At 46.5% G+C, this 144179-nt stretch overlaps 1 protein-coding gene across 2 annotated transcripts in view; it reads left to right on the forward strand.

Moving 5' to 3' along the window:
* The window catches only part of lab (labial), a 102748-nt gene extending 96752 nt beyond the window's left edge, over positions 1-5996 (forward strand). For both annotated transcript variants that reach the window (XM_050178090.3, XM_050178089.3), the window contains one exon: positions 1-5996. This exon is cut by the window's left edge and continues 1044 nt beyond it. The gene's annotated coding sequence lies outside the window, so the exon portion shown is untranslated.
* Positions 5997-144179: the final 138183 nt, after the last annotated feature.

Consider the following 144179-nt stretch of genomic DNA (forward strand, 5'->3'; position numbering starts at 1 on the left):
TCTTTTCTCTCTCTCTTTCCTTCACTGCCATCGTACTAGTTGCACGGTGCGGCCAGTCATGTAGCGCAATGAAAGCAGCACGATCCGTGTACGTTTAATAAGTCAACCGTTGCTTGTTACAAGATAATTGTTCAGGCGCTCTAAAGATAGCCCATTTTCATATAGTGATCTCAGTGGCTCCTATATCCGCTATACCGTCGAGCAATATTCGAATGCATGCGCTTAACACAACTAACTCGAGTTACCTATACGTCACGAGTTTCGACCGAAAACGAAGAAACCGTTTATTCATGCGTCAAGAAAAAACTGCAGCGCATTGAATTAGGCAACATTAAATCAATGCTCTTTTTCTAACGTCGTAGCAGTTCTTTTTTTTTAACGCTATAGTAATACTCTGTGTGACTTTTCGAATAATCTATCTGTCTCAACTGTTGAACAATCCATCCGTCTCAAGCTTTGGTGAGCGTGGTAGGACGCAGTGGCGCCATTAGAAACTCGAGTGACGCCTAGCAAAGAAAGGGCGCCAACGAGGGCGCACAGGATGAAACTTTCGGTGTCAGAAATATAAGCAAGTAGCGAAGCAAAGCGGAGAAAGCATGGGAACAGTTCGCCCGCCGTGCTGGGGGCGCCGCAGTCCTATAGAACGCGCCACGCCTGGCTTTCTTTCTGCCGTTTTCTTCATTTCATCGCAGGACCAGTTTGATTCTCGAAAGCCCCGCATCCAATCGCTCTTGACAGCCGTCGCTTGTGGGTGAATCGCGTGGGTCGAAGAGCGAGGCGGGAGCCAAAGACGCGACGAGCGGCCGCTTTCCAACGCGCCTGCGCGAGGATGTTGTAGGAAGTCTGAAACATAAGTGAGGAAAATAGTGCGGGAAAAAAAAAAAAGAAGAAAGACCTTGTCTCAGGGACGTATATGCCCTCTTGACACACAGTCCGATTCGATGCTAGCTTGTAGGAAAACTAGCTCTGCTCTCTTCAAGCGGATGGCAGAGCTTGAGAGATGTTCGCACTGCATGCCGAAATCTTTCAACATCGCAAGCAAGAGCGCTCGAGTAGTCATGCTTCATGATGATATCCAACGGGCACCAGCAAACCTTAAGTACAGTGTTTCTGCGCACATTATGTGTGTGTGTGTCACTACGCGCAACTGAGCAGAAAGAAACAACCTTGCAAAATAATTTAGGACTCGGGCATGTGGATGACGCGATGCGGCATGGTTCTCTCTCGAAAAAAAATTACCCGTTAGTTCGTCTTTCAGTTCACAGATTTCACAGTTCACTCTCTGTATATTTCGAAGAAGAACGGTCTTGTGCTCCTTCTACTTCTTCATCTTCTTTTTTCTGGTGAAAGTGACAGGCAGATTTCCGAATTGTCGGGCATGGGACAGTTCGAGTCACGAGAAATGAAAGCTTTCTCTTCGAAGCGGGGGAGTCCTATAACGGATGAGTTTCCATTGATGGCCTCTCCACTTAGCAGCCTTGAAGTGTCTTGATATTGGTTTACGCATGTTCGAACATGATTACCAGAGGTCAGCTTTGCTATTGCATAAATGTATAAGAATTTGATTCTGGGGTTTCGAGTGCCAAAAATCACAACCTGGTTATTAGGCACGCCGTAGTGAATGATTCCGGATCAATTTTGATCTCCTGGGGCTTCTTCACGTGCACGCCAAGCCCCGTAGATGAGCGTTTTTTTTTGCATTCCGCCCCCTTCGGAATGCGAAAGTCGCGGTCGGGATCGAATCGGCGACCTCCTGCTCAGTAGCGCAACGTCATGCTGACTGAGTTACCTCGGTATAACTATATGGAAAGCGAGAGAGAGAGAGAGAGAGAGAGAGAGAATGTTGGTGGGAGAAGGCACTAGCGTGGTGGTGCGCCCATCCGCGAAGGCCGTCTGCACAGCGCCCTAACAGCAGCAGCTAGCGCGCCTTCAAGGGAAAACAACACAAGAAGGCATACAAGCCCGAAGACAGAGACGCTCACCCGAGCGACCACATTTTTTTTTCTTCGCTCATCAAAGTGCAATGTCCCTTCTCCGTCGCACTCAGCTCGAAGGGGAAGATGATTACAAACTGCCCGCTGCACTCTGACCTTTTCCCCTCACCCCTCGTGCATCCCCACCCCCTCACCCCACCAACCTCAACGGACAGTGAGTGAACAGCCGGCGACGGGACACCAACAGAGGACGCGACGAACGGCGAACTGCTTGTCCCCAGTGTGTCAGTGTGTCCGAGGGACCTCCGACGACAAAAATAGAGAGAGCGCGCGCACACACGCATGGACTCTCCCAGTGATGAAAAATAAGCGTGTGCGCATACTGTGATCCATTCGAACATTCTTACTTTTTTTTTTTCCTGGCACGCATGCAATTCTGGCTGCGTCTTTCTTTCTCTGATGCCACTTGTATGTGTGTGTGTTTCTTATGTTTTCTGCTGATTGTCTTTCTCTGCCGGGACCATCTTGTTCTTTATTCTTTTTTCTTTATCTCGCTGCATATGGCCCGGCCGCCGTTATTCAGGAAGTGAAGTGCTGCTCTATTATTTTCTCCGTCCCCGGGACGACGAACCCTTGTACATTGCGTCAGTTTTTTCTCTTTTTTTTTCTTGTGACATACCGTTGCTGTTATTGTTTTATTTTGGCTCTCTGGCCACCTTATATTTCTCGTGCACATCGGGGGCAGAACCAGTGTCTTCTATACAGTGTCTATGCTATACTATACAACGTGGCGACGTTTTGGCGTCGTCGTTTCGAACAGGGTATCTACATTCAACGCGCGAAGGTCGCCCGCGAAGTATCCGCGGGTACGACTACGCAACACACGTGGGCAGTATTCGTGGCGTGAGTTCTTGCCGGGTCTCGGACTTTTCTCTGGGCCGTGACATCTTGTCCGATCACAAGCGACTCAGTTATTCCAGATAGAGTGACATGGGCGACCGAGCGCTATACTGTTGTCACAAACCATATACTTATACTAGCGACACCTGGTGGTGACGCGTGCAACGGCGGCAGTCCTCCTCGTGCAATTGTTTCGGAGTGCTAGATCTTTCGTCAGCCGATTCTGATTGCAGAAGAAAAATAGCATCGTTCTTTCCTTCGTTTTCCTTTAATAAACACGCAGAAAATACCAAGCAGCAAAAACGTGCCCTTATTGCAAACGAAACTGAGGAGTCCGTGCTCGCCTCCGATATCGTTCTTGCGCATGGAGTGGATGTAGATTGGCTATTTGGATGATAGATTGAAACGGCTGGGCTCATACATCCTCATATAACATTCTGGAGTTAACCTGTGCCTCAACTCCTTCCTTTGGCTGATCGTTGAGCACGCAGCTTCACCACAGGCACTTCTGCACGCAGCAGTTGGGGTTTGGTAATAAATGTGTTACACCTGTCGCAAACAAAATGCGAAGGACCAGGCTGTAGTTGCACGCGCAACGCTTCGTCATCTGTTCTCTCTTCAAACATCCGCTGTAACAAGCGGCTGTGTGACAGCTGATCCACGCTTGATTATATTTATTAGATTTTTAGCTGACTTAGAAGCGTTTTAAGCTGCATTAAATGCAAATCTTATATTTTCGGAGGTACTTTATGCCACATCCACACGACTGAGTTTGCGATTGGTGCCTGAGGTCAGTTGAACGCAAACGCTAACCTTAAAACAGGGGGTCACTACTTTGGCAGGAATGGACACAGCTTGACATTTTCGATTGTAATGTGCGAGGATCAGGGTGAAAATATTGGCCTTTCTGAGGGAATGACGTAAATGGCAACGGTCGTTCACTGACAACCACTCTACGTCGTCATCATTATAGAGTCGTGAAGACTGTAGCCATCAATAAGAAAAAAAAAAGAAAGAAAGCTTGGGGCTTGTACCGGGGAACTTTGTATTGCTCACTCGATTAGCGTGCGTATACACTACAGTTCTTGTTCTCTAGTGCAGAAATGAGAGCAGTGGCTGCGTCTTACTTAATTGCATAGATGTGTTATGAATGACAAAGTTTATGAGGCTGGTTGTTGACACCTGCCTTATCTGCATTACGTGGACTATCTGAGCAGATAGTTAACCATTGGCAGGGAGTCGAGAGCTTTGTTTTGACGTCACTGCAGCGTAAATCTTCGAACATGCACTTATCCTCGGCAGTCTGAATTCTAAGTTCCAGCTTGCAACGATTTCCTCGTCGCTGCAAAACAATGATCGATGTATCATAGAAATTAATGATGTTCTAATACAGATACTGAGGGTTCCAGTATAGTTAGAGCGAGTTACATTCTGGCCATTGTCCACTTCTGTCACGTTGCTGAATTGCTTCATCCAGCATTTTCTTATCGCCTCCAAAGTGGGTCATTCCCCATAATTGGTTCAATGGAGAAAGCCGCACGAAATTAGTTTGCACGACATCAACCTTGGTCTATGCGAAGCGCCGCGCTCCTACAGATGACGTTTCGCTTTCCAGGGCTCCCATTCTGCGTTTACTAAACCAGCAGGGACGTCGTAAATTGTCACTTATCGATTGCACCGCAGGTATACAGTGACTAAAATCTGTACTCGGCACAGTGTGACAGTTGCTCAAAAGAAAATAGCGTTTCCAAACCTCTTACACGGCAGGTACCTTCCTCACTTTTGGGGCCCAGAATACGGGCCAACAAAACAACATAGGCTACATGCAAACAGAATAGCCAACGCGCAAACGCTGATAAAAGTGAGCGATATACCTTCGGTTTAGACAGAGCACCAAAATTTCGACAGTCCTCGGACAGCCGTGCGGCCGCTTCTCCCGTAATTTACTTTCTAATGACATCAATGTACCAACTGGAGAGCCATTGGGCACGTATTGTAAGAGTTGTCACGTCAACGCTCTCGAGTGCATTCGGGACTGCAGATGCTTTCAAAGCCCGAGTACGCCCTGCCTCCTTAACAATACACGCCCCGAACGTACGTAAAGTCAATAAATTCGCCCGGTCTGATACACGCCTGTATGACGAGTCGTCGCTTCTTTGAGAACGCACATTGACAGACGTCGTTCCCGAGTGTGTTTTTAACTGCTCAGTGTAAATAAGAGGCCGTTCAACGCGATCGCCCGAATCGCGCGGGCTGAAGCCGCCGATCGCGCGCATGCGCGCATCGGAAAGATAGAATTTCGACAGTAGCGCACGCTGCAGGACGCATGCGCAAACCGCTGGATGTACAGGGAAACGCGACAAAACCAATCGGAGAAATCAGGGTCGTGGAGCATCGCAGAGACCGTTCTCTTTTACCCTCTCTCGCGCTCTTCTAGATGCTCCACTTTAGATATATAAATAAAGCAGTCTATAAATAAATATATATTATATATATATATACATACGATTCCCCGAATTATGTACAGGTTTTAAAGACGTCTTATGTACAGTTTCTACACGCATTCTACTGCAAGCCTCGGGAGACTCCGGAGAGGCTGAACACGCCGTGCACATTTGCGTTGTTGGTGCTTACGTTTCTTCGCCTCGACTTTGCCAACACGCGGCATCAGCTTCTGCCGAGGCTCCACAATCGAACAGGGTATCCGAATATAGGCCTTATGTCCCCGCCGCGTCGTAAACTGACTTCGCGACATTTGAGGAGGGAAGTGGTAAAAGAATGTCGGCGCCTGAGCTTGGCTAGCTTATTTCTGGGTTTTGCATCACATCGCCTTAGAGAGAGAGAAAGAAAAATGGAGCTCGAGCCGGGATGTTTCAGATGTTGTAGGTCTTAGAAGCTCTGTGGTCCACGCTTGTGCTGTCAGAAGGCACGACGTGAAAAAAAAAATACAGAAAATTGGTGCCGATGATGGCATTGTTGTTCCGCGTAAAATCTATCTCTACACTTTACTCTTTCGGCTTTTTTTTTTTTAATGTAAAGTTGCTTTCTGCTCACCACCTGTCCCGTGCACTTTCTCGTTTTAACTTATTGTGTTTTGCGAGGAGGCGTTTGCGTTTCTGTAAACGATGACTGAATAAAAAAAAAGTAAGTCAGAACGTGAAATGTCTCGTCTGTATACATTATGCACGTGCGGCGACAGTGACTGCGCTTGTAGACATGTGTCGCTGATGTCTGCGCGTGCGGATCTGTTTCCTCTGCGCGTGTGCGGAGCTGACAGGTGCTGGCCACTAAATGGCTGTCCACAGTTCCACGTACTTATCGATGCGCATAAGCATGCAGTGCAGACTCGTTGGGATATCTTTGCAAATGCAAATTCCACGTTTGTGTCTGCATAGCAAACACGCATAAGCTGGACGCAGAAACTCGAGAGAAACGTTAGAGACGAACACTACGTACTGGCTGTTAGCTACTTATATTACACCCTGCTCGCCCTTCGTAAACTGCAAGGGTGTGAAATCAACAGCACCTTGTCTCCCTATTCTGTGTGTAGTTCACGAACTGGTTGACTTAGCCATGTGCCAGCAGTACCCGAAGCACACAATATGGTAGTAACCTGAGCGATGGTTCCACACTTTTTGTTCACGTTGCATGGAAATCCGCAGGGTGTTGCAGGCCTCACCTAAGAACAAACTGTCAGCCACCTCACAATTGCGATCTGGCACTGAGGTGACATTTCAGGCTTCCTCGAAAAGCAACTCCTTGCAGTGAAGAAAAGTTGGGCCGGGGACCACATTTTGCTTTTCAAGGACACCATGAAATGCGTCTCTTTGCAGCATTTCGTCATAATGTCTCTACTAGTAAGAAAAAAAAAAGAAATACTAGAGTGGTTGAGGGGCGGTGAAGGTTGGAAGTGGTGGCGTTGTCTACGGCAAGCAGGCAATGCAGCATATAGCGAGCGCCATAGATCTTCGTAGTTATACGCATTATATGATAGAAGCCAGTTTTGTAAAGTTGAAAAAGCAAGCTTTGAAATATCTTCATGCTCTCAAGCGTGAACAACTTATGTTGTCTGATATCTTAGGACGCCGTAAGGTCCGTCGTTATTGAGCACATTACACGTCTGGGTTTTGACAGCCATGTAATCGAAGCACTTTCGAAACTAACGCCAGACTTAGCAGTTAGTAGTAAGTCATCCCGCTTGGAGCGTTTGAAAGCTTAGGTTAATTCGCGACAAAAAGTATCAGAATTCAGTACAATATCAGCCTTAAGTGCTTGACTTATAATATAGTAACATTGTGAAACATTCAAGAGATCTCCGACGCAAAATGCTGCGCTGCTGAGAGAATAAATTTTCATGGCACTAGAGGACTGGTATCAGGCAGGTCAGTATAGTAGCGGTTGATTCCAACCATGTATTAATGCATAATTAGTGTACAAACGTCAATACATATTTAAATGATATTGCGCGACAAAAAAACGGCACGGACGTGAGAGAAGACGACACACCAAGCGCAAACTTTCAACTAAGTTTATTGTGCCACTGCGTTGATTTTATACATTCTTATATATTTTTATACATTTTATATATTTTATACATTTTATACATTTATACTTAGCTGAAAGTTCGCGCTTGGTGTGTCGTCTTCTCTTACGTCCGTGTCGTTTTTTTGTCGCACTATATCATTTAAGTAATGGACTACCAACTTGCCCTGAATGCCGCTCTCATAAAGTCAATACATATCCCGTGACGTTCAAATTATTTACGCCCAGTATGGCAAACAGAATACAAACATTGAAGGTGTGTGTGCACGCACGATATCTATATGCACAAACCAGCAACGCCTATATATATATATATATATATATATATGCACAAGCCAGTCAAAGCACTGCGAGTTTGCAGTGTGAGATACACAACATAGATCATCATCACAAATAAAAATATGTGAAACACTGAATCAGCAATAACTCTCAATTTTCTTCTGGTCAAGTCATGCAGCCTGGTGCATATACTGATGGAGCATACACTGATGTTGACAAACGGGCACATCTGTGTTGTTTCCCTCCAAATCGTAGCTACATTGTAAGTCAACGAAAAAAAAATATTTTCGTTGGATCTGTGCTTTCAAACGTTTCCTAGTGATTGACTCATATATTTATTAAAGACGGTGAACACATATCAAATTAATATAATGGCAATTATAAATGTTTTGAATACAACAGTGCACTTTTATATCAGTTTCATTTCACCTATATGAAAACTAAGGACACATAACCTCAGGTAAGGTAGCCTGACCTTGGGACTCTTTTCTGCTTATTCTGTTTCTGAAATCATGTTTCGACAAATTTAAATAATTTTAACTTGATCATATCAAGCGTCTATTCATCGATCGTGCAACGCGTACAAGCAGAATTGTTAGAGACCTTCATGATGTAATCACATCGACAACGTTTGTCACTGTCCAATAGCTCTTTAACTAAATATTCTCTTTCACGCATTACCATAGGGACATTTTGCGCCAGTGTCACAGAGACTGGACACTGGTGACGCAAGCAGCGCAGTAAACGTATTCTCGTTGACTGGTAGTAGAATAGGCTTCAGATGTGCTTGGAACCATGTCCACCAACTTACACTGAATCTTTTGCGTCGTGACAAAAGTTGTTGCGCCAGCGATCGCTAATAAGGTGGCTACCAAGGTTAGCACAGAACATGCCGCTGACAACTGAAAACACTTGAATGTACTGAATTACTCGGGAATAAAATTAATCATCTATAAAATCAACGTCAAAGGCGTTAGATTTTTTTGTAAGCACATCTTTCGCAACAAAAACTCACTGATATCAGGGGAATTTCGCTATATATGATATAGTAGTAGTAGTAGTAAGGGTTTTTATTTACAGTAAGCAGTATACAAAGCTCACTGCAGGGGCAGGCGCTAAAGGCAATCAAGCCTGACAAAGGTCCCTGTCCCTCCGCAGTTCGTGGCAGCTCATACGCTTCGAGTTCATCAGTCAAAAAAAAAAAAAAAAAGATTGCAGTACAGCAGTTTCAGGAAAATGAACAACTAGCTACTTGCAAGAGTACACATAACAAATCACATAAACAAGAGAAATATCTATATAACATCTCTAAATAATCATACAGAAGAGGTCGCACGCACGCCATAATATATAGCTACACAAAATAAATTCAAGAAATTTGAAAATAAGAATGCATGAGGATACAATGAAATTTCATTATACATGGAAACACTCAAAATACTAATTTTTGAATGATTTAAGCATTGGTCGAGGCATGAAAATTCACAGGTTAATGTTTATACTGTATACATGTGGTAATTAATAAGTTCTTTGCTTGTTTTTTAAATGCAGCACTGCTACCCTTAAAGTTCAATCTATTTGCAAGGATATTCAAAACATGATGTGTCTGGTACGCAGCACTTTGTTTTCCGTAATTAGTTCTTACTTTAGGTGCTCGTATCCTTTGTTCTCGTACAGTAGTATGGTTTTTCGATGCGGCTTTGTTCATATAATTTATTTTGTTGAATTACTTGGAGCAATTTAAAATAGTATAACTGATCAACCCTGAGCATGGAATGTTTTATGAACAGTGGAGCAGTTGGCAGATCTTGTAATTTTCCCCTGTACTTTTCGAAACAGCGCAATATTTTCTTCTGCATAGTAACAAGTCTATGGTAATTTTTTTGCGATGTTGTTCCCCAGACTAATATCCCATAAGTTACCTTAGAATGAAAGAGTGCATAGTACATATTTAGTTTTAACCTTAATGGGATTAAGTGTACTGTTTTGTGAAAACAACCAACTATTCGCGCTAATGCGGTAATCAGGTGATTTACATGTGTATTCCAGTTTAATTCCTCCTGAAACCACACACCAAGAAATTTTTGTTCCCTAACGTGTGTAATACAATTTCCTTCAAATGTGATACGTATTTTACTTATAGGCTTGTTTATAGGTCGGAATATCATATAGGTTGTTTTTTTGGCATTTAAGCGTAGCTTATTTTGCCTTAACCATTCTGAAAGATGCCCTAAATAGTTATTTACACTGACTTCAAGTGATAATAAATTGTCTGATGAAAAGAAAACGTTTGTATCATCAGCGTAAAAGAACTGCCAAAGAAGCAAACAAGTCAGTTTTCAGTAACGGCCATGGTCAAATGGTTAATTACATAACTATACTACCAAGTAGTGGCTGAGCGATTGATCTTTTAACGAAAACAGTGCATTACATTTTCTTAATTGAATGCTGCGTTAGCAGTTACCGCCCTTTTTTTTTTTTTAATTCGACACTTTGACCTTCGGCTCAAGTGGGGCAAGATATATTTGGCATGTATATATATTGTGTATATTTCATTACTGTCTATAGAAACAGCACGCACAGGAACAGGAACTATTTCTCTCGTTTCGGTTCCTGTGAGCACTGTAGCTGTAGACCTTCGGCATAAATCGAGAAGTGCACCTCACAAGTACAGTCAGGAGCAGAAGTCCTGAAGCCAGGGCATTAGCGAAAGCTTTAAACTTCGCCTAGCACAGCAGCGTAAAGTGCAGCTGCCTAAATGCGTTGCAGTGGCCGAACGGCCACACGTATAGCAAGTACAAATTGATTTTAGCTTGCATGCTTAGTCTACAAATATTTTTTCCTGCACGTATACACAGCCAGTTTTATGAACTGTAGCCAACACGGCAATCTATGACTACGTGTCCGCGAGTTATTGTTGTTAAAAGCAGACAAGCTATGGCCGTCATTGCATGCCGCCCACTGCGCGTGGCTGTTTTTAATGATGTCGCGCGAGGACAATAAACAGAAAAGATCTAAACACACACGCACACACACACGCACACACACGCGCACACACACACACACACACACACACACACACACACACACACACACACACACACACACACACACACACACACACACACACACACACACACACACACACACACACACACACACACACACACACACACACACACACACACACACACACACACGCACGCACGCACGCACGCACGCACGCACGCACGCACGCACGCACGCACGCACTCACACACGCCCACACACGCACGCACGCACACTCACATCGGATTTGTCAGTCGCTAACAGGTGCGCCGACTGACACAATTTTGAGGAGAAATAAAAGTTCGCTGGCAACATGCGCTGTCTCACTCGGCTGAACAGGTTGTCTAGCCTAAACACCGACCTCGTAGCTAGCTGCCCGCGCATCCATATTCAAGCAGGGCCGTGGGCGCGTGTGCTTAGCTGGAAGAACCGAGAGTGCTTCTCTCTTCGTATATATATATATATATTCGCGGCTGCATATTCGAGTCAGAAAATCCAAGACGAGGAAATAAGCGCAGCAACGCTTTCGGATTGACACAGACGCAGTGGTCCGTATGCGAGCCGCTGCCGCCACTGCGTCTTTCCTGAATTTGAGGAAACGCAGAATGCAAACAGGAGGGAAAAAAAAAGCCCCTTCGGTACTCGCGTGACTTTTTTCTCTCTTGCATGCGCAGCGTATCACGCTGCAGTAAACAAAGTGAAAAAACAACAACAACTAATATGCATGTTCAGGAACGTCTATAAAGCCAACGAGCCAACGAAGCACTCGTTTTAGTGCCAGTGTCGTCTAAGCCGATTGATATGGGGCGCCACCACATAACGGTTACGCGATTGATTGATTGATTGATTGATTGATTGATTGATTGATTGATTGATTGATTGATTGATTGATTGATTGATGTTTAATGGTGCGAAGGCCAAATATGACCAAAGAGCGCCATGCAAAATAATGATTAGTTGTCTATGGAAACATGAATTGCGAATGATAAGGTTTGCAGCAGCGCACTCAAGACAAGGATTGGGTGTGATTGGGTGCACCTTACCATGAATCCCAACCAACTGGCCCAACTTGCCGTTCTGTTGCGAATGATAGTTTTACCATGGCTTTAAAGAGGCCTAAGAATAACTGCTGTAAAGTGCGTAAAAATGTGCGTAAAATGATTATAAAGAATACTGACGGGTGCTATGACGATAAGAGTTCCCACACAAAACTGTTCCGCGAAGTAGCAGTTGCTACATTGAGCGTGCAGTCGTTATAACTTATTTGGCGCTCTTGATTTCGTCTTTAGTTTGGTAACGCACTCCTGGCGCAAGGCATTACGGAGGTGCATGAGTGGTCAGATTTAGTTCAATATCTTAACGTACAATATTAGCCACTGCGCATTTCCGTAACAATGTTATCTACAAAAAATCGTTTCCTAGGCGTACAAGGTTAACTAGAGTGGATCGAAGCAATTGATGCTTGGTGCATTCGCTGCAACATTTCGTTAGGCGTTGCACAACCCGATTTCTTTCAATGCTAGCCGAGACGTGATAAGGCGGAGTGATAAAACTGTTGTGAAGCGTAAAATTGTGGTAGTACACTTTGTGAAAAATAGGCACAGTACGCAGCAGACGTTCTGGTTAAACAGCGCAACAGACGGCAGACGGAACTTACGTAGTATACGGGTGCTGCTCCCCTCCGTAACTGCGTCTTTTATCTGTCGCTCTATTCAACCATAGTGAACGCAAAACTGACTCAACTCTAATTTCTAGAGTGCACAAAAATCGTGCCATGGTGCTGAGTGGCCTTTGGCTAATACGAATAGAGGCTAAAATGGTTAGATGAATACAGTGGAGCAAGAAGATGATCAGAAAACACTGCGTGAGTATGCAAAGGCGGAACTTCGAGCACACCAGCGCGTTGCATGAAAACCTACCTACTGAAAGTCATGAGCACTTTGGAAGTCGTCACTGAAGGCTTCAACTGAAGGCACTGAAGACTGAAGGCTTCAACGTGCAAACAAAACAAGCGAGCATTGCTAGCCGAATCTAGATTCCTCTCACTATGACAAAAAAAAAAAAAAGAATGAAAGGAATATGGCATGACGACAGTAATCGTCACTTATTCCTGCAAGTAGGCATGTTTTCAATTCAAATTGACGTGTTACGCAAGCCCCTTGAGATGACATTTCGATTCTAATCTCTCTGACAACTCCTGTCAGGGTACAAAGGGAGAGCAGGATTATATCGAAAGCAGACTTCGTGACCCATTGTTTTTGCTAAATGGACCGATGAGGCACGATACGAAAAAAAAGAAGATGTATCGCAGATTATGCCTGGCTTCGTAAAAAGAACCACATGCAACTTATGTAGGCAGTTGTGCGCCTTCTGGCGCCGCCTACTGAGTAAGTACGCTGCAGTACCTGCGTTTCGGTTTGAGTTTTAACATTCGCTCTAAAGTGGATCTGTTGACTTTTTCCTGAGCATGAACTATGTCTTCACTACATGGATATGCTGCCGAGAGCTCCTGGAGGCCTGCGCTCGGTGCATCGTTACAGGTCACACGACGAGGGTCATCATTTGCGGACAGTCGTAAAGGCGAGCAACTGGCCGGAAAGTCTTCTGCTGCGCATCCGCATTTCTTTCCAGGTGAGCTATTTCTTTTTCTTCGTATTCTTCCCTTTCGTGCTATGCTAGAATTAGCTACGAGCATAATTCTGCCAACAGCAAACCTCATATCGTGTTTATGTTGACTAGCATAGTACCGGTCATAGAAGTCACGTAGTATATCGTGTAATGGGGGGGGGGGGGGGGGGAGGGATATATATATCTCGTATATGTCCATAGGCTGAAGTCTGCTGAATATAACTATTCCGTACGTCGGTCCACGGGCGCTAACAATAGTGAGCTTACGCCCGACTGCGGCACCAACTTCAGCGTATCTTTTGAGTTCTTTCTTCTGTGGCAGAGAGAGACAGCAGAAACAACAGTTGGGGAGGTTAACCGGAAGACAAACTAGCAGTTTGCTGCCCGGCACGGGGGAAGCGGTAAGGGTATGTGTTTGCTGGTGTATGTGTTTCTCTCTCTCTCTCTCTCTCTCTTTCTGTGCTTCACGTGTGCTTCACAGCTTGTACAACGAAAAACATGCAGATTCCACACTATGTTGGAATCCAAACGACGCAAATCTTAGTTTGAGTTAGCGATCGGTAGCAGCAGTTTCTGATGACGCGAGAACAGACTCGTCGCCAGCAGCTGTTAACTGTATGCGTCACAAGGACGAAGGCGATGTATCATGCTTGTCGAGGAACGAGTCTTGGTGATAGATATATGCACAGAGAAGGACGACACACATCTAAGTACATTAGAGGCTCCGAACCCATTGCGTCACAGTGGCACATTTCTACTGGGAAATTTGATGAGAGCGGTCACATATATAAAGCAGGGGTACATGCCGAGTTGTACATACTCAGTGTCGAAGTTGTCTGTTCGCGCAAATATATGCACAGGGGCACAATTTCAATGTATCAGTGAATTATCCTTCTCTTTCTCTGAGTGTCTCAAGTTGCCTGCTCAGCAAGACCGTATCTATCAGATTATCTTATCATCATCATCAGCAGCAGCAACAGGCAATTTCTTTAATTCATTTTTTTATGCCCACTGCAGGGGCAAGGCTCCTCCTGGCATCTCCAATAGCAGGACGAAGAACTCTTTTTCCACTGGCTGATTCCAACTTGGGCCTGGATGTTCCCTAATTTCATCAGCGCATCTAATTTTTTGCCGTCCTCGACTGCACTTCCCTTCCATTGGCACCCATTCTGCAACTCTAATGGTCTACCGGTTATCCACCTTACGCATTGCATGGCGTGCCCAGCTCCATATTTTTTTTCTGTTGGTGTCAACCACACAGCTCACTTGCTGTGTCTTAACGTTACGCCTTACATTATGCATTCCAATGCTCTTTGCGCGGTCCTTAACTTGTTCTCGAGCTTCTTTGTTAACCTTCAAGTTTCTGCCCCACCAGTAAAATGCAATCATTGCACACTTTTATTTTCAACGGCAGTAGTAAACACCCAGTCAGGATTTGGTAATGGCTGCCGTATCCACTCCAACCCATTTTTATTCTTCTGTAAAATGCCTTCCCATGATCACGGTCTCCTGTTAGTAATCGAACTAGATAAAGATAATTTTGCACACAGTAGAGGCTGACTGGCGATCCTGAATTCTTGTTCCGTTGCCAGGTTATTGAACATTACTTCGTCTTGTGCATATTAATCTTCAAGCCAACTCTTACACTTTCTTGGTTAGGGTCCTAAATCATTTGTTGTAATTCGTCCCCAGTGTTGCTGAACAGGACAATGTCATCTGCAAACCGAAGTTTGCTGAGACATTTCCCTTTGATTCTTACTCCTAAGCCTTCCCAGTCTAATAGCCTCAATACTTCTTATAGGCATGCAGTGAAGAGCATTGGAGAGATTGTGTCTCCTTGCCTGACCCCTTTCTTGATAGGTAATTTTCTACTTTTTTTTTGTGGAGAACCAAGGTAGCTGTGGAATCTTTGTAGATGTTTCCCGTCCCAAGATATTCGCACATGCTTGCTCTGCTCCTTGATTACTCAATGCTTCCATGACTGCTGATGTCTATACTGCATCAAGTGTATTTTCATAACCTATGAAATCTCTCTCTGTCGCTCTCCATATATTTCTCTGCAGATTTCTCTATTACCTGATAGATGACATCGATGTGATCCATTGTAGACTATCCCTTCCTGAAGTCAGCGTGCAGTTCCCTTGGTTGGTTGAAGTCAAATCAGCTGATTCTATTGGAAATTTTCTTGGTGAATAGTTTATACAATACTGAAAGCGAGCTAATGGGCCGATAATTTTTCAATTCTTTGGCGTCTCCCTTACTGCAGATTAGTATAACGTTCGCATACTACCAGCTCTCTGGTAGACTTGAAGTCATGAGGCATCCTGTATAAAGGGCCGCAAGCCTTTCAAGCATGATATCTCCTCCATCGTTGGTTAAATCGACTGTTATTCGATCTTATCCTGCCGCTTTTCCTCGGAACATGTCTTGCAAGGTCACTATAACTTCACCGCTAGCTATATAAGGAGCCTCTGTATACTGTTCATCACTACTTCCAATGAAGCTAGCGTGGCTGGTCTGAGTACTGTACATGTCAGTATAGAATCCTTCTGCTGCTTTTACTATATCATCGAAATTGCTGATGACATTACCCTGCTTATCTTTCAGTGCATACATCTTCCCTGGTCCTATGCAAGGTGTTTTTCTCACTGATATCATGCTGCGGTGATTTTTTACTGCTTCCTCAATCTTTCCCACGCTATAATTTCGAATATCCCTTACTTTCTCCTTGTTGATAAGTTTTGACAGTTCAGTGAACTCTATCTGATCCCTTGAGTTGGACACTTTCATTCTTTGTCGTTTCTTTATTAGTTCCTTTGTTACTTGGGAGAGCTATACATACTGGTTGCCTTGGTTACTTACCTCCCACTTCAACTGCTGCTTCTGAAATCCGCCTAGTTACGGCTTCATTCATTACCTCTATGTTATCTACACCTTCCTGCTCTAAAACAGCATACTTGTTTGCGAGCACCGGCCTGAATTCGTCTACATTTAGCCTTACTGCGTCTAGGTAGGCCTGTTTCCTGTTGACTAATTTTACGCTTTCTCTCTTCAAATTGAGAAACGGTTGCATGGAGCAGCGGTAGAACACCGGGCCCCTAATTTGAAGGTCGTAAGCTCGAATCCCCCTCCAGTGCACTACATTTTCAAGCTTGGAGTGGACCCTGACACCGGCAATAAAAAAAAGAAAAATGAAATGAGCGCGCTGCCACCCGCGCGTCACTCGCTCCTCGAATTTCACCGGTGCTCTATCTACTGCGATGGACTCTCTACGCCATGTCATGTGCATAAAATGAGCCGATATGGGGCCAATATATACGCAAAAAGAAAAAAACACTGAATCAGCAGAAAGAAAAAAATATCAACCGAAAACACTTCACCAAAGGGACTGTAATGCTTTCGCATTCCAACACGTAAACAGTCTTAGTTCTTATTTATTTATGAAATAAATAAATAAATAAATAAATAAAAAACTGTCTTAGGTGTCTCGGCCGATGTTTTATGATCATGTCGCTGATATGAAACACGTAGGAAAGTGTACCTGTTTCAAATTTTGTAGCATCAAAGGAAACAATATTAATGTATGGACTGACATATAATGTAACAAAAGTGGTCACATTTATTTGCGGCATTATATCATGTGTGGAATCGTATTGGGAAGCGCGCCGTAGACTTTCCTGAATCACTATGCATAATTCCGCTTCTTGCGTGACTTTAGACGAGACGCTGCATCGAGTTAATGTTAAGTATGTTGAATTAAATTTACATATTAAAAGCTTACCATGAAGTCGCTGCTGTTTCTGTCATTCTTTTACTGTGGGATGTCCACGGCGCACTAATTGTGGTATCACACAAAAGAACATAAGAAAATCACACGTGCAATATGTTTCTTTTTCTTTTAGGTTAGGATTTGCAGCATGTTTATGGTCGACTGTGGTGACAGCTTATGAAGTGCAGATAGGTAATGCATGTGCTTTTTTTACAACTTTGCAAATAACCTCTACAGCGTGGATACACTGGGCACGATATTAGAGACACAAGCACAGCGATGCTCATGTCTTTTTGTTGCGTTACTTTGAATTTAAGCAGTAAAATTTCTCTTTTACAGTGTCGTACCACCGATTTCAAATCATAATCTTCTCGCGTATTGTACAAATCTTCTTTTTTTTAAAATCTATACAGTATGTAGATATGTGCATGGATTTTCATTTCTTTGTGTGCACAACCTCCTAGTGTAAATACCACGTTTATGTATACACGAAAAAAAAATGCAAGGTACGTCGCGGAACGTATCTTATGCTGTCGACTTCATGAAATAGACCATTATACCCGATTGGCCATAAAACAACATTAATATATTCTGCAGGCATGACAAACCTCCGCAAAACAGATGACACAAAGTTTCCAGAAAACAGTTTTCGTCGAAGAAAAAAAAAAGTAAGGAAAGCTTAGCAGCTGAGTGTAAGAGATCTACGAAGAGGCGGCAGTTTATTGGTGCGCGCCCAAGTTGTTCAAGTATATTCCGGCCCAGCGGCCAACAAATCAGGCACCTTGCCCGACCCTCCTTGCCGAGTGCGTGGCGCGGCGGTGCACACAGAAATAGGGCGTCCTCGCTCGTTGGCTTGGCTATCACGCCTCGCCACGCTCGCGGAAAACAAAGATGAAGAAACGCGCACACACACGCAAGAAAAAAAGAAAAGAACAGGCAGGCAGGCAACCCACGACAGGGCCGAGGCCCACCAACGTCGATGCGCACAATCACGATTGCGAATCTCCTTTTCCCCTTCGCCGATTATCCGCATTCCCGAACGCTCCCAGCATGAAGCACACCGCGCTCAGGTTCCGGGCGCACTTCTTCAATCGCACCCGATCCACACATGCGTGAAGGATGCGTCACAACGGCATTTCGGCTCAGCCCTGCAACCGCAGTGGCTCTCTAAACTTAATGTCATTTGCCCCTTTTTAAAAGCGTGTTCCTGGAAGCCATAGAGCTTTGAGCAGTGTTTCCTCAGTTCTTACTCGGTGTTGCACGGCCGTTCTTAGGACCGTTCGTGCACGGCCGTTCTAAGCGACATTCGGAGGAAGTTTTGGCGACGAAAAAGCACCGGCCGGCGCGCGCGCGCACGCACGCACGCACGCACGCACGCACGCACGCACGCACACACGCGCACACACGCACACACACACACACACACACACACACACACACACACACACACACACACACACACACGTGCGCACGCACTCCCACCGTTACATACCATCATTCGCGCAAGTATAACGAAGTATTAACGATCCAAACCAGACAAGTTGACAGGAGGATAAAGGCTTGACGTGAATAACGCTTGTCCAACATGGGATGGCTAAGGTAGGGCGAACTATTTTCACAAGAGCAACGCCTATACTTTCGCAGGGCAAAGTTTATACTGAGTAACACAACCGCTTATTCTCTGAAGAGAATTCCCCTTGAAGAAACGTTGGCTCCATCCGATATGGTACCTTGTTCGACTAATGTTGATCGAGTTCAGTAACCAGGGTGACTGAGTTCGCGGCACGCCCTTTCTCCAACACTGGCCTCGGTAATTAGAGCGCTGTCGTTTGGCAGCACAGAACTATGTAGGATCACGCCTGCATGCCGCTAACCGCGCAGTCTCCGAACCCCGAAGAGAGCTAGAGGTCCGTGACTTTGTCATTCCTCTAATTTCGCACGTGCAAAGACACACGTAAAGCGGCGGCGTGCTCCGCCATTCCTTCTCGTTCGCCTCCACGCCGCGAAACGAAGTACGTACGCCACGGATCGGTTCCGAGCATGATTCATTGCGCCATTCTTCGAACCGAGCCGCGAACCGCTCTGCGCAGCGGCGCCTCGTTAGAGCGGTCGGCAAACCCCATGCATCGTTTGTATACCCACATGCGCGCGCGCGCGCGTACAGTCCGGCGCGAACGCTACACGTGTACGACGTGTATACTATCGCATAAGAACACGACGCTAATCGTGAACACACATAGATGAAAGAAGCAGGAAAGAAGAACGCCATACACTAGCGTCGCTCGCCCAAGGGGACCTCGTTCTCACCATCATCTATGCGTGCGTGCCAGCTTTTGTGAACGCATCCAGACTCCAGAGCAGTGTGTCTGCCTGACTGTTGCCCGCTGGCCCCGCGCCTCAAAGCGCCGAGGAGCCGAGTCAACATTAATCGGACACATGCGCGATTCGCGTTCTGAGGGTTACGGGGAGAGGAGGAAAAAGAAGGAAAGGGAGAAAGTTGCCCCCTTCTCCGTGGCGTCGTTTGCCTCGCAGTTCTACGAGAGAGCCTTAGCGAGGGACACCTTCGAAGAAGGCTTAGCGCGCTCCTTTCGGCGGACTGCATGCTTGCGCGGGACAGGCGGCGCGTTGCCGAGCGCGCCCGACGCATGCACTGCAGGCCTCGCGAGCGTGCCTACGTGGGTACGCGCTGCAGGCACGACGTCTGCCGCCTTTGTTCGCACGCAAGTGGGTATTGGCAAACGTCAAACAAGTTGCCCGGGCCGCCCGTTCGTGAAATGCGCGGCAGCACAAAAGCAGGCGCTATCGGCGAAACGCGCGCAACAAGCCGCCGCCGCCGAGAAAGGAGCCGGAGACAATGACGAGCGGCCGTCAAGAAACGGAAATTGAACTTGCCGCTCGCATGACAAGCGCGCCCGTTCCGCTACTTTTTTTTTTCCCCTTCACACTCTTTGTTCTTATTTTCTGCCTATAACGTGCTACCGCTGCTGCTGCACTTCTTTTTTTGTCGTAGTATATTAACGCTCCTTTAGATACTTATCCCGAGATTTGAATTCGCAAGTCCGGCCTAATAATCCCCTTCTTGTGGAATTATTTTCTTCCCGCATATCAACGGTAGGCTACGAGTCAAAGCGTGTCATAAAATTGTGGTTTCAAAGGGCCTGTGCAGGTAAGCTAGCCAATTTATGATTGAATGCTGCTCGCTACTTGGTTCGTTGGCTGTCCCTGAAGTTTTCAGTCACCGCGTTCAAGCACCCTACTATAGGAGTCATGCAAGGACTGGTGCAATGCAGGGTGAAACCAATTTGCGCAAACAACCAATTACGTGAGATTCTTACTGTAACGCTTCGTTAATTTGAGTGTGGCGTACTCCACCATCTTTAGTATTTGACTCGGCCTATATATACACTAGATTATAGTTCTGATACCGAGCGATGAGGAGACGCTGCGATATATACGCGAACAACGGGCCTAAATAAAACATTCTCACAAGCCCAACTAAAAACTCGTACTTGTGAAATGTATGCCCCGTTCTCCGAATCGATATGCTTTACTCGCTCCAAAATTCAAAGGCGTGGGCTGCGTATATCTGGAGGAACGCGTGTAAAATCTGAACGATGGGAAAGGGACTTCAGGAACACTCCCTTTGCACTGCTAAGCCCACGGCGTTGCGGGATCGAATGCCGGCCGCCGCGGCCGCATTTCGATGGAGGAGAAATGCACTCGTATACCGTGCACTGGGTGCTCGTCAAAGAACCCCAGGTGGTCGAAATTAACCCAGAGTCTCCCACTACGGCGTGCCTCATTATCATATTGTGTTTTTGGCACGTAAAACCCAACAGTTTATTTAAATGTTTTTTAACACTCTCTTCAATATACACACGACCACAAAAGCACCCTTGCGGCCGTGTCGCCTCCACGTTGGAACATGAATCAAGAACATTTTGGGAACTTGTGCGCAGATTTGTGCGTGAAGTGCTACGGAAGCTTCGCGGCGTAATTACCCGTCTGCCGACTGGGAATATACTCACTCACTGATATAACCCGCGTCAGTGGAAGGCACATCTACATAGCCATTAATTGGCACCACCGATAGCTGAAATTCTGACGTGCGCCGAAGCGTTGCAGATTCCCGAGCCGTTTCGGGATCGTCGTTGTCCACTCGCATTTTAAGCATGATGACGTCATGTTCCCGAGCCGAGCAATCCTTGCGGAAATACGTGCGCTTCGAGAACCCCCTTGCAAAGGCACCTGTGAATACTAACTAGTAGCGCACAGTGGTGACCGGTAGCTATGTTCAGGCAACAGTGAAGCCGGTCATGTGTACCAGCCCTGCCCATGCATGCAGAAGTATAAGCGCTTCAGGGATTCCCTCCTCACTCCTCTCATCGAAGTAATGCTGAACACCCATGTAATTCTTTACCACACTCCGTTAACCATTCCGCACCACTTCACCTGCATGAACTACCCTGTGGTGCCGTTAGCAACATCCACCTAAGCCCAGGCCTGGGAAAATTAGAATATACAGCGACTTCAGTGTTTGGGTACATTGTTAACATTTAGCAAAACTTGCAGGTATGGGAAGCACTCTAACGGCGACAATTAGCAGCCGCAACCTGTTATGGTTACGACAAAGTCATTTCCGACGGTATTGTTGTTTCAGTCAAGAACAGCTAGATGACTGCACAAGTTGGCACCACAGCCGATTACACAGTTTTGAATGATGTCATGTTGGCCATGGTTGGCACATCCGGGTATCAAACCGGACGTGCGTCTGGTTAACCTCCCTGCCTTTTTCCTGTCTTCTATTTATATATCTCTCTCTTTCTTGGCCATGCTGCGAAATGCGCCGAAACCGACGAAGAGCCCACAGATTAACACTGCCGAGTGTCGTCCAGGGATGTTTCGAAGTTACACTGCGAGGGCACAAACCACTAGGCACACCACCACTGAATATTTTGTCAATTATGCTCCACAACTACGTTTAAATCGTCCAGAGGTGTCTGACAGCCATGGTCGATTTAGCTTTTTTCCCGCATATCGCAACGAGCAGTATCATGGGCACTCGGGGTTCAGACGCACCTTCACACGGATCCACCGCAAGTACCATTGCTCTGAGCTCACTCGAACCATCGAGCAGTACGAATTAACACTTCCGATGACAGCTATAGAGGCAAAAGAATGCGATTGCAAAACCATCTGGCTTGTTGAAGCCTATATAAGGCCCTCTGCATTTGTACATTAAGTAACGGCATGTGGCAGCTACAGGTCGGCATGAGTTTCATCAAATTAGCACGGACTTGCATGAGCTATTACCAGCGCCTTCAGCAACATCTAACGAAGAAGAGAGCATGGCGCTTAACCCAGGTCGTGCCCGGTTGGCTACCCTGCACTTGGAAAAGGGGAAAGAGAGAAAGGGAAGAAAGAAGAAACTCAGTCTATGCTCACACACCTGCATAGAGAAATATTCCCTGACAGCCACAGACGGCCGTACACTGCAGCCTATTTCAAAAAAGCACTGCACCGCTTTAAATGCCTTGTGCGTACAGGGGAGAACTTCGGCCGTGGTTGTGCATGCCGAATCTTCTCTTCAGACAGCGCCTTATCGTCTACCTCTCGCTTAGGCGTGCGTGGCGTTCTCTGCTAACACGAGCGCGCATATCATCTTGTTGACGATCGAAGGAGCCAAGAGGCTCCAACCATCCTTACAGCCTGTGTACAGCGATCCACACGTGGCATCATCTAAGCATATAGGCCTAAAAGATCAGGGTTTCCATCATGATCAAACTGACGGCAACCCTGCAGATTCAAGAAACTAAGCATGCGCTTATTATGTTACGTGTGTGTGCAGTGTAAAAAAGAAAAGACAAACTCATTGTTTTTTGCTCGCTATTACAGTTGCTCGCTATTACACATTGCTATTACACATTACATTGCTCGCTATTACAGTTGACACTATGAATCAGCAATAAAGTTTTTCTTATTCTATTCTCAAAGAAGAACACCACTTGTTCCCATAGAAACATTTCTTTCACTATGCTTTGGCATAGCATTTGCGCCCTTGCTCAAAGCCTAACTCAACTCGCCGCCTTCTCTCGTTCTAAATTACTAGACTTAATAAACGTGAGTAGAAATTGGAATCGAAAAAAAAAAAAAGAACCGCCGCCCCTCCGGGCATGTGCATTTCGAAGAAAGGCGGACAAAGTCATCACCGGGCCCCGTCACGTACTCGCACGACCGGGCGCGTACGTCGAGCTCTCGGCTTGTGCACTGCGCAGACACAAGCGTCGCCCATTGTGCTGCCGTCCCAGCCCGTGGCACGCTACGCAGGCACGCACGTGTGCGGGCAAGGTCTGCCTGCAGGGCGCTGCTGCGCCAGTTGTCTCGCACACTGCATTCGAAAGAAGCGAAAGCGGAACCTGCCTCGTTGATATGCAACTGCAGTAATTGGCACAATGCATGCAGTGAGGACTGGAGTATGAGAGAGAGAGAGAAAAAAAGATAATGCCAGTGAAAAGACTACGGTCGAATACAATAACGAAGGACGCGCAGCGGCTATATGTGCATCTGCCCGTTCAAAGCGTCTCGGTAAAGTGAGGAGCTATTAATCACGCATATTTATAACGGCGGCACCGATGCGCCGTACTGAAACCTGCGGTACTTCATGCCGTATTAGTACGAAGGCACTTTTTTTTTTTTTTAAATTGTGGTTTCTGTATACGGTGACGTGGCGGTTAGCCTCTCCCCGTGAGCCAAGCGGGCCAGGTGTTGTTGTGTGTGGTTCAAGAACGCGTGCCGTGCGATTCTAATTTGGCTGCATATTTAGTGGACCCATGGCCTTGACGCCGGTCAGACTTGATCAACGTTTCTCCGTTACACCTCCTGCATGCTCCCACCCGCCAGGTTTCCGAGATACACGGATGATTAACAGTGTACGAGACAGCCAGATACGAGGCCGATATACATGAGATGCCTGCAATTGCGGGAAGCCCGTTGAAGAGCTAACGGCTTCTCGCCAAGGCAGACACTGTGCGAATTATGAGTCGCATAGTTAATGATAATAGTGGCCGAATGATGCAGAGGTACTAGCTGCACAAATGCCCAACTGCAACAGCGAGATAATTAAATTTTGAATGCAGAGAGTTATTTTGCTTCGATTTATGTTTATACTTTATTTTTTACTTATACATATTTTGGATATTGGGCCCGTTTCGCCAAAGGACAGCTATAATTCATAGCTCAGCAATCATACTAGCATATTATATACCTGTAGTGTATATCAATATCCATCAATATCGCACCATCAATATCGCAACCATCAATATCGCACGCAATGCCCACATGCCCACTGTTCTGTAGGCAATGATTGCAGATAGAATAGTTCCGAAAACATGATTGCAGATGAAATAGCTTCGAAAACATGTTTTCGGTTGAGATAGACGTGAAGACACGATTGCAGATCGAATACATTTCAAAACTGACAGTCCTACATGCTTCTACTTGTGACTTAAGAAAAAAAGTGCTAATTGGTGCTCACGGAATGTAGGCAGCAACCTTAGGACATCGCGCCATTGGCTAATAGGATTAAAGGCGAAACCTGATTTTCCTCACTTTTTCGCGTACAAGGTTGCCTATAAGAGTTCAAAAGGGGCATGTCGAAGGAACGTGGGATAATTTATTCTCTGTAGAGCTGCCAAACAAATTGAAATTATATAGGATATTATCGCGAAATGTGCAGATACTCCCAGGTTCAGCATTCTTCAGTAAGACCCATAAGCGCGCCACGTGAAACAAGGCTATGACATTGATAAACGCAGCTGATAAAAAAGAGAATATGAGATGTAAAACATTTTAGGCTGTGTTTTTCCATGATAAACTGTTTTTGCATAAAATCTCAGATATTCAGATTTGCGGACACATCACGATTTCAGATCTGCCGATCTCTTAAGTGCTGTTCAAGGCGTATGTCTCCCCAAAGGCGGAAAGTCCTGGATATATACCTACCATACATATATGTATATGCAGGGTTTATGTATTTACCCACGGCTTCACGGCACACCACTTAATCTATGCAGCCGCTGTCACGCCAAAGTTTTATTTTTTACGGTTTCTTCTTACCGAGCAATTCCATCTGTTCGCCTGCAAGTTCAATCACTACATATTTGACAGACCACCGAAAAATCCAGATTGGCATGGGACTTTATGGCGCACGTGATTCCTAACCTTTACAACATTTCACCGTACATTTGACAGTAAATGAACCTTAATGAACTGAAGAACGGGAAGGAACTATCACAACAAACACAGCGTCACCAACAATATCAGGATATTGAAAAACGGCCTGCTGCAAATCCTGCGATGGCATTTCATCGCGGCATTTCCTTCTTTGTCATAGAATCGGAACGACATGCTTGAACTTTCCATGTCAACGAAATGCAGCAGTAATTCGAGAAGCTTCCTCTGAAATCCAGTGATGAATATTCTAGTAACTAAGGCTAATTCAAAGAACTTTGCGTGTTTGAAATGGAATGCCGAGCAGATGCACAGCGAGCGTAGCTCCTTCAGCCAGAGCGGAGGACGCAGCTATAGCAGCTGTGTGCGGTGTATATTTAACAATGCCACTTCTAACAATACGCGACGCGGTGACATGGGCACAAGCATATCTCTGTCTAAACGAAAGAAACATACTTTGTCGCCAATGGTGCTTCTTTTTTTTCTCAGTGCACGTATATGCACCTTTTGTAGCCAAAGCCATGCGATGAGATCCTGCCAAGCATTCGATCCTACGCAAGCATTCGCACTTTAGAGGACATCATGCTTCTGCCAAATGCTGCACCGAGTAACGGATGACAAAAATTTGGCTGCGGCACGATCATTTAAAGTTGAAAAACGAGCTGAGAGATTATCAGGGAGACCGTTGACTCTTGTTAAGATCTATATATATTCAGCAAGCACATGCTGCTCTGTAGATCACGTTTAGGCCGCAAGACTTAAGCCACGACTCGTCCCCTGTGGCATAACCGATTCCATCATCTTTGTTGCGACGGGGGACGCTTCGCGATAGCAGCAGTTATTTCTGAAACAAATTTTGGATATAACAACTCATTCATCGTGATTCCAGCCTTTCATTTCCTAATCACGTTACGACACACTGCCTATATATGACAATTTTGTACTTAATACTACAAAACACGCACATGACAGCACAAAAACAAGGGGCAACGTGCCTGGACACAGTGCCTTGTCTTGCATCTCTTGTGGTGAAGAGAGTTGAAATGCCTTTGATTAGCCGAGAAATACTTAGTACTGTGCGATCGCAGAGAGAGGCAGGGACAAGCAGTTTGAGCATATTTCGCTAACGCTTCCGCATAAGGGCGACCTGCAAGCGTATAAATACGTGCACCTGTTTCGGATAAAATCTTCGTTGAGCTTAGCACTTACGCGCGCCCACTTGCTCCTCTCCGTCTGTCATGCGCTTATACACAACCCTGTGTATGTCTTCCGTTGCTTCATATTGTGAAGCCGTGCCTGCAAACTCAAGTTACGGCATCCTACCGTAGCTGCTGTACACTTCTGCACGATGCCTGAAATCACTGGCAGAACCTACTGGCGCATTGCGGGCAAAAAAAAAATAATAATAATAATAACACGGCACAAACAACCAATCCCGAAGACTCGTTACCCTTCGCGACCACAAGAGTGCGCTGCAACCGCAGTCTCTAACACACGGAAGCATCACGTTGTTACCAGTCGTCGCGTCCCGGGGCGACACCCCCCCCCCCCTCCAGGCGTTACACTACATGCCACGGCGGTGCTTCGGACAACCTCGAACAGCCGATGCCGCGGAAACTCGTTTCTTTGAACCGCGAACGGTGCTCGGATACGCGTCTCACCCGCTCTCGTACACGTGCGAGGCAGCCAATCCACGCGGGCCCCCAAAATCCCATTGCGCGATGACGAGGCAAAGAGGGTAAGGCTTCAGCTACAAAAAGAGGACAACGCAATAAGAAACGAAACCGCGCTATCGTCAGACTCGCGGCGCACCGGAACGTATAAAACAAAAGCCGAGACTGTCTGCCTGCTATATACACGCCGCTGCCTGGAGCAAGCGCTCGGCGCTGAAATTAATCATTCCTCTGACATGTCCTCCAATCACGTCTGCCTAAAATTTGACGGAACTCGCATCCGCGAGGAGCGTCGTTCTCGAGGCACGCTCTCGCCGCGGAAGGGCGGGTGTCTGCGCGTACGACCGGCCTGGGTGCCTATTTACGTTTTCATCATCTTCTTCTTCTTCCTCTTCTTCTTCCTCTTCCTCCTCCTCGCCGTTGCTGCATTCGCGAGCGCGGAGACGATGGGATCCGCTCCGGTGTTGACGGTGCGCGCGCGATCGAGCCTTTCCTGGCTCTGCATATGCAGGGAGCGCTGCCGTACACAAAGCCAGGCCCGTGTTTCGGCGTATGATGATATGTGCGCAGGGAAGAGGCGAGATAAACAAAAGAAGTACAGAAAAAAAACAGAAGATTAAGAAAAAAAACGATATACAGAGAGAGAGAGAGAGAGAGAGAGAGAGAGAGAGAGAGAGAGTTGGGAGCGTTGGTTGGGAGGGCGGTATAGGAGGGAGCGCTTCTAGAGAGGCTGCAGTATACTGCCGGCGGCGGCTGGCTGGCTAACTGCAACACACAGAGAGACCCCCGCGCGGAATGAGTCACTGGCCTCTTAAGGCCGACATCGCCGGCTCGCTGGAGAACGAACATGCCCTGCGTCTCGCAGTACCGCTTCGCAACGCCCTCTAAGCTTGGGCAGCACGCCAGCCGATCCCAGGCGGAGCTCGCGAAACCCAATCGCCATTAGGGTCACCTGACGTCGCGAAGGCCGTACAGGAAGTGACGCAAGGGCATTTGACAGTTTCGTCTTACAGATATCCTTCAGTTGTTTGTTAAGTTATGGTGGCTAGTTAAGTGATGAGATCCCGGGGGAAACAAAGCCCACCAAAGTGCCGGTTATTCCATTCATCAGAAATCAACTATACCGACTAAGGAATTCAAGAAAAAAACAGGATGACGAACCACATTGCATAGCATGCTATGCCTCAGTTAAAAGACAAACTGAGCCGATTGCAATTAGCCTTTCTGAGTTAAGTTAAAAGAGGGACTAAGCACATTGCGTAGCAGACTATATGCCCGAGTTAAACTGCGTTGTATTCCACCGTTATCTTTCCTTTCACTGTCGTTGAGTTGTTCCCTCTCTCCTTTCGCTGAAGCTGTCAGTTATGTAAAGCTCGCGAGTAAAGAGGCTGAGTCTCGTACACCAGGTGCTCCGATCTCATCGTTAAACGGCGTTCTTACTGAAGGCCGTGAATGGTCGTTCAAGTTCGAAAACCTCTACAAACTATAGGCACCTCGATTTGGCTACGCCCACCACAGCATTAAACTGTGCTGCATGCCGTTTTATTCGGGTGGAAGCATAACTGCGCCTGTAAGAGCGACTTCGCCGCTGAAGCCGACCTTCCCTCTCTCTCGCTCCCCCACCCTGCCGCAGAGGCGACGGACTCACAATGGCGTCCGCCGGCCACGGATGAAAACGTGCCATTGTTTTTTCGAGGGAGCAGCAGTGCGGCAACAGACGCGCCCTTTGTGCGAAGCTCTGCACTCTCCCACCGTTTCGTTTTGTTTGGCGTCGACCGTGATTAATTTTGAAGAATCGCTTCCTAGACAACGCTTCCTCATCTGATCCTTTCTCTCTCTCTCTCTCTCTCTGTTCTCACTCCCTGTCTCGCTCCGCTGTTTAATTCCGGCACTGTGTGAGTGCTTAGGGCGGAATTGATTCTGGCGGTGGTGATTAGGGCGGAAAATATGCCGTCATAATTGCGCCGCTAACGTCCAACAGAAGGGTAAGGGAGGGCGCGCACACAATAGCTGTTCGCTGCTAATTTTTCGTTTGGTTTTGCACCTGGCTGGCTTATTCATTAAAATAAGCGCACAACACACGCATACACACCAGAGAGAGAGAGAGAGAGAGAGAGAGAGTACAAAGTATCGGTGAGTGCCAAAATCGAGAGATAGCTTCCCGGTAGACCTGCTGAAGTACGCTGCTAGGGACACATGTTGGCTAAGTCTATCGGTTAACGCTGTGACGCGTGTGGACATATGACGTTGAACTGCCATCACGATAGCTTATGTCACACGCGATAGCTTGTGTCACAAACTACATCAAAGCGTTTGCAAGGCTACAAAACGAGCACTTGCATCATAATTGGCCGACTAAGTGACTACCTTTCATTGTGGTACTGTCTTCGGGAGCGGCCTCGCTCCCAATATCAAGTTTGGTGAAGTCGAGGAAACGGTTAAACCCACCAAGTCAAAAGATAGTCAAGAGTCTTTCCCTGGGGTAGGCCCAAAGAAAGCACCACATTACGCCATGTTCGATGTAGACGCCATAAAGCTTCCTGTAAATCTACACCGTCGTTCCCCTTACTTTTTTAACAAAACGCCCTTTTATGCATTCAAGCACGAAAGTAACTGGACGGTCAAAGCAATTCTTCGCAAAGTTCGGGAAATATCTGAGAACTGGTGTCATCCTGAGAATTCGTTCTTAGTGGATCCGCCTTGCGAACTCCTCGGCTACAATTTGTAAATTGCAATATGTTCCGCAAGGTAAATAGACAAACACCTAACTAATTAATTGTCTTTTAATTATTCGATTACGTATTTTGTTTTCTCCTGTAAGCAAGGCCCTCCTCTTGGAATAGCTACACCAGTCCAGGGACTATAGAATTGCGCTATCTGCCACAGGCGATACTTAAAAATTACTCGAAGCCTCCACAGAAACACCAGGTATATCGATACCAGGTGTTTCAGTGGAGACCTTAAGCAATTCTGAAGCCATCGTGGTTCCTGCTCGACCGCATTCGATGAATTCAAATGTCCGCGCTTTCGCGACGAGTTCGCTATTGCCTAACGTTATTCCATGCGCGAGCGATTACGCGTGAATCGATACACCAGTGACGCCTGCTGCACACCAAAATGATACGGTCTCACAATTTCTGGGAAATCCAGCGAAACGTCCAAGGCGATATACAGAGCTGCGCGAAGTGAACGCCTCATTTAGTGCTTCACCTGTCTCCGTTAATCATCGCGGAAAGGGGGCAAACAAACATAATTTATTGCAGTTTCTGGGGTCTCCCGCGCATTGCTCGCGCGCGAGAGTATATATACGCGGACCACATTAGACACAAACGATTCAGAAATACATGTTTTTCTCCGCGGTGCTCGCGTCTGCAGGCCAGCGAGTGTAGGGAGAGCGCGGCGACATGCGAGAACAAGGGCTCCCCATTGTTCAAAGCGACTGCGCGCGCGGGCAAACACGCGCATGATAAAAGCGAGCGGACAGGAATAGGCGTCGCCCTCGCGCGTGTGCGCTCTTCAGAGTCAGGAGCGAAGGCGCGTTTTTTAATAGAAACAGCCTCGCGGTATATACTCTTCCTCTTTTGAATCGCATGGGCCGCTTTTGCTCGTCCTTCTTTCTATTTTCAAATTCACGCTGCCTTGTTGTTCTAATGTACATGTAGTTACTACTCTCGGCGTCTAACCTGCTCCTGCATTTCCCCTTCCCTCTTTTGCTCATTTACACCTAGACCCTCCCCCCCTCCCCGCAATCAAAATGCACGTTTAACTAATTTCACCATCCCCCACCACCCTCCATGTTTTTTTTCAACCGCGTGCGGGTCCCTGTTGCTTCTCTGGTCACGCAAGTGCGAATTATTCTACATTTCCTCCTTTCTTTCTATATTTCCTTCTTTCTTTCATTCCCACTATATGTCTCTGAAGGAGATGCGTATCTCGTGCTTTTCTAAATAAACCCGTCAGCCTCCTCATCCTCCGCATCCCGTCCCGAGACCGCAAATAAAGAGAGCGGTGCCCGCTAAAGCGCGCAGCGAGGCCCGTCTCGGGTCTTCCGCGGCACCACGCTGTATAGCCCGCCTTTCCCGAGGCCTACGAAACAGAGCTTTCCCACATAAATCACGAGCTCGCGGGCGAGACCGCCAAGAGGAGAAGGTAGAGGAGCGACGCAGACATTGCGGTAGCACCTGTAGGCCTCAACCCAGCCGCAAGAGCGTGTTGGCCTAAGTTATACGCCGCGCATCTCTCTCTCTCGCTCTCTCTCTCTCTGTGCGTGCGTGCGTGCAACCGTAAAGCGCAGAGACAGCAAAGTCTCGCGGCCGCGCGCGCGGCGGCAAATTATTTCTGTCTCTTAATTCTCAGTCCTCGGAGGGGTGCTTCTTCCAGGCTCGACCCCCTCTCTGGCAGTCGGCCATTAATCTCGCCGACGCCGAGACGAGTGGCCCGCTGGCTGTTTGCTGTTCCCCGCGGCCCGACGAAAAGGAGCCGCCATTTTTCATTCCAGCAGCCCCGGCCGGGAACGCGCGGGATCCTCTCGCTGACTCGTCGAGAACTCGTTGCACGCGCGCGCGCACTCACACACACACGGCCCGGAAACAGAACGGTTCTCGCTCCCGCTTGGTATAACACTCCCCTCTCGCTCCTCTCTTGTACCTTTGTACAATGCGGAGTTTTCTTCTTTTTTCTTTTCTTTTCTTTCTTTTTTTTTTGCAAGGCCGCGATCGCGTGGCATCGTCCGATGACCGAAACCGCGGCAATTTGTTTTCGCGCCTGAGAGTTTGCACGCGCGCTTGTTAGCCGCTGATTCTCGCGCTCGGCTGGAAGCGTTGCCAACGTCTCACTTAATTTCGGCGTGGCAGCTGGCGTAAAGGCTTCCTTGAAATCGTTCTAATGGTGCCGTTGGCAAAGGTGCGTTTCTGTCTGGGTTGTCTATATTTCTTCCTGCCTGGCCTTCATGGGCGGTATAAACACGGCTTCCTCGATAAAATGCGCTGTTGGATTGCGTAGCACGAGTTCTCACAAGCGGTTTGGTCCAATTTAGCTTATGCAAAGGAATAATGCAGATCCATTCGTTAAGAGGACAATCATGATTTCTGATGTCATCAGATTTAGTTTGATCTCTCGTGCTCCGGCATCTCCTCTCTCTATCTTTTTTTTAAATTTGTTCTAATTGCGTTCAGTGAATTGATTTACTTATATAATACATCAACGGTCTCAGACATTACATTACGGTTTATTTCATGAACGTTATTTCGGCAGCAAAGCTCATGTAACGACAGCCTCATAAACACGAAGCGGTAGTTGAAGGCAACGTATTTGAAAGGTATCTAAATAAAAGGGGGAGGGGGGCATGTTGGCTTTTCACGGATATTCTTGTTCTTCTCGCGTAGTTCACTTTTGATTCCGACACGTCACAGTTATCCTGCGAAAACTGGTAGATTTATACCAAACAATTGCTTTCAATGTGTCCTACAAAGAAGGTCGAAAAATCATTGCTTGTCGGCAGTATACATGAGTTATTTCTAGGGTATTTCATGAGATATACACGAGGTATTCCTAGGAGGTATTTCTAGGTGGTACTTCTAGGAGGTATCTAGGAGGCACGCCACAGCGAGGGACTCCAGAATTATTTTAACTACAGAGAGTTTTTTAACATGCACCCAACGCATGGTACGCGGGCGTTCTCGCATTTCGCGCACATCGGAGCTCACTCTGAAATAATTTACATCCTTAAAAATGAATGAAGCTGTAAATCGGTCTATAACCCACACCCTTGCAGTTATATACTAATTTACAGTTTTATTCCGTTGTAAGGGCTTGAGTTATCTTACAGAGTGTGGCCACGGCGGCCGGGATTTGATCCCGTGACACCTTCTTAGGAGCACTACGCCATAGCCGTCGCCACCACGGCGAGTGTAGCCCACATGACAAAAGATATATCCTTAAAGGTAAATGATTCTATTTAGCCAATGGTATGTCATCATCATCATCATCACCATCATGATCATCATTTATTGGACCCTTAAGGACCCTTTACAGAGTATTACTAAAAGGGGGGGGGGAGTCATAGACGTACACAAGTCAAAGATGTTACAACAAGAATGAATTGAAATAACCAAATAAAGTTAGCCTAATAAATAGCGGTAGCCAAATGAGAGTTCACTGCAGTTCTATTGTCTTTTGAAGCACGTTTCCGTACAGGCGATGCAAGAATGTGAAAACGAGTAATACTATATGTAAGACACTTATTCAGATTGGCAAAATCGGTCGCTTGTGAACAGAGAAATGGAAGTGAGAGAAAAGACTAAATGACGATTAGATCAAGCAGCACTGGAAAGTTCATCTTGAAATGGCGAAGTTAGAGCAACGGTCATGGTTGTGCGCATCGAGATGAGTGTGTACCACCGGCATAAACCAATCTTTTTTTTTGTTTGACAGAACTATCCGTGAACCGTGTGAAAAAAAAAAGAACCCTGTATAAACGCTCAAATACTGTATTATACAGTCTATATCTGCGACTATACCAGAACGTGATATATTTCATTTTGGTGCCCTTAAAATAACTTGCTTCTCCGCGTTTGGTAGCGAACTGCTATAGATAGCTGAAGGGTTGCACATCAACCTACATCATCATGCATCAGTCATACAATTTAACCTTGCGGAGAAGCTCGTGACATACTGTGCTCGTTTCCGATACTTCTATGTTATAAAACTCAATCAATCGAAGTTGTCATGTCAGCATAAAGTTGAGATTGATCCGAGAGAAGCAAGGTGACTCGCAAAGGTGTTAAGGCGTCAGCGTGGATATATCTGAAAGTCGTGATACTAAGTGAAATAAATTTGACAAATTAGGCAGGAACTGTCTCGCGCGAACACGCTTTGCCCTGGATAGAAGTACAGTCGCGAGCAAGGGTCTTAAGACCTCAGATCCCGCGAAAAACATTTTATTTCTTCACAGCATATACGCATGCCGGCTGAAATCAAGTGGTATACAGCCTACGTGTGCCTGTTCGAATGATGTAATCCATTGAGGCGATTTTGCGTTGCATGACTGTGCAAAAAGACATTTAACTTTCTTTTGTTAATGTCGTGCACAATAGACTTTCTCTTCCAGCCACACATGTGACGTTGCTTCATTCCAACGATTAAAGTGGCACACTAGACTTTAAAAAAAAATTAAATTATGGGGTTTTACGTGCCAAAACCACTTTCTGATTATGAGGCACGCCGTAGTGGAGGACTCCGGAAATTTCGACCACCTGGGGTTCTTTAACGTGCACCTACATCTAAGTACACGGGTGTTTTCGCATTTCGCCCCCATCGAAATGCGGCCGCCGTGGCCGGGATTCGATCCCGCGACCTCGTGCTCAGCAGCCTAACACCATAGCCACTGAGCAACCACGGCGGGTGCACACTAGACTGCTGATTAGCATGTCCTCCTGAGGCCTCATGTGCACTATATTGCACGTTGCCTCCAATCTTCTTCAACATTATCTAGGAAGCAATTCCCTAACTTATTCATCCCGGATAGAAATTTATCCCGGATATTCGTCCCGTTCACAAGTGTACGGAACGTGTTTAATCGTACTGTTACATGCTGCTTCCCTGCAGTGACGAAGAAGACGACGATCGCCGGGACATTGCGAGTGATTTCTCTTCGACCATCTTGGCTGCCTCATTCTGTAAATATATTCTGTACACAAACGATGCCTTTGATCTATTTGGCACATCGTCTCAATATAATTGCCGTCATCTTTCTGCATTGTTGAGAAATTGTTGCTAATTTGATCTAGACCGTAGTTTCCTCGCAGATGACGAAGAGCATCCCATGAAGCCTTTCGAATGCCGCGAAACGACACAAAAATCCAAAATGCAGCGTTAACCTGCCAGCCCACCACCCCGTGTTACATTGTCACCTGTGACTAACTGAAAATGAATGACTATTATTCTTCTTTTCTCTCCTCATCTATTCTCCTTTCGTGATCCTCAAGTGTAGAGTAGCCAACCGGGCACGTCCTTGGTTAACCTCCCTACCTATCCTTCTTCGTTTCTCTCTCTGCACGCGATTTGTTTGTACTCATCTCTCTTTCACTATCTCCCCCTTCCCCTCTCTTTCTCTTCTTGTCCCTCTTAACCCTTCCCCCCGTGCAGCGTAGCCAACAGGAACTACTTCTGGTTAACCTTCCTGCCTTTCTAAGCATCATTTCTTTCTCTCTCTCTGTCTGTTATGTGCATGCGTTTAGGGTAAAAAAAGCGGTTTTTACCATAACAAATATGAACAGACGGTTACTTTGTTCATACACAAGTCGCAAAGGACTTCCGGTTAGGCCATATGGAAGAGCCCGCTAAATTTGGCGGGTAACGAACGCAACATAAGTTACAATAGCTTATGTAAGTACATAGTACTCTCCAGCTGACACACATTTTACTGCATAGTTAGAATGTTTTACAAATGCAATTTATAGTGCTAAGTGCAGCAAGAAAGCTGCATGCATGAGCTCAAAGCATGGCGCACGTTCCTCCGTTACCTATGTAAACTAGGGGACGAAAACACTCATTTTTTCTTGACAAACTTGGCTGTAAAAAAAAATCGTGACCGGAAGATTTCTGCGGTCATGAACACACTGATGCCACTGCGCGGATCTCACGAAGCCCAAGCGCGCCGTCTTCTTCGGGCTAATCTTCGGCGTTTTATTCATCAGCCTTTTACATGACTCCCGGCGGCTGGGGCACTAACCCGGTGCTGGCTAGGAGGCGGTCAGATGATATATCCTTAAAACGCGCGACGTGGACTACGTCGGGACAAAGCTAAGACACGGTGAGTTCAAGAGAAGCGATTTCATACCTGTCATCGGTGACTTGACGTAAGACGCGGTAAGGGCCAGAGTAGTGCGAATCGAGCTGCAAGATTTATTCATTCTAAGTACTCCTACGACGTCAGTATATCGGCACTGAAAACAGAATCCGGCTTATCATTGCTTGCATCCCACCGCCGCATTGCTAGTCTGTCTTTTTCACAAGTTCTTTTACAGCTCACTTGGCAAGGCACCATACATTCTCCCCCCGGCACGCATCTACAGTCGCACCGGTCACCCGCTACAAGTCGCGCGCCCGCGTACGCGCAACCCCGGTCGCTTTTTCGTATTCATTCTTTTTTCAAGCCGCAACAGACTGGAACGGCCTTTCTAACAAAATTTCAGTCATAACCTGTCCTCGCACATTTTTAATCACCTTAACAAAGTACCTTACCCTGTATTAAAGTATGGCTTTCAATTTTTGTTGTATATATCCCTTGAATGGGGCCTTTAAGGAAATAAAACGAAAATGAAATGAAATGAAATGAAATGAAAGTAAGTTTGCCGAGAGGCCAACCAGGGTGCCCGGTATGTAGTGCATGAGCATCGCGGTGGCGGGCGTCATATAGGCGTCGCTGATCTTGCTGCAAGTCCGCAAGTCGATGTCGCGAGCAATATGGCGCACCTCTTGTACCTTAAGAAAGGCTTCAAGAGTCTACTCCAACGTGGAATTCGGGCTAGCAGGCAGAACGGTGTCGAGATGTATCATGCAGGGTCGTGTGCACACAAGAGAAAGAATGGAGAGAACCCTGCGGTATCGTGGCAAGATGGATTATAGGCAAAGATAAGGAAAACCAATCCAGTGTCCCAGTCGCGATGGTCACCGGAGACATACATGGAAATCACGTCAGTAAGGGTTCGGCTCGCACTCTCGCTTAGGCCATTCGTTCGTGGATGGCAAGCATGCAGTATCAAGTTTGTGTTTAATGGCGCACGAGCGTAGAAGGTCAGTGACAACTTTGAAGTTTGAAGTTTATTTGTACTGCCTGCTTACAGGAACGGGAGCAGAGGCTAAGGGCTACGTCGCCTGACAAAAGGCCTCTGCTCCTATTACAGTTCGGCACGCAGGCCGATCTACATGACAAAATAATGTGTCGCTAATCATTTTGAAGAAATATATATTTCACAGCAAAAGAAAGCGTGAGAAGGAAAAAGTACAAAAACAAAACAAATATCACCAAAGTCTTACACATTCACAACATTCACACAACTAAGATAACAAAGACGTGTACATTAGGTGAATAAGAAAAAAAAAGACATTTGTATCACAGAATGTGAAAGGACAAAGTATGACAAGACAAAAACAGTTCATTATTTAAGCAAACTCAATATCATTACGTATCAGGATGGACTGGACCATGGTACTAGAATGTATGTGATCAGAATCGATGAGGCCATGTAAGCGATTTAGCAAGGCCAGTACTTGATATTCTATGTGTTGTTTGCCATAGTTTGTCCTCAGTGTTGGTGTTCTTTTTTTTCCTTGCTAACGTATGTTATACATTGTGCCCGCTGATGTACTCCTAAAATATCCAGGCTTCTTTTGCATTACCCGTTGTAAAAGCTTGAAATAGTATAGTTGCGTTACTTTTAGCATTGAATATCTTTCAAAAAAAGGGTTTAGTTTTGAAGTACCTGATAAGACCATGATATTGTTCAAATGCTCGAAGAACTCTTTTCTCTAGATTTATTAGCTTTTGATAATTAGTTTGTGTTGTTGTACCCCCATACCAAAATACAGTATGTTACTCTAGAATAGAACAGAGCGTAATATAGTTCATTTTGTAACCGTTTTGATAAGACTCGGCTGAGTTTGTACAAGCATCCAACAATTCTACTAAGTTCTATTGTTAGTTTTTCTACATGTGTGTTCCATGTCAAGCATTCAGTAAACCAAACTCCTAAGAACTTCTGGGTCTTAACCTGCTATAACTGTCTGCCCTCTAACACAATAGTTGTGTTTTCAATCAATCAATCAATCAATCAATCAATCAATCAATCAATCAATCAATCAATCAATCAATCAATCAATCAATCAATCAATCAATCAATCAATCTTTATTAGTGGTAAAAATAAGAGTATACAATACAGGTAAATATACAGGAGTTCCCAAGATTACAAACCGCAGGCGGGACCTTGCGCCTGAGGTAGAAAGCAGCGGTCTCGGTCGGTGAGCAGCTGTCGAGAGGCACCGTCGTGAAGGATGACGTTCTCTAGGGTATAGCTTGCCGAAAGAGTTCGTATGATTGCGTATCGGGTGGTGTGATTTATTACTACAGCAAACCACGTATTTCCCGGTACCGACGAAGGAAAAGGGCCTAGATCAACATTTACGCAGTAAAATGATTCTGATGGTAAGTCAAGTGGTTGAAGGAGGCCAGCAGGTAGCGTGGTCTGCTTTTTTCGTCTTTGACAAAGATTTCAGGCAGCGCTATAACGGCGGATGTCGCGGTAAAGACCAGGCCAAAAGAAGCGCCGACGAACGCGGTCTTACGTCCAGAACACGCCGAGGTGACTGGCATTCGCCAAATCATGAAGCTGGGCGAGAGCAGTCTGACGCAGATGAGCAGGAACAACAAAGAGTCAGTCAGGGCCATCCGGGCGCGTGTTGGAGCGCTACAATACGCCATCTTGAAGTTCAAACATGCGACAGTAAGGATTGGGCGTCCTTGAAGTCAGCCGTTGAGTAAGCCATTGTAAGGAGGCGTCCCGACGTTGTTCCGATCCAATGTCGCGAAAAGCAGCCTGAGAGAGACCGGTGATAGGTATGCCGGTCGCAGAAATGTCAGATGGTCGACAGGATGGTGCGACAAGCAGTCCGCATCTTGACGTAACCGGCCAGTCTTGTGTAAAACTGAATAGTTGTAGTCTTGAAAGCGCAGAGCCCAGCGACCAAGGCGCCCTGAGGATCTTTCAGGCACAAAAGTCAGCACAGAGCGTGGTCATCATTGATGACTGAATTGCCGGCAGTACAAACAGGGGCGGAATTTACCCACTGCCCAAACGAGAGCCAGACATTCGCGTTCAGTGGTAATGTATACTTGCACTCAGACGGGAAGAAGACGGCTGGTGTAGGCAATAACACGCTCTTGCTCTTGTTGCTTCTCGGTCAGGATAGCGCCAATACTGTGGCCACTGGCATGTGTCCGAATCTGTTGGAGCTGACGCATCAAAATGAACGAGAATGGGAGAAGTAAGCAGCCGGATCAGCTCGCCGAACGCAACAGCTTGCTAAGGGCCCCGATGAAGGAGGAAGCATCTTTCTTGAGGAGCTGAGTAAGAGGGCGCGCAACATCGGCAAAATTGCGGACGAACCAACGGAAGCAGCAGTACGTGGCTCAGGAAGCTGCGAACATCCCTGGCGTACGTTGGCACGGGATAGTCCTTGACTGCCCATATTTTATCTTGATAGGGGCGGGCACCAGATGAATCGACGAGATGTCCGAGTGCACAAATTTCACGATGGCCGAAGCGACATCCGGATGAATTAAGTTGTACAACCGCCTGGAGGAGAACAGATGGTATCGTCAACATATGTTCAAGGTGCGTCGCAAAAGTCGGAGGAAAAACGATCACGTCATCCAGGTAGGAAAGGCAGATGGACCATTTGAAGCCGGGTAGGAGGGCATCCATCATTCGTTCAGATGTGGCCGGGGGTTGCATAAACCGAAGGGCAGTACTGTGCAGTCTTATCACGGTCCACGTCATTGACGGTAATTTGCCAGTACCCGGAGCGAAGGTCCATGGACCAAAACGATTGGGCTCCATTGAGGCAACCTAAGGCGTCGTCAATGCGTTGTAGCGGATAGACGTCCCTCTGTGTTACTTTGTTGAGTTGTCTACGTACAGTAATAATCTACATAACGTCGCCAACTGCTGTGCTTTTTAACGAGTACAACAGGCGATGTCCATAGGCTGCAAGAAAATTTAATGATGTTACGATAAAGCATATTGTGAAGCTCATGCTGGATGATGTGTCGTTCACTATGAGAGATGCGATAGAGTCACTGATTGATCGGGCTCACATCACCGGTGTTAATTCGAGGCTTGACAAGAGACCTTTGTCCTAGAGGATAGTCTCCAAGGTCGAATGCGTCTGAGTACGAAGCAAGGTAGCAACATAGTTCATAGGCATGCTGTGGCGGAAGGTCGGGAGCAATAATTTTTCATTAAGGCTTTCAAGTCTGAAGAGGCAGGAGGAGAAGCAGGCGTTTCATGCACAGAAGGAGCTGTCGCATGTTAAAGCTGTAACGTGGAAGTTTAGGGCCGGTGTGATTTTGGGCTGTGGAAGTCTCGGGCCGGCGCCAGGGAGAACTTGCGCACAAAGTCCAAAGTTCACAGACGGAAGACAGGACGCGTTGTCCGTAATGGTAACGATGGTTTGAGGAAACGCGACGTTATGTGAATGCAGGGGATCCGGATTAGAGGCTACGATGTAGTCACCGTCTGGTATAGGTGGAACGGGGTAAACACATATGTAGATAAAGGCAAGGTGTGGGAATCGAATATGCTTTGTTGAACATAGCATGTTTGGTGCATTATCGAGAGGATCAATAGCAACAGGTAGAGCGAGTTACACAACACCAGCAGAACCACCTAGTAAGGCGGAATGTGCCGACAGAAGGTGAAGTCCCAGGATTAGGTCATGAGGGCAGCGTTCTAGGACACATAATAAAACATAAGTATGATGTACGGTGACACTCACACGAGCCGGACACATACCAATAACGCCCGGTGTTCCACTGTCGGTGACTCGGACCACAAGCGTTGGGACAGAAGTGAGAAATTTCTTGAGACGAGAGTGCGAAGCTCAGCATTCATCACAGGTAAGTGCGCACCAGTGTCAATGAGAGCCGTAACAAGCACGCCAACCACGTTCACTTTGATGAACATCCGTTGCGTAGGCACGCACGGTCAGAAGAGGACTTTCACGTCCGGTAGTCATAGCAGAAATATGTAACCTTCGTAAGCAAGCAAACAATGTTTTTTTATGGTGGCAGCAAACCGGTCTGTAATAAAAGTCAAATTGAAAGTCCATTATGTCCCTAAACATTCTACGCGCCCTCGGAGGACAGGCGGAACCATGAACTATCGGCCTTCTATTTGCGTTTAAAATGAAAAAGAGGGAAAAGAAAGTTCGACACAAGAATTAAGGAGGCGAGAAGTAATAACACCTAAGGAGATGCCAGAGTAAATGCAGAACATGAATCCACAAAAAAAAAAAATCGCAGACTCACCTGTAGTGGACCTCTGCGTATTGCGAAGCATTCATGATTTATAAACAATGCTTGAACGAATAACGTAACAGGGGTGTAGTGAACGTATATATATATATATATATATATATATATATATATATATACTATATGCTGTAATGCTCATCTTTATAATAAGTATGACAATGTTGAAATCGCAAGACATAAGATTGAAAGCAGACTAGAACTCAGGTGGCACATGCCCAGTGTCCCCAAGGGCACATACTAATTGGTATATATCCGGTACCCGCACATACCCAGTTGCCCAAGTGACCAGCGGCGTAGCTGGGGGGGGGGGGATGTAAGAGCTCCTTCCCGAAATTTTTTCATGCTGTCATGCACCACCAACCAAAACAACCCCCGGCGGCGGAATTCATTCTCGATTTGGTCTAGGATGTCTTTTTTCACGCTCGAGGTGGCAGAGGTGGTCGCGGAGGTGGCACTGCAATTCTCACTTTGGAACTGTGAACTGCTTGATTCATTTAGCATAGTGACTCCAGACTATGAAGTGTTAACTTTAATTGCAGATAAGGAAATATATTCGGTCTGTTATCGGCCGCCAAATGGGCATATTTCAACATTTTTTTATTTTTATGAAGGCTTTCTTTCATTCGTTGTAGAAAACAAGTATAAGCTGATCGCCGCAGGTGATTATAATATTGATATGGGTGTTAACACACTTACTAGGAGGAGGAATAAACTTTATTAGTTGAAATGAGCCGACGGTAAAATCGTCCGAGGTGGGCGGCGTCCCTAGTCCAGGATGCCGTGGGCTTGAGCTGATAGCTTGGCCCTGCTCACCAGGCGATGCTGGTCTTCAGGGCTCGAGCTTATCAGTTGGGCCTCCCACTGCTCGACGGTTGGTCCGGTGATGGGCGGTGTCGATGGATTTTGTTGACATTCCCATACCATGTGGTAGAGGGTATTGGGCGTAGAGCAGAAGGCGCATTTGTGAGTATAGGTCGTAGGGTACATTGCGTGTAGCAGGGTGCCGTGCGGGAATGTGCCGGTCTGTAGTTTTCGGAAGATCACCGCCTCTTCTCTTGTCAGCTGGGGATGCGGGGGTGGATAGATCCTTCTACCCAGTCTGTAGTGGCTCAGGATATCGGCGTATCTTTTCGGGACGCTATCTTGTTGGTCTACCGGTGCTCGTGAACCTGGTGGGATAGCCCGGAGAATGTGATCTCGGGCAGCGGCATTAGCCGCTACATTACCCGCCAGGGACTCGTGTCCCGGGGCCCAGACAATGTACACTTCTGGAAAATTGTCTCGCTTTTCGAAGATGCTCAGGGCTTGTTTGGAAATGCGGCCCTTTTGGTAATTTCTACATGCTGTTCGTGAGTCGGTGATGATCGTAATTAGATCTTCCTCTCGCCGGCCCGTAGTGGCCGCCAGGGCTATCGCCGTTTCTTCCGTGCAGTCGATGTCTGGAGTGGTTACCGAGGCCGCTGCTACCTCTTGTCCTTGGCCGTTGATCACGCTGATGGCGTGGGCCGCTCTGTTCTTGTACTTTGCCGCGTCGGTGTATCGGACTTCTCCTTGTTTTGGTCCTTCGTAGGCCTTACGCAGAGCTTTCACTCTCGCTCGCCTCCTTTCTCTGTGGTATTCAGGGTGCATGTTTCTCGGGATGCTGGCCACCGTGATCTTCTCCCTCAGGGGTAGAGGAACCCGCTGTTTTCTGGACTCATATTCGACTGGGTAGCCCAGTCTTATTAGCGTGTGCCTACCCGTGCTGGTGAGCTTGAGTCGCTCTATCTGGCTCGTCTTGTGGGCCTCTACTAGTTCCTCCCAAGTATTGTGGATGCCCAGGCTGAGTAGCTTCTCCGTCGACGTCGTCGGTGGAAGCCCCAGTGCCAGCTTGTAGGTCTTTCGTATTAGGGTGTTCAGTTTGTCTCTCTCGCTGTTCTTGAGACCCAGGTACGGGGTGCCGTAAGTGACTCTGCTGATTACCAGGGCTTGTATTAATCTGATTGTGTCCTGCTCTTTCAGGCCGTGCTTCTTGTTTGTCACTCTTCGCACCAAGTGCGCGACTTGGGTAACTGTCGCTTGCAGTTTTTTAATGGCGGCGAGACCGGCACCGTCCTTCTGGAGACTGAGGCCCAGAATACAGAGTGTGTCCACCTTGGGTATGTTGACTCCATTTAGTGTCAACGTTGGGTCAGGTGTCTCCTGTGGAGGCCGCCCTCTTGTCCTCTTTTTGAGGATTAGGAGCTCCGACTTTTCCGGCGCGCATGAAAGACCGCAGCGGTGCAGATAATACTCGGTCCTGTCGATGGCTTCCTGCAGGGCGTCTTGTTGTTCGCCCGCCGATCCCGTGCACGTCCACATGGTCAGGTCGTCTGCATACATTGCGTGACGGATACCCCTGATGTTCTCCAAGAGGTTCGGCAATCCCCTCATCGCTATATTGAACAGCAACGGGGAGATCACCGACCCCTGGGGGGTTCCTTTCTGCGGTATTTGGAACTTCTCGGTCCTGAGATTCCCCAGGCCTATGGTCACCGTTCTACCCGTCAGGAAGTCCCGGACGTAGTTGTATGTCCGCCGTCCGCAGTTGGTATGTTGTAGGCTGTTTAGCACTGCTTCGTGTGAGACGTTGTCGAAGGCTCCCTTCACGTCGAGTGCCAGGATGGCACTCTTGTGGAATGTGCTGAGGCCGTCGATGACTTCTTCTTTCAGCTGAAGTAGAATGTCCTGGGTGGAGAGGTTAGGCCGGAAACCGAACATAGTGTTCGGCAGGTGCCCACCTTCTTCCAGATAGGGCGAGAGACGATTGTGGACCATGTGCTCGAAGAGTTTTCCCGCGCATGACGTGAGAGAGATCGGACGCAGGTTCTGTAGGTTGATGGGCTTGCCGGGTTTCGGGATCATCGTTACGTCCGCGTGCTTCCAGGAAGCCGGTATACTGCCGTTCTCCCAGCTTTCATTGATAAACTTTAGTAAACTCTCCGTTGCCCCGTCGTCCAGGTTACGGAGGGTCTTGTTGTTAATTTTATCCCTGCCGGGCGTCGTGTTTCTTGTGAGATTTCTTAAGGCTGCCACGATCTCCGACTTGGTGAAAGGTTGGTCTAAATCCGGATTCGGTTCCCCCTCGTACTCCGGGTGAATGACCGGCTGCGTCTTCCGTTGTTGCTCGTCTCCGATGTATTTCTCGGTGATGGCTTCGAGCGCTTCTTCTTCAGTTCCCTGGAAGTTGTGTATAAGTCTTTGTATGTGTTGCCCCGTGACAGTTTTTGATTCCGTCTTCGCCAGAAGGGTCTTTAGAATGGCCCAGGTCTTTCGGTTGCTGAGGGTTCCCTGTAACTGGTCGCACATTTGATTCCAGTTCTGACGTCCGAGTTTTTCAGCATACTCCTCCGCCTGCCGCGAGACTGCGGCAATGCGGATCTTGAGTTTGCGGTTTCTCTTCTGCTTCTTCCATCTCTTCAAAAGTCCTCACCTGGCCTCCCAGAGGTGAAGTAGGTGTGGGTCGACTTCGGGATTGTCCGCAGTGAGTTGGATGGTCTTTGTGTACTTGGTAACCAAGTCCATCACGTTCTTGGTCCACTCCTCGATGTCCTCTAGGCTTCTGGGGTATTCGTCTTTCCGGAAAGCAGGCCAGTCCGTAATTTTGGCCTGACCTAATCTCACAGGGGTTTTGTGGTGCATGATTTCAGTCTGGATGATATGATGGTCGCTGCCCAGAGTCTCGTCCAGTCTCGACCACTCGACTTGCCTTAAGCCAGTGGAGAAGGTCAGGTCTGGGCTGGTGTCTCTGGAGACACTGTTGCCGATTCTAGTTGGTATTAGAGGATCGGTCCACAACGTCAGCTGGTGGTGTTGTGCCGCGTTGTGCACGTCCATACCCTTCTTGTTGGTTGATCGGTAGCCCCAAGCCACATGTGGAGTGTTAAAGTCACCCACCACGAGAAGTTTTTGACCGTTGGTGACTTTCTTCACTTCTCTCAGGAACTTGTCCAAGTCCTTTAGTGTGTCGCGCGGAGGACTGTATATATTCAGGATGTAGAGGCTCTGCAGGGTTTTCTTGGGAGGAACCAGCTCAATCAGAGTGTGTTCGATTCTGTGGTTGATTTGGTGCTGCTGCGTCGTGTAGTGCTTCTTGATGAGGACGGCGGTCCGGGTCCTTCCTTGGGCAATGTGCGTTTTGTAGCCGCGCATCGTAATATTATTTGTTTCTGTTTCCTGTAACGCGATGACGTCAGGTTGGTGTAGGGTGCATAGGTGAAGCAAATTTTGCCGTTTCCGATTTATTCCTCTGCAATTCCACTGCCAAATTTTGAGGGTTTCGGTCGCTTCTTTCTTCTTTGCTATCTTATTCGCCATCTTGGCTTCCCAGAGTCTCGTTCATCTGGGCTTCTCTGATGGGGTATTTTGCCTTTTTCCTTGCCTGCTCTTTTTCCCTTTCTAGAATGGAGATGCGTTGGTTGAGTTCGTTGCCCATCTGGGTGATCTCCTGGCGGAGCGTTTGTACGGCTGCTTGGACGGTGGCTGCCACAGATTTGCTTATGGTGTCGACGGCCTGAGCCAGTTCGGCTCGGAACTCATTTCTCAGTTCGGCCTTGTCTTCGGTTCGGGCCTTGTTCATCTTGTACACTATTCCCGAATCGAGGTCCTCCATCGGGGGAGTATGTTCCCTCGGCGGCGTTGGTGTTGTGGTCAGTTTCTGCTGTTTTTGCAATTCGTCAATGAGATGTTGGAGCTTCCTCTCCAGGGCTTGTTCCCTGGCCTGAGCTCTTCTGTCGCGTTCCTCCTGACGACCTTCTTGCTCTTCTAGACGTTTCATGAGCACTTCATTCCGCTTCATCAGGTCGGCGTTTTGCCTTCTAAGAGAGGAGATGGTTTCCTCGTATCTCGAATTTCGCTCGTGTGTCGGCAGTGAGGGAAATGAGTCGGTTGTCGACTTGGAACTGGCTATCACTTCCGCCCAGGTGATCTTCTGCTGTTGTTGCTGTGGCTTACTTGTTCCATATTGCGAGGAGCTTGAACTTGTCTCCCTTGTTATAGGTGGTTGTCGGCCTCTTGATTGACTTCTCTCCCTCACGTACAGGGGTGGGGGTCTTGGCTTGAGCCTTTTCTCGCACTCCTTGCTTGCCGTCTCATGAGGTAGTCCACATAGTTTGCACTGCAACTGGCAATCATGATCTGCTTGTGGGTTCTGCACCCCGCACCGGTTGCAGATATGTTTGTCTGGGTTGGGGCATACGTCCTGCCGGTGGCCGATTTCTCCGCAGGCCTTGCAATACTGTACCGACCTGCGGTATGGGCGACAACGTGTGTACGAGCCGGCCACCTTCACATAGAAAGGGATGTGCGGACCTTCGAAGGTGATAACTGCTGAGGTGGATTTGCCGAGCATCCTCGCATGCAGGATGCCACAGTTGTTGGCAACCTTCTTAACCTTTTTAACAACCTTCTCTTGTCATATGGATTTGACAACGTTATTAAAGAGCCAACAAGAATAACAACTGAATGTGAGTCAGTACTAGACATCTTCATAACAAACCTTTCATCGCAAGATATAATAGCTGGTGTCCTATCATGTTCCATTAGTGATCATCTTCCCGTGTTGCTTTGTTTACAAGTTGCCCGCACTGTAAACTGTTCGTCTGCTGACAGTTTTTACCAGCCAGTAACCGATACGGCTCTTGACGCGTTTAGGAATGAGCTGCTTCGAACAGACTGGCGTGAAGTACTGAATAGTCATGATGCTAACAATGCCTACAATGTTTTTTTTAGATACCTTCAAAAGATTGTACAATGCGCATTTTCCTGTTAAAAGACGTAAAAAGAGTAGAAAAGTTCGAAAGCCATGGGTCACACATGAACTTTATCAACAAATGAGAGCAAAAGATAAGCTCTACAGACAGTTCTTAAACACCCGTGATCCTGATGATTTGGCCGTCTTTAAACGGTATCGGAACCAACTAACGAAACAACTACGTACTGCACGTAAAGAGTACTTCGCACGTTTTTTGGACGACAAAAATGTGCCGAGTGAGTTGCTCTGGGACAAATTAAACACGCTATTGCGTCGCGATAACCAACGTACCTGCATTTCTAAACTAACAATCGATGGCCAAGTTTTGCACGAGGCGGAACTGGCTGATGCTTTCAATATTTTTTTTACAAATATTAGTATGCCAGGAATCTCCTCAAATGCATGTCAGTATATCAGTACGCGGAATGAAAAATCAATATTTCTACAGCCAGTGAATGTACAGGAAGTAATTTCAACAATAAAAAATTTAAAGAACAGCAGCAGTAGAGATATCGACGAAATCCAAGTAAAACCAGTAAAGTATGTCGCAGATGTCATTGCACCAGTTCTAACGCATATTTTTAATAAATGTTTGACGACATCGACATTTCCAGTGCAAATGCAAACCGCAAAAGTAGTAGTGCTTTTTAAAAAGGGAAGCCGAAATGAATTGGGCAATTACCGTCCGGTGTCTATCTTACCTATATTTTCTAAGCCGCTTGAAAAAATAATACACTGTAGGCTTGTAAACTTTGTTCATCACTGCGAAATAATAACGAAACACCAGTTTGGGTTTAGGAAGAATATGTCTACAGAATTAGCTATGCTTCACCAAAAAGAGTATATTTTAACTCAGTTTGAACGCAAGGAAATAGTACTCAGCCTATTTGTCGATTTTTCTAAGGCATTCGACCTGGTGAATCATGATGTTCTGCTGCAGAAGCTGGACTTTTACGGTGTACGAGGGTGTGGATTACAGTTATTGCAATCATATTTATCTCATCGATGTCAAGTAGTCCAAATAAACAACACGCGATCACGAGTGCTGCCACTGCCTTGTGGTGTTCCACAAGGCAGCATATTAGGCCCCTTGCTATTTAACCTGTACATAAACGACATTGTTAACATTAATCAGAACGCCAAATTTATTATATATGCAGATGATACCAGCATACTTTTTTCTGGTAATAACATCGATAAACTTATCACTGATTGCAATGATACCATAGTCAAACTGCAGCAATGGTCCTTATCCAATTACATGAAGATTAACGAAAATAAAACAAAAGCAGTTGTCTTCCGGCCGAAAAATAAACCTGTTCCTCCTCATGCCGATATTGTTTTAAACTCTCACCCTGTTGACATTGTTGACCAGTTTAAATGTCTAGGTGTGATATTCACTACCAATCTGTCCTGGGAACCGCATGTGAATTTTGTATTAGCCAAACTTGCTCGAATAACCGGTGTAGTCGGTCGTCTCCGGTACATGCTTTCTACTAAAACAAAAATATTGGTCTACAATTCTCTTTTCTATCCACACGTCAACTATTGCCAACTTGTCTGGGGCACAACTACTTTCTCTAACACAAAAAAAATATTCCATATGCAAAAACGGTATCTACGCCACGTATACAATGCTCGTCATAATGCAACCACTGCAGAATTCTTTCACAGGGCACATGTTATTACAGCTCTCAAGCTATACCGCTACCGTTTGAGTGCTCGGTTTAAATATGAAGTGAAAAAACATATTCATAGCCTCGATGCCTTGGCACATTTAGAAACAAATGAGAAATATTACAATACTAGACGTGCAGAAAACTGGAAGGTTGCTGTACCACGCTTGAATTCTGGTATGGAACGTTTGTGTTTCTCTCTGCCATCTCTTTTAAACTATTATCAGTCACTGAATTTTGATTTATTTAGTTGCTCCACTGTTACACTTAGAGACCTGTTTGCTTATTGACTAACCTGATTTCAGCTATTCTGGTGTTTGTTTTTATCTAGGTCAAGACTTTTTCTTTTCTTCTGCATTTATCAAGTGCCTTGATACGCTTATTGCTTGTTAATTCTTTTGTGTTGACTGTGTTTGATTGATCTGGCTCAGGACTTTTTATTTTATTTATTTGCTTTGATCAAGTGTCTCGATTTGTTTATCGCTTGTTTATGCTCTGGTGCTGTCTAGACGCTGCCTTATATATGGGTCTGCGGACTCGTCAAGCCACCAAGTGGCAGCTTTTATTCCGTAGCCCCTCCATCTGTAGCACCTGATGGAAAATAAAGATTTGATTTGATAAAGATTTGATTTGATTTGAAAAGACATTTCGTCGCGAACATTGCGAACTCGGGCTGGATTTCGTGGCAACGCCCATGCACCTGGAGTCACATCACGCAAGGAGCCTCATGCGACCACAAAGTATCAAAGGTGTTTTGATGGCGAGCTAAAGTCCCTTGATAATGTGAAAGTACCGTCACTCTTTCAACTCTGCGGCCACCGCGCGACCTCGTCGCCCCTTGCGCGTCCCTCCCCCCCCCCCCCCCCGCGGGAAGGAGTGTTGCGTTCTCCAGGGTAGCGTACCCCACCGCTGCCGACCAGTTGTTGCAACGCCTGGTTCTTCAACCTCGACCGGCGTTGCTATTGGGTAGCGTGGCGTTGTCGGCAGGCTGCAGGCGTCCGGTAGACCATGGCGATCAGGCAGGGACGAGACGACTTCTAGCGCGAAACTTGCACGGTTTATTCAATCGCTGGTGAAAGAGGAGAAGAAGAGAATGAAGTGAAAAAGTACATTGCGGGGCCCCTTAAATGCGCCCCCCAATGTACTTTTTCACTTCATTGTAGGCGCGATCTTGCTCACGTCCCACGGTGCTTGGCGGCGGCACCCACTTTCCCAGGACTATGTTTTCCCCAGCTTGCCTCCACTGGTGGCAACCCACAGGTCCTGGGGATCGTAGGCAGCTGATCCCTTCTCTTTCGCGCGTCGTTGGTTCGCGGTAAGGGTGTCTGGTTGTGGATGGGCAGCTCCCAGTTGTCTTCACGAGCGTGCCTCTGCTGCCTCTGTGCCTTCGCGGAAAGCGTTCTCCCCTAGAGTTTGACGGTTCGCGGAAAAGCTTTTCCCGCACACACACAAAGGGTTCATGGTAAGGGTTGTAACAGCGCACCCAAAACAAGGACAACAGAAGCAATAAAACGACGACACGACACCGGGCGTCCGCTAGACCGGCATCCACTCGAGACAAGCATAGCAAATTAGGAATCCATTCTTCGCTTCGCTTAGGCATGCACACACACGAAGGGGCCTGTAAGTACTGCGGTGCACCTGCCAGACCGGTAACCACTCGAGACAACCACAGCAAATTAGGAATCCACCCTTCGTTTCGATGAGGCATGGTGGTTGAGCATCCTTTTTGCCCGGGGTGTTACACGCCAACCGTAACGGAGGTCTTGAGCCCGTTTTCCAGCATGATGATTGGTCTTCCTGCCGTTGCCCTTGGAAACGCGCGTATCTTGCGTTTTGCTTGTGTTTTTCTTTTTCGTCCGCGCCATTTTTCTTCTCAGCTTAGCTGGCTCGGTGCTTTACCTCAGCGTGGCGAACGTTGTACGCAGTGTTTCGTGCTCTCTCTGCTAGCGCTATGCCGTGCTGTTGCGCATATAACTGCAGCAAGAAGCCTGAAGATGGTTGTGCAGTTCTTATTATACAAGGAAAGCGTGACGGCTTGCGCAGGAAGCAGTGGCTGCATAACATTAACCGAAATAACTTTGTTCCGACAAAGAACAGTTGTTTGCGAGGTGAGGCATCTTTCTTATTGCACGTATCAAAGCATCCCCTAATGCTGCATTTTTTTATTATTTCTGCCTGCTCACCCACGTTTTTGCTGCGGCAATTTGTACATTGCATAAAAATGGGGTTGTAATCAGTATACTCAATATTCTGCTGGGTCTCTATCACCTCGTACGTCGCCAACTGTTGTTATTCAGTCGGAAATGCAGCGCTATAGATTCTGCTTTCCGCTGTCAACATTTATGTGCGAAGATAGTCTCTCGAGCGCACGTCACAACTCGACCTTGAAACAGAGATCCAAAGCTTTCGCATAATAAGCCCCACGGCGAGGGATGTGCCACAAGCAATACTAGATCAGGCGCACAACGTAAAGCATCTCATCATGGGCAGAAAAATTGTCTGGAGTATATAACTCACCTCAAAGCTTCTTTTACATCAGTATACCCCGTTCATACGGCTTTAAGGAAAACCAACCTCCTCAAAAACGTTGCGTTCAGCATTACCGATGCTTTTCTCAGCATTTCTCAAAATGTTCAACACCAATGGGGCGCGCAACTGGTTCAAAAGAACGCGCCTCCATGGAATGCTGTGGTCCATCCGCGGGAGCTCAGGACAAAAAGCGTGCTGTGCGCAGCGCGCGCGGCCGACGGGCGTGGAGAATCGAGGAGGAAAGCGCCGCGGGGAGGAGAGTGTCGCTACTTTCAAGATATCAAGCGGTTTTAATGGCGAGCTAAAACCCCTTAAACTTCGTAAAGTAGTGCCACACTTTGAAGAATGCCGCCTCCTCCTCGCGCGCTCTGGCCGATGCCGACGCCGCGTTGCTATTGGCCTAATAGCATCACGTGGACCCTCGCGCCGTGCATCAGCGCCATTTTTGATCGAGAAGCGTCTACGGCACGGAGGAAGGAAACTAAGGAGAGGCCCTGACGTCACTCTTTGTGAAGCAAAAGTGAAGCCGGAATTTGGCGTTGCTCATGGCGATGCTCCGCCTTTTGGGCCACCCTCCTCTCTTGTTTACATCTTTCGCGAAACCACGCCGCGCTGCGCTTGGTGTCGCGCGCGGAGCGCGCGCGCTCGCGCAACATCTGGCAGAGCAGGGTGCAGGTAACACAGCGCAACAAGACACGGTGACTAACGCAAACCCGCCCACTCAGCGCCTTTGCCACGGCCCGAAACCTACCAGAGCAACACGTGTGAGCGCTCAAAACCATAACAACGCCGCCATTGCGGCCCAATAGGTGTGGCCATACAACAAAAAAAAAAAAAAAAAGCAGCAAAAAAATTAGGACCTACTACGTCATTTCCGCCACACTTTTCTCCTAGCGTGCGGAGGGGGTAGGGCCTCTCCTTAGTTTCCTTCCTCCGTGGTCTACGGAGTGGCAAGAAGCGCACGTTGGCGCCATTGCTACGCTCGAGCAGTGTAGGCGGCGCCACGGTCGAGGAGGGAGCCTGAAGGAGAGGAGAAAGGAGGAGTGAAGGAGGAGGAGAGTGTTGCTACTTTACGAAGTTTCAGGGGTTTTATGGTGAGCGGGCTCAACGCGGCATCTTACGGAAGCCGCGGAACCTACGGAGAGCATGAATTTAAATTTTGAAACTTTATGGGTATAAAGTTCTCATAAACTTTTGATGCGAAAGGTGCATTGACAATTCCAAACTCGTGATTTTCAATTCCGGAGCTTTGTGGGTTTAACGTTTTTAGAAACGTTTGACGACTAAGGTGTGTTGACTTTTCTAAATGGTATATCGGACCATACAACGAGACAAGCCAGATCACCACACTATCAGACAAGTTGACAAAGCCCGCAGCGAGGTCCGATGAGACGCAGCGTTGTGGTAGTTCATTTGTGCCGTCATGCCACAGAAAAGGATATCAAATTTTTTTTTTCAACTGAAGCACCCATGTCAAGACGCCAAAACCATCAAAGGTAACTACGTTCTTATTTATTTTTTCTACTTTGACTTTTATTAGCGAAGACGCATTCAGCCTCTTCAATATTCTAGTTCTCGCTACCCGCGGGCTGCTAGAGCCAGCCAGCGCATGCGCGGCGCACTTAGGTGTGTGTTCGTTTTTCTCTGGCCGAGTGGATTTTGGCCTGGCAGAGTTTTGAAAGATTTCTGACTAGCATCCAAGAAAAAGAAACGATGGTCGCTCGCCGCCGTTGCTGTGGGGACTCGACGGATTGCAACGCTTTCGCTTGAGGGCATTACCTTTACTTCGATGTTATCGCAACCTCTCCGGAAAGTCTTTTGTTACGCCGGTGTAGGATACCGAGCAGTATGCACATGGTTTTCTGTGGAAGCGTCTCACGTGTTCTTAGATATTCCTTGGGTAGCCGCATAAGGTGCCCAAAGTAGACATTCGATTTTGGCCTGCTTGCTTTCCTTTGCGTTTTTTTTTATTTCTGTGCCCCGACTCCATAAAAGAAAAAAAAAAAACATTGTTGCGGCATAGCGAATTGTCGCATGCTGAAAGTTCGATTGTGTTACTTCTTTTCCGGAAAGTTCTTTTCCGGGCTACCGAACTCTTCAGTTGCCGGATACTCTTATTATATTATTGCGATAGCAACTATATATGGACACTCCTGGCCCACTCCTGCCGTCGCCGTCGCCGCCACGTTCCGTATAATGTATAAGGGCGGTAACATCGTTACCGCGTACCGCATGCTGTATGAGCGAGTGAAAGAGTAAGGGGGAGGGAAATGGGTGAACTGAGGACAGTAGCTAATTGTTGCGTGTGCAAGGGAGAAAATCAGGGAGGAAGGGCGATGCCTTTCATTGCGCGTGATGCATCGGGGGGAGTGGAGGGAGGGGGTGCGCGCCTTAGGAATCTGTGATCCGTGAATCTGTGATAGTGCAACATGTTTATTTGCCTTGTTTGAAGCATTATATGTAGCGACATTTGCTTATGTATGTAGATTTATTGGCGACTTATACGTATATTTAAACATCTTGTTGCGAGGATTTGTGTATACCTGCAGTGAATTTTATTTCTAGTGACACTTTTTGCCCTTTATCGAGCTGTATCTTCGCATTTCTTGCCTTCACGAAAGCTTACTCAGCACTAATTGGAATGACTGCGAGTCCTGCGTGTGATGTTCGCGGATGTGAGGAGAAGATCGACCACTTATTGTGCCACTGTCCTCAATTTCAAGCACAAAGACAATCTTTGTCCAACACATTGAGGAAATTAGGTGATCATCCTCTGAGAGAACAAACAGTACTAGAGCACCGTCCCCACCGATCAACGTCTCAGAAGGCAGTGAAGGCACTTGTGTGGTTTCTCAGAACATGTGGTTTGCACGCGCAGCTTTGACTGAAGTACTGTCCATGCACGTCTCTATATTCTCTCTCTTCCTTCTCTCGCTTCGCCCTTCTCTCTTCCCCCAGTGTACGGTAGGCAACCAGACTCTCGACTGGTTAACATCCCTGCCTTCCTTATCTCTCTCTCTCTCTCTCTCCATTGTATCTTCGCATTTCTAGTGTATATTTTGCAGAACTGCTGCTTTCTATATGTGCTCTCTGTTGCGACTATAATTTCGGTGCAATTACTCACAATACACGAGCGGTGACAGCTTGTGCTCCGCAATACATTGGAACGAAGGACAGCGCCATTGAGATTTTTCACTGGCCGTTGAATATGTACAATAATGTAAACAAGGTTCTTAAATGACAAATTTCATTAAAATATTTGTCCTTATCTTGTTCATTTCATAGCCTTTACGTTTTTCATATCAGCGGCATGCACTGCTTTGCAGGTTTCGAACTGACATAGTTCTAAAGCTCGTTTGATATTTTCTTTACTCATTAATTAGGCAAGAAACATGAAAGCATTTATCAGTTATTTCTCGCACAGTTCTTGGGACAAATATATTGTTTTATAAAAAAAACATATTTTACTTGTCTCGACAGTACGTAGCGTTCAATTCACTCTATGAGGCCAAGCCGGATTCACTCGAAATCAGAATCAATAGCAGACATGCGCCGCAGCGCTTATACTCAGACTCACAGTTAAAAAGAGAGAGAGGGAACCTGCAGTTTCTCCGTAAAGGCGAAACAGTATTAGTGATAGCGAAGTATACGAAGGAAGATAACATCATCGAGAGAGGCCAGATTCTTGGTGGTGGGAGAAGACTCAGGCTGTGAAAGTGAACTGTCTCCTGCTATGACGTGTTGTAAATACTCATATAAAGCCGTCACTTCAGGGAACGAACAATTCTTTGAGGTCACACAAAGATTACTCAAGTGCAAGAAATATATCTATATATATAATGCCATGGCAAACGGCTTAAATTGACAGTATTATAAAAAACTTGTAACCATTTATCTCTTTTGGAAATGCCTCATTGTTCTAAATTGGCTCAATTTTGGTTTCTTAGAAGTCCTGGTTTGGCTGTTCGGTAAACAGCTTGTTGCTGTTTACTGTTTTCTTGTGCTATGCTATCTGGAAATACGAAACACTTTCCAATCTTGATGTAGATTACATGGCGCCATATGTCTATAGCGGGTTACTGTCGTCTCAGTGGACGTGTATGAATTTTGGAGGAAGCATGATGGGCTAGCCTAGCTCAAACTAATGGTCCGGTGCGCAAAGCATACTTGAGGCATCAAATTTGCGGGCTTTTAGCCAAATCTAGCTGTACCTGACTCTTAAGTGACATTTGTTTTTCTTATTCAGTAAACTGGCACTGTTTCTTCAGATTTTTAACATGCATTTTCGCATTTTGTTAAATTAGTCTGAAATCGGCACGTATATTTAGAATAAACTACTTTGTTGTTTACAGCAAATGCAGACTTGCATACCACAGCTCCTGGTAAAACAGTTGAGAACAGCAGCTTACGACTCACCAGTGACCTCTCCCTTCTCCCTACAAGAAGCATGGGTGATATGTCACTGCTGCCTAAGACGTGCACCAGTGACCTGTCCTTGCTGCCTACGAGAAGCACAAACGACCTGTCTCTGTCACCTTCGAGAAGCACCAATGATATGCCACAGATAGCCAAGTTAGAAAGCACGTCTGCCGTCCGTGCCAACTCACCACAACGTACTTTCATGGTTTTCTACGTCACACGAAAGATGTGCACATGAACAAAGTAACACTAGAGTACACCATATGTCACATGCGGTATGTTCACATGAAACATTACACGAGAAAAATCTTGCTCATCATCTGGTGTTAATAAGACCTGTAAATATGCTTGACTCGGAAATGTCTAGTACTCAGGCTGGTAGCCAGTCTTTGTGTGCCTCGTACATGATGGATGCGGGAACTAGTTCACTTAAGCGACTGTCCGTTGAAGCTAACACATACATTAGTACTGCAGAGATACAAGCTTCAAGCCCTCGATTGATTACCAAGCTGTCAGGCTTGGCTCGGCGACTTGAGTCACAACATCGCTGTACGACATTGGCTGTAGACGCAGTAGTGCACTGAGTTGCAGATATCTTGCCAGAAGCCGGCATTGCACTTGGTGTTTCGGCTATTCATAATTCATAATATGTGACTTCACTAGAGGTAATCCTTGATTGTGGGAGTAAAGGCTATATAATTCTTCTTAAAAACCTGCTTGAAAATCTGCTGCACCCCCAATTTTTTTTTTATTGCTTCAAGTCCAAATTGGACATCTCAAGAAGTGACTTCTTCGAGGATTTCGCTGACGGCATGAAATTTCAGACACATCCTGTTGGAAGTTCCCGTGATAAAAATTTCATTGTAATGTTACGAGAGTTTTGAGCATTACATTAGAGGGGGTGTCAGTGAAGTAGGCATCCAAACTATAAAGGCTTGATCAATGTATGTTGATTGTGTCTAACACACCTGTATGGTTTACTAGTGCCAGCATTACTAGCTTACGTCACTCCTTTTGCCCTTGTTGGTACATGTCTTTGTTTCATTATGTGGGCAAATACGACATTCATGCTTTGCTCTAAAGTACATGAATAAACTTCGGGCAGTGATTTATGCCATCTGTAATTTCTCTTCCCAGATGGAATTGTCAGCTGATGAACTTCCCGTAACAGCACCTCCCATTTACTGTGCCCCTGACAAGATCTGCATTTTTGCTGGCAGTCAAGCCGAAGTGATCACTGTCTCCACATCTGGATAACAAGGGGCACTTACTTTTTGTCTTTTGAAGTATTACCTTAAGAACCTATAGAATACTCATATGCGTTTTTCCAAATGCCTGCTCTCATGCAAAAAGTTGTGCTGCCAGAAGACAAGGCAGAAAAAGGACTGCTTTCTGCCCGTCTGAGGCGCGTCTTCGCGCTCCTAAGCAAAAAAAAAAAAGTAATCTAGGTAGTTGTGCTGTTCTCGCTGTTTTCCATGCTTTTTAGCAATTGTGAAGCGATAGAAAAACAACATATGTGATTTACTTCAATGCTGTTGGTTAGCTCCAAAGTTAGGAGAGGCTTAAACCCATATGCAGCTGTTTCTGTACTTCATACTTCGTTCACTTCTAGTGGCAAGCGGCGCATTTATATGCTCTAGTCATTTGTTTCTCTCACTTGCGGTGAAGGCTGCTAATTTTGTTTTAATTGCGTATTTATAAGTTTCAGAATTTCTTATAAACATAGCTTATGCATTTCATTGACCCACGTGGATGGCCCTGTTTTCCAAACAAATAATGCGCACTATTTGTCTTTCCTTCCTCACTGCTAGCAGATCAGTATATATATCTACGTATGTGCAGAAATCCAGTACTGGAGTTATTATGTAGCATCATTTATGATATTTTTGGCATTTCATACAGTTGTAATGCGATGACAGCACGTGGGAAGTCTCAAGGATTGTATTTTTTGTATTAGGTCTTGCTGAACAAACTGCTTACACTAAAGAATTTCGTACCTGAGAGTAACTTATTTTCTCAGTATATTCACAAGAAATTTAACAGAACAGCTTATTGTAAGTGTTCAGGTGCATAGTTAGCAAGCGAAATAATGATATTGTTTTTAAATACATTAAAACTCATTCTTACGATATTATTGCCAACAGCACTTTGCAATATGACTTTACTCACCTGCACTAAATTATTATAGCCAACATACAATACCCATCAAGATGTTGCCGCAACAAGTGTTTTTCTTCATTGAGTGTGTTCAAGCTCGAATATTCTTGTGCCTGTAGGAGGATGAATTTTTCTAAATAGTGGCTTTTGTGCACAAGAAATACTCTAGGAACTGATAGTATCTTTGGGTTCCACATATTTTGGAGGGAGAATAGCTCAGCAGCAGCACATGTTTGAAACCTACAGCTGAGTTATACCCCTGACACACGGGTACTCTAAAGTCCTTTAGGTAAGGGGACATCTACCGGAAAGGCGTTCAAGTGCACTGACACACGACAAAGGAGTATCTCCTTTACGGCAAAGTTCCTTTCCGGGAAAGGAGATCGCGCAACTACTTTTCGAGCGGAAAAGGAGTTACTCTCGCACAAAGCGTGCACAACTCGTCAATAGAAGGAAACCTGCCACACAACTACGGTGCCCATAGGTATTTTTTTACCTTGCGAAAACGTTTTAATTGTTAGCGGTAATACAATTTGTCGAATAGTGAAGATTTCCTCTAGCTATACTCTCAAACGCTCGCATAACGTCGCTAGTGCCGCCATGTTGAATTCCGGCAGTGTCGTCGTTGTTTGCTGCGCGCATGTGGTGTGTTCACGTCGCGAGATGGAGACTGCACAATCAGCGCCCGCAGGAAATACCCAGAAGAAACCACAGTTGTTGGAATAACATATTGAATAAAACGCGTTACGCCTGCGCGCACAAAGGAAGGGACGACAAAGACGTCAAAAAGGACGACAGAAACGTGGGCATCACCAGAATAAACAGCACGCACAGCAAAACACCGGCTGCACATAGTTGCTGAACCAAGTTAAATGGCTGCTAACAACGCAAAAACGCGAATAAAATAAACGACTATAAGCATTATTAGCCATCAACAATGAAAAAAATATATTTTTAGGTTCTACAGTAGCTAAGTGTAATTAAATACGCAGCTTTTTAAGAATGTTTTCTCTCTTGTGGCTTTAACAGCCAGCGCTGTTTTTCTTGCGGCGTTCGTCTGAGGAACTACCTAAAGAAGTTCAGTGCGGTGCCGTGTGTCATCGGCGCAACTCCTTTCTGCAAAGGGTCCTTCAGAGTAGCAAAGGGGGTTTACTGGAAAGGACTTTAGTTTTGCCCGTGTGTCAGGGGTATTACACGGCCGGTCAAGCTGGGACTGTACCCAAAAGAATATATTAAGTTTAGGAGTTACTTAACCTATGTATACAGATGTTTGTATTTTGATTGCGCTATATTTTTATTGCTAACCTCAATAATATATGACAACACCATGCTTCAAAATGTTATGCATCTCGAATTGGGCCAACGCTGTGATGCTTGCCAGTTGCCTCTGCTTTCTTCTCGCCACAGATTCTTATGCAGAAGTTTGAATTATGGGACAGAAAGAAAAAGAAAACGCGTTGGTGCAATACCAATTTGACCAAAATTACATGCTCTCGTCAAAGTTTAATGAAATGCATTGACAATGGAAGTCTCCTTCAAAAAAGACGATGCCGCAAAGAAACCATGGAAGTGCCAGACATGCCTTGCTTCGGCGGCCCGAAGTGCACGTGGTGAAAAGAGCCACACCGGCGAGCATAAATTGGCCTACGAGAAAATACTTATTGAAATCAATAAGAAGCTGGCCAAAATACCTGACATACAAAGCAAGGTATATTCACTAATGGTATTAAAGAATACAGTAGACAAATTGGAGCTGTCTGTTCAGCATTTGTCTCATCAATATGATTCGGTGCTTGCTGAAATGCAAAAGCAATCAACTGAAATAGCCGCCCTTAAATAAGGGCAGATTCCGTCGGGACATCTAACACCTGCATGAACGTTCTTGATTTGCAAAAGCAAGTCAATGCCCTAGAGCAATACAGCAAGCGACAAAATATTAAAATCAATGGCTTCCCTGTCACCCAGAATGAAAATTTGCTCGGGAAGCTGAATAATTTAGCAACTAAGCTTACCCTTCCTGGGTTGACTAGCTCCGAAGTCAAAGGCGTGCATAGACTGCCGCCAAAAGCTGGCAAAGTTCCTGTCGTGCTCGTCAGTTTTGCATCACGTGTCACACGTGATCAATGGATGGATAAGAAAGCCGAATTAAGAACCGCAAATTCTGGCTAGTATTTCCTTGACAATCTGACGCCACAGAACGAGAAACTTCTCTGGCTAATGAAAGCAAAAGCTGAGGAGTATGATTATCAGTTCGCGTCAGGCACGTACCCAGGATTTTTTTTCGGGGGGGGGGGGGGGGGCCCACCACCTCCATCATCATCATCATCATCATCATCATCATCATCATCATCATCATCATGTTTTATGTCCACTGCAGGACGAAGGCCTCTCCCTGCGATCTCCAATTACCCCTGTCCTGCACCAACCGATTCCAACTAGCGCCCGCGAATTTCCTAATTTCATCGCTCCACCTAGTGTTTTGTCGTCCTCGATTGCGTTTCCCTTCTCTTGGTACCCATTCTGTAACCCTAATGGTCCAACGGTTATCTAACCGGCGCATTACATGACCTGCCCAGCTACATTTTTTTTCCTCTTGATGTCAATTAGAATATCGTCTATACCCGTTCGCTCTCTGATCCAAACCGCTCTCTTTCTCTCCTAACCTTATACCTAGCAATCTTCGTTCGATCGCTCTTTGCGCGGTCCTTAACTTGCTCTCAAGTCTCTGCCCCATATGTCAGCACTGGCAAAATGCACTGATTGCACACCTTACTTTTTAATAATAATGGTAAGCTTCCAATCAGGAGCTGGCAATGTCTGCCGTATGCGATCGAACCTATTTTTATCTTCTGTGAATTTCCTTCTCATGATCAGGGTTCCCTGTGATTAATTGACCTAGGTAAACGTACTCCTTCACAGTCTCTAGTGGCCGACTGGCGATTCTGATCTCTTGTTTCCTTGCCCGGCTATTTATCATTATCTTCATCTTCTGCATATTAATATTCTACCCCACTCTTACACTCTCTCTGTTATGGTCTCCAATCATTTGTTGTAACTCGTCTGCATTGTTGTTGAATAGAACAATGTAATCGGCAAACCGAAGGTTGCTGAGATATTTGCCGTCGATCTTTACTCCTAAGCCTTCCCAGTTTAATAGCTTGAATTCTTCTAAGCACGCTTTGGAGAAATTGTGTCTCCCTGTCTGACCCCTTTCTCTATAGGTATCAGCCTGATTTTCTTGTGTAGAATTAAGGTAGCTGTAGAACCTCTGTAGATATTCTTACGCGAAGGACGAGTCAGTAAGACGAGAAACTATTTACGACAACGGTTGCAGCGTTGACCGGTTAGATTCACAGTGCGAGCCCAGTTCGTTCTTCCTCCTCTTTTCTGGAGTGATGGCGCCTACGCGCCTCGTTCAAACAAACAAGTACCACACGCATCTGGCAATATTTTCCAAGCTTTTTACGTAAGCGTTCTGTACTCCTTGATTACGTAGTGCCTCTACGATTGCTGGTATCTCTACTGAATCATATGCCTTTTCGTAATCTATATTAGCCACATAGAGAGGCTTATTGTACTCTGCAGATTTCGCGATAAGCTGATTGAGAGTAGAGTATCCCTTCCTGTAGAGTATCCCTTCCTGAAGCCAGCCTGTTCCCTTGGTTGACTAAAGTCCAGTGTTTGGAGATTATTTTGGTAAATATTTTATATAATACGTAAGCTGATTGTAATAATATGTAAGCTAATTGTCCCATAATTTTTCAATTCTTTAACGTCTCCTTTTTTTGTGGATTAGTATAATGTCTGCATTCTTCCAGTTTTCTGGGACCCTTGCAGTCGATAGACACTTCGTATAAAGAGCCGCCAGTTTTCCAAGCGTTATGTCTCCTCCACCTTTGATTAAATCGACTGTTATTCCACCTTCTCCTCCCGCTCTTCATCGTTTCATGTCTTCCAGGGCGCTTCTGACCTCATCGCTAGTTATAGGAGAGTTTCTGTATCCTGTTCATTACTGTTTCTAAGTGAGGTATCGTGACTCCTCTGGGTACTGTATAAAGATCAGCTTAGAATTTTTCCGATGCTTTTACTATACCTTCGAGATTGTTGATGATATATCCTTCCTATCTTTTAGTGCATACATCATGGTTTGTCCTATGCCAGGTTTCTTTTTTACTGATTTCAGGCAGCGTTCATATTTTACGGTTTCTTCAGTCTTTCTCATGTTATAGTTTCGAATATCAGTTACTTTCGCCTTGTTGATCAGTGTTTACAGTTCCGCGAATTGCGTAACGCTGTGCGGCCGTCAGTCCCATACAAACGCGTAGAGCGCAGGACTCTGCGGTTCTAGACGTACTGCGCTCACCGCGAAAGGTTAGAAAAACACCCACATAATCGCAGCAGAGAAGTGGCTACGTGAGGCGGTTCGACCGATAACTGTAGAAGCGTCATTCAAAACAAGTAATTGTTCTCCACTTCCGGCGGCGTTTTCTCTACTTCCTTTTTAAGTAAACAAATGTTGATCCATAAATATGCTCATAAACAACGGTGAACTTTTTTATTATTCGCTTTTGCTTGCAGTTTGGTTGTTGCCTTGGCTCTCTCCCTTAGTAGATCGTTTAATTTCTCAACTCCTTGCGATTTTTGTTTCCAGTTGCCAATTTTGCACGAAAAGTGCTATACAATTAGGGAAAAACAGACGAGGTAACGGGCGACAGTCATCTTGCTTATGGGTTTAAGGGTTATTGCAGGGCTTCATGATGGACGCTCTTTCACATTATTTTATTTCCCACCTTCCCTAACCCATATAACGTGTCTATGGTTCCGGGCATCTGCCAGCGTCGCGGCGAGCCGTAACTCAAGGAAATAATGAAGCAAAGGGATAAGTAAACGCAATTGGCGTTTTCTCCCGCCGCAACTTGTTCCATGAGAGTACAGACCAGCTGAGTAACAGCCGCATCCCTCTCCTGGTCCCAGGATCAGCCTAAGCAAAGGAGGTTGAACTAACAAAAGCAACAGCTATGCGCGTGACGGTTGAATAGATGGTGACAACTCAACGCATCTCGAGTTAATCGCGCAGGTGCGGAATCTATGAGAAAACTGTCCTTTACATTACAAGAGATGCCGATAACTACCGCCATCTAAAAAGAGTGAAAAAGGCAGCATAATGCTGACCGATGAACAGCTGCCAAGTCTCAACATTGATCTGGCGGCGCTTTAGGAATGTGTGAGGAGTGGTGGCGTGGGTGGGGAGGGGGGCAGGGGTATGCCACTTGATTTCGGGGGGGGGGGGGGCCCGGGCCCCCCCGGGCCCCCCCTTGGGTACGTGCCTGGTTCGCGTGGTACAAAAATGGCAAGTTTTTTGTGCGCAAGGTGCCTGGCGATCGAGCACTGCGCATCAACAGTGAAAGTGACCTTGATAAGATTCGCTGAATGGCTTCTTTTCTTTTATCATTTGCATTATTTCAATCGCTAGTGTTACTGCTATGGCTATCTTACATGAAGCCATATATCATGATGCAGAATCTTTTAAATCTCTTGTGCAGTGCCCCTCTTTTAAGAAGCAGGACAGAATGTCGATTTTCCACTTAAACATACGCAGTCTAAGAAATAAACAACCTGATGTGCTGCTTGGTTCATTAGATCATACGTTTCATGTTTTGGCCTTCACTGAGACCCGGTACTCATGTGCGTTCGATATAGAATTTTTCGAAGGATACAAACATGAAATCCATGACTTGAATAACTATCATGACTTGAATAACTATCGGCCTATATCTGTGCTACCTTTATTTCTAAAGTGTTAGAATATACATTAAAATCACGATTGATGAAGTTTATTGGTGACTACCAAATGCTTTCCAAGCAGCAATTTGGCTTCCGTGAAAAGAAATCAACCGAAACGGCACTCTTAGATATTAAAGAAAAATTTGTTAATAATATCGATAATAAGCAATACATTCTTGGTTTATTTCTAGACTTTAAAAAGGCGTTCGATTCTATTAAGCATCCCATTTTGTTTGGCGAACTCCCGCACTACGGTGTTAAGAGGTTTGGTATTAAATCTGATACGCAGTTATCTATCCAACAGGGTGCAATTTACTAGCCTAAATGGTTACCGTTCCCAATTACAGCCGATAAAATATGGCGTACCGCAAGGCTCTATCCTTGGACCATTATTCTTTATATAAATGATCTTGTGAACATACCGCGAACTCCTGACATAGTTCTCTATGCAGACAACACAAGTATTTTTTTTACAGGTATACAAACACTTATGTGAAGTTGAAAAGGCAGCTAATACATGGTTAACTAATCTATCAAACTGGTTGCATTGTAATCAACTTCAAGTAAATGTACAAAAGACTAAGTATATCATTTCCAAAGCCGTAATAAGCCTGATGACTATAGTACCTGTATTAGATTTAAAAATTGTGCTATCGAACGGGTTTCTTCTTATAAGTTTCTAGGTGTTGTCTTTGAAGAAAACTTGAGCTGGACATCACATGTAAACAAGATACATGCAAATATGTGCAGGTGAATTTCTATATTGTATAATACCAGAACCTTGGTGCTAAAATGGTTAAAAGTACAGCTATACTATGCCCTTGTTCATTCACATATGCACTATTGTCTGCTAATCTGGGGGACAACTACTAAGACAAATTTAGATAGGTTAATGATCCTACAAAAAAGAGCAGTGCGTTGCATAGAAAACCTTCAATGTAGTGACCACACTGCACCATAGTTTTCCAAGCTAAACATACTCACAATAGATCATCTATTCCAACTAAGGCTTGCTATGTATACACATAGGGAAATTGTGCATGACCCAAATACCCTGTCCACATTTTTGTCATCCTACCACTCAGAATATCACCTTAGGCATAACAGACTTAGAACACCTATGTTTAGAACCAAATATGGTACTCAGACACTCGCCTACCTAATACCTCATTTCCTCAATAATAATCCAGAAATCGCTAGTATGATTCAGGAATGCAGATCTGCTTATAGTCTAAAGAAAAAGGTTAGGAATTATCTTATGCTAAGTTCGTAAGTCGTTCTTTCTCTTACATTTTTTCTCCTATTTGCTCTATAATGTTTTGTAACACACATACTTATTATTTGCTTAAGTATTTCCATGTTCTCGCGCATTACTGATGATATATTATGTATAAGTGTAACAATCTTACTTCTTTGTATACTTGATTGCTTGCCGCATACATTTTGTTCTTTTTCTTGTGTCTACATTGTTCCACTGTATTTTCATGATGTTCCACTCCATGAGCAATGTACGGGTAGGGGGGCCTTTGTCAGGCAGTTGCATCTGCCTTTAGCCCCTACATCCGAGACAATGTGTTGTCTAAATAAAGCATTCATTCATTCATTCTTTAGTTGCACAATTTAAACATGCATGACAATCTGAGGCGAGAACAAATCAGTTAACTGGTACGCATGACAGTATTGGCCCGATTCAAGATGCAAGATATATAGAAGCGGGTTATTGTAAATTTTCTAGGTTGGCTATGAAAATAGAGTGCACTACAAAATAATAGGACCCGTTTAAATAGCTCAAGTAATGCCTAAATTTAACTCGTCTATTAGAGGTTACATTTGCTTTTAGAATACAGAAGGTTACAGCGTAACCTCTAAATTTTAGCTTTTTCGAGGGTAACAATATACCCTATATATTGCATTAGTTGAAATGTATCTTATAAATGCGAATTTGTGCACCTATACTAAGGGTTACCCAGCTAAGGGCGTATTCTGAGATTGACAGAGAGTTTTAAATCAATTTCCTTACTTGTTTCTCCATTAGAGCTTTTGCAGGACCACATTATGTTGCTGCGCTTTCTGAAGAAGTTATTCATTATTAGGAGTCTATTCTTTTCCGCGAATTGGACCAACATCTCTCCTGTACAATTCCAAGAATCGATGCGGAATTTGCCAATCAGTAGTCACCCATGACTAAAGTATGATGTATCATGGGTTACTTCATGGGTGACCTTTCTCATTGCTAATTCACACACGGGGTATGTAGCCTTATATATAATAAATCGCTAGTGTCCAATGCAAACAGACACCTCCACGTTGAACGCGGCCGCTAGATGGGTATATGTCAGGGATACCAGGGACAGCTACGGGGTACTATACCAGGGATACCAGCTACTAACTAGGGTTCTGTGATTACAGCAAGCTATACTATGGCGTAGTATTATTCGGCACTGTAGTTAGCAGTGAGATTGCTACTTCGCGAGTCTGCCGATTTGCTCACAAGGTTTCTTTTTATTGATATGATATAAGTAGATGTTGACGTACAATTTAAGGCGCCGGCTACTCCTTATCTCTTGAATGGTTCCATCATACAACATGCAGGGTTCAAGATTTCATATCAAGTCACCTTTTCGCACAAGCACCAGGACTTATCACGCAACGTCTTCACAGGAAGACTATGACGTAAGAAACACATGGCACATACAATATACAAGGTAAATGTCTCCACAGTTATTTAGATAAAAGTCTCAAAAATACAAACGATACTGTCGCCTAATAACACAGTCTCTAGTCAGCGGGTGGTACATACATCGTGTAAATGCATTATCCCATATAGTCACAACAGAACAGTCAACACAACATAATTCACAAACATACATATATACAGCGACATTGGAATGAAAGGAACAATGAAAGGAACAATAAAAGCGTTAATAACGTCCAACGATGCCGCTGTCTTCAAGAAAAGTCTTTAGTGCTTTTAAAGCGCTCTTCTGCAAGGACGTTGTTGGCCAAGGACCCAAAAGTTTCTTTAAACTGAAAGGTCTGCGGTCTAATTTAATTAGGGTTGATTTAAGTCGGCATCTCGGTGTGTCGTGGTGTCGGCAATCTAGAAGGAAGTGACATATATCTTCGTCTACAAATCCACAATAATATTCGGGGGTTTCTGCACGGCCACTTCTGTGTAAGAAATGCTTTGTGTAGTCAGTGGATAGCCTTAATCTATGAATAAGGGTTTCCATAGTTGTGTTTCATGACAATGAAAATTTGAACTCAATAAACGGATCAATATGGTTAAGTCCGAGCTCTTAGAATTCTGGTCAAACCAAGTGTTTCTACACATTTTGAAAGACGTTGTCCTTATAATGCAGCGTAATTAATTTTTTGATATTGGGAGCGGAACCGCATCATCTTTTAGGTGCGCTTGTCGTGCTGCTTCATCAGCTGATGTGTTGCCAGCAATGTTACAGTGCCCTGGTATCCACTGGAACGCTATTGCATGTTTCGCTTCGCTTGCCTTTGTGAGGTGTTTAAGGGTTTCACATATTATACAATCACTGAATGTTTTCCATTTTGTGCTGCAGAGTGATGTTAGAGCCACCTGTGAATCGCTGATAATTACCCATTTTTGCGCATCTCTTACTGACAATATAAATTTTATCGCAGATAAGATTGCGAACAGTTCAGCCGTTGTGGACGAAGTCGCACGAGATAACGTAAATGACTCTTGTTTGTTGAAGAGCGGTATAATGAATGATGAAGTTGAAGAGGTTGCTGTACTGGAGCCATCTGTATAGACGTGTGTGTATCCTGAATACCGCATATATATCTGGTAAAGTGCTAGTTGTTGAGCAGCTAGAATGAACATGCCTCTTTTTCTCAATGTCCCGTCTACGGACAATTCGATTTTTGGAACTGTAAGCAGCCATGGAGGATATTCGACATCTGAGTTCCAAAACTCATTTCTTGGCAATATGCGAACATTTTCTCGAATTTTTATATGAACATAACTTCTATCTCGTTTCATTATGTCTAGAGCCAATGGGTGGCTTTTGTGCTGTTTCAAGACAGAAATAACGTCGGCATGTTTCTGTAGTTCGCATAACTGGAAATGGGGATTGGCGAGCCTCAGCTATTACAAGAGAGCTATAAGTCGCTCCTAGAACTCCTAGACATATGCGTAGTCCTCTAGCTAAAAGTCTTTGAAATCGCTCTTCTGACGCGTGGGAAAGTCCGTGTAAGATGGGCACAGAATACGCAATTTTTTGTTGTATTTATGCATTGTAAAAAGTCATCATGGACGATACTGATCCACCCCATGATGTGCCTGTAAGTCTGCGTAATACAGTAGCTGTGGCATTGACCTCGTTTTCGAGTTTTTTTATGTGGGGTGCCCAGGATAGCTGCCTATCAAGTATTATGCCAAGAAATCGATGGTGTGTGACAATCATTAGAGGGTGGCCTTCCAGATTAAGAGTGAAATCTTTTAACTGCCTCCGAGTGAAGGGCAATACAGCTGTCTTTGGGTGTGATAGAACCCTTCCTCTCTCTCTCTCTCTCTCTCTCTCTCTCTCTCTCTCTCAAAATTTGGTAAATGATATTTATGCCGTCTTTCAATGCCATCTGAAGTAGTTGAGCATTAGACCCATATGTCCAAATACACACATCATCTGCATATAGCGAGAACTTTAACTGTGACGGCAGTATTCTCGTTAAATCAGCCATGACGCAGTTAAAAAGAAAGGGGCTGAGTACGCTTCCCTGTGGTACTCCCTGTTTGTCAACATGTTCAGCACTCTTTCCTTCACCCGTCTGAAAAATACTTTGTGATCGGATAAAAATTCAGAAATCCATCGCAAGGACCTGCCAGACAGTCCAAGTTCCAACATACTTAGCAGAACATGAACGTGACTAACAGTGTCAAATGCCCTCTTGATGTATAGGAATACTGCTATCGTCATGTTTCCACGTGCACGCTCGTGTTCCACACAGGTTACTATATCTAATATTGCATCCATTGTGCATCTATGTTTTCTAAAGCCTACTAAGTAGTACATCCGTTTGATTACACCACCATTGAAGTCGCGCGTCAATCATTTTCTCCATTACTTTGCATAAACAACTTATCAAACTAACTGGGCGGAAGGATTCAAAGCACAAGGGCTTCTTACCCGGTTTTAAAATTGGTATGATTCGAGCGACTTTCCAAGAGTCAGGTACAATTTCTCTTATCCATAAATTATTATAAATGTCTAAGAGAGCATTTGTACGTGTCAGTTAGAGGTTTCTTAGTATATTGTACGTAATGCCGTCCGGCGCAGCAGCGGACTTTTGGCGACATGATGCAACTGCACGTTGAAGCTCGCTTAATGTGAAAGCATGATCTAATTGAGGATGTTGGGCCAGTAGCAAGCAGTAAATATCTTCTTAGCTAACACTACAGAACTATCAAACTCTTCACATTGCGATGAAAAATCAGGTCTGGAAATAAGCTCACGAAATTCATCTGCAACTATTATCTCACACGTGTCCCGAGCTACAGCGAGAGCACGAAATGGGAAGCTCTGTGTTACAGGTCCGCTTAAAGAACGAATTACTAGAAAAATTCGTGGGACAGCCGTGTTAGCGGACCGCGTGCAGCAGAAATCGCGCCAGCGATGTTTGCCTAAATTTTCCGTGTGTCTGCGCATTACATTGTGCATTTTCTGAGCGTTTCTGTATGCTTCTTAACTTCCGCTCCGTCGGTACGCTCTTTCGGATCGGCGTCTGATGGCTCTTAGGTGATCATACTCTCCGTCAACTGCAGCATAGTCTTTTGGAATTGAGACCTTCTTTGTGCATATGTTCATATTATCCTGCAAAAATTCTGTAAATCTTACCACTGTTGCATGTTAATTTGATCCGTTAGGTGGTACCGAAAACCTTGCCAGTTGGTTAGTCTGCTCTACCGCCTGATATCATAGTGCATACTAGGGTAATTTACAAGGATGGGAAAATGATCACTTCCGTGCGTTTCCATATCTGTTGTCCATCTCACACCATTCACTAGATCATGTGAACACAGAGTAACATCTTTGCAACGTGAATAATTATGTCCACGAAGAAATGTTGGCGACCCTTCGTTTAAAACAGTCAAGTTGCCTTTATATATGGCGCACTCAATAACGTTACCACGTGCATCACAATGATCACTTCCCCAGATGACGTTGTGTGCATTGAAGTCGCCACATATAAATACATTAGAATGAGCTACTTTGAAGATATCCACTAGCATTTCTACTGAAATCCGGTGTGAAGGTTGTAGATATAGATTAATCACTGTTATGCAGAGTTTGCCAAAGGATACGTTACATGCGATGAATTCCGGGAAGTCTGAATCACTGTGCTGAATTTGATAGGATGGTAGGTCCTTTCTGACGAGCAGGAGCACTCTGCTAACAGCATCTTGACGAGAAGTCTTGTACATCACATAATTCCAGATGCGAAAGTCAGTCACTGATTCCCGCCTCTTGAATGCAAAGTATTGGAAAGTTGTGTTGCAGAAGCAGTTTACGAAAGTAAGCACACTTTCCTCGAAGACTGTTGGAATTCACTGAACTATGGAGACATTTTTGTAGCGGTTATTCATGTACTGCCTGCCGCAGTTTCGGCCCGGATTGTTGACACAATAGTGCTTCCAGAGGCAACAAGGCTTTCACATCTGGTAGGTTGTTTGCTTCCGGCAGAGCAGATGGGATTGCCTTAAGAGCTGCGACAAGCATTGGCAAAATCAGTTATGTCACCGATGCAGTGGTATGTTTGCTGGCGTTACTTCTGCAGTACGGGCGTAAGGTCGCTGAGAAAATGTGTGTGTATATTGGAGCTTTCTTGTGTATTACTTTGTGCCTCTTGTCTTGGTTTCCGTAGCACTGATGCATAAGATTGGGCGCTTGACTGATCCTCTTGATTGGTCTCTTGATTGCACTGTTGGTTGTTCTCTTGAGGAGGAATAGCTTGTTGATTCTCTTGGCTGTGGTGCTTTCGGTGCCCGCTGAGGTGGGTGATCTTGTACTAGATGAACAATCTCAAGGTTTGGGGCGGGTTCATTGCGTTGCGATTGTCTTCCATGGATAAGTTCATGTCGACGCATTTGTGCCGCTGCCTTCTTCTGAGGGCAGCCTGAGAAGGAGGCGGCATGGTTTCCCGCACAGTTCGCACATTTAGGTTGAAGGAGTGACCTGCACTCCTTGTAGTCATGATCTTCTGAGCAGATTTTGCATCGAAGTGTGTCGCGGCAGGTTTCCGCCATGCACCTAAATCTATGGCAATTATAGCAGCGAAGTGCTGGTCCTAGGTATTCCTCGACAGCATGACTGGTGAAGCCCAAGTAAATTCTTCCTGGAATAGGGCGATCGTCTCTGAAAGTCATAATTACCGTGTGAAGTGGATATCACTTTACTACTCCATCTTCTTGGCGGAAATAACTTATCTGTGTGCGTGCCGATATAACTCCTGCGTCTTTCAAGAAGTCTAGGAGTTGTTCGTCTGTATACTGCAGAGGCACATGTCTTACTTTCCCAACGTTTCGCGCGTATGACTCTGGGATGAAAGGCTTGACTTCCAGGCCGCCTACACTTCACAACATCAAAAGGCGTTTTGCGGATGCTAAGGAAGCAACGCTGACACTGAAACTTCCATCTCTGGTCGCCCTGAAAGACTGTACTTTTTCTTTAGCAGCGGGAACTATTTCGGTAGACACTCGGTTTGGATTTACTGGCCAAAAAGTAGTACCTTCACTTGTTGGGCGAAAGACAACGAGAATGCCTTCGGCTCGCTTTTTCTTATACGTGACCAAAGTAAATGGTACATCTCCACCCATCTCTTCTTCATCACTTAGCTCATAATGCGATGTTGTATCATCATACTTCCTGTCTTCTAGGCGAGGTTTCTCGCTCTCGGCTTCACCGTCAGCCATTATTCCTGAATTAGCCGAAGTTGATTCCGAGTTGGGGAGAACCAAACGTGCCGGCTTTATGAAGCTTTGTGATGCTGGCAAGGCCCCAAGCTTTTCATTACGGCCCGTAGCATCCTTCATATGGCTTGCTTCACTTGAATGAGCATACGGCTCGTGACGATGTTCTCGGCTCCCGACCACCGTAGTGGCAGGGTAATAACCAGGTCCTCAAAAAAGAAACGGCGTACCTGCAAGGCGCCTGGCTCGCTGAATGTTCACCCGACGTCTTGTTAATTGATCGTCGTCAACGGTAACCGTAAATGTCCAAAAAACCAGAAAAATTAGAGCACCATACAAAGACAGCGACCGAACAGATACACTTCTTCTTCCTCTTCCCCCGCTCATAAGGTTTGTTGATTCATGGTGGGCATGGGGATTCACCCAAGAAAGCTATTTCTGACATTGAGGATCACATTCGATGGTTTCTTCCCGAATTTTGGAGGCTTCTTTATTGCTTTCATTCAATTCACACAGATACCCAGGATACAGGGAGACCAGCCCAGCATGCGCAATGCGAAGCAATCAAAACTCTGGCTTGTTCATCAGCTCTCTAACCTCAGAAGCCTGTCCGGTTCCGGTTCTTGGAGATTATACAATTGAACCATTCTGCATACAGGTTCGCGGAGATAACTCGATCCTTATTGGCTTCACGGCCAGGTCGGCATGACGGATTGTCCATTCTTGACAACCAAATACTAAGCAGGCTCAGAAGCATTATCATGTTAAGTGACATGGCTTCGTCGTTATCGACGCGTAAAAATATAATGCTGCAGCCATCTCGGTAAGTCTTTTTATGTAAGTCATTTGTAGTTACACCCCGGAAAAGTAACCTCCCCGACAATATCGAAAAACGTGTTCAACTGTTTCATGTTTTCTGCAAATAAGACAATGAATGTCCCAAGGTAGGAACATTCCTTGTATTTTCATATATATTTTTGTTAGCTTTACCGTATTAGTACGCAATTTGAAGCAGAAACTTTTCCCAGCTGCGCTAGCAGTCATGTTTTTTACCCGTTTTAGGAAGTCTTGACCTGACCAAGCATTGTATTGGGTTCTATATAGGGGAATGGGAAGAATTACATAAGACTTTATACAGTTTTGGCGGCACACATTAGAGTGAGTCGAGCGAGAAACGAGCCTGTAATATACAACATGAAATATGCACTGCCCCACAATACGCAAAAAAAGAAAATGCTACCAAGAAATACACTTCAGCCCCACAACTAAGCTGGAATGAGGTTCCTGGAATGAGGAGACCTCCCACCGAGAGTGGAACCGGGGCTTACTCCGGAACACTGTTTCCAATATAAAAGTTTATTCCTCCTCCTCCTCATTTGACATACAGTTCGTAAAAATGGGTCAGTAACATTTGCGGAAAGGAAAGGCAATTGCAGATATGAAGGCACAGATGTGGCACGCCCAGTCCTACATTCTTAATGGTTATACTCTCATTAATTTTGACTTGTTTTCTTGTTCGCGCGAGGACCTTCATACTATGTGTTTAAATAATATGGTTTGAGTTTACTTGTGTGCACGTATTGCTGTTTCGTGTATACTTTAGTGATTACTTAATATACGTATCTGTTTGTTTGTTTTTTGTACAAGTTCCAGTACTGCCTCCCTGCTGAACTTTAGGTTTGTAGACTTGTCAAGCTGCCCTGGTGTAGCTTTTTTCTGCAACCCCTCCATCTGTATTGTAAGATGGGAAATAAATTGAAATTGAAATTGAAATTGAACACGCCTAAAAACGCTTGTTCGTTTAGACCTGCCCCACGTGAATCCCCAGCCTAAAAACCACAAAGATGCGATGCAATTTTTTAATGTTCACACGTGAGCTATGTAACAGCTGGAACACGTACCACTGCTAGGTATCTGTATTATACCGTTGCAGATATGACGCTTGCTGGCTCAGTTCTTAGCGCAATTATGCGTAACGAAACAAATACATGCCTCCAAGCGCGTCATTCTTTGAATAATAAAAATGCATTGCGTTTACTATTGCTGCCGCTTTAAAACAAACATGTTTCCTTGGATCTTTCACCTATTTTTGTGATAGAACGGCGGGTTTAGGATAACTTGATGCCCACCTGGCATCGAGGCAAGGCAGAGTCGTTGCGAACGTCGCCTATAAGCACGTGCTGTCACGCGAGAGCTTCCTGGAGTCCACATTATTTAAATGCATTGCTCTATGGTGGTGCCGAGTTGCGTTTCTTACTTTATTTTCTTGCATTCTGGTCCATGCTTTCGATATGTGTTCTGCCCTTTCAGAATTTGTTTTAATTGCCAGTAGTAAATAGCACAATTCTAGTTTGTGAGCTGGTCTACTCGAAAAGGCCGACATTACTTACAGAGAAAAGTGAAATGCACAACAGACTAAACAAATTTTTCAATAATTGCCTTATGGTACATACTGTAATTTACAAATTCTAGCCGGGAAATTCGCTAGGCGGATCCACTTGGAACGAATTCCCAGGATTATACTAGTTTCGAGATATTATAACGCATTGGCACTACAGCTACAATTGAGCTACAAGTTTGACGGCGCATATCTCGTAAATGGTGTCAGCCACACAATTCTTTTCAAGTGGGTATGCCTTGCAGACTCATCCGCAAGAATATGTAAATTGTAATACGGGCCATAAAATTTCATTAGTTCTTTAAATTAGTCGAATATGAATTTCAATTTTGTTTTCAAGTAATGTCAGTCTTTTCGAGTAGAGCAGCTCGTGGACTAGAATTGTGCTACTGCCACAGGCAATCTTTAAAAATATTGCAAGGTGTTCTCTGAAACAGCCTGCACTTCAATATGATATATTTGCAAACCTATTTGCACATATACTTTCACTGTTCTAGTGCACTCAACGGCCGCAGCTCTTGCGATAACCTAGTTTGGTGAAGAAATAAAATAGTTCTAAATTTTTCAAGGAAGTTCACTTTGCATAACGATCACATCAATAGACGCCCTTCTGAGGCCCGGGTCCTTTCTTGTTTTTAGTTTTCCCCGCGCCCACATAATTTGTTGCATACATACGCACTTTATTAACGATGATTAGCCTTTAGACGCCGCACGCAAGCAGCAGCACACATGGAAGAGCACAAAGTGACGAGCAACACAGTTTCTAAATTACACTGACGTTTTCGGTGACTTTGCTGTTGCACGATTCCTGACGCAGCAGCATCCACGGCGGCCACCTCAAGGGAGACGAGTGGCGACGAAAGCAGCGCTGACGCCGACGACACCATGATCTAGTCCGTTGACAGTGACGGATCTTCTGGGGACAACTTTGATGTTGTGCTGGAGCCTCAATGAGAACAGAAGAATGTTCGGCGTGTCATCCTGTTCGAGTAAGTCCACTGTAGGTGCGGCGCGAACCCCACAGCCATTCACCATATTTTTCGTACTCGCAGTGTACTCGACCCGAGCAACGTCAGGCACCACGAAAGGCAGTAGATATTCATCTTGAATCACTGGTGCTAAATAAAGTAAAGGACACCAGAGTCAACACCCGAAGTAATATATTTCGCGACCATAAAGTTGCACACACGGCCGCATAAGAGACCTTGCGCCAGTTCGCTGACCTCGGTGGCATGCAAGTCTGCTCCCCTGTTCTGCAGGGCAAGGAGGTTACCACCGGCGTTATTGACGAGATTGCCGAGGCCATTTGCAGAGCGTATTTGCCGATGCTTATTAAGCCAGCTAGCTACAGGTAAAGCTATTATCACAGACGTTTCTCGCATAAGCAAGTCCAGGTGTGTAAAGAATAGGCTATTTTCGTCATATATAGTTTGTCCCGTCATATCAAGAGCATTCCAGGGCAGGAAATGCAGGAAACTTGGACACGTGAACATTGTGTGCACAAACGCGGTGGCGCTGCTGCCAGCCTCGCAGCACTGACATTTGTAATCCACCCACCACTCTGAAGTGCCCTAACTGTTTTGACACCCGCGATGGTTCTTCCAAGCAATGTCTTCGTTCACAAAGAAATGGACATATTGAAGTAAATGGCGAAGGGTCATCTTGTCTCTCCGAGAAGGGGGCTGACGCCAACGATGCTCCCGTTGCCGGCGTTCACCAAGCACCACCAACGTTGCTATGATGTGCATGCCGCATTCGTAATAACAACCTACTTTGCCATCTACGTCAAGCAGACTTGACTCCAAGGTCGAAGAAGTCAGGGATAAATAAGCTGCGAAGAGCCTGAGTGCTGATCCTTGGTCTGTACTCCCCGGGAGTCATCCATCTAGCTAACAGCATCGAACTCCTGATCTGTTCCTGAGAAACTGTCAGAGCAAGAACACGAGCTCATCGTCACACTGCATCACTGGTTGATGATCCTCGCGTATCTTTTACTAAGTTACAGACGCCGTCTGCCCGAAGCGCCTTACAACTGTACTGTACGCACTGCATACACTACTTGCATGCCTTCAGTAAACATCGTGGTTCGCCCACCGCTGTCATCGATTTGGACGGAAATAAGAAATTTATCGATGTGCCAGTGGAATGCTATAGGGATCATGTCTGGTACGTCATCATTACGTCGGTACGTCTTTACAAATCGGCTTCCAACATAACCTATCAAGCTAATTTACGCTATCTGGTCATGAATCCATCAACTCTTCAATAACCTCTATATCTATCTCACTTTGCTGTTACCGATGTTGCCTGCCTCAGGAACTTGTCTGAATAAACATTCTCCAAGCAGGTATTCCTGTCGTTTCCTTTCACGTATAGAAGACTTCCAAGGCTATTCATTTTTCCAGCAAAGTTTATTTTTCATAGAAATTGACGACCCAGTTCCAAAATTGTACAACAAGCCCAAATTTCTAAACATAGAACATTCGGGAGGGTGGACAGGTATGTCAGTTTTGTCCTGCGTAAGCGTCATAAAGCAAATACGATTTTTTAAAACTGAATTACGTACATTTGTAGTAAATATCTCCTACACCACAGGAACCTGTCCGAGCTTCAGGTGATAAAATATATGAGGCCCTTAACCGAACATTGCTCTGGTTTATACTACGACTGCTGACAGCTCCCGGCGTGCCAGAGATGATTTCTTTTTAATCTTTTACAAGTTGCTTCTCTTTCCCGCTCAAAGTATACTTTAGAGAGGCTCTTTTCACCAACATGTCCATACGCGAAGCACGCGGACGGCTTCAGCGCGCCTGCCCTCAATCACACCCACCCCGCGGCGTTCAAACACTCGCGAATCGTACCGTACATCAACACTGAGACCGCGCGCGCATTTTTCCTTCGGCGGAAAGCACGTAGATCCGCTATGGCGGCTCCCAACAATGTATACTTACAAGAACACGCACACATACACACACAGAGAGAGAGGTACCCGCAAAACGTGCGCGGAGTCGCTGAAAAGCGGCGGCAACCTTTCCTTTTTCACTGCCAGTTCGCGGATGCGCAAAGCGCGGCACAATGCTCGAAGAGGCCGAGCACGAGAAACGACGGCGTGTGCGAGCAAGTTTTCTTTCGCGCACGGGAACAAGATGAGTATAAAAAAGAAGAGGAAGAAGGTGAAGAGAAGAGACTGGGAATAAGGGCACGCATAGAAAGAAAAAAAAAAAAAGAAACGATCGCAAAAAGCAAACGAGAGCCGCTCTGGACAGGAGACGCAGGCCAGCCGCACCGCAGAGAGCTTTGTATACACACACACACACACACACACACACACACACACACACACACACACACACACACACACACACACACACACACACACACACACACACACACACACACACACACACACACACACACACACACACACACACACACACACACACACACACACACCCACACGCACACGCACACAGGCACGTACACACACGCGCACACCCAGCAGCATCAACAGCAACAGCAGAGGCGGCGGCGTCGGCAGCAGCAGCAGCGGTTCGCGAGCGCGCGTAGTTTCAAGACGGACGGAATCGGGCGCCACAAGATGGAAGAGGACGCGCCGAGCGGCGGCATGCGCTCTCGTTCGCGCACCGAGATGGGACTTCAACTTGAGCCCGCCGCGCTGAGACGCGAGCGCCCCTTCGGCCCTTCCCAGGCCCTCCTCCCGGTCTTCTCCCCCCCCTCTGGGTGCCATCATTAATCATGCCGCGGCTAGCCGTCAGAACGCTGCTTGTCCCCCCCCTACCCCCCCCCCCCTTCGCTATCCCCATGGCTCTGCCGACTCTGCTGCTGCTGCGAGAAAAGACACCCCACCACCTTCTCTGGAGCCGGGCATGTGGGCCGGTGTTGATCGCTGCGTCCAGCGGGGCTCGGAACCCCCGGTCGCCCGTCCCTTCCTTTGGCCGCAGATGACCGCACGGGCACCGGAACCGAGGATTGACGCCTCGCAAATGCGCGCGGATTAACCCGGGCTCGTAAAACGAACTAGAAGGAAGAAGACAGGAACTCGTGATCCGAAAAGTGGAACAGGAACAAAAAAGCAGAAGTGCAAGTGGGTCGAACACAAGATCACACCTGGATCCTCGTACGCACGCGCCCTCATGTCCTGTCTGTAGGATTCGTATTGGCAGCAGAATTTCGGTCAGCTGCATGAGCTGGTTGGTTGACGGTGGTTCGTGTCTCGGCCTCAGCTTGTGTCTTAGTTTGCACTTCAATACCATGAATATAGGTACGGACACTAACTTGCAAAAGGGTCACCTGCATAAGCGATGTAAGTGTTTTCCACAACAACCTACACATTTTTTTGTTTTTCGCGCTTGTCCATCAGCTATATATATATATATATATATATATATATATATATATAACGACCGTTCTAACATGACTAACTCGCACGAATTGTCACCATTATCGATTCACATGTGGAAGAAGCCAGTGTACAGTGCGCTTGAAAATAAATATGTGCATGCTGGGAATGCCGCACGTCACAAGTTGCGCACTATCACTTACTTTTTTGTTGTATATAGACATGAACGCATCGAAGAAAACGGGGTCGGTGAAATCTTATCGATAGTGCTTAATGGCGCCTTTGAGTGAGTGAACAGGGACCCTTGGAAATGTCCAATGATCGAGGGCGCGTTTGGTGAGAGCTAGCCGTTACGGAAACCTTTGTGGTCATCATGTAGAATTCTTGCTGAGGTCGTAAAAAGTTCAATGAACTTTCGGTAGAGAAGCTACTGAACTTCAGTAGAAAATTTCGCAGTGGCCCGGGCTGGACCTTAATGGTGTTTGTGCCCTTTCTTTGTCCTCGTCTGGCTGTGCACAGCACCCTTATATTATATATATATATATATATGCATATGCCTCTCACAGGGTGAAAGTACTCCTCTCATATAGAGAGTGGAAGGTCTCGTGACGGAAGCAGATGTAAAGGTTGGCACATAATACAACTTATTTATTTCGTCCTACCTGTTTCATTTTACTGCATCAAAGTTTCGCCGAGTATCGGGAGCGAACGTTTTGAGACATTTGAGTAGTCCTTAGTGGACGTAATAGTTCTGCGGAAAGTAGCAAGGTGGAGAGAAGTAATTAATGAAGGGAAAACGACACTCCCACCCAAAACGTGGCTAAGTGCTACAAAAGGAACTCATACGGGTTCCTCGAAAGAAAAGCTTCGCAGTTGAAAAATTCCTCCCGGACCAGGACAAATTTTTCTTCAACTGCGAAGCGTTTCTTTCGAGGAACCCGTATGTGTTTCGTTTGCAGCACTTAGTTACGTTAGGGCGGAAGTCGCATTTTACCTTTATTAATGACTCCTTAGCTGTATATATATCCGAAACGAAGGGCTTCTGGTCGCAACCTATTAAGATAAGCCTCCCATGCCCCTCTCCTCGACTCTTCCTCCCTAATCGCTTCGTGGCCCGGTAAAATGCGCTGTACCTCCGGTACGATCACAACGTGTTGGCGATGTATCAGCTTAGCAGTAACCATGTATTTCAGAGTAAATGCTGATTTTGCTTAATTCACTCGCACGTTCAGGTTTCTGGCGATCAAACCAGACTGTACCTTAAGAATTGGTCTAGCATTGTCATCATGGGTCGAGGGGGCACATGTGGTCCTCGGCACCTTAGAGTTGGTCCATGAGCTCTGTTTCTCTAAGATAGACCAGAGCGCATCATGTAGCCGCTTCTGGCGAAACTGGTCTCCAACGCGCCGCGGTTGCTCTAGGAACGTGGACGGTGTTGAGGGGGGCGAAAGCTTCCCGTATCTGCGCGAATTTAGCTTTTGCTAACCGCTGAAACAACTCTTGCATACACTGGTGATAACACCTCATTGGAAAAGTGCTAATGTTGTTCCGGTTTTCACAACAGCACCAATGCTTGCCCAAGTAATTATCAACAGTACAAAGAAGAGCTGATTCCGCGGATATCAAAATTTTACTTCAGGCGTACGTCTCTTTCAAGGTTTACGGTATTTGATATGTATCGATCTCTTATTGAGTAAAGTAATGTGGCCTATTGCAGGACGCTGTTGCACACAAGACTAAATTGCACTAATATAGGCCCAGAATGAGGCAATAAAAGATGACTTTTAAAGCGCGAGGCGAGACTGTCTGGCCACCACGAAACATGCACACGACCCCATGGTGACACCATGTTGCTTCGATCTGGGCATCTTTTCGTTGTTCCCTGTAAGTCACACTATGTATGAAAACCTGTAACAACATATTTTACATTTCTGCAGAGTGACTACTTTTGTTATTTGCTATCAAACAGTAAATCACGTGACAGTACCTGCATATACAGTCCATCTTAAGCGTCCCCAAAGCACATATCCGTTAAAGTGACACCTCACAAATTGTAATTTTCTCATTTAAAGGTGTAGCGTGGGAATCATTGCAGCACCGTGGCTGTTACCCAAACTTGAGTAAAGTATTCAAAATTTATTCAGAAACCATCGAAGAAGATTATCAAAAGTAATCGAATAGCGTCTGGGGTTCATAATGAGGAAGGCAGAGCAAAACACGGCAAGTACGCTTTATGACATCATGCTACTTGGACTAAAATTTCCATTGTCAAGCCCGGCGTGACGAAAGCGGTAGCGTCAAGAACACCGCTGCCTACTTGGGAGTGTCCTCATTAGATTATATGTAGGGTCCGTTTTTTCGGATAAATCCAAAAATACCCGATATACACTCGTCTTTAACATTTTTGACAATTCAGATTTATCCGATAAAGTCCGATTTTAACGGCCAATATGACCCTGTACCGCTCTTTATCGAAAGCCTTTCGATAAAGGGCATGTTCTAAGCGGTTATTGATACATCGGCCGGTTTGGCCGATATAACATTGTCTCACGTCAACAGTATCTCGTAGACCGCGCCCATCGCACATTTAACAAAGGGCTTGTCACCCCCGGAAGCGCGAGACGACACCTTGACATACACTCCCCTGGCGGCACTCGGGCGCCAGGGGATCGAATCGAGCGCAGAAAGCCTGCTGGTGGAAAGCATGGCATGCTCACATGACGCATTTCCATAAAGCGCGAACAGAAATATTCAATAAGCAAAATGGGAAGGAAACGAAAGCTTTCCAGAGACTACGCAAGGGTGTTTAGTGATTTTGAAGAGTCAACATCATCTGAAGGAGTCATTGTTTGTAAGTTTTGTCGTGTGACAGCATTGCCAACGACAAGGGCGCCTTGATAATTGCGGAGCATCTACAGTTACAACGCCACGTCCAGCTGAAGAAGCCCCGTATAGACACAGGTGAGTCCTCTTTTCACTGTTGGTGCTCTGAATTTACGGCTATGTGAGAGTGCGTGTAGCATGCGATCGTGCAGCCTGACACGGTTTCTCCGTTTATTGTGCCCTCTTCCTTCTATACCAGGCGTCTTCAGACTTCACATGGTCGCAATCCAATTTGTTCACAACATCTTGCTATTCCTATCCCTTTTTTGTGCCATTAAACCCAAACTAACCAACCATTCCTATCCCTTTGACAACTCATCACAGCAAAGCTCGCTGCAAGTATGCATCACACGGGCCCGATCCAACAGACAAGACGTGCATGACATCCCGCACCAGTTTTGCCATGCACTCAGTCATGCTGGGATTCCACAGCACCAGGCTGATGGACCTCTTGGCAGCCTCTTTCGAAGCAAGTGTTCGGCGGCACGCACGATGCCAGGTAGTGATCAACTAAAATGGAAATACCTACGTGATGTCCGTGCGAAAGACATTGCGATGATAAGCTCTTCGATGAAAGTCCGCCCCATTTCCAACATCACTGGCGAGTCGCCGGAACTCCGAGGACATCCGGCAGTGGCGATGCTTGCAGCCTTCTACGATGACGAGCTTCCTAGACGTAGAACTCTCATGATAGATTTGCAAGTAGTTCAGCAGTGTAACACAGTGTCAATTGGCATGTTGATAAAAATCGCTCTTCAGAAAGTTGGAAAGGCTTTAGCCTACGTAGCTGTGATGTGCTCCGATTCAGCTTCCTACATGCAGAAGCTTCACAAGGACTTGCAACTCTCCAGTCCCGATTTCAAGGCACTTCACTTCAAAGATCCATGCCACCTACTTAGCAACGCCCTGGAGGATGGAATTAAGACGAGCTCATTTAAGGTAGTTCGATTTTGTTGTGCACTTTCCTGCCCTGTTGAAGTCGTCGCGAGAGCTGCGTGGTAAGTTTGGTCTTGTGTGCGTGACCATGGGCATGACCAATTAAGTACCTGAAGACTGTATTTCCGTCTAGGTGGTTCTCTTTTTATGAAGCCCTAGAAGATGTTCTGGACTATTTGCGTGTCATTTTGTTTTTCTTGAGAAGCGACGATCCCAAGAGAAAGAAGTGTGAGAAGCTCAGAACTCTTGTTTCATCGCCTGAAGTTGTGCAGGACTTGCTGATTAAGTTGAGGTTTCTTAAGACGAATTCGTGTGCTGTGCTCTCAATCATTAAGGAACTTGGAACAGAGAGTACCCTGGAACACCAGGTTTACCCCATATTGGGGGTTCGTTTGCTCGCGCTCCTCAGTCAATGGCGTGACCCATCTGAGGTCTTCCCATCAGATGTCGCGAGTCTGCTGGATCTCCTTGACGAGAATGACCGCTCAACGACTGTCGCAAATCTTCATGGATACTACGCTGCTGTCGCTGAGAAGTGGAGACAGACAGTTGAGAGGAACCTTTGCGATGTACTCCAGTACACCAGTGAATCGTTTTGGTACAGTGCTCAAATTGTGAACCCAAATGTGAAGCATGAGCTACTCGGCACGCTCGAACCATACGCGCCGATTTTTAAGTTAGTGTTTCTTGAAATTGACGACATGAGCCAGCTCATGAGTGATATTGCGAACTATTAGAGCTATGAAATCAGTAACATTGTTGAACCCCTGTTGTTTTGGAGACTTCACAGTGTCCAGTCGCCAGTGCTTTCTCGCTACGCGCTGAGTCTTCTGGCTCTCCCTGCTTCTAGCGCAAACGTTGAAAGGGCATTTTCAAAGCTGAGAATCATCAATCGAAAGGTGCATGCGTCCATGAGAAACAACGACCTCCTAAAGTATGCTCGCATGTATTACAAGAAGCTTTAAGGTTGTAATACGCACAAATACAGGTGTTTTGTATTCAAGTATTGATGTTTGTGTGTATGTGTTTGTGCGTTCAAACCTTCCAAACAACAAAAGTACGTTTCGCGTGTTCTGATGCTGGCGTGTTCAGATATCATTTCATCTAAGATTTTGGAGTATTGAGAATAATGCAAAATTAAACTCCGAATTTCGGAGAATGGTGTTTACGAGAAGTAAACTCCGATAAACGCCGAATTTCCGCCAGAAAATAAACTCCGAAAACGCGAAGCCCTAATTATATAGCAGCCGGGCAAGGTAGCAGGTCGTCACGGAACGAAGTGCACCGGCCTTCTGTATAGGAGGCGTTGGTCAAGCGTCTCAATGCTCTCCCTTACCCTCAAGGAGTTCATAGCTCGAAGGACCGCTCAGCTGCGTTCATTTCGACATTAATGCTTTTGCATTCACAGTTCATGAGAAGTGCTTAGGTGTCCTCGGATTGTCTGTTTTTTGATTGGCTATTTGCACTTTTTGCTCACTTTAGCACAGCTGCTACAAAGTTTATTGGGTGCCGAAAGCACCACTCGCACTATATGCACCGGGCGGCCGTGGTAATTGATTGATTCATTGAAAACTTTATTATTCCACCGAGCTGGGGTGCCCGCCTCTTAATCTACACGTAGGTAGGGGGGGAGGACGAAGCAGTCCCCGCGCGTTGAGGACGGTGAGTCTTCACGGCCTCAACGGCCAGGCGGATTGCTCAACGCTGGTCGTCTTCAGCCTCGCTCTGGAGCAAGGCTTCACAGGCTTCTCTACTGTCAATGTTTTCCTTGGCCCCTGGGGATATGGTCTAGCGTACCTTTTTGCTTACAAATTTTGCAGAGGGGGTCGTTATAGTCCCTCGTCTGTGTTAAGTAGATCCAATGTGGTGATATATAATTGTTTCCCTGGAGGCGTCGCCAAATGCGAGCGTCCTCCAGAGAGAGAGACCGATGCGGAGGGGGAAAGATTCTTCTTTCGACTTTGTAATGATCGACAATTTCCCTGTACGTGATCATGCTATCTTTTATCCCTGGAACTGGCTGCTCTAGCCCGGTGGTAGAATGCTCGGGCGAGCTCGTGAGCGGCTTCGTTGCATGGGACTTCTTCATGGGCCGGTACCCAAATAAAAGTTATGTCCCTCCTGGGAGGGCTTTTGAGTAGAATGTGGAGAGCTTCTTCCGAGATTCTCCCTTTGTTAAAATTTCGGATAGCCAGTTTGTTATCGCATAATATTACTCCCGCTTTTGTACCCGCACAAGCGAGCGCTACTGCAACCTCCTCGGCTGTACAGGCGTCCCTCGTGCACGTGGAGCACGCTATCTTAACGCACCCATCGCCATCAACCACCGTCGAAACCGCAGCCCCGTCTCTGCCGCAAGCGGCGTGCATGTACGCTACGTTATGCGCCGGTGTGTTTTTAAGTTTATTTACTAGAGCCTTAGCCCTGTGAGCTCTCCTCTCTTTGTTGTAGATAGGATGCATATTTTTAGGTAGGGGCGCGATTCGGAAGCGTTTACGCAGGTCCAATGGAATGTCTTCCTTGTCAGTCGGGGCACCCCTGTCGCATTGGATTCCTACCAGTTCCATAATTTTTCTCCCTGTTTTAGACTGGCCTAAGTTTTCCAACTGAGACACTTGTACTGCCTCAGTGAGTTCAAGTAGCGTGTTGTGAACTCCCATTTTGAGGAGGAGGTCTGTCGAGGTCGAGTCTGGGAGCCCTAGGGCTCTCTTAACGCTCTGCCTAATGATCGCATCTATTTTCTCCTTTTCTTCTCGTTTAAACACAAGATACGGTGTGGCATACGCTATACGGCTGGTAATAAAGGCTTGCATGAGTCTGAGGAGGCTGTTCTCTTTGAGGCCCCTGGCTTTGAGTGAAATTCTCCTAAAGATCCCCGTGACCTGCGCCGCGTATCCTTCTAGCTTTTTGAATGTCGTGAGGTTGCATCCATTTCTCTGGATATACATGCCCAAAATTCTTATTTCCTCCACCTTGGGAACCTCATTTCCGTTTACGAAAACATTGATGGGTCTGCTGCTCCCAGCGTGTCCCCTTTGATGTTTTGGCTCAATGATTAACGGCTCCGATTTCTGTGGCGAGCACGCCAAGCCTCTGCTGGCTGCATACTCTTCCACCATATTCGCCACTATCTGTAGTTTAAGTTCGATGGCTGCGCCACTGTTAACCCAGATGTTAATATCATCCGCGTACATGCTAAATTTAATTGATTTAATCTTATTGAGTTCCGCCGGGAGACCCCTCATCGCTATGTTGAATAGGAAGGGTGATAGCACCGACCCTTGCGGGGTTCCCTTGCTCCCAAGTGTGATGGGAGGGAATTTTACATCCAGAAATTTTATATTCACCTCCCTCTGTGACAGAAAGTCTTCGACGTATGCATATACCCTGTGTCCCACACCTATACCTCTTCGAGGCCTACCAAGATAGCCTTATGGCTAACGTTGTCAAATGCCTTGGTGAGGTCGAGACCTAGGATCGCCCTGGTGTCAGTTGAGTCGTATCGGTCTAGGATATCATGCTTAAATCTGAGCATGACATCTTGTGTACTGAGCCCTGGCCTGAATCCAACCATTTCATGCGGCCAGCGATCATTCTCCTCCATGTACCTGGTCAGTCTCGTTTGAACAACATGCTCCATCAATTTCCCTACACACGAGGTGAGGGAGATTGGTCGCATGTTGTTCAAGCTGGGTACTTTGCCTGGCTTGGGAATAAAGACTACGTCCGCCTGTTTCCATGTTTTTCGGAGTTGTCCTTTCTCCCACACCTGGTTCATGAATTTGGTTAATGCAATGATGGACTCATCGTCTAGATTCCTGAGAGCTGTGTTTGTTATCCCGTCCGGACCGGGAGCCGATCTCTTTCTGAGGTTATTAATCTCTGCTCTAACCTCTGTCGTGGTGACGGGGGCATCGAGATCTGAATTGGGAGGTCCCTCGTAGTCCCTAAACACCTCGCTCTCTGCTTTTCCAAGATATGTCTCTTGGAGCTCGCTAATGAGCTCGTCATCTGTGCCAACAAAGCTATGCCTCGCTCTCACCTGGTTTGTAGTAGCTTGCTTTTTTTATTTACTAGGGTCGATTAGATGTCTGAAAAGGCTCCATGTTTTGGAGAGACTCATATTGGCTTCCATCTCATCGCACTTGCTGCTTGTTGAGCTTAATCGCATATGTTTCTATTTCTTTGCTGAGTCTGGCCAGTTCGCGCCGGATATTTCTGTTCCATCTTTGTGCCTTGAGTCTTTTCTCCAGGTTACTCTTTCTGCTCCACATGTTCAGCAGTTTGCTGTCTAATGCTGGGGGTGCGTCCTCATCCTCTATAGTTGTAGTCGCTTCCCCTATATGCATTTTAAGGAGGTGTGTCCACTCGTCGATATTGTAGATATTGCCCGGCAGTGAGGCCTCCTTTCTTATCTCTCTGAATTTATTCCACTCCGTTAATGTCGGTTGTTTGATGAGGCGTGTTTTGACGCCTTTTCCTAGCGAGAGCGAAATAATAAAGTGGTCGCTGCCTAGATTTTATCCTGTGCTCTTCCACGTTACTGTTCCCGCCATATGGCTTATCGTGAGGTCGGGTGCTGTGTCCCTGGTTATACTGTTGCCTGTGCGCGTAGGGACGCATTGGTCAGTATGTAGAGTAAGCCCTAGCGTTTGTATATCTTCCCATATTCGTCTACCTTTGGGGTCTCTGTATGTATATCCCCATTCCTCGTGAGCCGCGTTGAAGCCTCCCATAATGATGAGAGGTCTCCTATCTGTGGCTTTGAGTGTTTTGCGGAATAAAGTAATGAATCTAATTTTCTTTTGCTTGGGTGTGCTGTACGCATTCAGCAGGAGTATGCTATCTCTATTTTTCTTCCCTGTGATTATCTCAACGAGAACAGCCTCTGCCTCGCTGGGGGAGACATCATGAACAATGGTTGCAATGTTTCGCTTCACGAAGGTGGCGACTCGGCATTTATCCCCATTGCCGCTGTCAAAGCTTTGGTAACCCGATAATCTAACAGGGGCCTTTCCCGCTTCCTGCACGACTATGGCTACGGGTGCTTCCTGTTGCTGCTCGAGGTATTGTTGCAGCAACGCTCTTTTCCTCTGGTACTCCCTACAATTCCACTGCCACAATGGGGAGGCATTTTTCTTAACCGAATTTTTATCCATTTCTATTAAGAATAGCTCCTATGGCGCCGAATTTCTCGCACAGCCTAGCTATTGTCGTGCCTAAGGTATCCATTGACGTGCTTAGGGCGTCTATCTTGCAAGATTGTTGGTTCACTTGCGCCTGTCATAGCGCAATAGCTCCTCCATTCTGTAGCTGTCCTGCTTTCATGGTTTCGTTCTCCTTGTCCATTGTCATCAGCCACGTTTCAATTTTCTTTTGCCAGCTCGCCAGCGGGTCGGTCTCCCCCTCCTTGCGTGTGGAAGGGGCTTGTCTCGTAAAATCAACATTCATATCCTCTTCCTCCTGACCAGATGCAGCTGGCACAGGAGCCGGAGGAGTGATGTGGGTGTTGAATTTTTTGGGAGCCTCTGCAGGTGCCTCCTCTGTTTTTAGCGCGCTCAGCTGATTTTGGGTTTCCCTCAGCAATCGTTCTAACCTCATGTTTGCTTTCTTCTGCTCCTCTATTTCTTTCTTAAGTAAGCTAATCTCATCTTTTTCATCCTGGGAGCCCTTGCTACCAAAGCTTACCAAGTGGGTATTTTCTTCTTTCTTCTTTTTTCCCACGGGTCCTTGGGGTCCCTGGGCGGCAAGCCGGGTCCCCGGCCCTGGTTAGCAGGTCCCCGGCCCTGGTCAGCAGGCCACTTGGCTGGAGTCTGCTGGCGGCCTCCTCCGGACCACGAATTGGACCTCTTTCCGGATCTCGCTCGAGCTAGATCTCGCTCTCGACTGCTGCCCCGCCTGGTCTCTGGTAGCATCCCTTGCTCTGCCTCGGTGCTCCTCTCTAGGTGCCGAGGTGGTGGATTGGGGCTTGCCTTGAGTCGGGGCTTGCACCTGGAGCTTCTCTTGTTCTATCTTCTTCTCCCATAATTTTTTCTTGATGATGTACGGCATGCGATATATCTCCCGGCACTTGTTGTCGCCTAGGAGGTGGGCTTTTTTGCATAGCAAGCATCGAGGCTCGCAACTTTGATTTGGTTCGGGGTTTTCGGCTCCGCACCCCTGACATCTGACGTCGTTGGAGTTCGGGCAAACATCCGCCCGATGTCCAAGTTTTCCGCAGGTGACGCATACTTCATATTTTTTCTTGTATAGGTAGCAGCGTGTGGGGAAGCATCGGAGGTAAACGTGCATCGGCACTTTCCAGTCTTCAAACAGGATCAATACAGATTTGGATTTCGCCCTAAGTGTTCTGACTCCAATGATCAATCGGTTTTTCTTATTTCTTCTAAGTGCATCGAGGATTTCCTCGTGAGTTGCATCCAGCGGGACGTCGTGGATCACTCCTTTCCCTCCGCTTTCCGGCATGGCAATATACGCCTTCGTCTCGACCATCGATCCACCGACGCGAAGGGCCGTGATCGCAGCGTACTTGCTTGCCCGTGCCGCATCTTGCGTAGCTATCATGATCGACTGCTGCGTCAGGTTTGGTGATGCTACGTCTTCGTCTGCAGCCTCCAGGTCGACCCCGGCTGCCTGGGCCAGCTAGACGTGCATGCGCAATCTTCCAACTTCCTCCAGGATGCGATTTATATCTCCTTTCGGGCGAATAATAATTTTCTCAGCACCTTCCGGAACCTCCGCGTGCTGCTTCTCGACCGATCTTGCAGCCAGCTTCTTCCCCAACCGGGGGTTGGGCCTCGTACCGCTCCCCGTCGGCTCGCGCACGGCGGATGCGTCGCTTTGCTCGGGCGTGAAACGGCTTTTTCTCCGAATAAACCACGTTCCCCGCTTGAGAGCTCGTCCGGGGGAGCGGCATCATCCACGGTCTCCATTTCCAGGCTCCTGTTAGCTTGCGAGCGCCGCACGGCCTCGCCTAGGCTTCGGCTCGGCCCCTTCGCGCGTGGAGCTCGGTTAGGCCTAGCGCTCAGCTGGCCGAGTTCGAATTTCAAATGTCCGTAATAGTCGAAAAAGGGGTCTACCGCCAGAAATCCGGTATCCTCATCTGTCTTGTAGGTTCCGTCGATCGCTTGTATGAAGAATTTCCAGGAAAAGTTTGATAGTCCGCCAAAGCACAGGAAAATAGCAGAGCCGGCACGAAGCACGTCCCCGGCCGTGGTAAGGCACCAGCTGCGCATCAGCGGCGTGCTGGTGAACAGCGCCGCGAACGGCAGAAGTATTATCATGCGAAACAGACGATGGGACGAAGACGCTCACGGTGCTTCCAGCGATTTCGCACTGCGGGTTTTTAGGCCTGACGTACGGGAAAACGCATTTTCGTCCGTATACATTTGAGAAAAGTCGCCACTTGTACGAGGCAGGTCACATTCATGGCACCAGGTAATATATAAAGTAGAAAACTAGCGAAAATTGCGATACAAATGCAACCCGCCAACAGAACTCACCGCGGGAGGCTAAGACGTGGAACTCGAGCATTTATATTCCAAGTGTTCTTTTGCTGTGCACATTAACATTGTCGCGTACTTAACCATCTAAATAGGGGTAAGCGGACAAAAAATATCGCCGACGATGTATGAAAAATGCATAAAATACATGCCACTGGGTGTGCCCCACTGGGTATGTGCCCCAGAGGCCAAAAGGCATCTGCCGCTCTTCAATGAACTTTTTTGACGTAAAGTTGGGTCACTGCAAGTGTCACAACATCACACTTACACTGCGACATTCACGTAATGCGATTCTTCTTCCATATGAGAGTAGGCGTCCACATTGTGGTTTCTTTTTGCCCTAAAAAAGTGCGTTCTTGCAAATATGACCTTCAACATCGCGTTTGTGCTATTTAAGGGCTATGGATCGGACATATTGAGCTAAGAGACTTTCGCTGCCACCGAAGTATAGTTCACGAAGACTGTCTGATTTTTTGTTGATCATACAATGAAGAAGTATTTGTCAGACCATGACAAAGATTACCAGAGTGATTGCTGTAGTTATGAGTGATAACTTGCGGGCTTGCGCTTGTAATGGTTGGCTCCAATAGCGCTGCGACAGCTGTCTCGCACGAGCGTAAGAGAATCTGTTGACGTCCACATCTCATGCCATGGCGCCTGTACCCTTACAAAAATTTTATGGAATGTCCATAGACAGTCTATAGACATTTGTTTGTGATGTCTATAGACTGCCTATAGACATTTCTTTAGACTAGTCTATGGACAGTCTATAGACTTATGGCCATACTTTTTATAGACTGTCTATAAAAATTCTGAGCCTATAGACTGTCTATAGACTTATGGTCATACACGTTTTATAGACTAGTCTATAAAAAGTCTGAGTCTATAGACTGTCTATATACTTATGGCCATACACTTCTTATAGACTAGTCTATAAAACGTCTGAGTCTATAGATTGTCTATGGATTAATTAAAATTCATGTTTGTAGACATTTGTCTGCAGACAAATGTCTACAGTAGTAGACAAATGTCTGCAGACAAATGTCTAATGTCGTAGTAGACGCCCTTGGCGGACGCCGTGGGAACGCGTTGCCGGCGCTCGTGTGTCTTGAAAGCGGTCTGCGACATGGCTAAAGTGCGCGGTCGCGAGGGCCTCATCTTCAAAGCGATCTGAGATGTTTGCATAATGCGCGTAGTGCCGACAGCTTCGTTTGTGCTTTGCTTTCGACGTTTTGTACGCCTTGAAGCGACACATGCACGGAGGTCAATTGGCTGGCGGCTGCTGCCGCGATTCCTAACTCCAGCGTTTTCACAGATAGTCTCCGCTGTCATCGAGCGACGTGTGTTCATCTTTACCTGTCCGCGCGGGACACCGGGCTGGTCAATTTAGTTAAAACACGTTGACGGGCTCGTTGGTTTGAATGCACTATAGAATGTGTAAGCCCGACTTAACAAGGACGGGGAAAGAAGCAGACACACAAAGACAGCGCTGTCTCCGTGTGTGTTTTTTCTACGCCCTCAGTGAGCCACGCTTACGTATTCCATCATTGTTAATTTAGCTTGTAAGCGAATGTTTCCAAGTTTATACGGCCGACAAAACTACTCTCCTTACTTTGTACAGCTATCTACTAATTTGTTATTGCAATCGGTGCTTTGCCTTTCGGGTGTAACAGCTAATTCTTTTTTAAAATATATTTTTGGTTACATGAAGATGACGTAATTTGTGTGCCATTTTTCTCTCAGGGCTTTCTGATGACGGCGGGGTCACACAATCAGCCAAGTAATGCTCTCGCATCAAAAAAGACCGGGGTCATCACGTGGACATGACGATCTCGGTCATGGCCATACCATGCATTGTCCGCCCCCATGCTCCGGTATATGTGAGAATGCAGGGAAGGAAGGTCACTTCCGGATGCGTACTAGTCGAGGCAAAGGGTAGGACGTCTCTAACAGCAGTGACGCTCGCCTCCTGGCGGGGTGGCAAACACGGCATTTGAATGTCTTCCCTTGGCCAGATCATTTTCTAGCCTCGTAGCAAAAGAGTGTGTCAGCTACGCCACTACTCTTGGCACCAGGGGCTGCCTTCTCGCAAGGACTGTTGGACACGGGAGAAAATGGTTGTATACTTGCGATGTGTGTTCACTTGTTGGGGTGTTTGTAGACTTGCTCTTGCCGCACCTACTGAGCTGTTTGTTTTACGCATGTTCTGAGAAGCGGGATGCACAAAAGTTATGCGTCCGGTGGCACTGTGCGAAAGAGGACGGGGCTCACCAACAGCCCTGACATACACGGAGAAACGAGAAGCTTGTGTGGATGTGTATTCGCCGTCTTCAACATTATTAGTCATGGAATACCGAGCAGTCATCTCTGAAGCCTTGTATTCGCCGCACGAGTTTTCCGCGACGCCCAAAAAACACCATTCTGTATTGGCTTTACAAAGAAAATACTTCGTGCCGAGCAGGTTTGCTTTGGATCGGTACTGGTAGTGCTGCCGTGAGCTACGCGAGTCTGCGTATATAGTCTGTCTTCCTATGCTGCGGCTTTGATAACAGTGCCTTAATGGCCGTTCGGCGTCCTTATTTTGGACGTGCTCGGTTCCCTTGCAGGGACGGAAAGGGGCTGGGCATGGCGGTCAACCCACCCATGCCCAAAACTCCGTTTTGGCTGCGAAACAAAGGCGAGCAAGAAGCGATCGGGCGCGCGATGGCGACTTCGCAACTTGCGCCGTGATTGTTCCGTTACGGCAAATGTAACAAGACGGAACTGTATCGAAGCTTGACGGCTTTCATGTAACGTGTTTTTCATGCACACTAATGAGCCGCATTTGAATACTCATGACCACGAAATCAGAAAGCAGCATATGACTAGCGTGCACAGAACAGGACTGCGCATGCGTCAGTGCCTCACTTGACATTTTTTTTTTTTCTTTCGGGCAATGTCGCAATGCTTGAACTGCTATGATTGTGCGATGCTCCCACTCCTCTACTTGACAAGCAAGTTCGGTTCCTAACAGAGCTGGCATGCCCTCTTCAGTAATGTCATACATGACTAGGCAAACTGTTGTTTGTTCTCGACTGGCTGCAACGGAAAAAGAATAAAAAATTAAATTATGGGGTTTTACGTGCCAAAACCACTTTCTGGTTATGAGGCACGCCGTAGTGGAGGGCTCCGGAAATTTCGACCACCTGGGGTTCTTTAACGCGCACCTAAATTTCACGGGTGTTTTCGCATTTCGCCCCCATCGAAATGCGGCCGCCATGGCCGGGATTTGATCCCGCGACCTTGTGCTTAGCCGGAAAAAGAATAGAGCACCTGCGACTGGCCCATGCGATTTAGAATGTAACGCCTCTGTTTCGTACACACTGCTCTGGCCCACGAATTGGATATGTTGCTGAGTGTGCTGGTTGTCAGTGTGAATAAACCATATACAACAATGCATCCTGCGAGCTTGCTTCGTGCATAAGTCTTACGTAAACAAGTAGGTGCTAAAACTTTCCTGCGACTGCATGCAGCATGCAATAACATTGAAAATTACTTTAATGTACTCATATATCAATCGTGGTACGTTGAGCATACCACAATCGAGAAGACAAAAGGAAGATAAAAAAAGCCGTGTGAAGAAGAAGACGCGTGAAGAAGGAGATCCCATGCTCTGTGGGAATCGATATTATGCAAAGCAATGTGCGGGGAGCCTACCAAGCTAACGAAACGACCATGAGAGCACCAAGACGTAGGTGGCTGTTTCATGACGTACATGACACGCATGTCATGACCTATAATTTACGTTCCTCATACACTCTTGTCATGCTATGCCAATTTTGGTGCATACCAAGACATAGGCGGCTGTTTCATGACCTACATGACATGCATGCCATGGCATTTCTGTCGTGACCTATAATTTATGTTCGTCATACACTCCGTCATCACCGGCAACGAGCGACCGCAAACGAACTGTGGCCCATTGTCGCCCGCGCCGTTCCTGCATTCCATAAAGGCAGCGCTCACAGCATCATCATCATTATAATAATAACAAACAAGGCGGCCACCTACAGGCGCTGGAAATCATAATCTATATCCCCTGATGATGCATTAATTTAAGGAATTTTTTCGATAAAACGCTGTATAACCGAAATTTGCAATGGGGTATGGAGAGCGGCACTTCAAAGTCATGTAGACCTACACAGGGTGTCCGACGTAATTTGAGCTAAACATTAAAAATGAGCAAATGCCACGTATAGCTGAACAGAACCAAGGTAATGTTGTTTGCCATCGCTTGGAAATGCTCAGATAATTTCTTTATCATTCCGCCTAATTAGATAATTACTCTTAATTATTTAATCAACTTTTCAAATATTATAACTACATTAAAGGTGCCAATGATAAAATTATAGAGCAACATGAGAAACCTCCCGATACAGCTTTCAGTTGCTCGATACGTGCTGCACAAAGGTGTTAATTAGGGGAAAATGAGACATCCACCCAATCGTAGCAATTGCTACAAAGGAAACGCATACGGGTTCCTCGAAAGCAGAGCTTCGCAGTTGAAGAAAAATTCGTCCTGGTCCGGGACTTGAACTCGGGAGCACCGCTTTCCCGTTGCAGCCGCTTTGCCATCTGAGCTAACCAGGCGGCTAGCAGATGGCAGGGCGAACTCGAATTTGTCAACAACTCGAAGCAAAGGCAAGAGTTTGACATAATAGTTGTGCGGAAGCCCGCAAGGTGGAGAGAAGTAATTACTTAATGGAAAATGACACATCCACCCAGTCGTAGCAATTGCTACAAAGGAAATTTTCTTCAACTGCGAGGCTTTTCTTTCGAGGAACCCGTATGGGCTTCCTTTGTAGCAATTGCTACAATTGGGTAGATATATATCAGGTAGATCGGGTGGATAGCCGATATTCTTACAAAATGGAGCTGGGAAGGTCATGCGATGCGTAGAATAGATAACCGGTGGACCACAAGAGTTACAGAAGGGGTGCCAAGGGAAGGGAAGCGCAGTCGAAGACAGCAGAAAACTAGGTGAGGTGATGAAGCTAGGAAATTTGCAAGCGCAAATTGGAATCAGCTAGCACACGACAGGGGTAATTAGAGATTGTTGGGAGACGCCTTCGTCATGAATTGGCTATATAAGGGATGATGATGATGATGATGATTATGATGACGATGATGATGATGATGATGGTGATGATGATGAAATGTAGGAATCACAGTGTTAGCAGCCAAAGGCAAAACTGGCCGGTGGCTCCCCCAGCGAGCCGAGTTAGTGGAGCCTTCACGATGCGTCCACTTCGCTTCGTCGTTTTTGCAGCCAAGCGGAGGCTCCGCGTCTCTCAAAACCATCTTACTCTCCCTGCGCGAGCGGCGCGTGTCCCGTCGATAGCGGGACAACGCGATGACCATGACGCCAGCGGTGACGACGCGAACGCACCTCGGGCCTCCGTACCATCGCTATCGCAGTAATAGGTCCCAAATGGCGAATAAGTTTCTTTTAAACAGATGATGTGCGCCTCCAATTAATCCACCTTGAGAGGTCCCATTGCTCTATGAAATTCGCTTCACCATAGAAATAAGTTTAATTTAGACCAAAATTGTTAGATAGCGTATTATCAGAGAGTAAAAAAATACTTTACCAATATCCAGAGAGCCCGAAGCAGTGTACTGTAAATATTTATTTGATCCATTGGCTCCTACCCCTATGTGTGTACAGCACAAAAACAAGGCTATTTATTTAAATAGCGCTGAGTGACATGTAAACGAGACTGCTTCGCGCTGTTCGAATAGTGCACAAGCATGCCCTCCCCCACCCCCTACCCCAACCCCAAAAAAATTGTTTCCCGCACATCTGGGCTGACAGCATCAGGGGCTGAAAGCATTGCAACGCATTAAAGTTGCGCCTAACTCACTGTCAAGCACAATGGTAGACTGAACATGGACACAGAGCCCTAAACAGACCACCCCGTGACAGGCGTTTGCCCTCTCTGCTGCTACAGCTATGGCTGACAAGCCATTTTAATCAGCTCGTTAAAATCCGTCATTTGATGCGGCCTAAAGTGAGGTAAGCCAAAAATAAGTGCAATGAAAAACCACGATGGACGCCGCGACGACGGCAGAAACTGATCAATATTATCACCCTCTCGCAACTGCTATATATGCGCATTTTGAAACGTTACCACTTACGCAAAAATGTGCGGCCGTTAAGAAAAAAACTTTAGTTCTCAAGTTCACTATTCAACGCATTAGTAGGGGAATTCTGTAATTTGGCAGCCGGTGAGCCAATATTAATGAAGTTTGCTCGGCAAAAAAAATTAAAAACACATTAAATTATACATTTTTTAAAATTATTCTTCTCGCTTATAGCATACACTATAAAAATTGCTGTAAATAAAAGAAATACATTTTTTTTCGTTCCGCAAAAGAAATTTCCTGTTTTCTGTGAATGCTCCATGAAAGAACTTGTTTAAAAAAAGTTTTCCCGTTCTTCTTGATCTCGCGCCAATCATTAAAGTAAGATAGGAAATATAGACGTCCTAAATTATTGTAAATGTGCGAAAACCTATAAAATATGACATTCTAGAGATTTTTTTGCTTCTCTAGACCGCGTCTTTTGCATGTGTCATGCACGACGTCCTGTCTGCGGTTCTGATTTGATGCCCGCGGTATATTCAGAGTGCATGGCTACCATTTGAGTTGACAAACGCCTGGGCTGCTCTGATTCTTCTTTCGCCCATCAAGAAAAGTTACAGGTTTGCTTTTCAGCGGCCTATTACAAGGCTTATACGACGTATTCTTTCATTCTATGCTTTCGGCGTGTTCAACTACTCATGAAATAGAAATATACTGCAACGCCTGCAAAGAAAATTCAGGCAGACAGTCCAGATCTCCGCAACTACATGTGTTCCGACATTTCGGCTTACATTGCCAATGCTTTGCGAAACCGCGTGTGATGGTGGTTCTAATGTTATTTTTTTTTTTTGTTATAGCAGGCCATATGGTTGGAAGTGATTTATGAGCTCTCTTATCAAATATTCGATGTACTGGGAGCCCACGTATATTGTGGCACGCTACTGGAATTTCACATTGTCCAAGTGGGTCTCTAAAGTGTCCGTATAACCGTGACTCATTTTCGATAACTAATTTTGTTCGTGCATACACTGCATGACCTCGTTGACTACTCTGTGCACAAAGGAGCTGTCAGATATATAATAAAACACGACTGTTCTATTTTTTTTTTTAAAGGCCAGTCGGCTCCTCTCTCACTACAGCGTGAGAGAGGATGAGTGGTGCTGCGCGAAGTGGGGCAGTGGCCACAGCAAAAAAAACAAGTACGAGAGCTTACTGCCAACTGAAATTTTATTGTCTTATACAAGGTTTTAAATAGAAGGAAAAAAAACAAAAAAAAACATAACGATGGTGCCATCACCACTCAATGTCAACTCCCTTTGTGCTAAGGCCGGAGAAGTCTTACTTATGCATGGGCATTCTTCACGTGCCCTGCTAGCTGATTCCACAAAGATGCGCGTGCAATCGTCCGCCTGCGTAAAGATTACTTTTTTTTTCTCGAACAACGGGGTACATCCACATGTGCTGCAATGCAGGGCTAAAAAACCTTCCTTTCCATTCGAGACCAAAACTCTTCAACAGCATGGCAAGGCCAGTTTTAGTTGTCTTTTTTTCCCTACCATAATGGCTTCATATGTAAGCTGGTTCGCCGTGTACACTGTCAAGAAGGACGCTGTTTCCGTTTTCTTGTCAAGCTGCTTATTTACTCAGCAGTATGTGTTGCTTTAAAACAAAACATGCTTCTATAAAAAAAAACTGAACTGTGACTCCTAATGAAAAATTGCATTTGCACATATCTGCAAAGTGAAACAGAAAAATGAAAAAGAAAGAAAACAATAATTTCTGGGACTCAAAATCTTAAATTGTATTTCCACATCAAATTTCTGTAAAGTGAAACCGGATAAAATGCGATATGACAAAAATGAAAAGAGAACACACTAGAGCTATTTATGTGGCAGAAAATAGAAAATTGTCCATACGCATAAAATTCTCATAAAATAAAACAGAAAATGATAGTGAAATAAAATGAAAAATTCAAAACCGGAAACATAACTCCTTTCTGTAATGCAAAACAGAAGACAGCTTCAAACGCAAAATTTCTGTGAAAGCAAAACAAAATGAACTTATTAAGTAAGAGTAAAATGTAAAATAGAAAATGCACCGTTACATAAATTTTATGGCAAAGCGGCTGCCAGGAATTCTTTTAAGCTAATATTTTTTACAGTGATATAGCGAGTGTCTCGACTTTCGCAGCCTCGATGTCATGCATGAGGTAGCATGCGAAGTTTAATTGGTCAATTGTCTGCTCCCAAGTTCACGTCCAATACGTGACACCTATGGATGAAGGGATGTTCCAGATCTCCGCCATGGAGGTGAGGGGCGTTGACCAAAGCTTCCGAGCTCATAATTTACACAGACTTGCCAACAACGTTGATGGAAGTAAGGCTGCCGCGGCAGATGAATGGTAGAGCACCGCACGCGAAATATGTGGATTCCGCTCTCACCTGAGCCAAGTTGTCTTTTGGTCCACTTTAATTTCTTTCTTTTTTTGTTATCGTTTCTATTTGTTTCAAATAGAACTGTGAATTACCCGCATGTTTTCGCTGGCTTTGTTATCTCTTTGTTGATATCGTTCTAACTAACAAAAAGATCGAGCCTCTCGACTCCTTGCTTTTAGCGCTCAATAAGTTCCACTGCTATTTGGGGAACACTGCTACTCCTTCCTGTCTAGTTGTTCTTAAAAATATATATATAAACGAAAACAGGCAATTTGCACGTAACCGAATGCAACTCTAAGTAATTTCTGAGAGGCACGCGCGTACCAGCGATTACACTGGTACCTTCGACGAGTCATGTATAAAAGGCGACGCGCTTGACCCCCAAATCAGATTTCGACGATGGCCGACTGAGCTCGTCGTTAACGTTGTGTTTTCAGTGCGACTTGCCTTGCTGGACACAGGTTTGCCCAATGAAGAGATTACGTTTTCAAGTTACGCACTTTCGGCAGTGTCTTATTCTATAGGGGCGTCACGACAACGCCGCAATATCGTGACGGGGCGTCAAATGTTCGGCCGCTCCTCATCGTCGGTGTCATCGGTCCCATTGAACGTTCCAGGGTCTCGAGGGTGGGCTAAAACAACCTTGGACCGCGACGCAGATTACGCCCGGTCTGCCATGGTGGTCGCACTGTAGCGCCGACCGCTTCGAAGCTCCGTCGTGTGGAGACAGTATCCTGCACCTCCACCAATGTGTGACGGGGCGGCAAATAAGCGAAGCAGGATTATAAGCAGATACAATATTTACAGGGATGATCAAAATGGCTGAACATGCGCAATGTCCCGGCCATCGTCGTCGCTTTCGTTAATCCGAGTAGGTGGCACGGATATATATATATATATATATATATATATATATATATATATATATATATATATATATATATATATAGTTGCGTTCACAAGCAGCGGCAGACTATAGCCATGAAGCCTGCAATTATGTGTTCGTTTGTTGCACGCTGCGCTCGAAACACAGTAATGTATTCGTTTGAAGTACGCATGTGACAAAAGAAGTATTTAAAGTAATGCCTGAATGACAATGTTATAAAATTGATTTTAGGTAAATAAGTTGTGACTTTATCTTCTTTCTGATGTGTGTGATTTCCTTTCTGTGTAGTATAGTAATTTGCGTTGTGGAATTCGAGATACGTGCACCCAGACCATAGTAGTCTCATAGTCCACATGTATTAACAGACTAGATTCATTTAGTTGAACACTTCAAATGCATCGCTTTATAGAACCTTGTATTTCCTGCTTTTTGGTCAGGAACTTATGATAATTTGTTTTTGCCACAGGTGGTCCAAATTTTTCTATTTGGAATACCTGATTCAGACAATCATGGTGCGTCATTTTCATTGTGGTTTCTTTTGCGTGTCATCATGTGTAGATTGGGGAGCATTGTACGTTCGAACATGGAGTATATTCGCAACTCCAATTTTTATTAATCTTCTGTACGCGTTCTTTTAACGCGATTAGCATTCTTTGGGAACTTTACCCACTTTCCAGTTTTGTCCGTTTGCACCTAACTTCACCCAGTGAGCGAAGTTTCCTATATACTGGGTTAGACCACTAAGTATGTGTTGGTTGCGGTCTCGACGAGCAGACAACTTTGGTCACTGGCTATGTGCCACTGTGGGTGAGCCCGAACAGACAACTTGGGTAGTCCGTATGTGATATTCGAAGGTGCCCATCCTTGGCCAGCATTGATGCGCCAAGACGGCAGAAGGCGTATTTAGCCTTAGATATATCAAAGCGCTAGCGTCCCATTCACAACCGATACCGACGCGTCGAGCACAGGCGATTGATGGGTAGCCATTGCAATTTAGTTGCAACCATAGATACTTAGAGATAGTATGAGTTATTGCGGAGTTTCAACTGGGACGAAGTGATTATGATATATACTTAGTGTCTTTTCTTTCCGGATATTTCTTTTTTTAACTTGGGAGGAGGAGAGGGGTAAAAATCGCGTTTTATTTTTGAAGATGGAAACCGGTGAGAAATCGCCGTTTTTGCTCTCTGGAAGCATGAAGCTTATAGGATTTTCCTGGTAATTTTAACAAAAGATTTCACATATGCAATGCTCGATTTTTTAGACACAGACGTATTTAAACGGGCGAAATCGTTCACGGAACAGGTATGATGCTCGCAAGTTGCTCGCAAGTCGTTTGACAAACTAATTTGTACAAATCCTTGTTGGCACCGCAATAATTAAAGTATTAAAAGAAACCACGAAAATAAAAACAACAAATAGAGACGTGTGCTGTGTACCGTCCCTTACCTTTTTCTCTGCGCTTTATTTAACAAAGAAAGAAAGAATTGCAGTGCCCACGGGCATGGGCTTTCGCAAGAGATGAGATGTTTTTCCTCGCCTTACACAAGCCCTTGCTGATTGACGTACGTTATCCTAAGATTTTTTAGCATTCGTGTGTCTATCGGAGAGCTGTCGGGCTTTTTAGTCCTTGTTTGTTGCCGCCCTCCTTTACTGCATGGTTCACACCATATGCTCTTGCAGTGAAATTAGTGGACCACCCACTAGCTGAAGAAGCAGCGATTCTGTGAACGTAACAGAGTTGGGTAAACGTCATTTCAACATGTAACAGCTGTCGTGCGCAGTGCAGAACAACGTCAGCGCTGCGTACATTTCTTAGCGCATTACCGCCGTTTACTTGTGTGCGACGTGCGGAAACTGCAATGCGATGCGTCACTGTCGTATTCCTGTGAACGAGGCTACTAAAAAAAAAAAAAACGCAACAAACTTTCGTTCACTGAAGACCGGCAATAGCTGACTATATTATTTATATACGTATACTTGCCGGTTTTTGCTTGAGTGTTATAAGCGAAAGGGACTTCATATATCTATATATGATTATTCTTACTAATATTATTTGTAATGTGATACATCGTGAAATCGTATTCAACCCGATTTTGACAAAGCTTGTTCGGGGTGGAAACATGTATAATTATCGTGTTTTACTCGATAACCAGGAGCGCTACATGTATATCGTGTCATGGTATATCTCAGCATTGTGGCTGGCAGCGAGAGTCTCGCTGCCGTGCCCATACGGATTCGCGATCCCAGGATGGCATGGATATATGTAAGGGGGATACAATAATGATAATACGCATCGTAACATATAATCAGCACACAAATCGTAACTCCCGTCACCAGTTACACACCTTTCACGAAAAGATTTCCAATCGAATTAACGTTGCCAATGGGTTCAGAAGGATGGATACGGCGTCAGTTTGTATCTACGGAAATGTATCTCGAATACCCGCTTTATGTTTTTTTACGTCTCTTTTTTTAATTTTTTTTCTCTGCTGTGAGTTCTGCGCCAAATTTAGAGATAGTGGTCTGATACTTCATCAGATATTTATTTACCGTTACTTCAACATCCTTAGAACAGTCTCCCCCCCTCCCCCACTTTTTTTTTTTCGTTGTCCGAGTAAATAGAGCTGTACTTTTTACATAGGAGGAAGAGGAATGATCAAAGCTGGGAAAGTATGTATAAGCGAAGTATCCCTTCGAAGGAGCCTTGCAATTTGTGCATTTGAAATTTGCACTGTTAAGTATATCGACTTTATTCCATAAATTATTTATAAAAATTATTTATTTTAAAAACCAGAGCTTGACGTCAAGGTTCGACTCGCCACAAACCAGCGTTTATAGCGCGGCGACGCAGAGTGATCCCTTTTCTCAAAAAGACGTGTATGGGGATGTACTCCGCCCCGTGGCAAGCTTTTATTTCACGCTCTCACGAACTGAGTTGAGCTCATCACAAATTCACTTTGGAAACGAAAGGAAGGTTTTCTCGTTCTGCAAGCAACAAAACGATTTGAAAAATAAAATAAAGAAAGAATCTAATTTCGAAGATCGACGCGCACACTCTGCTCTCCACAAGGGGCTCGTCGTCGGTGGCGGCGCTGGTTTTCGTTATCGTGCGACGTCACGCCGTGACTGCGAGCGTGTAAAGATTTTTTTTCTTTTAATATTGAGGCACGGCGCGCGGGCGTGTGTACCAATTTATGTACTGCTAGGGTCCCGCACAGTCACGACAGGGAAGTTCTTGCGAGACGAGGCGGTCCGAAGACGCCCCGGCCCGAAGCCCCCGCGTGGGACTTTTTTGCCGCCTAATTACTCGTTAATATCGTATCGCATGACCGCCTCGGGAGGTATCCATCACCGCAAGTCCGCTGGCGCTCTGGCAGGCAGAGTATAATACGCCCGCCTGCGCAAGCGCTGGCTCGGAAAGGTGAGGGGTGCGGGGGGCGAGGGGGCTCTGCAAGTCGAATAAAGAAAAGGAAAGGAAGTCTACCGCAAAAGCGTCCTCTACAATTACGGCTGTCGTTTCGGCTTTCTCGGTCTACGCGCAGCGGCAACAACACCCCGTGACTGCGGAGATAAAATAACTAAGCGCGCACACGGAAGGCAACTCACACACAGCGTAGGTTTAGAGGAGGCTGTGGGAAGTATAGTCAAGGGTGAATTAAAGGGAGAAAGCCAAGTGTAACTATATACTGAACCACAAAAAACAGTAGACGGGCGAGCGATCAGATCTCAAAAGGTCGCAGGGCTAAGATGAGGAATTACTGCAGAGTGCTTTTTTTGTTATTATTATTCAAGGAGGGAGGAGGGAAGTCTAAGATGGGGCGATAAATGTAAATTTCACAAAGGGCCGAGGGAAGGTACGTTGATGAAGGAATTTCCGGACAAAGAGGGAGGGAAGAGAGAGGAGGTTAGGTGGAGGAGTCCTCCGGCTGGGCGTCCAGCAAGCCGGCGGATGACGCGAAGGGCCGCAGAGGAACACCGACAAGCTTACAAGCTTTGCCAGGTGTGAGAGCGGATGAGAGAGGAACACCGCATCGAGCGCTGTGGGTCCCCCCTTTCCGCAGAAGAGGGGAAAATTGCGGAAAATCTTGCAGTCGCGGAAGGGCGGCCAGGGTGAGGGGTTTGGCTACGCGATGGAAGAAAGAAAGAAGTGAAGAAAGGAGAACGGAAGAAGAGAGGAAGAAGCATTAAATGAAACAAAAAAGAAAAATTAGCCAGCGTGGCCGCGCACAGTTTTCTTCGTCTCAGCAGGCGAAGAACTTGCGGCGGCGCAAAGGGGGCCGGGCGGTCCCTTTCTCTCTCTCTCCCCCTCCTCCCAAGAAGGCTCGATGGTTCAAGAAAGCAAGACAAAAAGAAGAAGCCCGGGGGGGAGGGGAGGGGAAAGAGGCAGAAACAATCGCGTCCGAGGAAAATAAGCGTTGCCTGCCTGCCTGCCTGCCTGCCCACAAGACTTGTCGGAGCCTCATGGGAAGAAGCGGCGGTGGTCGCGCGAACCAATTAAGGCGGGGAATACCCGCCGCGCGAGACTGTGCCACGGTGGGGGGGCCGCCACCAGCAGCAGCAGCCAGTTTGTTCTTGGCCGTCCGGAGCTTCCCTCTCCCAAAGCGGCGGACGGAGGCCGTCCACTGAGCTGAAGCCCGCTGGGAGGAGGAGCTTGTGCCGTGTTGTGAGCGCAGGCGGCGGCTGCTGCTGCTGCAGCGGGCAAAATACTGTGCATCCCATCATCGCAGTCGCCGCGTTCGCGAAGGAAAGGAGACGAGGGGAGAGGGCAGGTTGAACCAGGTGGGCATACGTGCCGCGCGCACGGCATCTCTCGCGGTTCTCTCAGCTGCGCACCACCCCCTTCTTTCCCCCCGGCGCGCCGCTCGCCAATTAAAGCGTGCTGCCTCGGTTTGGGGGTCGATCTAATGGCGTATGGCATGGCCGTCGCTAGGCGCAGCGACGCGTCTGATGCAGCCGCCGCCGTTGCACACGCGTATTGCAGAAGAGCGGGCCTTCTGCTTTCTTTCTTTTGTGTTTTTTTCGCCCGCCGCAGATTGCGGGATGAGCGAACACGCGGCATCGTGAGTGAACGAACAGTGCTCGCAATGGCCGGCATGGCACACCTCGGTTCTCGGTGTCGCAACAATCGGGATGCGCAGCGTCCGCTTCCCGGATGAGGCAAGACAAGAAGCCCGCGTACGAGCCGTGCCCGCCGATCGAACCTCATCCATATGGGAAAAGCCGATGTCTCAACTGTGGAAACTGTCGAGGACGGGCTACGGAGAAACCTCACACCTGGCTGGCCTGATGGTTGTGGGCCGGTGGCCGTTAGCAGAAAGAGCGCTCGTCCTTTCCACACTGCCCTCATTCCATTTAATATTATATATATTTCGGGAATACAATGAAGCGTATCATTATATGTTGCCCAAGACGCCACAGTGATCGACGAAGCGGGTACGCAGCAAGAATAATAAGCGCATTACCATTTATGCAAGTTGTTCGTTAAAATGCAACTTCGCTTGCTTCAGGCGGGCGCAGCATGTATAATGGGCGTCTTTCTGATGACGTACGAGATAGATTTCTGAGCTAGAGCACAAGGCGTCGTTTTAACCAGCCCATCGTAAGATATACTGCATAAGCATCCATTTATTAAAAAAAGAAAATCATATTTCGTAGACCTTCCTACGATATTTCAACGATAATAGGAGGCAGTTTATTATAGCTGGGTCTTCAATCGAGAAGTACACACGTTAAGTTATATATTGTACACACACAACGACCAATAGATATGGCGAAACTAAATGAAGGGACCACAACTGTAAGCACAGACACTTGTAAACTCCCTATAATGTACAAAGGCGTACAAGGAGCGTCAAACTATAGTGTTCACCTTTTCCCGAATAAAGCTGTTGCACTTAAACGTGTTTTTGCGCAGTGATTTTTGAACTGATATCTTTGGCAACTTTTATCATCAGCCCATTTCACATCCACGTGCAGGACTATACAGAGTCTCTCTCAGCGATCTCCAATGACCCGTGCATGCTTTGCATCAGCTGAAAATATACCCTATGCCCTAATATCATTATGCCATGCAATGATGTACCGTGCTCGTCGACATTTTCCTTCACTCATAGTACAGCCCTTCAGTCACACTAATAAACAAAAACGCACCTCCATGCTGCATGTGCAGGATATCAGCTACACCCGCTTGCTCCGAACAGCCATACCATTTTCCTTTTCTCTGAACGTGACACCTACGAATTACGTTTCACACTAATATGTAGCCTCGCTATGATCATGGAATTAAATTAAGCGTTGTCATTGAATTACAAGTATGCGGCTGAAACTATGTAGCAGAGTCAGTTTGATCGTCTATAAATACTGTCAATATGATATACAGCTTTTATATCTCGTGGCCAAGAGTGCAGTAAAAGCATGCAGTATCTTTGACTTATTTGCCGATGAGCTCTATATTATGTCATTTGAGTCAAAAACATTCGGTGCTCGTACGCAATTTTCAATCTGCATGCGTAATATGGCGTGAGGTATAGCTGAAGACACGTAGGGGTAATTTTAAATCGCTCGGAGAGGCCTTTGTGTCCAGCAGTGGACATAAAACAGGCCGATGAAGATGATAACGACGCAATTTTCGAGCGGAATTAGCAGTTGAAAATGTGTGTATGCCCTAATGCACTTGATGAGAAAGCGCCAGTGCCCTAAGTGTCTGAGTATAAATAATCGGGGCTTGGTTGAAGAAGTGATTTAAAATGCTGTCCTCGCGTGTATACTTCGTGCGGTTACCACATATATACGGGAAGAAGAGCTTGGAACATAATGCTAGACTGGCGTCAAATTCACGAAGCTCTATACTTTCGTAAAGTGTGCTCCTGGTTAGCGAGTCTGCGTTCACTAATTTTATGCTCGTTCTCACGATTCGCCCCAGCTCTTCGTATACGCGAGCTGTCATGCGTGTATATACGAAGTGGTCTGTGAACACGAGACCGATCTTGTTCTGTATGCGTGCGTGTATGTGTATATATGCGTGTTCGTGCCTTCGTGTGCCCATGTGATCCTTTAAAGGTGGCTTCTGGAATATCCAGCAAAGAATAACGTTGTCGAAGTAACATTATCAAGCAGCACCTATACCGACAGCATAAGCATAACAACATTTATTGTAGCATCGGACTTTCGTTCTGAAAGAGTGATTTGAGGGAAGAGTGACTTTTTTCTCACTTGCTGTACTCTGTGCATCACACAACATGGTACACCACATGCTATTGCCAACGTCTCCTTATCTATCGCGTCAATAAAAGGAAGAAACATCCACGTGGGGGCCTCTTACATTAATTTGCGCCTCGGCGCAAATCGCCCACTGCGGTCGCCGGACACAACTCAACCGGAAAAAAAAACAAGAACAAGGAAAGTAATCGATAAAAACGAAAAGCGAGAGATGGGCTGCGGGCAATACGCAGCCGGCACGCAGACATGTCTTCAAACGATTCGCCCGACCGCAGCCCGCGAGTTACGTGCGAGCGCTCATTCCCACGAACGCGCACCGCATGTGTGTACGTGTGCGGTTGTCCGCGCACGTACGTACAGACACACACCACCAAACGTGCTCCGCCGCGCGCAGTTCCGTTTCGAAAGGCTCGCTGTATAACCCCGTCCCATCACCAACGTCGTGGTGGGTGGAAAATCGTGCGAGCTACAGCTATCACGTATATATATATATATATATTGTCACGTGGTAGTGACGGTGAAGAAAGAAGCAATACGGTGGAATACAAAACTAGCTTTTATTGGGCGAACCTGTGCCCACAAAAACAGGCTACACTTATAGCACAACGATAGCGGCGAACACGGTCGGCGATCGTCGGGAAACTGATTAGCGGGTCAAGCGCGTCGGCTTTTATAGATCAGTCGTCGAATGTTCCAGATTAACTGATGGGACCCGCGTGTCTTCCACAAAGTTCTACACCATTCGTGTCACGCGATGAAATCTGATAACACAAGGTTCGGCGACAACAGACACGCGGATAGAAGCGTCGATAACTTTCCAGAAACGTCGGATACATGCAGGCGCGTCCCTCGCTGTGCGATTACAGTTGTTAAGCGGCGAAACGTGGTTGCCCGATAAAGATAAGTACACGTGTCATTACCCCCCTCTTAAAAAGCATCGACCCGATGCTGCTAACAAACGAAAGTAACAAAGAAAAGCACTCGTAGCAAAGAAAACAACAAACTAAGGAAGTTCGTTAGCGTCCGTAAAATGGTTTAAGGCGCACCACGTGGACCACTTCAGATCGTGCGCGGCGCCGCTGTGAGTGCGAAATGCCGTCTGGCACGACCAAATAGTCTAGTGCGCCAATACGTCGGATGACCTTGTAGGGTCCGAAATAGCGTCGCAGCAGCTTCTCACTGAGTCCTCGCCGGCGTATCGGGGTCCATACCCAAACACGGTCGCCGGGCTGGTACTCGACGAAGCGTCGTCGGAGGTTGTAGTGTCGGCTGTCGGTACGCTGCTGGGTCTTGATCCGTAGGCGGGCGAGCTGTCGGGCTTCTTCGGCGCGCTGGAGATAGGTAGCGACGTCAAGATTCTCCTCGTCAGTGACGTGCGGCAGCATGGCGTCGAGCGTCGTCGTCGGGTTCCTGCCGTAAACCAACTTGAATGGCGTGATCTGTGTTGTTTCTTGCACCGCCGTGTTGTAGGCGAAGGTGACATACGGCAGGACCGCGTCCCACGTCTTGTGCTCGACGTCGACGTACATTGCTAGCATGTCGGCGAGGGTCTTGTTCAGGCGCTCCGTGAGACCATTCGTCTGGGGATGGTAGGCAGTTGTCCTCCTGTGGCTCGTCTGGCTGTACTGCAGAATGGCTTCGGTGAGCTCTGCTGTAAAAGCCGTTCCTCTGTCGGTGATGAGGACTTCTGGGGCACCATGTCGCAGCAGGATGTTCTCGACGAAAAATTTCGCCACTTCGGCTGCGCTGCCTTTTGGTAGAGCTTTGGTTTCAGCAAAGCGGGTGAGATAGTCCGTCGCCACGATGATCCACTTATTCCTGGATGTTGACATCGGAAACGGCCCCAACAAATCCATCCCAATCTGCTGGAATGGTCGACGAGGAGGTTCGATCGGCTGTAGTAATCCTGCTGGCCTCTTCGGTGGTGTCTTGCGTCGTTGACAGTCTCTGCATGTCTTGACGTAACGGGCGACGTCGGCGGTCAGACGCGGCCAGTAATACTTTTCCTGTATCCTCGACAGCGTCCGGGAGAATCCGAGGTGCCCAGCGGTTGGATCGTCGTGTAGGGCGTGCAGTATTTCTGGACGGAGCGCTGACGGCACCACAAGAAGGTAGCTGGCGTGGACTGGTGAGAAGTTCTTCTTCACGAGCAGGTTGTTTCGTAGCGTGAACGAAGACAACACGCGCTTAAATGCCCTAGGGACAACGTCGGTGTTCCCTTTCAAATACTCGACGAGGCCTTTTAGCTCCGGGTCTGCTCGTTGCTGTTTAGTGAAGTCTTCCGCGCTTATTATCCCAAGGAAGGCGTCGTCGTCCACGTCGTCTTGCGGCGGGGGATCGATTGGGGCGCGTGATAAGCAGTCGGCGTCGGAGTGTTTTCTTCCGGACTTGTATGTTACCGTTACGTCATATTCTTGTAGTCCCGGACCACCGAGCAAGCCGCCGTCTTCAACAGCTGCCCCCGGAGCACGGACTTCTACCTGAGAAGACCAAGAAGATTGTGGCCAAGGCAACCGCAATGGCAGCCCCGGCGTCCCCCATCGTGCTGCAGCAGCCCAGGGAACCACCAACGTTCCGCGGTTCCACATTTGAGGACCCGGAAACCTGGCTGGAAACGTATGAGAGGGTCGCTACGTTTAACAACTGGGCAAGCGACGACAAGCTACGACATGTCTATTTCGCATTGGAGGATGCCGCCAAGACGTGGTTCGAGAATCGAGAAGCCACCTTGACGACGTGGGACCTCTTCCGAAGCGGCTTCCTGCAAACATTTCAAAGCGTCGTGCGAAAAGAGCGAGCCCAAGCTCTACTGGAGACAAGAGCGCAGCTGCCGAATGAGACGATCGCGATTTTCACTGAGGAAATGAGCCGTCTGTTCCGCCACGCCGACCCAGAAATGTCCGAGGAGAAGAAAGTACGTCTACTGATGCGTGGTGTAAAGGAGGAACTTTTCGCCGGTATGGTAAGAAGCCCACCGAAGACCGTCGACGAGTTTCTTCGTGAGGCGACGAGCATCGAGAAGACACTGGAATTGCGGAACCGGCAATTTGACCGACGCACCAAGCCAACAAGCTACTCCGGAATTCAATCACTGGCCACGGACGATTTATGCGAGACCATCAGGGCCATCGTGCGCGAAGAACTGCGCAAGGTCTTGCCATCGTCGCAGCCTCAAGTGGCCTCGATCACCGACATCGTGAAAGAAGAGGTGCACCGATCGCTAGGAGTTCCTGAGGTGCAACCACAATTACCGCAGCCCCAGCCAGAAGCGATGACTTACGCCGCCGTCGCACGCCGTCAAGCTCCCCATCCGCGACAACGCCAGGGCCCTGTAACGCCACAATTCCGTCGTCCACCGCCGCCGCCACCAGCGCGCCCACCCGTCGCCCAGCGCACCTACGCGAGGAAGACGGACATTTGGCGCGCCCCCGACCATACACCGGCCCAGCCCGGGGCCGCTCTGCGAGCCCATATCCGGAAAACTAAAAGCAGCAACCGATGGAGGTGCGGTTGCTGTTCGTCGAACTGACGAAGATCCTCCGACGCCGACGGAGACGCCGAAGAGACCATCTCGACGACATAATAATGACACGCCGCCGTCCCGACGAAGTCAGGAAGCCAAGACTACACCGACGAAAGACGACTTGACGAAGCGACGTTCCAGCTTCAGTTCAACACGACGCAGCCGTGATCCGACGCCACGACCTAACTGCAACGCCAGACAAAGAACCACCGACCTTGACGTGCTTCTCGACGGCCACGCAGTCACTGCCTTAGTCGACACAGGGGCCGATTACTCCGTAATGAGTGGACACATCGCCGCCCAGTTGAAGAAGGTTAAGACTGTATGGGAGGGCCCCCAAATTCTGACCGCTGGAGGACACCTCATTACGCCGACTGGAGTCTGCACGGCAAGAATTACCATTCATGACCGGACTTACCCAGCACCTCCACCAGATGTCACGTGGTAGTGACGGTGAAGAAAGAAGCAATACGGTGGAATACAAAACTAGCTTTTATTGGGCGAACCTGTGCCCACAAAAACAGGCTACACTTATAGCACAACGATAGCGGCGAACACGGTCGGCGATCGTCGGGAAACTGATTAGCGGGTCAAGCGCGTCGGCTTTTATAGATCAGTCGTCGAATGTTCCAGATTAACTGATGGGACCCGCGTGTCTTCCACAAAGTTCTACACCATTCGTGTCACGCGATGAAATCTGATAACACAAGGTTCGGCGACAACAGACACGCGGATAGAAGCGTCGATAACTTTCCAGAAACGTCGGATACATGCAGGCGCGTCCCTCGCTGTGCGATTACAGTTGTTAAGCGGCGAAACGTGGTTGCCCGATAAAGATAAGTACACGTGTCAATATATATATATAAATATATATATATATATATATATATATATATATATATATATATATATATATATATATATCCGCGTCGCGTATGCACCAGAAATACATAGCGCTGCCGCGCACATCGCACACGATGACGGCCGTGCTTTGCACGTTGTCCGTTCGCACCACGCCCTGCTCCGGCGTAATTAAAGCACGTGCCGCTGTCAACCTGGCCACGCGGTCTTCAGGAACGGAGGTATACATATATATACTGTACGAGTGCTTATTTTCTTCATTTGTTATCGTTCAGCTTGGAGACACCGTGCAATGCAATAAGTCAGATTTCTACATCTGGAACTGCGCATGAATACATAATGGCGAAAGTATAGTGGCCCGGCGCGATGACAAACAAACAAACACACGCACACACACACATATATATATATATATATATATATATATATATATATATATATATATATATATATATATATATATATGCACACAGCCGTAAACGGAAGTCGCAGTGCCGTCCCTGTCACTCAGTTCGGCTGTGCACTTGAAGGATTCGCGAATCGCGGAACCGGTTCCGAAGCGTGCGGGTCCTGGAGGTGTGCCCGCTCAGTCAAAGGCGCATCAGGAATTAAAAGCCAGTAACGAAGCTATCGAGGCTTAATGAGATAAACTGCAAAAGCACTGATGAACGAGCTGGAAACGCAAACGAGAAATGTCTAATTACGGAACGATATAAGCGTGACGCACTTTTAATTGATGTCGTTTCTTGACGGTGCAGTTGAAAATAACGAGAAAAAGGAAGGGGGGGACAGGAACTATTTCGTAACTGCAACTGTTTCACTATATATACGCACTGTAACGAAAACTGAATTCTTCTATATAGGATGGTTATTGAGGATGGTATCTTTTTCTTTTCTGGTGATGAGGCTATACACGTCATCGAAATTTGTAAAGCTTGCGGTAGCACTGATTACTCATACATAACTAATGAGCTCTGTGCAACTCTTTAATTATACGAAAGTACCCGAGTAATAGCATTTGCAATACGTGGCATGCAAACGAATTTCGCCATAAGAGTTGAGATGGCAAACTCCAAGCTTATGATATACCTCTATATACCCAAAAAAGAGAGAGGCAACAAGAGTTGAATGGAGGCTGCGGATCTAAGTATTGCTGCTTTCAGATGAACTTGACTGAGACGATTTGAAAAGCATAGGAAAAAGAAAGGGGAAGTAAAGTACTTACAAAAATCGACTTTGTAGTTCATACAAGTGCATTGTGCTTTAATGAGAACCACGCAAGCAATCGTTATCAACCATTAGCAAAACACCAGAGGTAATAGTATTCAAATACATCACAGAAGGGAAGGCAAAAAATCATCTTTTTTGAATGCTCCTCATGATTATACATTACGCAGTACCGTATAGCACCGATTCTTATTGTTAGAGCTCTTCGATGTTTCTCACGCCATTGTGACTGCATTATATACCCTGAGAGTTGTGCTCTACTATAGTGATACATACGTAGAGCTCGATTTCTCCTATATTGGCGAGTTGTTTTCAAGGTGTGTTTATAGTTGGTTGCTACTGCTCGCGTACATATCGACATGGTATATGCACTCTTTCATAACCACTATACAACAGCGTGAGAGCACCGTCGGGGGCCGTGACAAAGAGAGTCGCGGTGTTTACACAAATTTTTCGCGTGTGCCAAGAAGTAAGATTCATTTCCCATATCATTATTGTCACGTCATAGTCGTGATATCTTGCGACCTCGTCGTAATCTTTCAGGCCCTGTTTAACCTAGAAGCGTATATAAGCGTATAAGCGTATAGGCGCTGAATGTTTGCGCCTGCATGTACATTTAATATATACGTGTATACTCGGCAACTGCGTTTCTCTCTTCGCCATCTGCGTTGCCCCGAGTTCGTGCCGCCCCGAACGCAAACGTCCCTCGCTCGTCACTGTGCACATGTTGCTATCCCCGCTGCAATGAACGTGCCTTGCACCGCAGACACACTGCGATTCGGCGAGCGTATCAGTAGGTGTACGTGCCCTGTCCCGCCGCGTATACGCGTATAGAGACGTATACGGCGCCGTTTTTCCCGGAAAGCGAGAGAATCGCGCCACACCGACAACGCCGGAGGCGCGGCGACCTCGCCGCGCGTGCAGTTGGCGACGCTCGCGCGCACATGTGTGAACCCGAGCGCCGGTGTCGCAAGTCGCGATAGCGGGCGACGGCGCGCGGTCTGCGGTGCGCATATACGTGCGGTCGCGGTCGTCTCGTCGAGCAGCTGTGCGCGAGCTGCATGAAGGATGGGCGAAGGTCGACGAATGAATGCTGCGCAATGCAGCGATCGGCCACTGTGGGCGTGAAGCGGGAAAAGAAGTATCCGTATTTTAGCGCCTCTCACTTGCGTTGCAACGCTAATTTATACACGCGCTCTATGTATAGTGCACAAATTGAATATCCATGGCGAGAGAGACGCTACTGTATTTAATGTTATTTATTTGTATAGATCAGGTAGCTCTCAATATTATATTCATTCTCTTTACACAACAGAGTTGACTGACATGCCCCAAGCACATGCATACTATTCAGGTACTAGTACTATACTATATGTATAGTATATGGCTACCAGCAGAAAGCCCCACTACGGTAGCTTATTGGATGCAGATATAGCGTTGCACTGTTAATTGAACTCGAAGTAGCGAATTCTATGCCGACCGTGGAGGCGGCATTTCGATAGGGGCGAGATAGAAAAAATTCTCTCGTGTGCTTATATTTAGGTGCGCGTTAAAGAACCACAGATGGTGAAAATTAATTTGGAGTCTCCCACTACAGCGTACCTCGTACTCACATTGTGCTCCTGGCGCGCAGAATACCGTTGTCCTCGCGTTATTCCAAAACAAGAACTTATTTGTCATCGGTGTTTAAGTGCCTCTTCTTCTATCCTCACCTGCTCATATGTTTATTTCTTGCTCAGGTAACTTGGATGCGCGTGGCAAAGGCATGTTATTGACTAATCTACATTGTTGCTTGCTGTGGAGTATAATACGACGTATTAATATACGATTACACCAGTATAACATACGACGAGTATAATGAGGTGGATCCAGTCGAGCTTCTCAAGTCTGCTGCTTTCACGTCGCCTTCTTCAAAAATTGTACAGTCCAAATGTGCATTTGTGAGAAATAACGTTTTAAAAAATACACAGGAAAACAATTGCATTCGACGCCATGCACGGCCGCTACACGTTCAGACCACTCACGCTGTCTCTCTGGCCGAGATATAGCATCGTCGATGGCCATGAACCTGCATGGCGTATAAGAGCTTAACCGCCGAAGTGCTTTCCAGTTCATGAATACAGGGGATGTTACTCCTGAAAGCTAAAGCACAACGCCAGGCGGTCTCCTCTTCACATACGCGTGAAGATACCGCCTGGTTGCACTCTGTGTATACTTCGCCATCCGTTTGGAAATTGAGCTGTAAGATCTTAATGCAGTCACGTTGCCACAACGGCGATTATACCGCCGTTCAGTAGGACGTCAGAGTCTCAGAGAGAATGCACACCGTTCCGCGCATAGCCCTGACGTGGAAAAGTTGTGCACTCCAGTAAATTTTCTACCTCTTCCTTCTTACAAACGTGTGAGCCCCGAGTGCTCCAAGCTGGCGTAACCAGCTTACTTGGTAGAAAACTTTTCTTCAGCTGTCGTTGTCTTCTCCCCTTCCATCAGAGATGGGACGCCATAGACGTTGCACTTGGAGAATAGACTTTATGTACAGACATTTACATTGACAGCTATTTACAGTGGGTCTGACGTGTCAACTCGACATAGTCGATAGTGCGTAGCACCGTTCGTACGTCAAGACCCTCGGGTTACACTGGGACCGGCGCCTTAACTCGGCAGAGCCGAAAGTGCAGAGCACCTGTCCTGCGCCCGGAACCACCGTGAGAGGTCGGGAGCCAGGTTTTAACCCTTCAGTTGCTCCTCCCGAATCCCCTCACGGCAAATCACGACACCCCAATGACCTGATTGGGTCAACTGGGCTGTCACTCATTGGACACTCTCTTTCTCTCACCCTCTCTCTGCGTTCCTCGGAACATTCAGAGAGACAGAGGGAGAGAAAGGAACCACCAAACAAGAAATAAACAAATAGCATCCCAACCGTTTCGTCTTCGCGACATATGGAAAAGCCTCCCGACACTTTGACGAACACTTACGGGAAACGACCATCTTTGTCGCCCCATCCTCGCACCTTAATTAAAACGATCGCGCACTGCGTGCCGCAAAGGGCACCCCTGCCGAAGTGCACCCACCGATTCACCATGCCGTCTTGTGCATGGTCCGTCTCCTCCGGCGGGCACGTAAAGCTAAGTGCACAGATGGATTTGTCTCGGGTGCCGGCCTGCCTTTCAAGAGACCGCGCGTCGGGTCACCGATCCCTCTGGCTTTAAGCTGCCCCTTTGTACCCCGGGCATGGCCATTGATGCCCTAACGACGCTTTGCCCGTGGTCCGTCCGAGGCAGGGCGTCCCCGTCCGCGCTTCCGGGCCAAAGGGCCCCCAACGTCACACCCTTTCCTACGTTTCACGACCGCACGCGCGACAGGTTAAGGTGTCCCGAGGTGTCGGCGCGGGCTATACCTGCCGCCAAAGAGCGCCCCCCGACTCATTACCGAAGCGCCCGGCTGGTTTCACTCTCGGCGAAGCCCGAAAATGGCGACCTCCCACAATCCTGGGGCGAAACCACCTCACCGCGTCCATGCCGTTTGACAACATCCTTTACAACTCCATTCGCTCCAGCTGGCTAGAAAACAGTGTGATCACAAGCAGTGATCACTGCAACTCAAACACCGTTCACGTCGCTGCGTATTGAAAAGTTCGGCAGCCTGTTACACTTCTGTAACACGTGAAGCCGAAAACCTGCTGCACGCTTGGTAATGCGCCGTCTCGCGCCGCCGCCTTGCTGCTGCCGCAGTTCGACTTCGGCTCGTTTTCGACGCTTAAGCTACGGCTTCGCGCGCTCGTATAGCGGGGTCAGACTCGCGCCAACGACGTTTCTCTTCGGCTTTACGTTGTATCCTCCTAGCAGGGGATTGAAACGTATGCTCTTCTGAATGTTGTATCGGTGATTTCAATTAATGTATGCACTGTTCACTTCAATTTGCTGAGCTCTGGTAGCCTCAGTCTTACAGGGGTATGAGCCATGGCATATTTTGCTTGCTTACGGGGGTATGCATGACCCATTGAGAAAGTCACGTGTTCTTTTTTAAATTTTTTTTACGACTCGACTGGACGCCGCGTTTCTGTACGTTGTATGCGTGATTCCAACCAATGTATGCACTGTACGCTTCACTTTGCTGAGTGCTTGTATAGCCAACATTACAAGAGGGATGAACCATTGCATTTTTTGGTTGCTTAGGGGGGGGGGGGGGGGAATTAATAATTGCTGATGATGATAGTTTTGTACCTATGGACCGGACGACACGTGTTTTTGAAGCACATTGGGGCTTCATGTGCCACTTAAGGCTTTCGCCTCAAAAACGCTGAAGCAGAAAGCGACACAGGGAAACGCATAGCGACTTTGCCAAGAGTGCGCATGCCTACATTTCTTCTCCAGGCGACTGCGCTCCCTCAGCCGTACAACCGAAAGAACGCATTCGCACGCGAGTCGGAGGAAGGGGCAGAAGAAAGTGATCCCGCACAACTACTGCATAACTTCTAAAGTAGTGCACCATGGGGGCTCACGTGACCCTTGAAAAACCGAGCCGACTGACTTGGAAGGGCTTGGTACAAGAAAAAAAAATAAAGGGGGAAAAAAGATGCCAGGCACCAACCGATCATACTTCCAGCAAAGGAATGTGAAAAACGACCGAAAAGAAAGCGTTCAACGCCGGCAGCGAGGACCCACCGCGCGAGCGGGGCGCGAAATCGTGTTTACAGCAGTACCCGCCCCGCCACTCCCCACTACGGGTTCCTCGGAGGGAACTGCTGTCATCATCAAAGTTCCATTAATCTCGACGCCGGTTCGTCTCGGCCTTGGCAGCTTCCACCTCGGCGCGATTGCGAGCTCGTCTTCTCCCCGTACGCGCGCAGCTCTCGCTGTTTGCCGTCGTCGGGGGTAGCGAAAACGATTTGTCCGACGCTCTTCCTCCAGCAACCTCGTCGAGGCGTCGCCTCCGAGATCGCACGGCGCTGCGATCCCGGAGGCCATGGTCGGGGCTAATTGTTGCGGTGGCGCACCGACAGAGATCGCGTGCATATATAGGGTGTACGTTATAGGGTGCCTCGATGTCGAAGCACCCTAGGATACGCACGCGGATGTTTTATTGTTTTATAAGTACGCTTCGCTTGCAGTTCCTTTCACTTCGCATGTCGCTTTCACATCTCGAGACGGCACGAGAGAAGTCCTAGGGTGATAAGTCTTCTACAAGGTCATAATGTTGGGCTATAACTGGCCTCGCATTCTAACCAGCCAAAACTTAATGCAATCAACTCAGTAAATTATGTGAAACGATGTACCCTCCTATGCATCCTCGTCTGAGGGCTATTAGGGGTATTCCTGAATAAATAAAATAAATAGCCTAACAACTGCTTATAGCGTCAAAAGGCCACCCGCATATACACGTGCGTCTTCGTAACCTTTAATTACTGAAATGGCAAAATTCACATCCGGCAGGCAGTGCAATTACCCTGCTTCAGGTAGCTTACTCGACGAGGTCGACATCAATTTCACGAAGAACCCCAGTAAATATTTGGCTAATTAACAAAATAACACTCATTACATTTCTAGCTATTTACTTTTGGTGCATGCTATGATTGATGAAGTGAAGGAATGGGGTCCGAACGCATGCCCACTGGAAGCGAATTTTGAAACTAGCACTGCTCTACTTACCTCTACTTAACAAAACGCATTCTCCGTCATGTGAGAAAGTTAATTGAGACACCAATTCATTTCGTCACACAATTTGGCAATGCATATCTCCAAACTTGTACAAGCCCAAGAAGTCCCACTGCGTGAATATGCTTTGCGAAGCCCCTCACTCCAATTGGTTATCTTGAATATGTGCCACAAAGTGATCAGATAAAATAGATTGTCAATGAGCCAATTACGCATTTTGATTTCCCATGCAAGCAGTACTCTCCAGGTATCCCACCTCAAGGAGCAGAATTGTAGTATACCTGCCGCAGGCGATATTTCAAAATTGGATGAAAATTAAAAAAAAAAGAATGAAGGAGAACAAAACACCCGGCGTATGTGCTATTTGAAGTGCTCGGGCCCCCCCGCATCTTTGGGTCACTATATATGCAATGAACTTCAGCATCACATTAACTGCCCAAGTCAAAAACGTTCACAAAGTCACACTCGCGGCAGTGCGAAAACATGTGGAGGTTTGGCTGATGCATTTATACACAGTAACTTTATTTCTGATAAAATAAAGCTTCCTCTAATAGAATCCGATCACGCCACGTTGCTGTCGCTCCCGCCTTGAACCTTAGATTCCTAACATTGCCTACTTGTCCCACGTTCTTTTTCTTTCTCGCGTTTCCTGTTCGTTTGAGCGCACTGCCCTATATTTTCCGTATAGTTAGCTCTTTCACGTTCGTGCACTGCGCCTATCGTCGTGTGGATGCGCGATAAAGAACATGAGCGTAACGGTTTTCTTTTTTTTTTTTTGCCACGTGTGAGCGTGTACGAATTTTATAGTCATCGGTTCAGAACCCACTTCTCTAGTAATCTGGCCACACATAAGTATGGAATCAGGGATATTGCATCAGTATTTGTAACGAACTTCTTGAAACGGCGAACCTTCTGGCGTGGCGAAAGTCTCTTCGCCAACAGGTACACGCGTTGCTGCCTCTCGACTCCCTCGCAAAGCTACCGCAACGGTGGTTCCGCATACTTTCCTGGTTGCAAGCTCACTATTGACTGAAACCTGCAATGGTATACGCTGTAAACGCGTGCATGTTTGCACCCCCCCCCCTCCCCTTTTGACCACTAAGAACACTTCTAACGAGCTTCGACACGTGCAACTATCTACAGCGTGAAAGCAGGCGTACCGCCGTCACGTGTATCGTGGAGGCACCAATAAAACAGCACAGAAGCCCGGAATGCCGACCCAAAGGATGCTCACGAGTCCCATTATTCACGACACCTCCCTCCAGCTGAGCCGCAGCAGTGCCCCAGCAGCTCTTACAAACAACCGAACAAACAAAAATTAAAAAAGAAAAAAAGAAAGCTTAGCGATATAGCCGAATAAACGGAGGAGCTGACGAAGACGCGCCTCGACGCCGCATGCGGCCGGCGGTGGCTAATTCCAATTGTGCGCGGGGACACACGCGCATCCATCTAGTTTGAGTTTCGCTTGAGCGATGGCAGCGCGTGTCGCGCTGCTGAGAGGAAGGCGTCGAGAGCGATCGCGCGGCGTGTACGCATGCCACGACGCGGCGCACTACACGTAAGCGCTTCGCATGCGGGCAGGGCGCAAAACGCATCGCGAGATCCTCATTCAGCGCTGCACACACATACACACGCAGGCACACACAACACCTCGCACTCTCCTCCCGTACACACGCTAAGGCGTACACAAGCGACGAACGCGTACGTCATATGCGCACACACACAAGTGACCACGGCGCAGAATGGAGCTCCGTACAACGCCGCGTCTGTATAGCATGCACACGCCCGAGGAGAGAGGCGCTCCTCTATATAGATCACGCGCGCGATACAATGACAATCCATCCTCGTAAATGGCTCGCTCGCGCGCGCATTCTGTGCGTCCGTCTCCGTGTGTAGGTGCAGCCTGTGTGTGTGTACACACGTCCACGCCGGCGAGCGCCCGGGCACATGCTGCGGAACACACACACACGCGTGCTCGTACAACGCTAGGCTGCATAGCAGACTCGAGCGCGCACACACACACGGACACACACACTACAAGCGGAGGCGTGAAGAAGAAGCGCCACCGAGGGTGGAATCGAGGGAGCGGAGAAGGAAAGAAAGAAAGAAGGAAGGTGCCATCAGCGGTTTGGCCTTTGTCCAGCCTCGTTCATCATACTCTCGTTGCCAATTGACGAATCGAAGAAAGATTAGTCGAAACGGGCAGAGAGGCGCATGTCTGTTGTTGCAGCGGCAGGCGATGAAGAAGAGGCTCTATACGTAGCGGCTCCGACAAGCGTGGTGCGCGTAAATACACGCACGCACGCTCACATATAGTATGTACGGTTGAACCGGGCATACTTGCCGACGTTTACGCAGTTTGAATCGGTGCGAGTACGTATGTATGGCGAACACGCGTATACACGAGAAGCCGTTTTCGACACCACCCCAGCCTCCCTTGCCGATTTGTGAAGGCAGGTGAGAGTGTTCATTGTGCGCGAAATCTGCGTAAGGAAGATGTAGCTATATATATATGCAGTCGTAAACGTATAGCTTACGCGTGCTTTAGAGCGCCGTGAGTCGCACAACCGACGGACAGCGCGTGTGTGAGTGGAAAGCCAGTGGAATAGAGGAAAGCGATGTTGAGTCGTCAGCGCAGCGTTTCTAAAATCCTAAAGTATGCATTCAAAACAGACAAAAAAGAAATGCATCCTTTGAGATTGCATTTTAATTTAGCAAATGTCAAACGATCAACGTGTCCTGCAGTGTCTAAAGTATACGTGGAAGATTGCAAGTTTGTGAAACGCGACTGTTATAAACCTTATACGGTGGTTTATGCCTGCAGCTTCAGAAATCGCGCTGGAGGACACAGCTTGCGTGCTTTTGTTTTTCTTGTTCATTCAAACAAAGGCAAGCGTAAAAAAAAACGAAAAAGCGAGCGTCATGTAGTCGTATACTATAGCACGAATGCGCTGCGCAGTACAGGACACATATTCCGAGGCTGAAGCCAAGAACCTCATAGTCTGTTCTCAGTGAACTCGAATCACCAATGATTGGCAACTTCAAATATTGCGTGGCTCAACAAGCTGTTTACTCATGCACTCCGTGGTCACTAATACCCACGCGCGCTTTCAGCGATTATCACAACGATGAAAACAGAGTGGCAATGATGAAAGAGGCTATACGGGCGCATAACGCCAGCGCTTACACTGTGCATGGAAAAGTCTAGGCAGGGCAGCACAGAATGCCCGCATTAACAGGGGGATGGCATTCGCACCCGCTGCGCACACGCGCTCTCCGCGTCGACTGAATGCAATAGCTAGCCGGCAGCGAAGGGGTGTACATCCGCAGTACCTATATACTGTATTTGTCTGAGCATAACCCACGCGTGCTACGTTTTCCCATGCAGGAGGAATAACAAGACGCTGCTACAGAGCGTATAACTAAAGCAGAAAGCTGTGTTATCTCAACGATAAAAGCGTTGCAGGCAGACGCATATAAACCTGCAGTTAAAGAAATTTTGATGAAAAAAAAAGTAATTAGGCAGTCATGAGTTGCACACGTCCGGGGGTAACCGCAATGACATATATAATGCGAAAAATTAAGGAAAAGCTGTCAGAAGTAAATAATCGCCACTTAGAACATGCGCTGTTCTTGGAGAGACCCTTAAGATTTCTACGGCGGCGACAATTGGCCATTCTAAGCGTAGCTTGCAGACTGACACATGCGTGGTTTCGGGAATATATTCTGCGAACCGCTGTCAAGAATGGAGGATCAACTAAACTGACAGCCGGAAATCGCACGGTTTTACTTTCTGCTATTGTTGACCACCCTGGCAGACTCAGTACTGGACGATGAATATTGGACGGCCAATATTAGATGGCCAATATTGGACGGCCAATACTGGACGGCCAACATTGGACGGCCAATACTGGACGGCCAATACTGGACGGCCAATACTGGACGGCCAATACTGGACGGCCAATACTGGACGGCCAATACTGGAAGGCCAATACTGGAAGGCCAATAGTGGACAACCAATACTGGACAACCAATACTGGTTGTATTGTACGGAGAATAGCAGTACAGCCAATGCTGGATTACTGGTCCGCCAATGTCGAAGGTGCGCCGCGTATACTGCAGAGAACACGGAACCTCCGACCGGGACGAGAACGGCCAGACGGCGGCAGCGGGCGCAGACCGGAGATTCCTTGATGAAAAAAGGATTACCTCCGGTGGGTCCGCTGCTCCTGCGCGCCGGAGGAACGGGTGGGAGGGGGGGAGTACCACACCGGCACCCAACACAACTCGAGGTATAGGGGTCATTGTTGTTTCCCACGAGACAGCAGCCGCAGCCCCAAAGCCCACCCAAGCCTCTCTCTCTCCCTTCGCCCACTGCTCTTCAGGATACCGCGCCACGCACGCACAGAAGTCCGCGGCAGCCGCCACGGCGTTCGCAATCGTGCACGCCCCATTGACTGCGCTGGGCCGAAGTCAAAGGCCCATTTTAGCAACAACCGGAACGAGGGATGCGGCTCTTTGTTACGTGCCCTCCGGCGCGAGGAACACAAAAGCGGCTCTCCCCCATTCACGCACACACACACACACGCACATCCGCACTTATGTGTATACACACGCAGCAAGATGCTAGCACCGCCACGCCGGCGGCTGATGCCGCGCGGGGGTCCGATATGCCCAAATGTGCGAATTGGCCTCCTCTCGGCAGCCGCCTCCGGCGGCGGTGGCGGCAATGCTCGAAACGCAGACACGGACTCCGTCGGTGCGTGGTCTAACCGTACGCGGGAAAAGGATCCGACACGCCGCGGTACACGGTATACGCACTTCGACGGCGCGGCAGCCATTGCTAGTGGGACGACGCGCTCGTTGCAATGCAGGGCGTCAGGCGGCGGCAGCACCCACTGCAGAAATTGTTTCACTCGAAGGACCGCAGATGCTGACCCCAGAGTCACCACCAGGTGCTGGCATTGTGCAGACGCCGCGCTGCTTCTTCAACTGCGACTCTCGTTACGAGTATACCGTGTTGGAATAGTAACATGCTCTTTCCTGCTGGAGCTCCCTGCGGCGGTCGAGTTCTCGGCTGCTGGATAGAGCAGGTGGATGGATGGATGGATGGATGGATGGATGGATGGATGTTATGAGCCTCCCCTTTGGAACGGGGCGGTGGGTTGCGCCACCAAGCTCTTGCTATTATATATACTGCTTAATGTCCTACTAGGTGAAAAAAGAAAAAAAAGAAAAGAAAACAAGAACAAAAGGAAAAGAGAAAAACGCACGATGATTCCCATAATAAAATTTTCTGACCCCCTATTGTGAACTTTGTTTTCGTACGTGTCCGTTTTTTGCCGTTTCCATACTTTTCTTCCACCAATCTTCCGATCACCTCTTGCTAATCTTTATTGCGGACATGTTTACTTTCCCCTGCTCTCGCTGAACCCAAGAGCTTGAAGGAGTCCAGTGGTACCGAAATCGACCACTGGGCAGATATGTTCACATTCTAATAAAACATGCTCCATCGTTTCCTTAGCTTTACCGCAGCAAGCACATGCTTCTTCTTCGTTCTGATATCTCGCTTTATAGGTGCGTGTTCTAAGGCATCTTGATCTCGCTTCGAAGAGTAACGAGCTTCCATATGAGTTATCATAAAGTGGTTATAACGTGCCTATGGCTCCCCCTGCCGGAGTGCAGCAAACAATAAAGCAGATCACCAGTAATACTGCATGCGAGACATTGTCAGTATACATTTTACCAAAGAAAGGATATAAAATTGGCACAAGTTTGCATGAGCGTGTCCGAAGTCAGGATATGACGATATTCATGACACATCGGCTCACACAGAGACTGCTTAAGGAGAGTAACTATCGGCAGTGACCCGCGTAAAGCACAATTAGGAGCCTCGCCCGTCAACTCGACTGAGTGCTACAGCCAGGAGACTATAGCCGTATATACACCAGTCGGCATGCTGCTTAGGGTCGGAATGCACCGACCGTAAGCAAGTCATATATGGCGTAACCAGAACGACTATACGCAATGGACCAGAATGAAGGTTGTACTAGCAATAACATTGTTAAGACGAAAATTATAGAGCAACTTCGTCTTCCATCTTGAAGCATAATAAGTTAAAGTATACGGCGACACAGTCGCAGTATGGGCATATGTAAGTCATATACGGTTATCACTGTCAGCATTAATTACGTCTAAAGAGAGGAGCGAGAGCGCCAACACATGTGACGGAATCTTCTGTCGTCCAGATGAAGTTGCCGCTGATAAAATTCAGACCGATACACTGCACGAGCAGTGAGAGTGAGCGCCGGTTCCGGTGTACTCGGGCAACGCCTGGCAGTGCCATTCTCCGTTCAAGACAACGCGCCCAAACGCGCGTGTTTGTAAATTCGCACTAAACAATTACGTGTATTGTACGTATATTGCGTGTATTGACACACAGCACCGTAACGAAAAACGAATTAAGTTAAGCGATGCAAGGAAAAAAGGACAAAGCTATAGAAAACGTGAGAGCGTCGCTCTCTTCGACAGTATAATCAAACGATCAATTGGACTACGGAAAAATTTTCGACGCTCGTACATAGAGTGTACCTTCGCTCTGACGTAGTAATCAGTGCATTATCCTGCGACCCATTACATACCAATGCTCAAGTGCCCCAATCGTGGTTTCTTTTTCTTCATTTTTGTTTTTTAGGGACATATATATATATATATATATATATATATATATATATATATACACTTCCAGAAGAAACCACAAATGCCGATAAAACCAGGCCTGTATAAGGATTGCCACGGATCCGCCGATTACAGACCACGAAGAAAAAGAAAAATACATTAACTTTGCTTTGCTTTGTTCACTCGACCACGTTAAAACGAAAAGAGAAAGTAAGTGCAAGCGTCATCGGATCCGTAAACGGTTGATTATAAAGCAATCCGTCTTTCGTGCCCGCTGGGCATTCAATTCGGTGCATCGAATCCGGACATTACGCCGAAAGCCTGATCGGACAGCTGTCGGCTCCAGTGGCCATTGAGGCCGCCCTTCCGCAAAATAAGCCGCTGCCTTTCACAGGCCGTTTCCAATGTCGAAGTCACCCCTGGATATGACAGGATGAGTCCGAAGGATCATGTATACCACTTACAAAACTTGTAGCATTGCTCGGAAGTGGTCCTCTCCAGCCGTGGGTATATTTTATAACTGGGCGGAAGACGGCGTACACCATTCCAGATTTAATTAACGTAATTTTAACCTGGAGAATATTTTTTCCATGGCTCTGAATTCTATAGTTTTAAAAATTATCAAGCAATAATTGCGAATGAATGAATTCGCTGCATTGTACGAATACTAACGATTACAAGTTATTAAAAGATAATAGCGAATGTTTCTTCCCCAATAAAAGTAAGGGACGGAGAAGCGCGGAACAAAGGAGCTGTCTGGCTCTAAACATTTAGAAATCACAAACGTCTGGAGAACTGCCAAGAAACACCTACATGCGGACAGTATTCTTGAATACGGAATACGGACAGTATACCCAGTGCTGGCCCAATGGAACGACCGTTTTTAATGTTTGCGTGCTCTCCTATATACGCTGTCCCATGGGCTAGTGTTAAGCTGGATATGCAGAAGGCCACGTCAGTCGCGAATACAATACGCAAACCAAGCATATGCTTAAATATAGCGGAGTAGTCGAGCACAAACACGTGGGCTACTTACCAACATCCAGCCGCTGTGCTGGCGACGGTGGTTAACGAAAGCATCCATTCTTGCTTGTATATGCCCTTTCCTTGTAGCTCGGTCTTCCTTGGCTAATCACAAACCATCACAAACCATGGGTAGACGTTTCATTTTCGTGCACTTTACCAGAATTCGCGACGTTTTCCGAAAACAAACAGCTGAATAAATCTATACTTGCGCGTCTCACGCCTGCATAACACAGCATTGCTTCCAGTATTAGCAGTCTTAGGACTGTTACACGCATTCGTGGCCCCTTATGGCCATCGCCGGCAACATTTCTCCGTCAAACCTGGGACTTCAGCGCAGACAACGGCGGTGGCGGTTATCGCGGCTATCGTTTTATCAAAATTCGTGTCGAGAATGAGGAGGAGGATGAGGAAAGAAGAGGGAAAGGAGAAGGCCAGCTACGGAAATGCTGACTCATGTGGGACGTACCGGCCGGCTTACTTGCTTCACAGATATTCCACCTATGTATAGCAGACGAAGCGGCGATCGAAACGAAGGGCACAGGCGTCTCCACTTTGTCTTGGTTTGGCTCTACATTTCGATGCCTGTATGTATAGGGTCGCGAACTGTGCGCTATGTACAGCTGGTAGTAACGTTTCTTGTATATTAGTCCAAATGAGAGCCAAGATGATTTTTTTTGCTAAATCATTACTGTTCATAACCGCGTGAAGGATGTACATTTAGAGATAACGTCGAAACAGCGAATGTCTAGACATCGGCTTCTATATAGTACCACTTTATTATATACATTAGATACTTTATTGCTATGCACATTATAACTGAAAAAGAAAAGGCGGGCTGCCTAAGCGTTACATGTCTCGCTGCATTCTCAAGAAGCAGCTCTATAGTGTGGGTATGCATGCATACATGACGCAATAACACAATGACTGCGCGTTATTCATGTGATCTCTGCATGCAAATGGGTTGTCTGCTCTGGTATCGTGGTAACGTGTCATCTAAAGGATGAGTTCTCTGCATCTTCATCCATATATAATTATTTTCTTTGTGGGTGTGCAAATAAATATAGGCAGGTTTAAGAAGGGGATCAGATCAACACTTGCCTAATCATTTTCGCTTGATCTACATGGCCTAAATCGTTACGAGCCATGAATTTAAAAAAAATAACTTAGGATAAAAATATCTTACTTATAAAACGTTAATTGCTTTCATTTCACATTTCCACATGTGACGTTGATATAGTTGTTCGCTGAGGCCAAAATCTTGACTATAATGCATCCGGAGATGCTCTGAACCTAACACCGCAACCCTGGCCCTGTATACTATGGAGTAAGTGTCGTATATCACCTGAAAAAATGCTAAATTCACTCGACTTAATATTCGCTTTAACTATCTGTTGTCCTTACTAAGCATGCAGCCTCCATGGCAATTAGGCGTTTAGAAAAAGTTTATTTCGACAAGAGACGATACGAACACTGAGTCACAATCACGGCACAATTCCACCGGTACGATAACATGTAAGAAACGAAACACGGCACGTTTTCAACGTAAGTAATGTCCGAGTCCTCACGCACCAACATATAAACACGTATACCCACAGAAAAGCACAGTTACACATAAACTAAATGCCATATGTACAAAGTGATTTTCAATATATACAGTGTACACAATGGTTATGTACAATGATGATGTGATAGAACACTTTACACAATTTTGAAGTGATGTGCATGAGATGTGTATATACAAAATGATCATGTATACTAGAGGACACACACACAGAAATCACGGGCACCATTGCTTGCTTCAGTTATCGCGCTCTATGACTGCTGACAACGCTCTATGGCAATGCTCTATGACTGGTGCGTGTAACACTTTATTATGCCTCACTTTGACAGTGTTTCAAAATCATTTATGTTGACATTATTTGCCGCAATGATAATTTTATGGCTATAGATAACACTAACAGGGGTCAAAGCGCAGGACCTTAATTGCAATATCACACAGTCTGTCGAAGGCACAAATAAAATGTTACGCAAATAATATCAAAAATACTAGCAAGCCTACACGTTTGGGACAAACAGTACCATTACGCACACCACCCCAATCACTCTAATAAAGAAAAAGAAAATATATACAAATAAATCAATCAAGGAGAAAAAACTAACATAAGCTTTCATTCACACACACACACACACACGCACGCACGCACGCACGCACGCATGGACAAAGACGATTCTGGAAATTTTTCTTTCGTATATCGACCAAAGGAACTATACAGCGAATTTTCGAAAAATGAAATTCACAAGTGTAAAATGTAAATGTAAATTTAGGCTGATATATCTACCGTTGATGGCATGATGCGCACTGTCCCATATATGTATACTTTTACATCATTTCGAGAATACAACTACTAAGTAATAGTTTTATGACTCGCCTCATGTGTAACCACTAAAAATAATTTAAAGCAATGAACTATATGAAAATGATTTCTGTTGGAATATTACACCATAATAGAGCCAGAATAGCCACCAGATTAATGAGAAAAACAAAGCGCTGACTCGTTTATACACCCTCGCTATAAAAAAAAAAAGGTTTAGTGCTTTCTGAGAACCATAACTCCAGCCAATCCAAAGAGCGCAACCAAGTATCAAATTATCTGGAGCAAGAATGTAGGACTTCACGCTTTGAATGAAGCCTCTTGCTCCCGCTAATTCCGCAAGAGAATGCGTCGTTTGCGTCTAAACATTTGCGCCCATTGCGGTCTCCAGAATGAAACTTCTTGCAGGGATATACCGACGTGAAAACGCTGCACAAAATAGATTCGCCAATAAACCGAAGATTCAAAACCATCCGCGAGCTTTCAATTCGCCCCTTCCCCCCTTCACGGCCTCGGCACCCCAACCCCGGCTCTACACATATGCAAAAGCAAACACCCGAACCTTCTTCTGCGTGCGAGCTGTGTGAAGAGAAAAATGAAACTGCGCGCACAAGATACCGTTGCGGCAGAACCCTCCGACGTACACGAGCAAACGCAAATCTGCGTATACGAGCACATACCAAGTATACTGCGCATCCACCGAACACGCATACCGGAACGACGCTCAATTCAAGATCATCTGTTATGTCCCACGCGTCCCCGAATTGGAGGCCACGTGTATATGCGGTTCCCTTTTGTGACTCCCGAGCGGGAGCGAACGGAGCCGTCTTGTCGACACGAGCGTTTAGCGCCGCTTTAAATTCGAATAGATCATATCGGCGGGGAAGGTCAACGCCCCGCGTATAGCGTCATTCGATACGCCCGTGGTGCTCTGGGCTGTGTATTCACGGGAAATTTATCGAAGTTTGCCCAAACCGCCGCGTGAAAAACGTGAATGCAACTCTTCTGAATGCCAAGGGATTATGTTTTGGTTCAACGTCTGAGCAGAAAAAAAAAAAAAAAAAACTCATATGCGGTGAATTGGTTTATGGATAGGCATGCCGGTGAAAGACTTGAAATTGTTGAAGTTGTATGTGAAAGCATGACATGCAGGGACACAATAGGAAAAGTTACCACCAAATGCCTGAGAATGCCGGGAAAAGACTCGGGAAAGGCGTCGCTGACACATTACACGCCATATAAAGTTTTCCCTTCATTTTATTTATTCTAGCCGCAAAAGCTCAATGATATTACGTAATGTCGGGGCTGCACCAAAGGAGTACAGCTTGCACCTTTGCAGCATGTGAGAGCGCCGAACATTCTTCAGAACCCCAACGATGGAATACGCATTATCTTTAGGGCGATCCACCAAGCCTCTCTGACCTATATGTACTTACTCGCGAAGAAACAACGCTGTTGTATTGCATCACAACCATCTACGTGTTCACCCCGGCTTGGTCATTCAAGACTGGACAGTGCGCTTCCGCTCTCTTGTGCCTTCTGTGCTGATATTGGCGACATCGAACATTTCATTTGGCTATGCCCGCAGTTCGACACAGAAAGACAAGCGATGGTCGACAGCCTGCAAAAGAATGGTCTTCCGCACAGAACCTTTGAAGACGTCGTTTTCCCCGGAGAGCTCGCGGCAAGCAGGAAGAGAGTGCAACGAGTGCTGATTGCCTTCATGCGAGACACTGGGCTCTTCGAAACCTGGTGACACACAGTGACACTCATAGGAGGCTCAGGCGGAACAGTTGCTGGCTATGTATGCCAGGCTAACCCCACCTGCTGCTGCATCACCACCACAACCACCACCACAACCACCACCACCACCACCACCACCACCACCACCACCACCACCACCACCACCATGTGATGCACCTCTCTTGATAACTGTCATGGTAGAAGTCACGCTAGCGTGAATCGTATGGGTTATTTTTGCTTATGAAATGCTGAGACCCTGGAATAGATAAGTCACTGAAATGATGCTTATCCTGATAAACATAAACTTCAGCGTTTCGGGAATACAACAACAACAACAGAGACAAACAAACGCGCACACATTCGCTAGCTTGAATTTAAGCTTGATACCACATAGTGTTTTCCCAGGAAACCATGAAAACATGCGTAAAACGCTTTTATAACGCTTTTATCAGGCGTATAATGCGTTCCAAAGTTTGCATACGTAATTCACTGCCAAGGCTGGATTATTACGCCCACATTAACTTCATTTCTTTCTCTTATAATCTCAACTATAGAATATCGGCTATATCCCCGTTCCATAAGGCTGTATTCCTATGCGTTATGCATATACATGCCTAACGCATATATATATATATATATATATATATATATATATATATATATATATATATATATTGTATTCTACCGGGGCTCTCTCACCGGGTAGAGTGCACACACACATACACACACACATGTATATACACTGATTGCATATCTTTCTTTTGAGAGTAACCTGCCGTATGCGCTACAATCTTTAGGATACTGTAGCCTACTTTCTCCTGATCTGGGCCTCTGTTGAATAATTGGCCTGAATAAACGCACTGTTGCATCATTACTAAAAGCAGTAATTTACTGCAAGTAGAAATCCGACGTCACATTCCGTTCTCCGAGGACAGTGGGTAAACGCCTGTCTAAAGCGCTTGTGTTTGAATGTTGACATATGCAACTTACCACAAAAACCGTAATCAACCTACACACAATGCACATCCATCAGCCATAACGTACCTTCCATTTCTATCACATGTGAACTTGATGCCTCTTTTATTTCTCCCACTAGAGTGGACAAGCCTTCCACGTGGTTCGCAAAACACACGAATAACGCTTTAATATATTTCAATTAATTGTTTTTTGCAAGGGCTGTACTTAACCTACACACTCTGATTTTGTCCTCAAGTTAGCCTTAGCATGCCCCCCATTTGATCCATATTCAAACTCGGTGGATCATTTAGATCGACCGCAAGACACCGAGAAAACATGGGTGCGATCAAATCAAATCAAATAAAATCAACTTTTACTTTCCAGCAACATCTGGATGTTAGTTTTCGAGTGCTTCAAGTCGCACTAACAGCTTCACTGTAAGAACATGTTTCTCAATTGGCTTCGCATGTCAGCGCTATTATAGCAACTTGATTTACCAGCGTTTTAAATTATTTGAAGCAGATCGTAAGTACGTTTGTCCTCTGGGTTGTCTTGTTATATTTTTCTTTTGTCTTTTTAACTCTGTGTAGAGTCGTTTAACATCAGTGAAAAGCCGCACCGAAAATATACGTATAAGGCTGATTTGTTCGTCACATGCGATCGTAAATATCGGTCAACATCCACGCTTCTAAGATTGTATGAAACAGTTGCTCGGTGGCCTCAGAAGTTCCCATTACAAGGAAAAGTGTAATAACCAAGTTGTCTTGAAAGAACTCTTGCTCTTCCAAGACAACATTTATTTCACGAAATACATGGATTTATGTAGGCATGGTGCGGGTGACGCTACATGCAAGGGCTGATGGGAAGAGGCGGACTGTGGTGCGTATGTCGGAAATGATAATGAGAATTCTTGCTCGGGTGCATCGCGCTTGAGGCAGTTATCCTAAGCAAACGGGCAACCTTAGCGTGGTGATCTGAAAACAGCGTTGATGTAACAAAGCAATGATGACAGATCGAATGTGAGCGTATAGAGCAAGGGAATGACATGTTAATGATAAAGAAACGGAAAGAGTGCAGTTACAAGCCTCAGTTCTTTATGGCTATCTATAAAGATAGAAGACCATAATATATCTCTTCGGGCAGCTCCAAAATACAACTCCGACGGACACAGGGAACTCTTTCTTTCTTTCTCCCTTTTTTTCGTTCGTTCTTTCTTTATTTATTTTTTGTAGCATGGATAGCACTGTAGACAGAAGTCTCTATGAGCCACAGGGTGCATGAAAGACATTAATCAATGTATTACCGCATGTTTGGCACTTGTTACCATCTCGCTTGCCTTGTATAAGTGTTGCAGACGTAACAGCACAGTGCTCACGGTACAAACAACGAAGCGAAGGGGCCTCAGCTCGCGGAGCGCCATTCAGCCAAGGACCGAAGCAGCGCGTCGTGTTCCTCACTCGTCAGGATGTCGCGCACGCGGTCACACGCAGCCTTGGTCGCCTGCAACCGTTTTGCGTACTTTCGTGTTTCTTGTTTTCCGAGAAAAATATTGCGACCCAGTCACTCGTGGCCTCCTTCAGGAACTTCTTTTTTCAGCAGTGCCGCCGATGTTCCGGGAATCATGCCCGCGTTTGCACCACATCCAGCCCAGCGTAGACGGCCACGGAGGCAGCAGAAAGCCCGATGGGAAAGAGGGAAGGAAGGGGGGGTGAGGGGAGTGTTGCCGTCCGGTGCCCTCTGACGTGCAGCCGTCGGGCCGGCCATCGATCAGCGGCTCGGCCCGCGGAAAACAGGCCCGGGGGAACGTCCAATTGTCGCCCACCCTTCTCGGCCCGCCCGGACCCCAAGGCGCGACCGCGGGCTGCCATGCCTTGCCTGCATGCGCTGCGGCTGGCGGAAGGCCAGCCAGCAGACAGCATGGAGGGCTTCGCAGGGCGCCCGATGCTGGTCGCTGTAAACTTCGCCTTGGCCTACAAGCGTCCCCTGCGCCACACATTTCCGACCCGTTCTATACCCCGCGTTTGCTAATATACGCCGTCTGGCCATACTGAAGAGCGTGACCCGTAATGAGCGGCGCATGCCATACTCGGAGCGTATGTCGCCTTCTGCAGGTGCGACATCCAATGCTCCACTTTCTGAAGGAAAATGGTGTCACCGTGATAGCTTATGCGTCCTTTGTCCGAAGAATTATTTCAGAGGTGTGTGCGGGCTGCGGCCCCCAAAAGTGTGTCAGGCCACCATTCCTTTCACCTCAACTCTTACACGCTGGTGTTATATGGTTGCCGGCTCCTTAAGTGTGATAAGATTGAAGCCAAGCTTCACTGCGGTAGCGCGCATGCAGACAAAAAAAGAAAGAGAAAGAAATTATGCAGATCCGACACACATCTTCCTATCTATGTAACGCGAATCCTTAGTGAAGCAGCTAATTAATCCTCTACAACTAATGGTCATAGATACACTCGCGTTTAGTGTCGTGTGTTGTTCAACATTATGCTGTTTCTTATGCTTATGCTCCACACCGATCACAAGCCGCGCCGAAACGAAAACACCAAACCAGGGGATGCTCAGCGTGAGACGTCTAGGCCGGGATCTCACGAGGACGAAGGCGGTGTCTGACGCTTGTTTAGGGAAGAATGGTGACGGCAGGTGTAAGAAATGAATGTGTATTTCTTGTGTCAAACTCGCAACGGCGGGAACTTACACACAGTGGCACATACTGAATCGAATAATGAATGAAAATAAAATAAATCAATGAATTAATGGAATATAATCCGCCGCTCCAGTAACAGGTCAATCTACTTTAGAGATACCTGTAAGTCGACATTATTTGTTCTAGTTTTATGCAGGAATTTTTTTTTTTTTGTTACGCAGAATAGAGGTCTCCTTACTAGCACAACTTTTTTCAGGCAGTGTACAAGGGTAATGCAAGCTCGTTCGCTGGTACTATATAGCAATCGGCGAACGTATAACCTCCCTATATAAATATATATATATATATATATATATATATATATATATATATATATATATATATATATATATATATATATATATATATATATATATATATATCTCCGCCGAGCTACTGAACGACCTAGCATACAGCAGACACGCCAAATTCAGGAAAGCAGGCAAAGAAGCTGGCAGTCCCACACGACGATAGTCGATGGCCTTTACACTCTCGGGACGGACGGTAAGTTTCTCAGCGTGACTGTTGTTTTTTGCAGTTCACGCGCTTTCGACAAACGAGTGCGCACGTTTCTTGTCTGCAGTGTAGCAGTGGACTTCATTCATGTCCTCATCACGCTGTCGCAGCGCATTTTCTTTTTTTTTCTCTTTCTTTTGCGCTATGTTAAAACATCTTCTTGCGAGACAAAAAAATGTCGCATGCGTATGGCATTAGTTGACTATCGCACTTCCCAATGAATTTGCAATAACGTTAGCTAACGGAATTCTTTGAGCTACTTGATCGGTCATTTCGCTCAAGAGGCGCTTGTACACGAGAGGCGAGGGGAAGACGCAAAACAGTTCTACGACGTCAAAAGGGCCCCAGGGCCGGACGGGTTACCCGTTGAGTTTTATCTAACGTTCTGGGAAGATATTGGTGCCACTTTCGTATCTGTTATCAGCCAATGCTTTGAGAACTTTGATTTCACGTTTAGTTTTTGGGACGGTCGTATTGTGCTAATACATAAGCACGATCCGTCATCAGTTCGTCCAGAGGAATGGAGGCCAATCACGCTTCTCAACGTTGACTACAAAACCTTCACAGCTGTTCTCAGCCGGCGCTTGAGAAGCCTGATGCCTTCCCTAATAGGACAACATCAGGCGTGCTCAGTCCCTGGCAGAGAGATACACAGTCTTTCGTTCGTTACGCGTGACATAATGACATACACGCTGACCAGGTCGGCACGTCGTCTCTTAGTTTCACTAGATCAAGAAAAGGCATTCGATCGCCTTGAACATAACTACATATTTAATGTACTGACCTCGTTCGGCTTTTCGTCAAATTTTGTTGAACTTATTAGGAATAATTATTCAAATATCCGAAGTACATTGTTCCTTGATGGTCGAGAAAGTGCACCGTTTCCCGTTACTCGTGGCGTTCGTCAAGGGTGCCCTCTATCCCCAGTACTCTTTGTGCTCAGCCTTGAACCATTTCTGCGCTCAATAGTGAGAGACCCTTACGTATGCGGTCTCCCACTTCCGGGTAGCGGTGTTGTGAAGGTGACAGCCTTCGCCGATGACATCACATTATATCTCAGGAATGAAGATAGCTTAACCCGTAGACTTCGAATTTTCACTGAGTACGGAAATATTTCAGGTGCTGCGCTAAATTTTTCAAAATGTCGGTATTTGTTCATTGGTTCACCACAGACACGCCTAAGTTCCCTTTTCCGTCTTCAAAAGAGCAATTCTCTTCGCATTTTAGGCCTTGACTACACCTCTAATGGCATATCAGACTCTGTATGGCTCTCAATTCTTGAAGATGTAAGGCGAAATATTGAAGATGTTCAAGGGTATGATTTACCCCTATCAGAAAGAAGGTACTTAGCGCAGTCTGTATTTTGTGGCCGAGTGTGGTACGTTTGTCACGTCGTACAGCCACCATTACGGTTTAGTAGGTCCTTGCAGTCCCTTCTTGGTGCCTTCTTTTGGTCGGACCGTACAAAACTGGTCTTTCGCGCGGCGCTTGGGCAACCACGCTCTCGCGGTGGGTTCGCCTTCCCATCCGTGTCTGTCCGCTGCCGGCTGCTTGCTCTGCGATTTCTGCTCCGTCTGTTACAGCATGATCAGTGTCCAGCGCGTGAACTCGCTTGCTATTTCCTTGGCACGAAAATTCGCTACATGTTACCGGGCGTACACTTAAATCACGGACCACAAGTGTTAAACGCACCTACATTTTACTGTACGGCCGTGGCATTTTATCGCCACATACAACAGGTGTGTCCTGATGTAGACGTTCTCCAAAACCGTGTAGTAGATACTATGTCAGCCTCACTGCTTCCTCTAGTTCCCCCAGCGCGCCTCGCACGTTCCAATAATGTGTCGTGGGATGCGATAACGGCGTCATTTCTGCCTGGCCACCTACGCGACTTCATGTGGCGTCTAGGGTGGCAAGTGCTTCCAACTCGGGACAGGCTTGAGCGGTGGTGCGTTGTCCCATTTTCGCGGTGTCCCAATTGCCCCCTTCAAGAATCCAATAAACATGTACTGCTGCAATGCGTCGTTGCCAGGATATTTTGGAGGGCCGTGCATACTGGATGTCGTGGCCTTGGAGTTAACCGCTTTATTACATCTGGTCGCTGCTCACGTGGCCGCTTCGCGCGGCTTTTAATTGCTGCGGGTTCCTTCTGTCTATGGCGTAACCGATGCGAGGCAGTTGACACGGGACGTCGTCACCGCGCTCTGTTTCCACTTATGGGAAGGCTCTACTCTGAGCTACTGTCGTTTCTGTCGGAGGAGTTGTTCTTCCTTGGGGAAGAAGAGTTCCTTCGACAGTGGTCATGTCATTTCCTATCGGTGGCTGATGGACGCGTATGGCTGAATTTTCTTCCAGCCTGGTTCTTGTAGCCAGACCATCAGAAGTATTCATTTAATACACATAGAATGCAGGTGCCCGTGATTTCTGTGTGTGTGTCCTCTCGTATACATGATCATTTTTGTATATACACATCTCGTGCACATCACTTCAAAATTGTGTAAAGTGTTCTATCATATCATCATTGTACATAACCATTGTGTACACTGTATATATTGAAAATCATTTGTACATGTGACATTTAGTTTATGTGTAACTGTGCCTTTCCGTGGGTATATGTGTTTATATGTTGGTGCGTGAGGACTCGGACATTACTTACGTTGAAAACGTGCTGTGTTTCGTTTCTTATATGTTATCGTCCCGGTGGAGTTGTGCCGTGATTATGACTCAGTGTTCGTATCGTCTCTTGTCGAAATAAACTTTTTCTAAACACATTGACTGTACGTATAATGTAGGCGCCCGTGATTACTGTGTGCGTGCTTTCGTATATGTGATAAATTTTGTATACACACATCTCATACCATCCCTACAAGATTACGGAAAGCGTCTCTATCACATCATCATTCTACGTGACCATTGTGTACACTGTATACATTGAACATCATCTTATCTAATGTGACAATTAGTGTATGTGTAACTGTGCGTTTGCGTGGGTCTATGTGGACTCGGACGCTACCTTGAAAACGTGCCATGTATACAATGCTTCGTTTCTTGTATATGTTATCGTCCTTGGGGAATAGTGCCGTGATTGTGACTCAGTATTCGTCTCATCTCTTGTTGAAATAGGCTTTTTCTAAACCACGAAATTAAAATCGGGGTGAGCTTTATATTTTTCCTTTTCCTTTTCTTTTTTTCGCTGGATACCACATATAAGCATTGAAAGGTGTTGTAATGAGTAATGGCCACTCGTGTACCACACAGTCTCGCATGTAACCGTACACAGTAGAGATCTGGTAAACAGAAATGGCATTACTAGAAACGCACTTTCCTCATATAGTAAATGTACGACTGTATCCCGGCTGCAAGCACATACTCAGGGTGATGTAAGAGAGGTCGTGCTAGAATTGACATGACAAGGGATCAGAGCAAGACGGAGACTTGAAGTAATCAAAAGTGATTGAACAAGAGATGTCGTTCAATTCAACGTTTGGACAAGTGACTGGTCTTCGTAGGGGACATATGCTTGCTAGTTGTGGCACTTACAGTTGTTGCGATGCCGAAGGCAACGCACCTTGGCGAAACATTGGATTCAGCAAGACCCCTTGTTCGATTATACTTTATATCACCTGCTAGAACATGGGCTCTCATTACGCGCTTAAATTGAATGTGACTATATAGGTAAATATAGGGCTCTTGGAAATATATTTTTTGTTTTAGGCAGATTTTTTTAGAATTTTTCAGCAGTTGAGAAAATCTTAATTTTGTGGAGAATGTGCTGGGAAGAATAGAAAATATTGCTTTGCGGTTGATCGACCTTTTAACAACCGTATAGTATGGCTACTGGACTCAAGTTAAGCACGCGAAGCACTCCGTTGCGCCATTCTTGTGCCAGAGAGGACTGCACTGGAGAAGCTGAGCTATATAGAAGGGTGTTCGGCAAGCGTCCACTAATTAAGTGCACTGTCGATTTCAGGGCGCGCTCAATCGATAGAGCTTGAGCCTGAGTTGGTGGTGCTGATTGGTACCCGCAGTACCGGCCTCGAGCTCTGTCCAATCAGAGGGCGCAGAAATGGACAGTCAGCTTAGTGGACATCTAGAGAACACCACTCCCATATACATTTACAGCCTCAAAATATTCACAACAATCCGTTTATAACATAATAAGTGAACTCCTGCTGCTAACGTTAGATAGAAATCTCATAATTGTTTACGTCAAACGTTTGACTCGAATTAGTGTCTTATCGTATGACAGCGTGCAGAACTCGTTTGATAGTTTTCTCTCTGGCAACAGCAACATTAAGAAAGAAATTGTAGAAATTACAGAACTCTCGTTCTGTAAACGAAAAATCATGCAAGCTGGCGTTGACAACTTGCTGTAACTGTATAGTGGAACTAAAACTTCGCCTGATCAATGGAGCAGCTGCATCATCGCTTTGATTTGCGCACTTCTCTGTACTCGTACGCCCACATGGAAGTGGCAAGGTTTCTAGTGTTGGATGCTGGGTCCTCTACAGTCTGTGTCCATAGGAATAGGAACAACGAGCAAAAAGCAAACACACGCAGTTGCTGTTTAATGGTGCATTCCATTGGACGAACAGGAGCATGCACTCGAAAGTGTCTCCAAAGTCCTCAGTCAAGAGGGCAGCTGTGTTCCAATGTGTGAACAAGAGCAGGTGCGCTGTGATCCAATGGACGAACAGGAGCAGTGTGGCCACGCCGAGAGCAGTCCAGAGCAGTTAGAGCTGCTCCGGCACGGAAAACTGAGTACGAATGAAGTCACGTGACGCAAACACGTCTTATAAGCTCTTATTTTGGTTGCGTTCCCGCCATTTTGGTTTAGTACGTGTGCGGCAGGAATGGCGGCTAAGAAGCGAAGTTCGCGTGCTATGAGCGTGGGAAGGTAAACTATGTGGTCACGTGATACATCTTCGCCTCCGCGTCAGCACTTGGAATGGATGAAACGTTTACTGAGAATTAGTTCCAAGTGGGTTTGCCTTGAGTACTCCCAGGCTAGAATTTGTAAATTGCAATACCAGTTAAAGGTAACCAGTTAAAAACTTAATTAGACAATTTTTATTAATACTGGATTATGTATTTCAATATTTTGTGCAAGTAATGACCACTTCTTCGAGTAGACCAGCTCATTAACTAGAATTGTGCTATCGGCCGCAGGCAAATATCTAAAAAAATTTTGAAAGTGTTCGCTGCAAGATCCATGTCTCATGACTCGAAATTGGCGCAAGGCGTAGGGAAGCATGCACGCTCAGTTTCATACTGAAATTACCAGAGGAATCTCTGGCGCAGTGATCGTTACCATAGAAGTTACCGTGGAAATAATGGATATAAAATGGACGGGTTTGTGTGATCTTCGTGCTTGTGGCTCCAGACGTTCTTGTGGCTTTATTTACTATGCGTTATCCGCATTTACCGTCCCAATTTTCGAAGCAGTGCAGCTTTTCTCAACTGAGAAGATAATAAGCCTCTCCAAGCATACACAGTCATTGCGAATAGATGCACGATGTCTAAAGCATGGCATCTGTGATGTGTTTCGGGCTCCCGTTTAGCTTCCGGGGCATGCAGCCAGTAAAACCATAGTCTTCGAGATATGTTTCTGTTATCCAGAGAAAGCCGTCGTTGGGGCGTGGATTTGGACACCACCTATTGTTACATTAATGAAGCGATATTTTGCTGGAAAGTATCAGTTCGCAAAGTCACAGAGCCGTTTTAGATCGGGATCGCAAAGTTTAGACAAATACACATACTAATAACTATTCTCGCGCTGGCTGAACCGTCACGTCTGCAGCTCTCGTAGACACTATAGCTCCAGTAATTCCCCCTAACAATATTTTAGTAAGCTCTGAGATCCCCGTTCCAGGAAAAAAAAAACAGCTTTGCTAGAATCAAGACATAAGCGGAACAGTGAACGCTTCAGTAGAGTATCTGGTAGAATAAGGACGGTCTCGTGTTCATCATCATCCGCTTATTTTGTGTCCACTGCAGGACGAAGGCCTCTCCCCGCGATCTCCAAGTATATACCACTGGCCTGCGCCTACTGATTCCAACTTGCGCATGCGAATTTCCTGATCTCATCACCCCACCTAGTTTCTTGCAGTCATCGAATGCGCTTCTTCTCTTGGCACTCATTCTGTAACTCTAATGGTCCACCGGCTATCCATCCTACGCATTACACGGCCTGCCCAGCTCCTGTTTTTTTTTCTCTTAATGTCAGTTAGAATATCGGCTATCCCCGTTTTCTCTCTGATCCACACCGCTTGCATCCTTTCTCTTAACGTTAGGCCTAACAATTTTCGTTCTATTGCCATTTGCGCGGTTCTTAACTTCTTGTTGATCTCCTTTGCCAGCCTCCAAGTTTCTGCCCCATATGTTAGCACCTGTAGAATTTACTGATTGCACGCCTCTCTTCTCAATGATATTGGTAAGCTGCCAGTCAGGATCTGGCAATGCCTGTCGTATGCACTCTTACCGATTATTCTTCTTCTGTAAGTTGCCTTACAGTAATTAAACTAAAGTAATGTTTAAGTAAAGTAAACGAAGTAATGTGTGTAAACTTACTTAAACTAAAGTAATGTTTAACAGTCTCGAAAGAGAACAGCAGTTTACGAAAGGTAGCGAGGCACTGGAAGTGGTAAGGGAATACATCTACTTAGGACAGGTAGTGACCACGGATCCGGATCATGAGACTGAAATAACCAGAAGAATAAGAATGGACTGGGGTGCGTTTGGCAGGCATTCTCAAATCATGAACAGCAGGTTGCCACTATCCCTCAAGAGGAAAGTGTATAACAGCTGTGTCTTACCAGTACTTCTAACAAGCACGATGTGCTTAGATTGACCAGCAAACAAAATCTGTCAAAAGATGTATTTGAAATAAATAAAATAAAGGTAAAGGTAACTACTCACCTACGGGGCAGAAACCTGGAGGCTTACGAAAAGGGTTCTCCTGAAATTGAGGACAACGCAACGAGCTATGGAAAGAAGAATGATAGGTGTAACGTTAAGGGATAAGAAAAGAGCAGATTGGGTGAAAGAACAAACGCGAGTTAATGACGTCTTAGTTGATATCAAGAAAAAGAAATGGGCATGGGCAGGACACGTAATGAGGAGGGAAGATAACCGATGGTCATTAAGGGTTACGGACTGGATTCCAAGGGCAGGGAAGCGTAGCAGGGGGCTGCAGAAAGTTTGCAGGGATGACATGGCCACAATTAGTACGTGACCGGGGTAGTTGGAGAAGTATGGGAGAGACCTTTGCCCTGCAATTAACTTAACCAGGCTGCTGCTGCTGCTGCTGATGATGATGATGGTGATGATGATGATGATGATGCTGATGCTGATGATGATGATGAAGTTTCCTTCTCATGGTCAGGGTCCCCTGCGAGTAAATGACCTAGATAAACGTACTCCTTCACAGACTCTAGAGGCTGACTGGTGATCTTCTACTCCTGTTCCCTTGCCAGGCTCTTGAGCATTATCTTTGTCTTCTGCGGAATAATCTTCAACGCCACTTTTACACTTTCTCTGTTAAGATCCTCATTCATTTGTTGCAATTTGTCCCCAGTGTTGCTGAACAGGACAGTGCCATCTACAAACCGAAGGTTGCTGAGATATTCGCCATTGATTCTTACTTACCAGTTTAATAGCTTGAATACTCCTTCCGAGCATGGAGTGAATAGCATACTAGAGATTGTGTCTCCTTGCCCCTGACCCCTTTCTTTATAAGTATATTTCTACTTTTCTTGTGGGGAATCAAGGTAGCTGTGCAATGTTTGTAGATATTTTCCAAGATATTCACGTGTGCCCCCTGTACTCCTTGATCACGTAATTCCTCTATGACTGCTGTTATCTCTACTGAATGAAATACCTTTTCATAATCTATGAAAGCCATATAGAGAAGTTAATTGTACTCTGCAGGTTTTTCGATTACCTGATTGATGGCATGGATGTGATCCATTGTAGAGTATCCATTCCTGAAGCCAGCCGGTTGTCTTGGTTGACTGAAGTCGTGTTGCCCTTATTCTATTGCAAATCATCTCGGTGAATCTTTTACACAATACTGAAAGTAAGCTAATGGGGCTATAATTTTTCAATTCTTTAACGCCTCCCTTTTTGTGGATTAGTATAATGTTGGCCTTCTTCCAGCTCTCTGGAACCCTTGAAGTGTGGGACATTTCGTATAAAGGGCCTCTAGTTTTTCAAGCATTATGTCTCCATCATCTTTGATTAAATCAACTGGTAGTCCATCTTCTCCTACCACTTCGTTTCATGTCTTGCGAGTCCTTCTAACTTCATCGCTAGTTATAGAAGGAGCCTGTGTAACCTGTTCATTACTACTGCTGTTTTGGGTACTGTACAGGTCAGTATAGAATTATCCCGCTGCTTTTACTATATTTTTGAGATTGCTGATGATATTACCCTGCCTATCTTCCAGCGCATACATCTTGGCTTGTCCCCTGCAAACTTTTCTTCTCGTTAATTTTATGCTGCACTGATGTTTTACTGCTTCCCCAGTCTTTTTCACGTTATAATTTCGAATATCCCTTACTTTCTCCTTGTTGATTAATTCTGACGGTTCCGCGAATTCTATCTGATCTCTTGAGTTCGACACTTTCGTTATTTCATTTTCTTTATTAGGCCCTTAGTTACTTGGGAGAGCCATGACAAGGGACACAACATAATCTTTCAGTGGCTTCCAGGACATTGTAACATCAGCGGGAATGATCACGCCGACGAAGCCGCCCGATCTGCACATGAAAGTGGTCAACGAGTCTTCCTTTCGCTTTCGCGCACAGACGCTGCGGCTGGGCTGCGATTGATGTCCGGTGATTGTACTTTGACCCTGTGGGACTCAAATGTTTTCACCATGTGTCGGTTGCGTTCGTTGTCCCCGGACATACGGATGCCCCTCCCGCCTGGGTTACCACGACGTGAACAGACCATGCTCTACCGTCTGTGGCTAGGCGTTGCCTTTACGAACTCATATGCTTTACTCATTGGAATGGCCAACGGCCCCACGTGCGACACATGCAACATCGACGAGACGCTCGTACATATTATCTGTGTCTGCCCGCGATGTAGTGCTCAGAGACAAGTGATGTGCAGAGTACTGGACCAGTTGGACAATCGTCCACTATCAGAACTAAAAGCTTTAGGCCAATGCTCCGAAAGAACAACCGCGTTGAAGGCCTTACTCGCGTTATTAAGGTTCCTGCGGTGTACGGGGCTTCACGACAGACTCTAAGAATGCTGCCCCCTATCGCTCTGTAGCGTACGCGCTTTGTTCGTGCTTGTCTCTCTTTCTTTCTAGCTCCCCCTTCCACTCTGTTTCTCTTTTTACTGTGCAGGGTAGCAAACCGGACGTGCGTCTGGTTGACATCCCCACCTTTCCTTCCTTCCTTTTCATCGTACTCCTACCCCGTATTCGCTCTTAACTGGAAGACCTCTCTAGCAAAGGACCTGGTCGTTAGTCAGCACTGTATAAGCCTCACTAAGAGCAATAATATCCCACACAATGCCTGATAGTTCCTCAAAGAGTCCTGCAAAGATAGCTTCGCTCGAAAGGGTTCGTGTGTTGAATGTTGCCAGGTTCAGTTTGCAGTGGCGGCCTATCTGGGTCCAGAGATTCTTAGCACCCTTTGCTGCGTTGCAGGACTGACCACCGGCAGCTGCCGGGGACTGAGGGCCATGGGTTAATTGTAGGAGCCATGACGGAGGTAGTGGCCGGATACTGCACCAGGTAGGCCAATTCCTGTTCTGGTGAGGTATTGTCTTTTGCTGAAGGTTAGCGGGCCTCCTGATTTGATTGCACCTTGACTAGTAAGGCCCCATTGGCTCTCGACATTTTTTTTTTTGTCGGTGCCATGCGCCAATTCAAACCTGCAGATGTATAGAAATTATTTCACGGAGTTTCGCATCCAGTATTGCAATCACGGTCTCACAGAACCGAAGAACAAGGAATACAGCGAAAATGGCCGCAATGTATTGTTACGTTTCGCCTACAACGCGCGGTAATGCCGGCGCGGATGCAACGGAGGCCGGGGCTTTGTTCAAAGCGGCGGACATTTTGGCCCGTCCGACGCCGCCGCAACGCCTACCCGCCAAGCGTGCCCAGGCGTGTTTCAGTGCCACGTGTCTTCGTGTGTGCGTGTGTGTGTGTGTGCCCTCGCTTGTCAAAGCGCGGCAGCCGGGGAGCGGAGTTCCCCGAATGAGGAGCCTGGAGGTCTCTCGGCTCAACTGTTCGCGCCGTCGTGTGGGTGAGGGTTGGCGATGCGTCACTACACTCGGTTCAGCAGGTCTCTCGGCCCGACAGTTCGCGCCGTCGTGGGCTCCTGCTGCGCCGTCCCGTGACCTTCATCCCGTGACCTTCCCTCCTTCCCTTTTGGACCGCGACGCCGGGAGTATAAGAGCAGCTGCCCCCGGACGCCAAGAGAGAGGCTCCGATTTGTACTGTTGAGTTACGTGCTCTCCCGTCTCTCCACTTCGGTCGAACTGACCGGCCGCTCTTTTGCTATGTTAGAATAAACAAGTTGTTCTGTTACCAGTCTTCTCATGCTTTGCCGGGACCTTCGGATGCTTCCAGTGCCCCAGGCCGCCAGGCCAACGCTACCCTTGGGGCTTGCGACCCATTGGCAATAACGGGCGTCAACACCGAGCCCCCAACAACTCGTGCCAGCGGTACGATTACAACATCTGGTTGCCAGCGGTGAGATCGCGACAACGGAGGCCAGCAGCGAAGAGATGCGGTTGACTGTATGCTGAGCAGCACAACGACCATCCGGGAGCAGCGCAACGAGCCC

This window comes from Dermacentor andersoni, chromosome 5, assembly GCF_023375885.2.
Source record: "Dermacentor andersoni chromosome 5, qqDerAnde1_hic_scaffold, whole genome shotgun sequence".
Classification (NCBI taxonomy): Eukaryota; Metazoa; Arthropoda; class Arachnida; order Ixodida; family Ixodidae; genus Dermacentor; species Dermacentor andersoni.